General features: G+C 39.5%; 1 protein-coding gene across 1 annotated transcript; it reads right to left on the bottom strand.

The window, feature by feature from the left end:
• Nucleotides 1-217: 217 nt before the first annotated feature.
• On the bottom strand, nucleotides 218-87,037 carry AIG1 (androgen induced 1). Its single transcript, XM_027633906.1, has 6 exons — nucleotides 87,014-87,037; nucleotides 86,587-86,742; nucleotides 78,710-78,811; nucleotides 13,546-13,661; nucleotides 3,898-4,061; nucleotides 218-853 (listed from the first exon to the last, which is right to left on the bottom strand). Exons 1-6 carry the CDS (start codon nucleotides 87,020-87,022, stop codon nucleotides 816-818), a joined length of 585 nt encoding a protein of 194 aa, XP_027489707.1. The 5' UTR covers nucleotides 87,023-87,037; the 3' UTR covers nucleotides 218-815.
• Nucleotides 87,038-121,896: the final 34,859 nt, after the last annotated feature.

Here is a 121,896-nt window from a genome sequence, read left to right as displayed (position 1 = left end):
TTAAATGTTCTCTCTGGTACAACACTAGCAGCTCAGCCCATCTATTGAGAACTTAACAACTTGAAAATGCAGAATCACGTGCTGTACTATGATAATAAGAAAAATCCTTATGTAGAATTGATATAATCTACAGCTGACACTGGAAAACCTGAAAATATATCATTCAAATGTCATCAATCCATCTAGAATTTCAAGAATCAGCATGAAGAAACAGAAATGCAAGGATAATTTGTTCTTTATTTAGGCCTATTTAAGAAGATATTCTAACACCGCAAATAAGATTTTACTAGACTGATAAAATTATTAACATCACAAATTTAAGGCAGCTGTTACATTGATATTTCAGTCAAACCGAACTGTTCTTTAGATACATTCATGCAATTAACTTGTATGCTGTACTTTGAAATATGTAGAATTGTTTTGTTTCCCTGCATTATACCTATCTGGTTAAGCTTTTCTCAAACAATACAGAGAATGGACTCGTTCTTCTTGGCAGAAGTGATCTAATGATTTAATGATTTAATGACTTATTTGATTCAAGAAATGCACATTGAGAATGCCATGGAGATAAATATACATCTTATATGTGTATGTCACAGGCAAGCATGGAGAAATAGGAATGAAGGTTGAAACGATATTATTATTTTTAGCTAAAATCATTTTCCCTCCATATAAAATCCAAAAATATCCTTGCACTGAGCAGAAGGCCCATTAAACTTCCTCCTTTCCAAAGATTCCTCTCCATGGTGACCTCTGTTGGGGATGAGAAATCTTCCATGGAGCCATAAACAATCCTCTGTGTTGCCTCTTGTTGTTCACTCCAATTTTGGCTTTTCTTTTCCTTCTTCGATACCTGAAAACATAGGGAGAACAGCTTTTAAAAATCTCTCAATGAATGAAGGGTTTACTTTGAGAGGTTCTTTTAATGCATTAGTCTTTCTTTTCCCTTTCTTGACATTGATTCTCCTGTACTTGCTCATGCGCTCTTGCATGTGTTACTTCACCTGCTGTGAACAAAAAGAGCATCTGCACACCTGATGGCAGTGGTTGTCCAGTAATAAACTGCACAGTCCTCCCTCCCTTCCTCCCTCCCTGCCTCCCATTCTCAAATCAATCCACCTAACCCCCTGCTGCAGGCTCAGCTTTTGACGGCTGCAGGGGTCTGGGAACAGTTAGTTCCCTCACCTCCACTGCTTACCTACAAGCAAATTAAAGTAGATGCTACTATAGCTGAAGCTAAGCAGCAAACTTAGTTTGAAGAAAAGTTTTAATAGCTGTGTTTCAGAATTCAGTAATTTTAAGCCCCCCTCCATTTCAACATTGTTTTTTTAAATATTTGCAAGTTTATCTCCTTTTTTTGAGAGTTCAAGAGAACAATTACTGCTGAGAGGGTGCCTCTCTCTTCTCGTAATGGCCGTGACTTTCAGTAATATCAGGAGAGCTGAGCTGAGTCTAGGGCTTCTTAAAGAACTTAGCCTAGCTGCAGGACTTGTCTCTTTGCTATGCTGAGCAAAGTCCGGGCTGGGCAGAAGATTGTGTTTTTTCTGGCAATGAAAGCATTCAGCTATTTCATATGCCTGTTCCTGGACAATGAATTACTATTGGTATCTGACAAAAGTATTGTTCTTCTGACTAAGCCCTCTCTGCCAGACATCTCAAATACAAATATTTCTTTTGGAGGTTTTCGGGCCTGCTGCATGCTGGAAAAGAAAGAATTCTAAGGACTGAAAGCAAAAGAGAAGCAACATTTGAGAATGCTGAGAGGAAAATCCAGTCACAAGTAAGATCACCTGCTAGTGCAAAATACACACAGGTGGTAAGTACAAAAAAAAAATCACTTTAAAAACATAGATAATTAACTCCAATACAGGAAACAATAAGACCCATCTGCAGTTAGAAAGCACAACAGCAGAGCTGCCTTGTTGAAAGAAATAGCACGGAAACAAATGGGTCTGCATGTTTCCAGCAGCCCAAATATAATGGCCCTCGGTGTTGCTGGCAAACTAATGTAATGGGAGAGCCACAGTTGAAGGTTTAACAACCAAAACAAGAGGCAGGGCCAAAAGATTACAGTGGCTTTACAAGGCTGCTCCAGAGCCAATCTTGAGTCTTCTGCTTTCTGCTGGAAGGAACTTTCCCAACAGTTTTAAAAGCTGTTTTATTTGCTTTTTTGAAAACGCCTCTTTCCTTTCTTCTGAAGCACTCTACTGCAGATGCATCAAATACTTTGGCAAGAATGCAGATACCCTCAAAACTGCGGACAGACACTGGCTTGTACAAAGGGCAAATTTTTCCTTCCCTACCATGTTTGTGGTTTAACTTGGAAAAACTAACTGCAAATCATTTTGTCAGTAGTGAGGTTTTATTTAATGCATCTCCAGAGGAAAATAAAAAAAAACTCCAAACCCAAACCAACCCCTTCTCACCCCAGAAATTTTCTCATAGCAGACTGTTTTGATTTGCAGGCTTACTGCTCAAAAGCCTCTTTTAAATGTACAGTTTTCAAATAATATTTTCCCAAGTGTCACACAGTGACAGACTGGCATCATTTTACATCTGCTGTTAGTGGTGTGCCTGCCACACACTTCAGGTTAGGTTCGTGCAAAGTGTTTCAAGCACAGCAAAACAGCAGGTGACTCATGACATTTTCCATTTTGCAAGTGTTTGAGCCTCAAAGGACTCTGGATCAATATTCTTTATCCCAAGGAAGGAATGAGGGAGAGGACAATAAGGCCATGGTGAACCTTGAAAGAGGTTGGAGGAACAATCCAATTGATGTTAGCTCCTCTAGGGTGGTGGGCCACAAGAACGAGGGATTTTGCATAGTTTGGAATAGCACAGGAGATTTTCCAACATCTGCTTATTCATGGACTTGCTAAAAACATGTGATTCTTTACCACATTATTATCCTTCATACAGGACTTAGGTCAATAATTCCTCGCAGCTGCCTTTTTTAGAAATACCTTTCCCAAATTAACTCATAGAAGTTAGATAAATGTGAATGTGACATCAAACTGTGGACTGAATACCAGTCTTGAAGACTGTAACCATTAGGATAGCTGGTTCTAGAGCAAATAGAAAAAGACGCTTTACACCTGGGTGCTAATACAAACAAATGGCAAGTAAAACTGCTTTGAGCTTCTGCCATTAGATTCTACCTCATACTGAAGGAGTTGCTAAACAAGATTTGTATGTGCAATCAACTCTCATGTGCATTTATTTCACTCTAGTTGTGATTTGTCAGAGCAGTGATTATGAATGCTATTTGCTTATTTCAGGCAATTTGATAAATGAGAAACATCTTTCCTAGATTAAAGGAACCTACTTTTAATCTTGTGTTTGTCTTATTTTCCCTTTTCCTTTCCTCTGCAATGGGTGGCCTAGGCAGGATGATGGAGAGTCTGCACAGTTAAGTTTACCCTGTACTAAGGTGATCTTTCATTCCTATTATTTTACTGACAAGAACATGTTCATTTTCCCTGAGTAAATTTATAAGCAGAAAACACCTTCTACCTGAAAATACCAAAAAAGTATATTTTTATTTCTAAGTCTAAGCTTGCCATTAACAACATTCACACAGAATGATACTTTATTCTAGTTGCATTTAATGGGTTCATCAGCGAGTAAGTGGGTTGTAAACCTCCCAGGTAATTGCCAAGAGCTCTTAAATTAGTTTTAAGTTATAAAAAAGAATACATATTCAGAGCTCACCAGGCTTTTCAGCAGCCATTCTCTTAATCCGCCTGCTTTTAAGGGCAAGCCAACTAAGATGTTTCAGTGGAACTTCTGTCATTCTCCTTTGTTTTAGCCAGCTTAAAACCTTCTAGATTTTCAGAGAAGCATCCTCAAGTCCTGACCATGTACTTCATGAGATAATATTCCTAAAACAATACTCACATTTTTGTGTATCCCAGATGTAGCTGTTCAGGACCTCTCCCACCAAGTAGAATATATTAATAATTATGGTTACAGCTGCAAAAAAGATTATTTTGACACCTGGGCTGAGGTGCTCAAGAAGCGGGTACACCCACACTCCTGTAACATGGTGAATCCAGCACACCCTGAAACAAAACAAAAATAACAAGCACAGACTCTTACAGCCTTGTTTTTCAAAAGTACCTTGCCCTATAGGCTTAGCTACTCTAACGCAAATAGCAATTATTTGAAAGGCCTGCAAGTTCCAACTGAACTGGAGCATCTGGATGACATCTACCCAGAACAGACATCACAGATGATGAAACTATGACTGATTTCCCACATCCTTACTGCTTTGCTTTAAATTTATTATGAGCAGTTGGCCAGTTTTTATTTCTGATGTAGGCAGGTATTTCCTTCCTGCATTTATATTTGCGAGGAAACCCCTGTTTTGAGCCAAAGCCGGAAACTGCAGCAGCCTCTGTTCCAGGTAGGTTCTTTATCCTAAGAACATTCAGGGTTCTTCAAGCTCTCCTACACAGATCAACACTCCCTACTTTCGGCAGCAGCCTATTTTCATTTCACAAACATTTATATGTTTCTGATGCTTCTCCTCACTACACATGGCAAACGCATCAGTTTTGGGGTTTGCAAGAAATATGTGGTGCAGCTTCTCTTTGAGAGAATAATTTCTTTAGCAAATGTCTTTTAGATTGCTCCTCTTTCAGTTACCTGGTACCATTTGGAATCTAATAATTTTTCTCTAGGTAGGATAAACATTTTTTTAAAAAACCAAACCAAAACCCACCTCAAAAGTAGTGCCCAGCTCCAGAATCAATTATTCCACAGTAAAGAAAAAGTATTGATGGGAGTTTGCCGGTGACACAGATTTTTAGCATTCAGCTACAGAGAAGATTGTTGGTACACTAATCCAATAGACACTGTCAGCTTTACTGCAGTGCAGCCTGAAGCAGCACTTCAGGTATGTGGTTTTGCTGTGACTGTAGTGAACACCTGTACCCTCTGATGTAGTAGCTTTTGTGTTGAGATCTGACATGGTGAGTGATGAAGTCAGAGGGAGCAGAGTGAGTCCATATGTTTCAGTAGGTGGAAGTTAAGAAAAGTAAACACTGGCAAACAACTGAGCAAACATCACAGAAGCTAGCTGGGTAAAGTGCTCAGTGGAGACAGGCTGGGGCTCTGCTGGGCTCTCTTCAAGAATGCAAATCTCTTCCTTTCTGACCTGGAAATTTGAGAGAGAAGCTCGCAGTGAAGCACAGCTGGAGCAGCTGCAATCCCCATTATAGAAGGGGATTTCCATGTCCCTATGATTTGCTTCACTTGCTGGTATTTCTATTTGTTTAAGAAAAATTTTTGATCACTAGATCAGCAGTCGTAGGCTCCTAAAGGGCAGAGATACAGAGGTCCACTCAAAACTGAAATAAAATTCTGTCACATAGAGAGTACAGAATTCCTGTAAAAGGATTCTCCATCACCCTTGAAATGTACATGCTTGTCATAGCTTCCCTCCTCTTTGAAAAAGCTTTTATTACAGCCAAATCCTTAACAGCTAGACACTTCACATAGGAAATTACGTGTCAGTAAATTAATCTGCACGATCTAAATGCAAATTAAACCCCCTTTCTCCAAATCAGTTCACATATGGAAAATTATCTCTGTACTTTACAGTTATTTTCCCCAATATTCTTCTGTGACAGAATTAACCCAACAAGATTAAGGTTATCTACGAAAAAATAAAGTGTAACAGGGGACACCATGTTCCATGATCAAAGAAAAAGATGAGACAGTTGGGTAGAGGGCAATGAGCTGTCCCCTACTACGAGGCTGGCTTAGCGGGGAAATGTCTATTATCACCTAACAGTTTCCAGTTTCATTTGCTTTTGTTTTATGATCATTCTGTGAAAAACAAGCTCCAAAGACAAAGACTGAAAAAGAGCTGGTCTTGTTTTTCACTTATTTTCTCTGGTGTGATGAAACTGCCCAGTGCTATTAAGCACCTTTACAGAGAGACTTTTCAAAGGACCTTCTAAATTGCAGGTATATAGCCAACTTCACAAAACAAGTAGAAGTGGCATTTACTAGAACGCATTTATGCTCGAAAGAGGAAATCTTTTCTAAATCCAACCAATGAGTCACTGATGAGCTCCTGAATGTCAGCAATCTTTGGTTAGTTCAGAGCTTTTAAGTACAGCTCATGCACTCTGCTCCCTGCTGCTCAGCACAGGAGCCCCTTTCCTGCGTGGTGACAATGCTCCTGAGTACAGTGTTGCTATTGTATGCCTGTCCCTGGTGCAGTCACACTGTAGGAACTCCTGCTTTGAGTACAGGAGGTACCAAGCATCACTTTGGAGACAATAGTCACAAAACCACCTGATCAGCCACCTGATCTTTCCTAAAATGAACTGCAACATGCCGCTCCCTACATTGGGATGGAGTAATATTATCTTCTCTCCACTGAGCAGTGACACACTGACTACTCCTGCATTGTCTATACTACAAATGAGAGCAGTAAAGGGAGGACTGCTGCCATGGAAACCTCACCTGATGGCCTTTCTTAGTTCCTGCTAGAATACAAGCCATCTCAAGGCTGCACAATAAAGGGCTGATCAACCATTTGCCTAAAGCTTCCACACAAGATTGCTGATTACTAATGTTAATGAATGCCTTCAATGTTGCAATTCTAGTAGTCATTATTCCTGTCCACCCTCATTAGTTAAACACAGGGAAGCATGCATTAAGATTTACTTAGGAGTGCAAATCTAGATCCACTTGAAGACCTTGTTATCGAACACATATAAAAAATGGACCGTTTAGGTAAAAATAGAGTGAGGAGCAAAAGTTTAAGCAAAAACTGGACTAGCTACTTTTGAGAAGATAAAATTAACTTGAACCTCCCTCTGATTTGCTACTGTAGCAGCCCATGTAGACATAACCGTGTGTTTCCAAAGATGAACATGTTACAGGTCATCGAGCTCATTCAGAGATTTGGTAGAAACAGTAAAAGGAGAAGGAATGGAAATATTCACACATTGTATTCAAATTAAAATGCCTGTTAAAAAAAGTGGTAGTTTTCAGAAATTTCCAACCAGTTGGTGTAGAAATCAGAAAAAGCTATTTGAAAATGCACAATATTGCTTCTTTTTAACAAATCTGTCAAAAAATCTGACTTTGTAGCTGGTTTTCACTTACTATACAGTAAGATGTTGTATATCTCTCCTATCAAAGCAATCAGGAGAAAATTAAAACTATGCAGAGAAGATACATATACATTTCTTCTCTGGCTATAGCTCTTTTGTTAATGAAGAAAACTACTCTACCTGTCACTTTAAGTAATGCAGCTGTTACAACAGCATGTGTAAAACCTTAGTCCTGGTAGAATGAAGTTCACCATGTGGATATAAAGGCAGATAATCATGACACCCCATAGATTTTGCAATAGGACACATGTTGCAGAAAATGGTTGCCCCTTCATGATGGTTGCTCTCAGGCATCGCAGCTTGTCAGCATTTTGTTGTCTGGACTATAAGAGAGTGTCCAACCATTTCCTGCCCAATTTGAGTCCTTCATCATAATCTGCAGCCACCAACAATCAGTACTATGTGTTCTGGAAACAAGGACTATCAGATAAGGAGCTGTGTAACTTTTCAAGAGCAATTGATGAGAGGACACAGAATAATAATGCATGACATAAAATGTCTGAAGAGCTGCCAATTCTCTTCCTCGTAACAGAAGAATCCTCTCAACAGAACTCAGAGACAAGAAATTCAAATATGATAATGGAAATATCTCTCTGAATGATACCTGGAATGCTCTGGAATAATACCTCTGGAATGCTCTAACCTGTCTTTCAGAGAGACATCACTGAAATAAAGACATTCAAAATAGTTTTGAGGTATACAAGTCTGGAATTCTACTTAGTCCACTTCTTTGCTCTAGGCCACATCATGCAACTCTAGCAAGTGTCAGAAGTCTGGAAACTGTACAAGCAATAAGAACATGTACAGTTATGCCTAGAGTTCAAAGCCTATGAAGTATATAAACCACCAAGACTAAAGGATCCAAGCATCTACTTTTTGACATAAGTTTTGGAAGAAAACTTCCCTTGCAGGCTGGTTGTTTCATAATGGCCTGCTAAAATCTCCTGAAGCATCTGACATTAGCTATAGCTGGAGCCTGGATACATGACTACTGTGATTTACTATGGCAGTTCCTTTCTGGTTACTTCTTGCAGCAGCAAATCCTTTTCCAGATTTTCAGTGCTCTTCATATTTCCAGCGACTGGCACAAAGGAAGGCTGAATCTTTGGACCCAGTTCTCATTGTGGCTACTCTTTAGCAAACAACAGAATATGGGCATTTTATACACCTTTATTCCATGATCTTTTCTAGCATAATTCTTTTCCTTCTCCACAAAAAGTGAGAACTTTACCGGGAGCTATTAAACTGTGGAATGCCTTCCAAAGGAGTTGATGGGCTTACAGCAGCTGAGTCACTCAAAACTTGAACAAACAAATCATTTGTGGTTACACAGTAGGACCAATCCTGCGCTTTCAAGGACTGGAGCACAATGACCCACACCAAATTTGTTCTGTTTTTGGTTTCTAATACTGATTGATGTGAGGCACATTTTCATAAACCCCCACAAAAACACAGGGTAGCTTGTTCTGCATCTAATCAGAATTCTTAAGATCTCAGCCACATTAAGATTCTGGGCTTCTTGTAACAATGGCCAGCCAGGCCTAAATCACCTACACCAGGAATTTACATAGCTTAGAAATTTTAAAGACTAAAAAATAAGTTCAATATACAGTCATCACATAGGAAATAACAACAATCATCCCCTCTTCTTCCATTTTCTTAACGCCGAATCCTTCACCATTGATCTGAGTGGTGCTGAACAATACATGGTCATACAACTGTGCTACTACTTTGGAGTGGCTTATGCAGTCAGAAGAAGACAAGCCCTGGAAAACTGCAGTTAAAATAATGTCACGTGAGAAACATACTTGGCATGACATGGTGCTGGCATCCTCTGGGAAGAAAAAAGCTTAGCAGAAATTTGTGTTTATGTACAGGTAGCTAGAATGACAGAAACTTAGCAGATTCACTGCAAAGCGTTGTCATCTCTGGAAGTCATCTATTTTGATAAATAATTTTTCATTTTAAATATAGTAATGGTTGCTATGCCTTCTTGAGGTATATTTTAAGGAGCTGCACAACTGAGAACATATTACCCATGCATGTCATCTGTGATTGTACTGTTGCTTTGACTGAAACATTTGAGGATGTGGAGGTGAAGCGGAGCCAGAAAGTAACAGTCCATAACGGCTATATCAGACCTAACAGGTCCATACAGCCTTTTCTCACGGAAGAAATCATTTCTGTACTCCCACCCTCCTTCTGGGTCAGCTACAGAGGACACTTATCTTTTCCTGGCCTATTTCTGTTGCTTCTGTTTCTTCCTACTCTTTCCTGTTCTGGGCAGCTCTGGCTCCAACTCTTTTCTCCTCCTCTGCATTGTCTCATCTATCACCCACCTCTACATCAGCCTTCCACTTTGATTTCAAAGTCTGTCCCTCTCTCCCTCTCTCAGCATTTCCCACTTACTTGCATGATCTCAACTTTGAAGTCGCTGACCTGTGAGCTGCACATTCCTTACTCATTTCTTGTTTAACCCATAATTCTAGTTCATCGCTTTTACTTGGCCCCAGGACTTTTTATTGTTTTTTTCTCTAATCATTGATTCTCTAATCTCTATTGAACTTCTGTTCTCAGTGCTCACTTCCAAAAGCATGCATGACCCTCTCCCTACATGCAGACCTTAGCAAAGCCATGTTATGTCTCTCCTGCACCATCAGCACCAGCAACCTCAAAAATCCTCTGGTTTCTCAATCATGCTCTTCTTTTATCAATATGACTGTCAATTCTCACCAGCTTCACTCTCTAACTTTCCGTCCCTCTCTTCTGAATGTCAAGGTTTGTCCTAGCAATCTGCGCCAACAGCTGCTCTTTCTGATCTTCCTCTCCCTTCTATGGAGAATTGCTAGTGGAAATCCTACAGCAAGGCTAGCAGAATCAATCTCAAATTCACTCCAAATCCTCAGCATATATTCCTTTCTTAAATTTGTTCAAAAAGAACTCAGCAAATTACCTCATCTAAATCTTCTCCCTCAGCAAATCTAGAAAACTCTCTTGAAGTCGCTTCAAGAGAAACTTTATATTCAGATGAAAGTTTAAAATATCTTTAAATAGATTTATCAAAGAATGAAAGAATTAATCAAGTCCAAGCTTGGCACATGTGCAGGCATATCCTAGTGGATTTGAGTTAGCAACAAGAGAGCAGAACAAGTCTTTTGCTCCCAAACATATAGCTCAGCACAACTAGAGTGGCGGAGTCAGGATCTTAGGGTCTGTTCTTTTGACATCCTAAAGTGTTCAAAAGCAGAGGGAAAAACATCTTAAATAAACGTATTTGTCTCAGTTTATTTTAGGGACATATTAGGCTCTGATATTAGTTACCATGAGGTCATTCTTGTTACAAGGAGCAATACATTTCTGGCTCTTTTCTGTTCCTTGACAACCACTCCATACATCCACTGGCAGTATTTTCTGGTAGTATTGGCAAGCGCTTCGGTTTTCTTAGCACTGTCTAGATTTAACAATTCAATACAAGCTGTGACTTTTTCAAGCCATGCTAAATAAAGCCAATAGGCCTTTCCTATCTTGTCCCATGGCCTTAATCCTGAAAGTCCATGTATGGTCTGCAACAGGCAATGCATGTCTGTGAATGCATGGCCTGAGCACAGCTCCTTAAGAGCATGGGAGAGCTCCCCCTCACAGAGAGTGCATGAGCTAAGTGCGCTCAAATACTCTCTGACTGCAAAAAATTAGAAAGAAAAACAGGAAAAGGTTTTACTGTTCAAGAAAGGATGTTTCTCAGATAACAAGTCTCTGAATCATGCTCAGGAGATGCTAAGTTATTTAGCTATGTTCTTCCAGTTTCAGTGTTTCTATTCAGAATTGTTTGCCTGTTTTCTTGTTTACCAAATATATATAAAAAAGCTTGCTATTCCACCGCCTTTTTCATACGAGAAAGATTCAGTCACATATGAAATAACAAGCTCTGCTCTACTTGGAGTTGAAAAAAATGCATTCACAGAATCAATCCAAAACAATATCCTGCTGTATGTTCCTTTACAGTACAAAATGCAACACGATACATAAAACGTAGCATGGTAAGAAGGTTTCAGCTGAGGTGGGAAGAGAGTTCAAAACTCAAGAGCAAAACATAGAGGATATCTGATTAGCAATAGTCTTTTGCTGAGAGTTGCAGTGAAAACACTTCTGCTGAGGGAAAAAATGACACAGGGAAAAAGACAAATTCTCAAGTGGCAGATCCCTAACTTCTAGTTAAAACAACATAAACCGAGAATTAAGCCCCAGCAGAGGACCCCTGGACAACCATAGGTACAAAGGAAGGAAGTTCTACCAGGCTGTACATAACTATGTCATTTGCAGGTGTAGTCTCATTTTAATACCCTTGAGCTAACCTTGAGGGTTCTGCCAACAAGGGAAGCAAATCTGAATTAAGCAATTCCAAGCCCTCTTAGTGATTAAGGTCTCTACTTCAATCTGGTCACTTGGCAGCAGAAAGACAGTGAACTACAGCTGTGAAAGGTAGGCACACCCTGAGTGAGAGGGATAAAAACTCCCTTACTCTTCATACTTTCTGGTAGATTTTTCCGACCTGTGAATGTGATATAACATATTCATATAATCAAGCGAAGGTTTGGTTTGCAGATAGAAGATAGAGTCTTCTGCACCTGCAGGCTGAATTCACACAGAACTTGCAAATGATGGCACAGTGTAGCTTGTGTCTGCCTTCGCTCTCCCCCAAATACCTCCTTTCTTAACAGTCGAAGGAGAAATGGGTTGTAAGTGAAGAATTTAGCAGGATAACCTTTAGGCTGAATAAGCAATTGCCTCAGAGACACACAACTTAGAGAAATCACAAAAAGATGAATTACTTGAAAGTAGCCCTATCTATTTTGAAAATAGTACTTGTGTAAGCAAAACCAATAAACAGCAAAAGCAAAGGATCATAGGCTGTGATTGGGTATCTGCGTAGTAGTTTATTTCTGAATGCAGAATCATCTTCTCCTGCTTTACTAGTCCTACAATTTCCTTTTACCTTGTAGCTGCAGGATGCAGATACACTGTAGTAGGCAGGATCAAGCTACATGAGCACCACACTGATACTGTAACAGATTCTTAAAATATTTTAAGACACCTCTGGTTTTATTTCACTTGTAGAACTGGATTGTTTCAATTTTATATTCTTATTAAATACTATTTCATGTGTCTATTTAGATGATTTTGAGAAATCATCTAAAAGGAGTTGCCATAGGAGATCAGATCACAGGTACAGTAACTCTGCCAACCTGTCTCCAGGCACCATCAGAGGAAGGTCGAGAAATATCACAGCTAAACATTACTACATATGGGTTAAAAACGTAATAACTTTTTCCTGCAGGAATAATAATGTGCCTTTTTGCATGAGGCTGCCCTTATCTTCCAATTACAAATATTATTCTTTTTTAAGAAGGGTATGTAAGTTTGTAAAAGCAAATGGCAGAATGTGACTGTTGTCCTGAGACACGACATCCCACTTCAGCTGGATTACTAGCATTTTATGATCACTCGGTGTGCATGGATGTCTATGAATAATGATCTCTCTCTCTCTGGACTGAAGGGACAAAGTGCATAGTTGAAGCAATATGATAGTACTGCCTTGAGCCCATGTTCCTCTCACTCTAGTTTTATCTCACTTGATTGGTGGAAATTTTGGAAAATATCTTCTTAGCTGAGAGGGCTGTTATGAGGTGAGAAGAAAGAACATGAGAAGTAAAGGGGGGTCATGAATATTTGCAGAAAGGATAAAGGATGGATCACATCAAAGGAGCAATGTAAATAAAACAAAGGTTTAGTGAAAAATAAAATGCTAGGATCACCAAAGTATATTAACTCTGTCATGCAAGACAGATGCTTGATTAGAAAGTGCCAAAAGACTTAATTTAATGTTGTATAAGAAAGATAATTTCTGTTTTAGTTTAATTTTTCACAAATATTTTCTTTTCTTAAAACAAATTTTAGAGTGTTTGGATTACTGACTTATTCTGTAATCAATTTTACAGAAAGAATTTATGAACTAGTAAAGAAAAAAGAGTGTTCTATCTTTTCTGTTGATGCTTAAATACTGATGCAGGAAATCATTTGCCTATTCTCAATTTTATGTGATAGAACAAAAACCCTAAGCAATAAAACTAAGGTCCAAGAAAAACATTTAGCCTGAAAAAAGGTTGAAAAATGTACCCTTGGAAAGACCACTGCTTACATGGGATTGTTCAACAAATTCCTGTTGTGTGAGGTTTGGCATATACTTTCTAAAAATATAAGCATCTGGGGAAACCAGACAAAGCCCAGGTCTTGGACCAAACGAGGCATGCAGCGTGAATCTGTTAGTGATTATATCCATAATGAAATATGTGCCCAAATTTAGCAGTACAAAACCCCCAATACAATGTGAAAACACAGCATGTACAGCCCTTACCATAAAATATAGCCAACAGCGAAGGTGCACACTGCAGCCAGTCCACAGCTCCTGCTGGGATACTGATGATGTGTTGTTCTCATCTCGATTAATACAAAGGGCAAAACTGTTGTGTGCTGGAAAAAAACCAAAACATTGGGGGAAAACAGGTGATACAAATGGTTCTCACTGCATTTCCATTTCAATTCTATAATAAGAAACTTAATCACAGAAGTCTGAAGACAATTCTTTATGGTTAGAAGGACAAGGTAAAATGACTCTATAAAGCTGATCAATAACCCAAACGATATCATCTCTAAAATGTCCAATTGTTCGAGAGGGCAGAGGAAAACTGAGTAAGCAGAATGTGCTTTTCCTTTTGTCCGGGAATCCAAGACAGATAGTGAGTGAAAAAGGGATGCGGCACAAGGGGACATGGGTCCCAATCCCACTCTGGCCTTACAGTTATCTGTGATCTTTGCCATGTCACTTCAGTTATTTTGACCCCTGAAGTTAGGAGACAATGCATCTGATTTCCAGATACTAAATACAAACAATGTCAAATGAATGAATATAAATGGAGGCGTTTAATGCTTCTGAGAATTAGGTTTAAGTGCATCTCAATCTGGGGACTTGAAAGCAGGTGATGTATTTTCAAGTGATAGCCTCAGTACCTCTGTTCCTCCATCTGCAAGACAGGACCAATTATCTTCAGAAAGGTGTTGTGAATTTTAATTTGGTACTTGTTGTGCAAAATAATTTAGATTCCCAAATGAAACATATGAAAGCCAAAACCATAAAAACCATTTTCAGCCGCTTGTCTTTATTTAGCTGTGAAACTCCTTATTTTGTCATTTTCCCATACACATTTCCTACACTGCCCCTTCTGAGAAGGCCTGTTCATCCAATTAATGTCAGCAGCATGAAAAACTGCATCCAGCCTGCCCCCAACACTCCATGTCTACATTTCAGAGTGCTGGTAGGCATGAATATATACTTAAGTGAAGAACAAATGTGCCAAGAAATAAGCCCCATCATTCCTGAATATACAGCTCATGTAGGACCAGCATTGTTGGTGATTCCAGAAACACAGCCTGCCTTGCCACCATGGGGCCAAGTTATTGCTGATGTCTTAAGGGAATTACTTCTGTTGAGAGCTTGGCTCTGGGGCTTGGTATGACTGTGACTGTGAACTGTCCTGCTCAGACCACAGAAAGGTCTGCAGGTATAAGGATTGCAAGGGCAGACTAGGTCCTAAACCAGGTTCCCTCAGTACTTGATCACCAACTGAAAAAGAAAGTTATGGCATAAACTGGCCACATTCTGCCATCAGATGCACACATGTAGTTCTGTGGGAAGCTGGAGGGGCAGACTGGTAAGTCTGTAATAATTACAATGTAAACCCACACTAACTTTCCCCAGTATGAAGACAGGACAGGCATGGAGTAGAAATACCCTTGCATGGATAACAGGTTCAAATGAGAGGAAACAGAATGGAGTCTGAGCCTTTGACAACTGCAGAGAACAATTGTTTGAATGGGAAATGATAAGATAATGGAAATGCTCTCGCTGAGAGATACAAAATAATTTGAATTGGATTACTGCTCTGATTTTTGAGGCATTAGTAATTAATGAGTAGCATTTGGAGAATGCCAGGTGGATAATATAGCAGTTAGGGGAGCTTTCAATTTCATCTTTATCAACTTGTTCCACCCCCATCCCTATAAACAGCATAAATCAGCATCAAGGGAACGTAAAGATGTTTTATATGTGGTCTGCTATAAAGGTGGCCACTATTAGATGAGAGGTCTATAAACTGAGGAGGACCTTCAGAGTCCGTTAACAGGGATTGACAGCAAAGCAAGCTCTGGAGAGCCCCAAAGCAGGGCAGATGGAGGCTGTGCAGATGCCTCCTGCCCTGCCTCCAGAACGTCTTCAAGGAAAAAGCCAAAGGACAAAAAGACTATTAGCTCCAAACCTCACCCTTGATAATCCTTGTGTGATCCAGTCACTTAGTTTTAATTCTTCACTATATGGATGATGGTTACAGACTTCGTGAACTCCATTTCTCAACAGAAATGTTTACCACTTTAGATACTGCTTGCTGATGAGTTCTTCATTGATGATAACATCTCAACAGCTTGCCAATTAAAAAGTAGTTAAAATAATTTTAGCAATCAACCCTCAATCTAGAATAGTCTTCTCCTTTCCCTCTTCCCAGTTTCTGTGGTTGTATAATAAAATAGGTTATTATTTTCCTAAATTCTGACTTCTGTTCTTTTCTAGAGGTAAGGGATGGAGGAAAAGAGGATACTGAACTGTATCAGTAGAGAATTTGTACACAAAATCCTGTTAAAAATACAGTGCAATTAAAAGAGTAAGGAGGAAATCACAGATGTGTCTTTAATCTCACTTTGTTAGAGCGAATGTCGGTGCTATGTGCAAACACTGCAGTTTTACAAATACAGAGTATGAACCTTGGTTTAAAATGTTCTAAGGAAAGTGTCACTCTAAAAAGCAGTTTCAGATCCTTTACCAAATTACAAACAAGATAAATTCTCCCTTTTCTAACCTCTGAAAACCCTGATTTAAAAACCATGAAAATTTGTAGGCGGGGATATCTTCTGTCTAACAGTGCCAATTAAAACTCTAGACTGATGCACGGTGAAGAGGACCAGGGGTGAAATGTGCTTGCAGTGGAATCCATCAGAGGTGGGAAAGCTGCAGGAGGCCTAAAATTTCAAATCCTCTAATACTAATAGCATTACTAATCAATGCTCTATTGATAAGACACTTTTATTATGGGCTAAGTATTTACAAGCAAAGTTGCATTTTTACCTGGATATCTTACTCTGCTCCCACTGAGATCAGCTGCTCCCATGAGACACTTCTGCCTGTATGACTGTGCTGACACTAACTCAGTTGGCTACAGCCTGGTGCTAATAACACTGAGGTTGTGGGCTTGACCTCTGTATGGTCCATTCATTTAAGAGCTCGACTTGATGATCCTTGTGGGTCCCTTCCAACTCAACAGTATTCTGTGAAATCTGCATGCTGAGCAATGCTGTGGCCACATCAGGGAGCACCATCTCCACTCCTGGCAAGGCAACACTTGCTGCACATGTTCCCTGTGGTGACCACAGGCTCGGGATAGGTCCCAGCCCTGCCCAGGCAGCAGCAAAATGAGCTAATGAACCGTGTGGCTGGCTACCTGCCAATGTGCCCTCCCAGCCACAAATCCTTTTTTTCCTCTGGAGTGCCAAGACAGTGATCCTCAGACCCGTTTTTAACCCCTCTGTGAAGGATCCATCTGCCAAAACCACCTTGTGAGTTGAAGTGTGGCCATAATGTGACCCATTACATGACCACAGCATTGCTCTGCTCAGACCCTGTCACTGCCTACCCCTGTTGACAGAAAGGTAGCTTCGACAGATCGTTTTTCTAGGAAGTGCTGGTTGTGGCAGAACAGAAAGCTGCAATTTCCTCTCCATTCTGTGACCACCATATAGCACTGCTTCCCAAGGATCCATCACCTACAAATGGTGAAGAAATCCATTCTTGCCAAATCTTCAACTGCTGGTAACAATGCATGAAAACAGAGAGAAACCAGTACAATGCACAGAGCCTGGGTGAAACGTGCAGGAAGGGTACTGTATGGAGAATCTGACCCACAAGACACTCCGGAGACTGACTCCAAAGAAGCAACCTCTGAGTGAAGCTGAATTACCACACACTGTAAAAAAAACCCCCACCACCCTGAGATCTGCAGGTGAATTAATTCCTAGAGCCGTTGTCACTGCTTCCTGAGAGAAACTCTGCTCCTTAATAACTCTTTCAAAGATATTACTAAAATATGTTCCATCTTCTACATGGTATATATGTGTCTAATGACATTTGAGACCAGAAAATCACATTATAAATAATGCAAGACATCTGTAGTGGTGGCTTGGTAAGTTGAGCTTTGATGGAGGACTGTGCTTTCCCATTTTAGGTGTGTTCTGCAACAGTTAGTTGGAAAAAAAGATTTTATGCAGATTAGGTACATTAACAATGAGTTCTATAATAGTCTTAAGGCAATTAAGTGCTCATTCTTGAAAGCCTGATTATATATTTTATCTTCCAAACAGCAAGTGCTGCTTTTTTTAACACTGGTTTCAACAGTACCTTGCTTGGCCTTTTCTCCCTCTCTTAACTGTGTTTTAAATGGAAAGTTAAAGCTTTTCAAAATGTGCTAAACTGACAGCTTTATGTATTGGCATCAGTTCTGTCCTTAGCACAAACAGGTAGTGCTGTCTTCCCAAGTCACCCTCCTGATCTGCAATGACTGTCCAGAACTACACTTAAGACAAGCAGTTCAGTCTATAAAGGCATCTTAGATGCCCAGTCATGCAGTAGTTCTGCAGGGATGGTTAAACTGTTCGGGGATCACATAACTTGTGATTATAATTTATTTCAACCAACAGCAGACTGTGACTCATTACTCAATTTGATCAGGTTAAAAAACTACAGGGTATAGGATATTTTAGTTCAATGGAAATACTGCAGACCTCTGAGGCCTTCAGCATGACATTCAGTCCATGTTCTTAAGAGCCAGTGAAAGCCTAGTGACAAGAAAGGAGGCCTTGCAGTTTTGATGTCCACCAACATTTTAACTGACACACTGAGAGCCTCCTGGGAGAGCTGGTGCACCCTGCAACAATGAGATTGCAGATTGGTCTTCATCCACAGAACTTGTGCAACCCAGGACCTGAAGGGCTACATCTGCCACCCAACACTGCATCCACGTCAAAGCCTCTCCCCTGGCAAGGGTAGCTGCTTCAACATCTGCTGGGGAAATTCCCCTGCAGCACACAGCCACTGTGCCTGAGACACTGGTACGAATTTGGTAGAGGCCTCATTCTTTGCACTCTGCTGTGCAAACCGCTATGTCTGCTGGCTACATCTGCTTTCTGCCTTTTTAAATTCCTCTATAAAACTGAGTTTTCATCAGTAGGATGTTACCCTTACCTTTTTCTTCTGAACTCATAACAAGATTATGTCTTGTTAAACAGCTGCTCCATGCCAGAATGAATGAAAGTGCCTGCACCTCCTTTTTCCCTCTTAGGCGTTTAGGCTGCACCTTGAGTTTAAAGCTGTTACAGAAACGACCAGCAAACTGACCTACGCCCATTCCCCTAATTTTAAAACCATTACTGGTGTGTTCACCTCAGAAACCAATACTAATAGGCCTAAAAGTCCCTGCTGTTGTAGTCAGTGCCTTTTGTAGAGTAATAGCATTAATAAAGCTCCATTTTCCGTGTGCTCCCAGCAGAGTAACGTGGAGAACCTGATCAGAAACTAGTAAAACAGAGGTACAATTATGATCTACTCCTTGAGAAACTTCTGAAAAATGAACAGCTGGCAAGAAAGTATTTATGTGTCATCTGAAGGATGATACCTTCTACCAAGGCAGCCTAATACACAAAGAGAGCAGGAGGATATCAGAGCTGGGTGCATAATAAATCGGAATCCTTGAGTGAGTCTGAGCCCTTGTGAGACTGAAAGCGTTGGTAGCACTTTTCCTCTTCCAAATGAGAAATTATGACTATTAAATGAGACACGCTGATGCACAGGATGTACTCCAAGGCAGCCACAGGCAGCTCACTAATTGTTATGGTAGGCTGGAGGGAGGAAGAAGTATTGTATGATATAAACAAAGACCAATACCCTGTAATGCCACAAAACACAATCAGACAAAGATAACCATTTTCAATCGATATAAGAGCATAGAGTTCTTTGAAAAGAAAATTAACATTTCCTCCTTAATGTTACCCCATCTTTTCCTCTTTTCTGCAGATAAACACAGTAGATATGGCATTCCTGACTTCAGAGGATGTGTATGACTTTATCCATGCATATCTGAGGTTGACAGCTTTGTTCTCGTTTTTTTCTGACACATGCAGTATGTACTATATATTGAAATAGCAGTGACAGTCTGATCTCACCCTTGTGTCTGTATTAGTGTCAGGAGGTTATATATAGGTGTTTATCTACAGAATTTCCACAGTGCCAATCGCTAAAGCACTTCAGCACCTCCAAAGTGTTACTAAACATACCCTCACAGCAGCCCTGATCTGTAGGAACAGGATATCCTATCCTCACTCAAGGTCACATAGGGTAGCTATGGAGGAATGGAGAACCACATCATATTCCTCAGTTCCATTCCTGGGTGTCAGCCTAAGATGAGCAAGCATATATAGAGAAATAACAGAAACTTGGTATGAAAGCCAATCTACGCCTTCAAGTTTTTAGCTCTGAGACATCTTGGACCTTTCAGCATCTATCAGTTGCTACCTTGATTGACTCTCTGTCCTGGTTCCCCTCTGTTTTTGGAGGCTTCTTCAATTGCCTCCTTCTGAGCTCTCTTATCTCTCATCTCAGCTCCTGCTGCTCCAAGCTGCTTCACTGCAGTTCCTATCCTTAATACCTTAACCTGACATACAAAATCTTGGCCACTCGGACTTGAAACAAGGTGATCGTAGGGACCGGACACAGAGCATACAGTATAGCAAAACTGTGCAAAACCAGTGCCATGTTGCCAAATGGAATGGCATTGCTACATGATTATTTTCTTTAATTCAATGTAACTACTTTTAGTGCTTGTCATGTATGCAGATATCATTAAACACATGTCAAGTGCAGTATCACATGCGTCACCTCTCTCCTTTTGCTGGGATCCCTTAGCTAGGCTTTCTATCTGTTCTGTGCTGTGCCCAAACTCCTCAAGTCAGCTCCTGCCACTGCTTGACCCTTTGGAGACTTTCAAAATACCAGACAATCATCAAAGCCCAGGTTCTGTGCACTCAGCCAGAGCTGAGAAAACCCTGCAAACCCTAATTTACTTTCAACCTCAAGTCTATTTTTGCCATGGAATCCTGAGAAAAAACATGCTACTAACAGTGTGGAAATGCACACACATAAATCCTGTGCAAGGCGCACTCAATAATCACAGCATTATGCAAAGTAACCCTAATTCCCAAATCTTCGTTCACGAAGCTGAGCCATGAATGCAAACTAATTTTTATACATATTTTGTTCATCTTATTTGCCAGTTAAACCACCTGCCCTAGGATTTCTCAAAGTACTATCTGCAAAAAGGTTTATCTAGGCAAAGAAATATATTCTTGTGTCTTAAAATTATTCTTAAAATCAATGTTTATACACACACATACACACACACACACACTTTTACAAGTATTACAAAGATTTAATTTGCATGAATGAATGTTTGTCTGTTTATACAGGTCATGCTGAAAAAGTGCTTGTAAAGTCATTGAGCCTCATGTATTCCTATCATAAAAATCCCTAAAGAGAGCTTGAAGATGTATTTTAGCAATGGTTTAAAACAAGATTACTCATATGGAAAACAGTATTCCTCTCCTTGAAAAGCCAAAGGCAACTCCTTCCACACCATCAGTCTAAGGTCTCAAAAGGAGAAAATAATTTGTATCAATACATTTCCTAAATCTCTTTAACTGACTCGAAAAGTTTATCTGTACATCAATTAAATTGTATTAAATTCTAATATCTGGAAATCTCCCAGGACTAAGGCTTTCACAGAAGGACATTTTTGGCTTCATGATAGCCAAAGTATGCTCTTTCTAACCTGAAAACATTGGACTCTGAATCTGTCCCTGGTCCAGGACTAAATATTGCTTGTCCTGGGCTTTGGGCCAGTATAATTTGGGGAAAAAAATTCCACATTTGGGAAAATAAAGAAACCATTATTTGGCATTTTCTTTTTCAAGTGGTGGCTCTCTGATGCTATTCGGAAATTCAAAATCTTGGAAGTGGTTACTGAGGAGCTGGATTTATTGGGTGTTGTGCAGGTGAGGTAGCCAAAGGTCAAACTTTGGTCTATCACGTGGCGACTGCAACTATCTGCAACGTGGTTCAAACAATTTATCACACAGGCATTGTCATTATCTTTTTTATTTCTTTACACTGTACATGCAAACTCCTTTAACAAACAACTCTAGAGGACATAACCTCCTAAGCTTTTTTGTTCTTTTATTACAGAAAGCAGTAACAGACTAACATCAGCATAGTCTCACTACTGCACCTGCTAACTCTCTGTCTGTCCAGTTTTGCTGGACATGCATTGCCCTGAGTTTGTGCAGGAAGGCAGAGGAAGACAGATATGTAGCCCTCCTTGTGGGTCTCCTAGAGTTTCTTCTCCTCTGTAAAGAAGGCACGTAAGCAAGCAAGCCTGGGGAACATCCTGAATGAAGGTCTTCTGTCATGAAAACACACTGACATTCCCTACTTCTTTTACCCACTGTATGACATACTTTATTTTGGAGCATTATTTTGCTTCAAATGCAATTAGTTCTAAATGCTATTGTTCATCTTAAAACAATTGTAATTTTGATTGATAGTAAAAGTCTACACACCACAGTGAAAGATAGCAATGTCAGACACAGAGACATTACAAAATCTATAACCTGACCCTTTAAAACACAACTTGAACCATCAGATTTGACTTATGAGACCAGTAACAATAGTGCTTCATGCAAAAAGCATTAGGTTAATGCTGGATCAGGCAAAGTTGTCAAACACACCCTGGCATAATTAATCAAGAATATTTCAAAAACAGATCGCCTGCAAGAGGTTATTGATTTCCTGTCATGACACGTTTTCCTCATGAGGTGCTACAATGCTATGTATCTGAGATGTGCTGGCATGTATTTTTCAGTGACTAAGCCTTGATCTATCTTCCTGGATTCCTGCCACTGGTGCACTGACATCTGCAACTACTCATGTTTGACAGTCTCATGCATGAGCTATGTGGCTTCCAACTTGGATGGGATTAGTATAGGAGACTTTCTGAATACTTTAAATGTAATTGAAAGCAGATAAATACAAGGGTCTCAAGAGAGTGGCATGCTTTTTACAAATGGACATTAAATCACGTGTATACGTGCTTGGACTAAGAAAGATCTCAGTATAGTTAACCAGGATAGTATGCAAGAAAGTGTTTGTCCTTGTTCTTAAATATATATGAATTCTGATAACGTCACTTCTTTATAAAATGCAAATACACTGCATGGCTAAAGTGGTTTAGACAAGCATGAAAAGATACACATTTGAAGAGAAGGCAGGGGGAAGAGGAACAGAACGTATTCAGAGACTGACAGGTATTCTGCCTTTCACCCATGCCTGAACTAAGGCATTCATGTCTTCTGTGAACCATCCCTGCCAAGCGATGAGAGCTGAAGACAATATACATCATGTAACTAAAGGTTATACTGTTACTGTGTCAAATATCAGTAAGTGAGAAGTGATGTTTTCTTTTAGAGCAAAATTCAACTACGTTCCTTACACAGAGCACATTTCTATTTATCTGGGTTTTTTTGGAAAATGTGGACAATGATATAACACTCTGCAAAGGTATTTCTGTACGTATTTACTGAATACTGTAAAAAAGAAGATGCAAATAAAACTGACATTAACACTGCTGTAAAGAGTTTATCTTTCACATTTCGTTACTTTTTAGACTCTGAACTCTGCAAACATAAATAATCTTGCTTTAACACAGATAATGCAGAGCTTGATTAAAAAAAAAGCCAAAAAACTTTCAGTGGGAAATAGCCTATTCTCTCTTGCTGTTGGAGGATTACAGTGATGGGCAGTAAACAAGCATCATAAGAGAACAGTGATACTGAACATACGTAATATCAAAGGGCTCCAAGACGATCAGGTTGCAGTGGAGCTGTGACACCCATAGTATTAAAGCTATGGCTTCTCTGGGTTGTCTTGTAGACTCTGGTCTGATTTTTTCTGTTCAGTTTAATGTTGATATGTCTGTCTCTGCTTCCCTCACTAACAGCTCTGTCCCCAGCCAGGCTGATCTTACTGAGCTGTCAGTGACCTGCATGGCTTTTCTATTTCAAGTGTGAGAAAGGAAGGAGAACCAGAGACGAGATGTGATTCTTCCTACCACATGGTAGCATTTTTCCTAGCAAGCAGAGGAGCAGAACAACAGCTGTTACCATGTGTAAGGTCAGTTGTTCCTGGGACAGCAGTACGTGCGTGGCAGGGTTGCAATGGGATGAGTGGTCTCATCTCTCATACTCTGGAGAACCCTGGAGAAAGCAGGGCTTCCTACTCTGCCTGGTATCACAGCTCCTATCATGGAATAAAGTCCTCAAGGACTTCTGCTCCAGCCTTCCAGATGAGGTCTAAAGAAGTTCAAGCAAAGTATCCCTTCGTTTCCTTCACAAGACCTTGTTAAATGTGGTCTGAGTAATTCATTACTTTGGTGATAATTATAGTACCATAATGCATTTTTTTTGCAGTACTAGAAATTTTATCTATATTCCCCTATTGCCACAGGGATTACAGACAGAACTTCCTTTGCAGCACGTGTTCATAAAGCTGTACAATCCGTCATCTGTAAACTTTTGCCATGTATTCTTCAGCTGATCTGAGCTCTTCTGTGCTGTGGGATTGATGCCAGTATAGGGACTGAGGTCACCCACACATGCAAGTAGTTCATGACACTTTTTCTTTAAATGTAAGAAACACCTTTTTTTAACTGTAAAGGTGATTAAACACTGAAAGTGGTTGCTCAGAGAGGTTGTGGAGTCTCCATGCTTGGTGGTATTAAAAAACTGACAGGACACTATCCTAGGCCACTGGCTACAGCTGACTCTGCTTGAGGGGGATGCTGGACAAGACAATCTCCATAGGTGCCTTCTCACCCCATCAACCCTGTGATTCTATGGCCCTGTGTCCCTAATTGCCTGGCTGTTATGGTCACTGCCTTTATATCCACTCTTGTCAGTCCTCAGTATCTCTTGTCCCTCTCCACTCCCTGGCCAATGCTGGGTCTGTAAAAAGTTGCTGCATTTGGTACATGGTCTTTGATACCACTCCCTTGGTTCTCTCGGGTAAGAGCAGAAAAGGAAAGCTGAACCAACCTGATCTGCAGTATTTCTACACTGTGCTCTTCTGAAGTGTCTCTTATTCACACTCTCAGAGTATTTTCTGAATAGACCCATAAGTCACCAGTTTTTAATTGAGGAACAGAGAGATGACAGAAAAGACCCAGTTCTACATGTCTGTCTCCTTGTTAATGGTCAAATTGTGTGTGAATGTGTGTTTAAAGCAGAAGATTATGGAAATGCCTTTGAGGTGGGAATGGACAGGCCAGTCACTAGATGTATTTCGTAATGTTACCTATAACATTGTTCTGTTGCAACTAAAATAGTGAGAGTGACTACAAGTGCAAGAATTGCAGAGTAAACCTTTACAAACAAGGAAGACCACTACAAATGTGTCACTGAAGAGAGATATGAGTGATTCCAAGCTGCCTGAGACTATCTGATTGACTTTATACTGGAGAATGGCTTCTGTTGGGAATGGGAAAATGCACATTTAATTAAGAGCACTCAAACTCCATAGTAGTGGTATTTTCCACTGGGATAAAGGACAAAGGATAACCCTGTTTTTAAGAGAAAGACCAAAGAACCACCTCAAATACATTGGGCTGCAGTGCAGATGTGGGAGCCAGCATGGTGCGCTACGTTGGCACAGCAAGTTGAGTGAGAGATGTCTTCAAAAGAGCAGATTAGCTGAGAAAGGCTGGTTAGGGCCTGTCTCCACAACTGGAGCTGCAGACACCTCAGCTGTGCTTGCTGAAAGACTCATTGGCTCAGATTTGGGTCTGCACCAAGCTAAGACAACACGGTATGAGGAGTCCATAGTGGAGACCACAAGGATGGCAGCTACTCTCCCAGGATTGAGAAGGAGGACTGACTTAAGAGCATTGCAAAGGTATGCCAAAAGGAATAGAGACTTACCTAACACTGTTGATTTATTCATTATGGGCTTCCTCACAGAATTTTCCCCCCACAGCAATAAGGCTGTATTTGCTTGAATGCCTTCGAGCCACTGCTAGCAAGCAGATAAGCACTGTTGCTCAGGGGCACCCACGTGTGTAATTCACTTCTGTAAGTTTCTAGGGAGAGTCTTCTGCCAGTTTTATTTTCAGCAAGAATACCTAAGCAATTGAAGCTGGCCTGTTTGTCTGGCAGCAGCGCTGGGTAGAGAGGGTACATAATGCACACCCACGTCAGATCACACTCAGCATTTGTTTCTGCTTTCCTGCTGCTGTAGTGCATTCTTAGTAGGCTACTAAACTTTGTATTGGCACTTCTGCAGAAAGTACCTGGCAGTAGAACAGTATTAGTATTTTGATTACTTGACCTAGTGGCCTACCTTGTTGATCAGGCTTCTTTAGCCCTATAACCAACTTCTTAATGCTCTTTACTATTGAACAAAACTAAAACATTGGAAAAAGCTTGCTGCTCTGATGAAATGTCCACAAGCACAGGAACTACTATAAAAAGACAATATTATCTTGTGGTCCTTAGATAAATCCTAAACTTTAATCAGCTATCTCCAATACATTCTCCAGTGCATGACACTGCTTTCTCATCTCAGCACTACCAATTATCATTTTACTGCAAAACAAAGGAGAAAAAGAACCCCAAAACCCCAGACTTCTTAGCCAACTGTGACAAGAAGTGCAATAAGAGACCCTTGATAATCCAGAGTCACTACGGGATCAGCTGAGATTACCATAGTATAATTCTTTGTGATGGTGGTATATTATTAGTCTTATTAATAATTAAATAACTTCTGACTGTCAGTATGATTTATAAAAATTCCAATTAACCTTTATAAAATTTCTTTGAGATAGTGGGGAAGAAAAATAAAAGCACTTTATCAGTGAAGAAATGCACACAAAGAAAGAAAAAGCATCTTGTCTAAACCAAGGTAAAAGGCAAACAGTGATGGATTTTATACTGGAATGTAGCTTGGTGATGCCTTCGACTGGGCTCGGCCCACTTCAACACCCCCTTGTCAGGAGGTCAAAGTTAGAACAATACTGGTGGCAAGTCCACAGCTACTTAAGGGCTTCAGTGTACTAACTTCTAACATTCATGGTACCAGGAGAAGAAAATCATGTGGATAAAATCCAATAGTTTAGGCACCCAATCAGAGCAGGTTATTTCAAAACTCTTTATTATATGCCTCTCTAAATGTCAATGTAAACATGCTAGAGGGAACACAAAAAGGCCAGAGGAAGACCTGGGCTATTGTCTGTGAAATTTATTCTTGTTCTTACTCCCTTCTTCTGCTGAAAGCAGAGAGCAACTGGAGGCTTAATACCAGTTGACTTCAGCTTCAGGACAACTTTAGACAGGTTCCATGAATTTGAGCCCAGGCTTAGCAACATGCATGCAAGTGACTAAATGGTCAAGATTCAAGGATTCATGGCATGCCTTCAGTTAGGCACATCGTGGGAAGCAGGAAGGATGCAGCAGTAGATTAGGAATCCAGGAACATCACAATAATATTTGTGAAGGAGTTTCTGTAATGTTTCCAATCTCCCCTTCCCAGGAAAAGTCAGCAACACCTCAGGAATAACCAGAAGTCTAAAGAAGCTAATAGAAACTGTACCTTGGTATCCTCCTCCAGTCTGTCTTCAGATGGGATCAAGGGGCTGAAATGACTCTACCAGCATTAGTGGATGAGCTCATGGTGGCTATGGACATAATACAAACCTCTGTGCCACAACCACTGCCTAAACAAATATTCCCTCTGTCTCCCATACAACCGCTGGGAACTTGGCAAACTCCAACTAGCTTCTAGAAGTCCTGTAAAGCAGGAAAGCACTGTGTGTGTTTTAAGAAGAGAACCAAGTTACGAACACTATAAACTATTGACATACAGTATGTAAGTGGCAGCATTAAGACCTGCTCCTTGATCCTTCAGGAAACCTTCTCTACTGATCCTTCTCCCCTACTGGTAACTGAGACACAAGCTCCTTCCCCAGGCAGAAGGTTCTCCCTCTGTGATGGGCAGCATCAGCTGGTGGTGTGGCATGAGGGCTCTCAGCTGAGCCCTGCTGCCCACCCAGGTACTGGTGACCAGAGAGCATATCACTGCTTCCTTCACCCAAGCAGGACTGAAGGAGATCTCTACTGTACCTCCCCCAGGGTACTTGACAGATGACGATTTTGGCCAAAAAGTGGAAAGGCCTTCTCACTCTGCATCTGAGAGAGGTCAACAGCCTTTCTAGCCAGTAAATATTTTTCTGAGAGTTGAGAATTGCAGATATGGTATTATATCAACTGTTTTCAGCTGCTTTTGTGGTGGGAGAGTTAATAAAAAATAATTTATTTTTGAGAAATGAAAGCAATGCAGATTTAGCCTTTTCCCTTTTTTATCTTTAAAGAAAAAAATTACTCCAGTTTTTCCCCTTAAAAATAAAGTATTGAAGCATTTATGTGAGTCAATCAGAAATGCCATTTTTCATTAAAAAGTACAGAATCCTGAGGTGGAAGTGACACACAAGGATCACTGAAGTCTAACTCCTGTCCCTTCACAGGACAACGTCAGGAATCACACCATATGCCTGAGAGCATGAACTCTGTCAGGCTTGGTGCTGGCGACCACTTCCCTTGGAAGCTTGTTCCTAGTAACTAAACTAAACCTCCCCTGACACAACTTCAGGCCATTCCCTCAGGTTCAATCACTGGTCACCAGAGAGAAGAGATCAGTGCCTGCCCCTCCTCTTCCCCTCATGAGGAAGTTTTAACTGCAATGAGGTCTCCCCTTGGTCTCCTCCTCTCCAGGCTGAACAGACTGAGTGACCTCAGCTATTCTTCATATGGCTTTCCCATCCCATCACCATGGGGTTCCAGATTAGAAAGGTGGGAAGGCAGCAATGTTGGTGCCCTGCCATGATCCCTTTGGCATGACTTTACCAGTCCCGGTGTCCCCTGAGCTGTACAGGGTCTCTGAACTCTAACCATAATCCTAACAATAATGGTACCTTGTTGCTAAGGCTGCCACTGCGTGGCCCAGACTAGAAAGCTTTGAAGACAGCAACATTGGTGCTCTGCAGCCATCCCCTTGGCATGACTTTTGCAGTTCCTGTGTCCCTGGAGCTGTAGGCTTTCTGACTCTCTGAGCCCTAACACTAATGGTAATGGAATCTTGGTGCTGCTGCTGAGGTCCCCAACACAAGGCTCTCTTAGAAAAGTAGGGAGGCAGCAATGTTGGTGCCCTGCTGTGATCCCCTTGGCACGACTTTTCCAGCCCCAGTGTCCATGAAGCAATAGGCTTTCTGTCTCTGTGAACCATATCTTTATATGTGACCAGCGCTGGTGGTAAAGTAATTGACCAGCGATGTTGAAAAAATGTCCCGATACCTACTAGAATTCCTTTGAGAAGAATAAATGCATCTAGCGGGACTGAAATACAGTTGAAATTGGAGAAAATATCTGAAAGATCTTGCTAAAAGTCATTTTTCATCAAGGCCATTAGCACTCTATTTGTCAAAGCATTCAGAAAGCTCCTTAATTTTGTTGGACTCATCGCTTATGCTGCTGCTTATGTTGGGACAGTAATAATCTCCCAATAAACAGGAAGCCACATTCTTTCATTTTGGGTGAGGATTTGTAAATGGCAGTCTATTCATCCATTTATCAGTTCCAGATGTATTTAATAGTCCTTCAAACTGAAAGTGGGAAAACAAAAATTAGATTAATTGTAATATGGCAACAGTCTTCAGTATATGATACCATGCTTTCTGCCCTCTAAGGACTCCTAAATCACTTCAACAATCATTTTCTTGCCTTGGTTATATTGAGAGCAAGGAAACCTCCAGCTCTGACTTCATTTGGGATGAGCCACCACCAGCTGAAGTGTTCTTTCTCCTCCTACCTTTACCTCCTTTCTCTATAAAATCCATTTTTTTCCCTTTCTGCTTCAAACCTCACGTTGCCTGGATGTTGCTCTGCTCCTCCATTCTCTCTCCACTTGTGTCGAGTGTTAACAAGGTTTTCATCAGCGAAAGATCTGTCTGACTTTTGTTAGGGAAGAAATTCCCTGTCCTATCTTTCTTATTTATGGCCTATTCCAGTATTACACACAAGACAAGCTACTGCTTCATTCATAGCCAGAGCAACAGGAAGACATTCTAGAGACACAGTGCAGCTATGAAGTCCTCCAGGGAGAATTGCTCATGGAGGTTGGAGAAAAAGCTTTCTAGTTTAAGGATGTTGTAGTTTAAAATGTGCAGTGGGAGAAACGGAATGAACCACATCATTGATATTTTTTAATACTGTGAAAGGCAATATTTCACCAGTTTTGTAAGGACAGGAAAAAAGAAAAGCAAGCAGTGGCAAAAACCAAACCAACCAAGCATCCAGAGCTCAGGGAACATAAGGAGGAAAGGCAAAGTGCAGAAGTCACTAGAGACAATGCACTGCATCTCACGAGTGCAAATTCTTGCTATTAATATGGCATAAACTATTTATGCTCTCTGCTTACTCCTCTGTAAGAGATGGGCAACTTACCTTGCATCTTGAGCAGGCGCGTGCGAGGCAAAAGCATACAGATAGACATAACAGAGCAGATGGAGAACATATGAGTCAAAGCCTACTCTGTAAACAGATATTATAGAAGTAGATAGGTGGAAGAAGGCTTCTTTATTAAGCGCTCTAAGCACTTCCCTAGGAATCTATTCCTTTAGCATAAGGAAATAGTCCTTCTCTCTTGTAAGGAACTGAAAAATATTTGCTTTACTGATTGCTTTGGTACAGATCTAAGTTTTGGGAATCTGACCTATAAGGTGGAAGCTCAGCATTGCTAATGATTTTTGTGTAGGATGTATCCATCTTAGCTGGCACAGGCTAAATATGTAACATACAAGGTCTATATTTCAAAGAGAAGATATGCAGCTTTCCAGCATTTTCTAATTTCAGCTCTTCATTCTTTCTTAAACTCTTTTTACAGAATTGCAGGATCATTTCGGTTGGAAAAACCTTCTGATGTCATGGAGTCCAACCTTTGACTGAGCACCACGTCAACTAGGCCATGGCACTAAGTGCCACATCCAGTTGTTTCTTGAACACTTCCAGGGACAGTAACTCCAATACCTCCCTGGGCAATCCATTCTAATGTTTAACGACCCTTTCTGTGAAGAAATTCCTCCTATGTCCAGCCTGAACTTTCCCTGACACAACTTGAGGCTATGCTCTCTTGTACGCTCACTTTTTGCCTGTGAGAAAAGACTGACCCCCAAAGATGAGGAAAGTCTCTGGATATCACTTTTTTTTTTTTTTGGTCAACTGCTGACATAAAAAAGGGAAAATCGTGGGGAGGAGGATAAAATGGGAGAAGAAAACTCATAATGGTAAAATTTTAAACTACTGAAGTTTAAGTTTCGATGAAAAAACCAGATTTAAACAACAATTATGAAAAAGAAGGTTCTAGCTAAAGACAAGTATTTATTTTTTGCTGGAAATAGCCTCTGATTATTCTATTCAGCTTTTGTTACATTCCAGCTATGAAGTGCTAATCAGTACAAAATTTAAAAATTCATTACAAGTTAAATAATGCACTTTAATTATGTACCTTATTAATGTACTTTAATAACATCCATACACAGACACATAGTATGTCTTATATATACAAAATTCCTACCATTTTCACCCTAAGATACCAGCAATTTTAAAGTGTCATGCACTTGCAAAATAACATACATTGTTGTATTCACCATAAGCATGTATGTATGAGAGCCCTACATAGATCTCCTTCAGATTCTGATGAAGGCACACCAACCTCTTTGTAATATTTTCAGAAATAAATCTATTGTGAATTTTTCCTAACGCCTACATGCAACCACCCAGTATATAAAAGTATATATGTCTCCTTGCAGGTCAATTATTCTCAAGGTTTCCACTCAGAGATGAAGTTCTCTAAGATTCACTCTCCTTTCCCTCCTCTCTCTTCACCATGTTTGAATTCTGACATTTGCTTGCTGAAAGGATGAGTTAACTCAGAGGCAATGCTGCTATATTTTACCTGATTAAAGAACGGCCAGCAAGGAGGGCTTGTTTATTTCCCTCAAAGCCACACTGCCATAATATCATATTGCATTTGCCCAAGTCAGATAACTCTTACAGCCCACATACAAATGGAAATTATTTTGCCACTTTTGTGTCTCAAATAATCTTTTTCACAATTACTGGATTACCTCAAACCACTTAGATAACACTAGTGCAGTTTAGATATACAAGAGAATATACCAGTGGTTTTTTGCCAAATGTTATTTTTTAACACTTCCTCCCTATGAATCCTAAACAACTTTTTGTTATTCATCTCACTAACCATTCATGGACGAATGGCAATTGCTGAATGTCTTAGAAACAACACCTTGAAAATGTCATTCAAATAAATTTTTCAACAGCATGAGAGGCTAGGAGGTAATTCACACTTCTTTTATAATAATATTCTACAAGAGGTACTGTAGTCATCTGCCTTCCTGCCACCTCCTACAAAAGTAAAGGATTATAAATTCACTTTGATTTAGTGCAGCCAAATGTACCAGGCAGAGAAAAACACTGCAGATAGAATATGCTATTAAGACTGGGACACTATGAGAAAAGCTATCTCCATTATAGCCCCAAAACTAACCTGTTCCTCCCAATTCAGCGAAAGCATGGGAGAATTCTGCAAGGCAGAGCTGGAATACGTCTTTCCTTCTGTAAAGAGCATTCATGCACAGGAATGCCAGAAGCATCCAAGTCTGGTATCTTGAACACTGCCTTTTCTAACGAGAGAAGCTCAGAACCCCACTTTCCCCCCCTAAATATCAGCTACTTATTAAAACCCATAGATTCCCTCTTCCTGAAGTTGTGTACACACCTTAGAGGTTCACTGAACCCTGATCCTCAAGTGTCAAGACAGCATTATGCCAGCATTTGCTCATATCCAACTCTGCCATGACTCTAAAACCAGCAGCAACTCAAGACCCAAAGTTGGGATAAAGGAACTAGACACCCTGTGGCTAAAAGAGGGTTTCATTCTCTTTCAAGGGGCATTGAGGAATGAGGAGATAGCAGCTAAGAAATTCATGTCACAAGATCCATCATGCATCTGATACTTCAGATCATTTTCTGCTGTTGTCACCATGTCCCCCGACCCCCAAAACCAAAGGAACAGCAGATTTGAACCGTGGCTGAGGGATGTATGAAGCAATCAAACCCAAACCATCTATTGTCAAAGTCTGTCTGTGTTACTGAATGTAGATGTAAAAAAACCCCACCGTTGCTACTGCTAAATTAATTTCCACAGTATATTCTGTGTACATAAAGATTAAGCCAAAGGAATTAAAAAAGAGAGGGAAAAATTGCCTATTTCCTCTAATCAGATATGCAGACCAAGCATCTTCCTGTAAGTCAGTTCCTTTCAGACAAAAACTCTGATAAATCTTACAGTTAAGAGTGAACCCACTTTTAAGGATAACATTTGAACCTAAGCTCATTCTTCTGATGACTTCACATGAAGGATGCTGGCACCGCACAGTCAAGGACACTGTAGTTCCAATCTCTCTCAAGGTAGATGCTGCATAATCTCTTTCTCATTTGATATACAGAATGGCATGTATTTGCCCTGAACTTTGGCCTTACAGGGCTGCTGGAAAGGCTGCAAATATTCTGCTGTATTTAGGGCTTTCTCCAGTTCTCCTAGTCAGAACAGTTTAACACTCTGTCAGTCTGACCAGTGGCTCATGTAGGGAGAGATTTCTCTTCCCTTCCATCACACCTGAAAGCAACAAAGCTGACTTGCAGGACAAAAAAAAGCAGCCAATTGGTTTCAATCCTTCTGTTTTTCAGCATGTTCCAGGACAATTTCCACAGTCTCTACCATGGGGCTAAGGAGTTCATCACAGGCTTACCTGATGTAATACCCTCTTCCCTAGAGCTCATCTGCCATCACTGCGGAGCATGAGCACCGCTCTGTGTGGCACCTCCCATTTGGTGGAAGACATACCCTGAGACAGAAGGGGAACTTCTATGGTGCCTAGTTTCTGGTCCGGTGAAGGGCCAAACAGGTCCCTCGGGTAGATCAAGAGAGCTTCAGAGACTGCCTAGCCTGAGAATAAAGCTATGATGTCTCAGAATAATTTTTAAAATTAATTCCTCATGCTGTTTACAGGATTGGACCTTCCCATTATCAAAGCAGCTGAAGATTTAACCTCCCTGCGCTGCTCCCAGCAGCACTGCAGCTATTGAGCTGCTTGCACATTGTCTGTCTGTCCCATCGGAGAACATTTCCTGTAAAATGAATTTTTGGCATGGCTGCTTCATTCCGAGCCAAGAGCAGAAAGTTGATGCACAGATTAGCGATCGATTTTCTAAGAAGTATCCCACAAATCAGGTCTCTCCTCTCTGTTTGCCTTCAAATTTCTGACGGAGACTCTATAATTAATTTAAACAGATACAAGCACTTCTCCTCCTCTCTTTTTTGATGCGAGCTGTTTCAACAGACTGTGCAGCGAAGCTGCAGCAATTTCAAAGGCTTCCGCTCCCTGCACAGAAGGGAGCAGCTGCAGGAATAGCTCTTTGAAGAGGAAATGGCACCCAATGGGACTGGCAGGCAGCTCCGAGCTGAGCTCAAACAGCCCCCAAAGTCCTTGGGAGCATCTGAGGACATCAAAAGAGGAAAGACTGAGGCTGGGAGAAGCCTGAAGAATGACATTCCCCCATCCCTGGAGCTTTCTTCTTTGCAAGCAGCAGGGTCTGAGAAGAAGAGTCTTCCTTATACTTGGCTCAGATAATCCTACTAATATTGAAAGACTGGATATAAGGGTTGAACGCAGAAGGTGGTTTCAGTCCTGGATTATTTATTAAACTGTAAATGTATAAATATATATACAGACCAAACATATGTATACAAATTTTGGATTCCTGTATATTATTAAAAATCCTACTCTATTCTGATTAATACAAATAAGTATACAACCATATTTCAAAATGACTATAAAGCACTCGTGGGCTTCATGCATGTTTAACTGGTTAACTGATGAACTCACTGATGTGATTTATCTCAATGAAATGGTACTTTATTTTGATGATTGCAAATATACCCTTCTGTTATTTACAGCACAGGACACACTTTCCTACTATCCTATTTAAGTGATTTATAGCAAATTCAAAAGACAAAATAAAGAAATCTTTATTTCAGATATACGAATTTGTGCACAGGTACCCTCTCTGTCCTCAAAGTGGGTAGCATCACTGACTTACTGCTGAACTTCATAACTGCTGGAATTTTCTAATGCTGATTTAATGGGCTTCACACATAATCGGATTGTATCCATTGAAGCCCTATGGCCTATGCTACTCTTGTAGGACTACCCCAGCAGAGGGGTAGTTCAAACAGCAGTCAATTTTTAGTGGCAGGCCCACAACAAATGCATGTTCTTTTATGAAAGCTGCATGCTTCCCCAATTACTTATGTGTAAAAAATTGCCATTTTACTACACTCTGCTACTGTGCATAACCAACATGTTGTCCAGAAAAAGAACTGACATAACATATCCTGCAAGTGCCTCTTTTTTGTCAGATGGTACTAATTATACACCCACTGCATCAAACTTCTCCATCCTTGTCCTCCTAACTGGCAAATTCTGACTTTTCCCATTGATTTCACACCACTCTTCTTTCGTCACTTTTCAATTCTACTTTTGGAACAATTTAAGCACGTGAACATACAAACCTGAGGTAAGCGGTGCACAGACCTACTGCGTGTGCCTATTTATGCCCATACTTCTGCACATCCACTGGTAGAGATGTGGACAGTCTTTTTTGTGAGATTATGCTGAGTTTGAAAGGACAATATTGCATCCTGGCAGGAACGGCCCTCAAACAATTTTGCTCTATAAAGTTTTGCTTTGCTATTAACATGACACCCTGGTGTTCTGATACCGCCCTACAAATTATGATAAAGAATGATATTCTATTTTATTACACATTGCAATGAACTGGCTAATGAACTTCATTAAAAACACTTCACTTTTCCTAAGTGTATAGGCTATTTAACTGAGTTATTAGATGATGTGGAAAAATATAAGGAACTAAGTTCAGATCAGTGGAATAATTATAATTTCCACTTCTCTCTGAAGTGCAAGGTTTGCTGATATGCCTTGACACCTCATATCTTAGTTGTATTTTCAACGTCTGGCAGGGTCAGTTGGTCAGAGACAAAAACTCCACGGCCAGTTGCTTATACTTCCGACAGCAAAATTAGAATGCAGAGCAGGAAATAAACTGAAATGGTCTCATACTTGAATGGAATATCAACATTCTGCTTAATTAGGTCACTAAGCATATGTTTGTTTACTTGGATATCTTCTCTCTGGCAGTTCATCTTTGGGTAACACAACTATCTCACTGGAGAGAGTGGAACTCCCATGGCGGATAACATGAGGTCGGTAATTTGGGGGCCAGAAAAGTATGTTTATCAACACTATTTGAAATACCTCATAATGTAGAGAGTTAGAATGTGAGAGCAATACATGCCTCACTGGCTTCTGTGAGGCATGTATTGGTGTTGAGGTTGGTGTCCACACAAAGGGCAGCACAGCCATTAGGGAGCTGGTTACAGCTCTCTGAATTTCTGCCTGTCCCTGATTAGCTGATTGTAATGCAGAGAAGGGTGCAGAAGCTAGCAATGCCTATTCCATACATATGGAAAATTTTCCCATGTTGCAAACCAAGAGGCACAGGCAATATTGCCGCCTATATTCATCCCAATCACTGTGTAATTTTTTTTATATGTTATATTTTATTTTTATAATTCTCTTCTACATCCATCTATGCATTAATTTTCTTCTTTGTTTTAAGAGCACTGGATGCTTAGAATGTGTATCCAGCCTTCTTGTCTTCAGAGGTCCAAGCACACTTCTGTTGGTGCAGATAAAGCCCGATAATTTCCATTTCTGTTTGCATTACAGGTCCAAGCCTCAGCTGAGAGAGACTAAAGGAAATCCTTCAGAGATGGTCACAGTACAGATAGGTCCACATGGGCACTATGGAAAGAGCAGACTGCTGACTCCTCCTTTTATGGGCCTGTGTTGAAAGAAGTACAGGGCTTACAGAAAACTGTGTGTGCTGTTCCCTCCAGATCCCAGTTCCAGGACATGGAGCTTTAGGACAGGCGTGTTTTTCACAGAGACAGTCTTTTCTGCATGGAGTATCTCAGCAGTTGTTCCTCTGCTATCAGTCTCACGTCAGTTCCTGGGATGAGTTTTTCTGATTTCTCGATAGAGATTACTTGCACCTGGATGGGAATGATAGGGTGTTGGCAGAGACACTGAGCAGACGAGAGGGGAGGGGAGAAACCTTGCCAACCTTTGTGTGTGCAACTGCTGAGTCAGTTCAACAGCCCCAGAAATCCCCACCCCCACAAACACAGGTGCAGACGGCCATGTAAAAGTAATCTAAATTTGGCTGCTGCCCAAATTCCACATTCCTCTTGGCTCCACTGGAGCCTTTTTCCCACATGACCTCATCTCCCATACCCGTGAGGGAGACTGCCAGCCAGGCAACGCACAGTTTTGCTCAAAACATCCAGGAGTTGTTGCGGAAGTGGGAAGGACATGGGAGCCTGATACAGGTGAGAGGAAGAGTACATAGGAATGCCTGGGTCTGGGCCTTTGACCCCCAGACTTCCCCCACAGCCACTGAAGTCTGGAATCCAGATCCTTGGAGCTACCAAGGCTGCTTTTGTGTCCTTCCACTCCAGCAATAATGCCCAGGGTCCAGGAGATCCCTTCATGTGAAGGACTCTGCCAGTGTAAAGCTGCTCTGCAAAGAGCTGGTAGTTTCCATTTCGTTCCCCTCTAGAAAAGGATTAGAACATATCAGGATGATCTTGTGGGAGATTCAAGATGCCACAAGCCAGCCTCAGCTGCTGATGGAAACAGTCAGGCCCTGCCCCTCTCCATACACAGCTCCAAGTAGCTGAGGACTGACATGATGTGAACAGCAACTTCAGTTCCAGCTTGAGGACTGAGGGCTAATTCCAACACCCATCTCAACACATGAATTAATACTGAGTACAGATACAGCATATGGAGCTCACAGACATATCAAAACACAACCACTGAAGATTAAGATTTAACCTACACAAGCCCTAATGATGCTCTTGACTACTGGGGCCAATTTTTCTTACATGTGATGGCATCCACCTGTCTAACAAAAGAAGAGTAAACTCCTTTATTTTAACTTCGGTTAAACAACCAGCAAGTCCACACATTCATCATTTGCCAGGAGACTAATGAAGCCAAAGCCAGTGGCAATCAAACACATGACATCTAACCAAAGGCTGCTTCCATGCTGTGTTTCAGTTTCCAAAATGAAGCCACTTCATGTGGCTTTGTACAACAAGCTTTGTAACTTGCCTGATTTGATTTTGAGGAAGTCTTCAATTATTTTTCAAAGAAGAGTGAAAAAAAAAATTGGTTGATTTTGATTACAGTAAAACAGACACAAAGCCTGGAGTACTTCAGATAGCAAAAGTTTCAGGATTCACAAGCAGTTTGAAAAAGGAAAGTGGACTAGAAATCATGATACAACTTCACTGTAGAGACCACTGCTTCAGCTGTTCTGATTGGTAAAGGAAAATCAAAATCTGTAGCACTCAGATATGTATCATATTTTATGATGCATATCTATGAACCACCCATTCCCTCATCTCATGTTTAGCATATCCCATGTGTTAAGGCAAAAAATAAAAACTTGAGCAGTAGGCATGAGAACGACAACACCATCAGGAGCCTCCTGCTGTTGGAGGCTTTATCGAGGAGAACTTTGACTGTCAGCTTGGCTGAGCTTCAAATTTGCCCTAAATATGGTGCAACTGGCTAAGAAGAGCTGGGACGACAGGGTGAGAAAGCTTGCCACCAGAGAACTAGCAACATAAGAGGGTGGCTACCTTCCTCTTTGCTGGGCTCTTATACAGACTGATCAAAAAGGCAACACTAATACAAACTACTAGTAAGTGTTAGGTACTGTGTATGCCAAGCTCAAGAAAGGCTGCTCATGCAAAGCAGGGGCTGGGGCCTTGCAGATGAGGCACAGAGCAGCACAGAGGTATTTGTACAGGCACAGTGCAGCTCATGGTGGGAAGGAAAAAATGAACTGCAAGAGGAATTCCGCTTTTAAGAAGCTGTTAAGAGGCACTACGTGCCTATTTAAGTCTTAATTGTGTAAGAAGTGGAAACAGAAAGGGAATGGTGGGCAAGGTTAGGACTGCCCATTGAATTTCCTGGATTGTCTAGGAAAAAATCCTATCTGCCATCTGAGTGGAGCACTCTTGATGTTGTGTCTACATCTTTAGCCTCCTTTAGGGCTATTATCATATGTCACAGACCTCCTTCCTACAGCAGCCATGAAGCTGCTTCACAATTTTTGCTGGCTCCTAGGGAGAAGTACTGAGTGGGAAGTTTTATTTTTTCTGTCAGTCTCAGTCATGGTCACTGCAACCTCCCATGGTTGTGAACGGCATCCAAAGATCTTACGGATGCCCTTTTGCACTCGAGCTCTGGGTTAGGCTTTAGGCTGAAATTATGTTGTGAACTTCGGAGAAGGGAGGTGTGTGGGAAGGAAGAAATGAGAACAGAAGGAAAGGACACTGCAAGAGCCAACACCGGGATGGAAAAATGAAGATTTACAGGAAACTTGTCCTTACAAGAAATGCAAAACAGAAAATTGTTGACATGACATCCTACATGAAACACAGATACGCACAACACTATCAGCAGCTTTGGAGGTGTGCATGATCAGAGTAGTAAGGAAGAAGAAACATCCTGAATCTGAATCACTATCTGTCCCGAAACAGATTTAATTCATTTCTGGTTTTAAAAGTTGGAAGAGATCACTTATAATTTGAGTATTTTTCAGAATAATTGGAAAAAAATAAGGAAAAAACTAGCTTACAAGTACCAGAAAGCCATGTTTGGGATGCTTTGTTTTTATTAGAATTTTTTTTAGACAGAGTATTTATAAAATCCAAATACAGATTTGTGGCTCCATATGTACGGTAAGTAGAACATTTGGTTGCACTGTGGTCATCTCAGTGGTATTAACCTGCAGCCTCATCATTTATTATTTGTAACATCACTGTCTTTGTGAAGTACCAGGTCACAATTATCATAAATCCCACATATTTCACTTCAGTACGAAAATTTTGATCAGTCTTAAGAGTGAAAAAGGAGGAGAAATTAAGTCACCCAAACAGGCAGAACAATCAGATTCTGTGGGAACATACAACAGGACAAGCAAATCATGCCAAAAAGAATTTTGGCTCTAATATGTTGAAGTGCGAATAAAAGCTCTTGTGCCTTGCTTGTCAAAAGACCACATGCAACAGCTTGGCTATGTAGGCAACTACCATAATCTTCTGTGGACCTGCAAAGTATTCCAGAAGTGAACACGCACTACTGAAATCAGCTGGTAAAATTCAGCCCTGCTCCCACTTCTGAAGTTGTAGCAGTCCATGCTCTCATTCGACAGCAAGAATTCGGGGCAAGGATCATCCTCTAGTATGTACTTTGTACAGAGCCAAGACAAAGGGTGGAGAACTCTAGCAGCCACACAACATAAATAATAGTGATTAATCTTCCTAATGACTCTCTATTAGCTTGATTACCTGCCTTGATTCACGTGAGGTCTGTAACAGCTTCTGTGGGCTGTCAGAAACCTTATTTCCTCGAGCTGTTTATATTGGTGAAAAAGACACCAACACACCTGCCTCCTGAGAGGATGTGTTTGAGGCAGAACACAACACAGTGTCTCCTCTTCATGCCTGAATGCAAGTTTGCTTGAGCTGCTCTTGAAGTGATGAGGAAAAATGGGAATTCAGCCTCTGTATCTGCAGCCAAGAGCAGCTTATTTCTAGCTCAGGTGAGACTTATATTTTGGGGGAAACATACGCCCCAAATTGTGTTATTCCCTCTCACCCCTGCAAGCGACTGCAGGTTCCTTTTGCTCCCTGAACACACAGGAGCACATGAAAAAAGTAGGTCCAGTTGCCCTTACTCAGCATTAAACCATGTCCTTGGCTCACTTGTTGCTGCAGCAATTCTAGGGAAGCAGATATTTGTTCATTTTAATAAAGGCTTCTCTATATTAATCGATCCTGTCCACATTGTCATCAAGATCCAGACTCTCGCTCTGTCTGGGACTCCAAATGTCCCAGACATTTGGAACAAAAAGTAATGCTTTTTTTGCTCCAGTCATACTCATCTATCATGTGTTGTCACAAAGACACATGCCACCTCTCTGGTTTCTTTATAAGCCCCTGCCACAGCTTTATCAACCCTCTATCTACTTCTACCTGTCCTCTTTTTATTTGGATTTACGTATTGTACTTTTACCTATCCTGGACTAGAATTCAGCATTTTTTTGCTTGCTCAGGGCCATGGTCTTTTCAGGTTTTATTTTTTTAGGTTAGTTTAGCCATGTGGTTATTTAGCATTTCCCCCTGCAGCTCTTACTCCCAAGACTTGATGACTGCCCTGATAGCAGCATCCTTAATCTAAGAATACAGTTCTTTTCAGTGGAAAGAACAGGTTGGTGAGAAAAAAAGTAAAAATACCAAAAGAATTAGATTTTTAATACAGTCTTCATGTCTGCGTCTTCTACCAAAATGCTAACAAAGTCTATCTACCTCTACAGGTTTAAGTTTTGAAATTGGTGGGTTTTTTTAATAACCAGTCTGATTTCACTGAATAACTCCTTCACACCCAAACAAGATTCCCTTCTTATTCCTGTATACCTTCAGTGCATGCTTTTCCCTTCATCCCTTCCTGGCACTGTCCTTTAAACATCCTTATGAAAAAATATTTGTGGAAAAATCACACTTGTCCTTGGCCTCTGCTATTTTCCTTCTCTTCCATCCAAGACCCATAACCAAACTCCTAATCACTGAGAGGACTTCTAAACTATACAAATAAACAGAGAAAGTCAGACACCTTTTCAAGTACATCACAAAATTAAACTATAAACTACAGCAATTACATGCACAGTATCAACCTCAGCTAATTAAATAGTTACATGCTGCTTCAAATGCCTTCTTCTCACCCCCCACCTAAATCAGGTGAAAGCCTATCAAACTAAATTCTTGTGACTTCTAAAAGCAATGTCACATCTCCTCCTGATGAAGTTTGGGCACAGCTCGAACTGCACCTCCAAACACCTACTAAACATTCACAACGTGGGAGTAGACATGTTGCATTGGACACTCCTGAAGAGTAAAGACCATGTGCAGCCAGTGAGAAGCAATTCCCTGTCAGCAGACACAAAAGAGGAGATATGAAGATAATATTTCCCCATCCATGTTGCCAAGCCTCTGAAGGCTGTAAATCTCTCCAGAGCAATCATTGCAATGATGGTTCTGCATGTTGTGCTTGAAGAATAGTGACATTTCATCAGCTACCTATAGGAGATGCAGAATCAATGGAGAAGTATTTTACAGTTTTCCAAGAGCACATGGGGCAAGCAACACATGCTGCTACTGCATCTGCTAAAGCTTTCGCAATGTCCACTCACACATTCTTAGTAGTTTTCCCTTCCCATGTGCTTATAATGGACTTATCCTGACACCTCTGGCAGATGTACCGCTGCAACCTACCTCACTATGCTGCAGAACCTCTGCTCAAATAAACTTAGGTCGGCAAACACACATTTTGACTTCTTGCTTTCCTGTGCTTGCAATGATGGCTGATACTCTGAATTTTAATCCCTCTCCTGTTGGAAAACAGCAAAGAGCCAAATGACAGCATTTTAGGTCATACGCAGTCAAGCAAAGGCTACATTAATCAGGACTGCTCTTAGCTGCTGCTTTGTTCTTTGGTCTCCTGAAAGATCCATTTCCTAAGTTGCTAAGCACAGGCTTTTCCAAAGCTGTCTCTGCATCCAGAGCCCACATTCCACTTCTGTGTGAGAGAGGAACTTACAAGCCTAAGACACACTCATGTTTGAAGAGGTCAATTTGAAATCAAATAATCAGAGGATCACTGAGGTGGGAAGGGACCTCTGGAGAACACTTAGTCCAAACTTGCTGTTCAGACAAGGTTTAACTAGAGCAAATTGCACAAGGCAGTGTCTAATTGAATTCTGATTACCAGTAAGGACAGAGATTCCACAGCCTCTCCAGGCAACCTGATGTAGTGTTCAGTCACCTTTACTAAGACCTTAAATCATCTTGTCCGGGAGCTGCTCTACGCTGACGCCGTCACCCTCATTGCCCACAGTGAAGTAGCTCTGCAGCATTTAAGATCCTGCTTTGCAGACGCTGCTGAGCTTTTTGGGCTGGAAGTCACCTTAAAGAAGACAGAAGTTCTCTATCAACCTGCACCTCAGGAAGTCTTCCATCAGTCCCATATCACCATTGGCGAATCAGAGCTCAAATCTGTCCAGCACTTTAACTACCTAGGTAGTCTCATCTCCTCAGATGGTAAGACTGATGGAGAGATAGACAACAGGTTAGCAAAGGCATATAGTGCTTTCAGAAAACTCCATAAAAGAATCTGGCGAAATAAACACCTGACAAAAAGCACAAAGATCAGTGTTTACAGAGCCATTGTGCTGTCTACTCTTTTATATGGGTCCGAATCATGGGTCATCTACCACCACCACCTGTGACTCCTAGAATGCTTCCATCAACGCTGTCTCCGTACAATACTAAACATCCACTGGTCAGATTATGTGACCAATACATCTGTTCTAGAACAAGCAGCAGTTACAAGTATTGAGGTCATGTTGCTGAGAACACAGCTGTGCTGGGCAGGGCACGTCTCAAGGATGAAGGATCACTGCCTCCCTAAGATCTTGCTCTATGGTGAACTTGCCACTGGCTGCCGCAAGAGAGGAGCCCCGAAGAGGAGACACAAGGACTCCCTGAAACAACATCTCAGCCTTGGCCATATTGATCTACATAACTGGTTTGGAGGGCCTGGAGACACCCTATCTATAATGCTGCTGCTTCTTTTGAGAACACATGCAGGATCACTCTTGAGAAGAAAAGACAACGCAGAAAGAATCGTGTCTTGCAGAATACACCACCTAAGGAGTCTTTCTGCTGTGGCTTTTGCAACTGGATTTGTCTATCTCACATTGGCTTCTTTAGCCACCAGCGTGCTTGTAGCAAATGTGGGTAGAGTCCTTTCCAAATCTTTGTTCCCAAAGCCTAGCCATGATGATGATGATGATGACAGTAAAAAAGGCTTTTCTTATGTCACCTTAGCTTATTATACCATCCGAATATTTTTTCCTCTACTCTCCAAGGAACTGCGAACTGGTCTACACTTTTGGGGAAACTTCCTGTAAGTGAAGTATGAGCAGGAAGGGTGGGTTCCCTGCCATCCATACTCCATTCTGAAGTTTTTAAGGTAAGAATTCACACCACAGACTGCTAACACCGAAAAGGGATGTTTACTATTGTACCTATATTCTAGCTCACAGACTGAAGAAATAACACAAACATCACAGAGTCAATCTATTTAGAAAGCCTAATCATAGCTGTCACCATTTTCTCCCTCTTTGCCACTTTCCTATTACTGGTGCTGATGAGGTTTAAGAGCAGAAGAAGATTTATGTATGATACCGATGATGCCACCTGTCTCTGAGGTTCATGAGCAGGATGAAAACAGTACTTTTACTTTACTCATTCCTTAGTACCTTAGTTCAGTACCTCAGTTCAAAACATCATTCAGCATCAATGTTCTACACATCTCAAGTGGAAACAGGGCCTTCAAATTGGAATTAACCACTAGAAGTAGCCTTGCAGCCAGCCACCAAGGTCCCTGAGATCTTTTACCAGCTTGTCCATCACATTTCCATACTTATTTTTGCAGCATGCTTACTACTGTCAGGATTGGATGAGTAATCTTCCACACCTTATCTTCTGTTTTCTTTACTAACAGCGTTAACTGCAGGAGCTTGTTGCTCCTTTTTGCGATACAACTGGTCTCAGTTATGATTCAACTTCAAATGAAATCAAACCAAACAAAAAAGGTGGGAAAGAAATCCTCTGAAGTCTGGAAGCAAAACTCCCAGGCATGTACAGGATTATTGCCAAAGATCTGTACACAGGTAGGGTTGTTTGGTTCAAGTTGTAATACCTGTGCAAACTGTAGTCTCTAAGAAACACCTAATATGAAAAAAGTTTAGGGAATGATGGGCTGACATGAACATTACCAACTTCCAAGCAGAAATTAAGGTATTGCTGCAGAATAAGTCATGGCCAGGGTGGGAATTATGGGGCTTTTTTATGGCAAAACTGAGAAGGGGATGTGTCAGATCAGCCATATAACACAGCAAAAATAAGACAGCTTCCAAAGTAAGTACCAAGTATAATGCTGTTCACAAAGGCTAAAAGCATCTGGGCCAAGACAGGATTCTTTCCCCTGAAATTTTATATGGAAATAAAAAAAAAAGTCAGCTGAAGACAGCCTTGTCTGTACCACAAAATTATTGTCTATTAATATGTATAAGATAACTCAATGTGAAAAGATTAGGGCAGACAAAGACTACTGCATTTAAAGGAGCTTCATGCTAACTGGAACAACAGATGATGATACAAAGTTAAGGATGACAGTGCTACATGCCATGTCAAATTTAGTTCATGTAAACTAACATGATAATTAAAGGATGTTTGCGTAGAGTTTCCAGATGGAAGAGGGAAAGAAAGTCAGAAAAGATGTTGCTTAAAATGATTTCTGATGACTTTTTTACGGGAAGGAAAGAATCAGACAGTTAAGACCATGGTAAAAAAAGAATACAGTGTCTTGCAGGAGTGTTATCCCACCAAACAAAGCAATCTATCTCTACATATATGCACAGAGCTGATGACAGATATGGTGACAGAATAAACACAAATAGAGAAAGTTGCCCCACATTTCTACCACTTTTAAAAATTCTGAAAAATGCAGCTGAGGGACGGACATAATTGAAATAAAGCACAACGTGCCTGTTTCTCAGTCCAAAGAGTAGTAATTTCTGACTTCATGTACCTTTTTCACTGTTCACTGTTCATTTTTGGATAAGATTATGTTCCATACTGGTTTTCAAGTAAAGATTCCAAAAATTTCTAATTGCAATAGATACATTTATAGTGTGTCTCAGTAAAATCAAAATGAAAAAATACGAAAACATCTAGCAGTAAGCTATTAATATCTGAGGTACAAACCATCTGAATTAAAGAGCTATACTTGTTAATCAAAAGATACATGGTTTCATTACTGACAATTATATTTATGTCTGAATTTTTAAGTGGAATTTATTAGATTGCTGCAATTGACATACAATAATATGACTGTCAAATACATTGTCAATTAAAATACATATACCAGAAACAGTCTGACTTCCACAATACAAAGTACAGTATTCATTCCATAATCAGGACAAAGTGGTCTTTAAGCACTTCAAGCATTAGAAATGGCCATTAGGTAATAATTTCTGTCTTGGAGTATGGGTATTAGTTTATTTCAGATAACAGATTTTCACTGATAAATGCAACTACCGTACCACCACCCTCATTACTAAGTAGGGAATGTAAGAGGAGGGAAAGACCTATGCAGGAGCAGAAAACAAAAATACTGGATTGAAACATTGGGATGCCCACCGTTCTCTCAGTAGGTTGAGAGGCGTGTTTCAAGGCTGTCAATATCATGGCCAAGAAGCTATACTGAAGGTGAAAGCAAGCTGCTGTACTGAATTTAAAGGTGACAGTTAAGGGCTCAGTTCTTCATCATGCCCATGCTCCAGTCAGCATAAATGCAGAGCAAGCACTAGCCTGCAAACATACAAACCTCTCAGCTTTTGCACTAACTGGTCCTCACCAGAGCCACTGGTGTCAGCCTCCTAAAACGTAATGTGGACTAAGAGATGTATCTACACAGATACTCCACAAAACCCTAACTCTGCACCAGTGGTTTATGCTGGCAGAAAGTTCCTTGACCAAAATAGGCTACAATGACAAAAATACTTTTACAAGTATAACCACATCCACTTTGGTATAGAAAGGAAGCAACATTGGGCAACCTAAACCAACACTGCCACAGCACCAAGAATTTCAAAGAGAGCCAGCTTTCACGTATGTTAGCTACCACATTTCTTCTAAATCAGTCTCAGACATCAATGGATGCAAGGGGCTAGCAAGTGGTGGCTGTAGAGGGAGAAAAGGTCTTTGTTACACTCTGCCATGAGTTATTTCCTTGCTGCAGGAAAAATGTTCCAGTAGCCTTGTCCACGTTCAGCTTCTCCCATTATTTGGCCACTACAGCTGAAAATGTGAGATCAAACCAGAGAATGCAACTTACACTCTTATTTCTCAACAAGCATTAGCTTGGGGAAGCAGGGAAAGAACAAATGAAATACAGAAGCTATAAAATGCACAATACTAGCAGTAGCATTTTCTTAAAACTCTTCAAGAGAAAAGGAAAAGAAGAGCACTGATTTTACACTCTTCTTCACATTCCTTTTCCACACATCCATCTTCAAATACAAGACATAGCACAACAATGGTATCAGTGAGCCACAGTTCCCTTCTCACTGCCACATGGCCCTATACTGACTCACCTGGAAGTCCTGCAGCTTGTTGAGCTGTTCTGGGCCTGGGAAGGCAATGTAAAGTCCTTAACAAGCTCTACTGGTACAGGACATTATAAAGGCAATTGCTTAAAAGCACTGTGTAGGGATGTTAAGTCCTTTTTTTTCCCCAGATGATACAGAACTGGAGGCGGGGCATGGCCCGGCCTCAGCCCTGGCAGCGTGTGCGCAGCCCGGACCCGGGCGCCCAGGGCCAGGAAAGGAGAGAGGGAGCTTCACTGGTGTGGACTGTGCCCCCATGGGAGATGAGAGGAGGAGCCTCGGAGCACACAGAGGAGAAGAACAACTCTAAACCAGGGCAGATGGAGCTCGCATAGCCCAGTAAGGCCATCCATCTCAGAGAAGGTCACTCTAATTAAACCTACGTCCTGAGGACCTCACTGCCACTGTCCAAGTTTGCTCGGCCCTGGCAGACGAACCTTAGGATTAAAGGGTGGGTTCAGTTCTGCGCATACTGTGTCTCACCTAAAAAATCCTTTGCACAGGCTTGAAGGCCTTACCCACATTTGCAAAGCAATGACCATCTCACTCCATGAGGATCAACACTGCCAAGTCAGATATGGCAATGCACTTTCTGAGCCCTTTCTAATAACTAGTGGTGTGAAACAAGGCTGCATTCTCGCTCCAACCCTATTCACAGTCTTTTTCACCATGATGCTCCAAAGGGCCACGGCAGACTTTGATGATCAGGATGGTATCTACATTCGATACCATACTGATGGAAGCCTTTTCAACCTAAGGCAACTGAAGGCCCACACTAAGACCTTAAACCATCTTGTCCGGGAGCTGCTTTATGCTTATGACGCCGCCCTTGTTGCCCACACAGAAGCAGCTCTGCAGCGTTTAACATCCTGCTTTGCAGACCCTGCTGAGCTTTTTGGGCTGGAAGTCAGCTTAAAGAAGACAGAAGTTCTCTATCAACCTGCACCTCAGGAAGTCTTCCATCAGTCCCATATCACCATTGGCCAATCAGAGCTCAAATCAGTCCAGCAGTTTAATTACCTTGGTAGCCTCACCTCCTCGGATGGTAAGATTGATGGAGAGATAGACAACAGGCATGTAGTGCCTTCAGAAAGCTTCATAAAAGAGTTTGGCGAAATAAACACCTGAAGAAAAGTACAAAGGTCAGTGTTTACAGAGTCATAGTGCAATCCTAAACATCCACTGGTCAGATTATGTGACCAATACATCTGTTCTAGAACAAGCAGCAATCACAAATATTGAGGCCATGTTACTGAGAACACAGCTGCGCTGGGCAGGGCACGTCTCAAGGATGAAGGACCACTGCCTCCCTAAGATCTTGCTTTATGGTGAACTTGCCACCGGCTGTCATAAGACAGAAGCCCCAAAGAGAAGATATAAGGACTCCCTGAAACAACATCTCAGCCTTGGCCATATTGATCTACATAACTGGTCTACTTTGGCCTCCAATCGGGAGGCCTGGAGACACACTATCTGTAATGCTGCTGATGCCTTTGAGAAAGCACGCAGGATCACTCTCGAGGAGAAAAGACAACGCAGAAAGAATCGTGTCTTGCAGAATACACCACCTAAGGAGTCTTTCTGCTGTGCCTTTTGCAGCCAGACATGTCTATCTCGTATTGGCCTTTTTAGCCACCAACGCGCTTGTAACAAATGTGGGTTGAGCCCTCCCCAAATCTTTGTTTGCGACGCCTAGCCATGACAATACGGAACTGGTATATTATGATCTTTCCTTATAGAGCACTATATACTGACTTAGTTCTCTTTTTCAGATTCTTACACATTTTCAAAATCCTGTAATGCAGTTAGTTTGAGGAAGAATTTGAAATATGGCCATCAAATATCAGAATAAACTGAGAGTAACACCAGCGGTTTTGTTCTCGTTGTGTTTTGATTGTTTTGTTTTCACAAACGATGGTAAGGAAATAATGGGTTTCTATAACTGGCCAGCATTTCTCATTTTTGAAGCCTGGACAAAAAGTGAGGGAGCAAATGGTTAAATGCAATCTCTCTCCATCAAAATCCCCTGTGCTTTTCTTAAAAAAACTGTATTTGTTGTTACTTTTACAGAGCTGGTAGAGGCTCGACCACACTTCTTCCATTAACATTAAGAAAAAATATGTGGGCAAACCATTTTATGCAGTTTTCTGAAAATCTCAACCTTTCATAAAACAGAATACCAAAACAAAAGTAGTAATAATGTGGCTGATGTAACTTGAATGGTTCAGTTGTTTAAGCTTTATCTGGTTCCATGCTTCCTGAATATGGATAGCTTGGTTTCTGGGATAATAGCAATTTGGATAGTTATTTCATTATTTCATCTCAACTGGGTTTTTGAGGAAATGTTGGTTGATTTGTGGGTATGTTGTTCTTATTTACCAATGAAATATTATATTCAAATACAGTACAGAATTTTTCCCATTTGTTTTACATAAAAATAATAATAATTCAGCTGTATCCCTGGAAGATCAATTGACAAACTCCTTCTAAGGGTTACTTTATCTTCCCTTTTTGTTCATGCTTCCAGTTTGTCAGCAACTGAATCACTAATTAACTTGGACTGTCATGTTTTCTGTACCATAAATAGAACATTTAAACAACCCTGAAAAGCTCTGTTTTCTTGAGGCAAGAGGCTGAAAATCACTACACAGCGGATTTTAATGTTTTGAGTTCTGAAAGAAAGTGAGTTGCAGGACATCCATATCTGTCTTTCAGAGGCTGAAAAGTCAGCACTCTTCACAAGTTTTCTAAACAAGTGTATGACAGTCTCTTTGCTTTTTCACACTGCCTATGGAAGTGGTGGGTTATTTCTAGTCTTACAAATACCTTCGATCTGGATTGGTGAGGACCCATCAAAGAATCTGCTCAAAAAAGATGACAACAGACAAGTATGCATATAAGTCATCCAAAATGCAAATTCACGTGACTGCTATTACTAAAGACAAATGGATCATCCATTAAGTCAAAAAAAAAAAAAAAAAGTCCTCACTCTTATCCCCTCCCTTCAAATCTCTGTAGCTATAGCAGCTGTGCCATGCTCTTTCTTAGAGAGTTGGGACAGTATATTTCTTGCTATTTTAATGAGATGGGCAAAACAGTAACATGACATCAATGGATATAAATGCGGTTGCAACTAAGATTGTCAAAAATCTCTTGATTTATGAAAACATTTCTCCTTAGTTTCAGAAGAGTTGAATTATTATGCCTCATCATGTCTGATGTATTTTGGTGGTGGGGAAATAAACTGAAAATAAGGAGTCTGCCAGAAATATTGACCATAGTGTACTGCAACTAATTGTAAGGTGAGGTGTGATCTTATTTCTGGAGATATGCTGTACTATTTGGTCTAAAATCAACATCTGTCAAAAAGACAATGGAATATAATTACTGAGGAGGCTCTTTTGCAAAGGATCACATGAAGACAACATAAAAGCAGAAACCCCCCTATTATTAGGCTTACAGTTTTGTCACTATGGGCTTTTCTGTGCTGAAGATAATTTCCTGCAATTTTCCTCCCTCTACGAGTTCTCAAAAAAAGTGGGGTGAAACCCACAAAACAAACTCCACATCTTCTAGATTAAGAGATGAACAGCACACCATGCTTCACAAACTCCAATCTGGTTCTAATGGTTTAATAATCCTTTCCCCAGGAGGAGACTAATGCTGAAAAAGTACCAAAACAGAAACAGCACTCTGATCCAGCTTGGGTTAAAGATTTTGCTGTTCATTTTGAACACAGAAGATGAGTTTAGGGAAACCACTTCTTTATGAAGTAGATTTTTAATAAACAATAAAGCACGTTCTCTGCTGGAACTGCCTGTGCAAATATACACTAAAGACTTTAGTATCTGTAATATGCTGTCCTCACTACTGGGGATCTGGCTGCCTTCTGCACTCCCATATCACAAGAAATAGCTATGTAGCACAGCGATTTGATGAAGCTCTTTCTCATGACACTCTGGAAAATGATTCAACTAATGGCTTGGTGGGCAGGTCCAATTTTTTGCCTCATTGTCTCTGTTCCGCTTCCAACTCTGTATAATATTTTGGAGAAAGTTAACCTTCTTTGCACTGTGCCGAGTAAATATTTTGTCAGTTGTTAAGGATGAGCTACAGAGTAAGACCCAGTAATGTACCCAAATTCAGCAGCAAGACTTGGAACCATATTAGAACTTTTTCCAGATTGTGATTTGTAATGTATTTCAGAAGCCAGAAGAAAACCAGCCACTTGAACTATTACGGAAAGGCTGAATGAACCCTTTTCAGAGCTGTGAAAATGTTTTTCCCCACAGCTGAGAAAAAAAATTAAAAAATCATTAATGCCAGCAGAAAGGGCTGGGTGATGAAGGTGGAAGTTTACTTTCTGAATGCTCCACAGTGCAGCATGTTCCTCAAGGAAGGAATCTGTATCTGGAAGGAAGGTATCTGTGCTGCACCAGAGAGGAAAAACCTCACTAGGATGAGGCAAAAGGGCCAGTGCTAATGCAAGGCTGTGACACCAAACTGTCCATGTCAGAGACACATCAACACGACCTGCTGGTGAGGAGTGAGCAAGGAAAACACTAATAGAGGCTACCCTCCATCCCATCTCCACAGTGGAGCTACAGAGAAAGAGGAACAAATGAAGACCAAAAAAAGACTTGTTTCAGGAACATAATTATTTGATCTCTGCTGCAGCCAGACAATTACTAGCAGTGATGATCATCAAAACCGAATTTCACTACTTAAGCAAGAAAAACATTCAGCTTGTAAATTACTAAATAAAGAGAAGGACAAGTGAACATAACTGTGTGGCTCAGCATACATCTGTAACAGTGCCATGGTAACCATTTGTTTGTACTTCTTATGTTATGTCTAACATAACATATCTACAGTATTAATCTGTCGGAAAAAGAAAATCAGACCTATACAGAAGTCCTTTGTTTGGACCAGTGAAGAAATAAAATAAAAAAGCACCTTCCTCTCCAACAGAACAGTCCTTCTTTATATACTTTCCCTAGAAGTTGCGTTAAAATAATCTATATCTTGATGTTAGTACGCCAGAGATTCTGTCTTCCTTTTACTATTATGATTGGGGGCAGAAAAATGCTTTTTTCTGCCTGCATGGCAAGCTACAAATCCCCTAAGTTGCTGAAAAGAGTGAAAAATATGAACAGGGTCTCAAAGAATGCAGAGACAGTGTGAGAAGACAGAAACCGAAAAAATTACGTTGGTATTCCTATCACTACCCCAGCTATGTAACACTAATAAAATGGCAAGTAGTTTCATTTTCTTCCTTCCATACATCCATTCTTCCTTTCTTCCCTCCATCCCCCTGTCACAAACTGAAACAGTTAATGATTTACACATTCTAAGATCACCAAAAGACTTTCTCGCAAACAAAGAAGCAGCTGCTTACCCAGCAAAGCTCCCTCCCCCTGCCCCCAATACTGCTAAAGGATCAGATAAGTGAGTACCATTGTCCAGCTATCCTGGGTGCAAATGTCTGCCTGAGGAAGGGAAGAGGCTAAGAAGAGGCAAGTCCTGCAAGGCGGGGAAAATCCCTTTTATCATGCCAACGTCCTCCCTTTACGTGAACTCTGCGCATATAGCCTGGGCTATACATCTCAAATGTTGGACCATGATGGATCATGATTGATGCTGGCACAATAGGCAGCTGCAGCTGTATTCGGAGATGTTGGAGGCTCCTGGCACGGCCAGTGACACTATCCATTGTAAAACTCCCCACTCTACCTGTTTACCTTTGAAACAAAATGGTCCTAAAATAAACCCTACATATATATGTTTACAAACACTGATTACTTAGTGTTGTTTCACTCTAATCCACCCCAAGGGATTTATTAACAAGAACCTGGGTTACCCACTCCCTTCTGGGGCAGGTTGCAACATCCTCCCACCCTTTTCTCTTTCCTTCCCCTCCTACCTCTACTTTTCCATTTTTGAAGCTTTTTCTGATGTACAGATTCTATACGGGAGATATTAATAGGCTTTTTCTAGAGGAAAGAGTACCACTAACTGAAGCAGGAAATTTTTTTGGACAGTATTTAAAATCAAGCCTGGCTAATGGTTCCAGTCCCTGACTGACCTCTGCTACTTCTGGCATGCTCAAAGCAAAGAACACCAGTCCTTCAGGGAAAGGCATACCAAAAAGCTAGTAGAAGGCCAGAAGGATTTAATATTTATTTCAACTGTAGTTTACTATTGACAGTAGCATCCAAAATGTCTCACTGAATCATGAGGCAATAAATTGAGGCATAAATTGATAAAGTCTACAAAGTTCAATTTCTAAGAAGAGTAATTCCTGACAAAATTTATAATCTGAACTGAGAAAAACTTTCCAGTTTTGTTTCTTTAACACATTCATAACTACCCTTCAGCTTCAGGGATATCATGTCAGACAAACATAAATGCTGGCTTGCTCTTTTCCAGACCAACTGTTGTATATATTGGTTTAGGTCAGAAATTCTTTATGTGCTATCCTCCTATCTGATTTCAGGATCTTCCTGCCACACTCTTAGGCCAATGGTTTCTCCATATCACCACTGTACTCCTCCCCACATGCTGGGTTGGGTTAGGCTTAGCACTGGAAAGAGTCTGGTCCCATTTTCTTGACATGTGCCTTTAAGATATTTGTGTGCATTGATAAGATCCCCTCTCAGTTGTCTCTTCTCCAAGCTGAACAGGCCCAGCTCCCTCAGCCCCTCTCATAAGACAGATGCTTCAGACTCCTAATTTTTGTGGCCCTTTGCTGGACCCAATCCAGGAGCTTTCTTGTAGTGAGGAGCCCAGAACCGGACACAGCACTCCAGATGCAGCCTCACCAGGGCAGAGTAGAGTGTCAGGATCACTTTCCTCAACCTCCTGGCTATGTTCTTCCTAATGTGCCCATGGATATCGTTTGCCTTCTTGGCCACGAGGTCACACTGCTGGCTCATGGACAGCTTGTTGTCCATCAGGACCCCCAAGTCCTTCTCCACAGAGCAGGTATGCTTCCTTAGCCTACTTGAATCCTTAGCATAAGGAACACAAGTTTTTTCTGTCACAGCTCATCTTTTAATCTTTCTGATGGATCAGGGAATAAAGTTGTAAGAATGTACCCTAAAGATTATAGCCCATTGATATGTATTTATTTTCAGATAAGGCCAGCAATTATACTTAAAAACCAAGTACAATCCAAATAAAAGTCATTGTTTCAACAGCAACAAGAAAAGGTATGGCTTTCTTCAGTAGTTCTTTTCCATAATGTTTCATGTGTTTACCAACTGTAAAACTTCACTGAGATTAAGTGAATGAAGGGATACAGTCAGTGACCAACAAGGAGACAGCAGGTAACAGAATCAGGAAATAAGGTATGCACCAGCACACGATTAACTACACAGACCCAGTTCTCTGATCGACTCAGTTCGGCACCTGACCTAGAGGAATGCACAATGCATGTATGTTCACTACCTATGTCCAGTTTCAGCTCTGTACATGCACTGCCTATCCCTTCAGTTCTGCCACATTTCTGAAAACATGTATTTTTTTTGGCACATGCCTTGTTCAAGACACTTGCTTAGAAGAAATGCACAACTTTTGGGGTATCTGGCAATTCAGATTGCAGCACTTACTTTTTTAAGCCCAGTGACTGAAACCAAGTTTCTGCAATTTTGTTTACTGCTGTGAAGAAATTCACACTGCATCCTGACAGTAAATAAGAGGACATATGATGATGAAAGAGCTTAATAAAGCAGGTAAATATCAAATGGCAATTCAATTCAATTTGAGAAAAACATTTTAAAATTCTGCTTGAAAAAGTTTAATGATATTTATTTTTAAGTCTGTGAAAGCATTTCTTAAAAAGCAAACCACTGAATTACTCCTTAGTGCATTGAAAGGAATGGCCTAACTTGTTGTGATGTCAAAGGGGTAAGATTTCATTGCATATATCAAAAAAAGAAGCTACATCAAATAATAAAATTATATAGTAATATATTTTGCAGGTTTGGCAGAGTATGTTCACAGCATGGGAATCCTAAAGATATATTGATTAAATTTGTTTCAGAGACAAGAACCAAATTTGTGCACATTTGTAAGTGTTTCCTTGTTATGTCCATTATCTAGCATTTTGAATGACATATATTTGGCCCTTTGGAAGAAAAGAACTAACTTGAACTTTATTTCAAGAACAGTCCAAGAGAAATAGTGAAGCTTTCTTAACTTCAACCACTTTCTTAACACCAAAAGAAAGACAACATAATTTCTTCTATTTTTGTGCTCTTACACTATGTGAAAAGAAATTAAAAAGGGGTGCTAGAAGCAACTGGTGAAAAGATCCCTCTAGCACAAGCTCCATGAGGACAGCTTTATGGCTATCCTTAAGTATTGTATACCAAACCAGAGGTATTCCTCACAGCAGACTGGAACTTCACACCACACTCAGTACAGTATGCAGCCTGTGTAAATCACTAATTTAGGGAACATAAATGACTGTATAAGTCTCAGCATATAGCACAGAAAAGATGCAGGAGGGTCTTAAGAGAGCCTAACACCTCCACTGCTTCCCTGTTCCCTGGGACAAGCTGAACCTTTCAGAAGCTCAACGTAGAGAAACTTGCCCAGAGATCCAACACCTGTGAACTGTGTATTTCCTAATTCTTAATTTATAGTTATCCTTTTCATACTACCACCTCCCACCCAAAGACCCAGTCAAGTCTACTTCTCTCAGTAATCTGGAAGGACTGAAGCATTGTGATTCAAGCTTTGGCTACATCTTTCACTTTCATCTAGATATGCTCTTGATTTTGCTAGAAGATTGCATTTGAGAGGGATGAGAAACCAAAATTAGGTTAATAGTGGCGTGCACTTTTTAAAAATGTCCTTAATCTTAAGAATTATACTGAACTACAAATCCATGGAGGCAAAACTGACAAATTTTTAATCAATTTATTCCTTTCAAAATATCATTTATTATTGTTTCCGAAATTATCTTTCACAGACTACTACTACAACAACAAATACAAGTTCATGCTGATCAAAATATCACCTCACTGGCTGATCTGATCTCACTGAGAGAAAGAGAGGCTTATAAAAAATGTTTAAAGACTAAACAGTACAACCAGCGCAAAGTTTCACTTGACTCACATTGTATGGAAGCTGAGGCCCTAACAGCCCGTGTTCTTGTCTGCCAGAGGCCCATGTTCTCAGGTTTAAACAGATTTTATATTTGCCAGTAATACTTACAGTAATCACCAAGTTCTACTAAAAAAGACATTAAATAATCCCTATGACATCACATATTATATTTAATTTTCTATTTAAAATGCATTAAGAAACATTTTGGAAAAAACTTAATTCTTTATAAACAGAACATAATCAGTATGGGTGTGTGTACCCAGATGTCTATGTGTGAGAGAGATTTGGAAACTAAAGGCTCAAAGTTCTCTTTTCTGAAAGACCCTAGATTTTATAAGGTCAGAACTGGAACTTTCAAATAAAGAAGGAAAACATGAACGCACAGAAGGAACATACATCTGTTACGCTGTAGTTCATACTGCAATCCAAAAACAACACAAGGAAAGGCATGCAAACAACATAACAATTTTGGTGTTCTGGTGTGATTTTAGATAATCAGGAAATTTTTGGTTAAGAGAAAACTGAAAAAAAAAGGAGCTATGAAAACTCAACATATTCCAGCTCTAGCCCCTATGGCTACATTGCTCTGAGAAGGCTGCTGAAAAAAAACCAGAAATATCTGACATTTCTGATTCCCCTTCAAACGGGAAGTAGAGTGTGTCTGAGTCTTCCTTGTTAAGAGTACAAGTGTACAATGGTGTTTTAAGACAGAACAGGGACATATCAGTGGCCAGAAAACTCCTTTTCACAGATTGTCTTAAACAAAGCAGAGTTGTGGGACAACAGTGAGAGGAAATGGTTTCAGGTGGCAGCCCACAGTTTGGAAAGGAGTCCAAGTTGCTGATTGCTGGCAGTGCCCCAGAGCAAGGACCATGACATCCACAAGGTACATCTTCAATCGATCTCATCTAAAAGGAATCCTGGATAATGCAATCCCAGTATCTGCTGGGATTTGCAGACCTCGATAGAAAGGTATATTTGGAAGGAGTTCAAGACAGATGCATCCTCCTTTCTAGTAACTTATGAAAGTCTGAAAGAAACCAGAGATGATGTTCATCTCCCCTCTAAGCAGGGAAAAAACCTTCTTGTTTGACTTTCAGTGTCAAAGCTGAGGAGGCAGAGTGATTTAACCACAGCAACACCTGGTATTGTTTTAAACTCTGTGAGCAGGCCTTTTTTTTGTTTGTTTTTAAAGTTACTAAAAGTGTTTATAGTTGGTTGTTTGTTTAGACTTTGCCACTAGAACTCTGGGGAGAAATCTCTCTTCAGAGAGAAGCTGTTTGTTTGTAAAATAACTTGACAGGCAAAGCCTGCGGGGAAAATTGGCCTGTAACATGTAGGAAAAGCAAACAAGAGTGATAATGGATTCAAAGGTTAGTGTAGAGACAATGAAGAAATTAATCAGGTTAATGAATGCAGTCAGCTACCCACCCTCCCCTTCATCAAACTACGGCATAGCTGCACCCCAGCTCTGGGTACATCCTCAAGATGGATGAGGATCAGATACTGCAAACAGGGTGAGATGCAACACATGGGAACATATGCAAGCTCTGAGTATGTCACCTAGGACAGGTATGCACATTCACCTGCTTGGTTGCAACACTAATACCTTGCAGACCGACTTGACTTCAGGCTGGAAGACAATTGCTGTTTTACCTCCTGCTGTGTGCAGACCACAAAACTTTACTCTGCAATTGAAGGAAAACATTATTTTTAAATGTGTATGCATCAATGTGGCATGCCCGAACTACAGATCATCATGCAGGTGGAAGACTTACCCATTTCCCAACTCATCTTTATAGCTGGATCTTCTCATGCTAGCTCCTGAAAAGCTTAAAAGCAGCTAACTTAACTTCCCAGTGCAGCTTAAATTCAGTCAATATTTAGATTCCGTCATTTCTGAAGTGACTTCTGAAGCTTCTTTTCTCCAGTTTGGGATTTAACAAACTCCACGCAAAATTCCACATCACATCAGGTAAGCAATTTATTGTGACTGGCTTATTTAACATTATTGCTTCTGTACTTCCCCGTTACCTTCATGAACTACCTTTAAGCTATAAAAAGCTGTTTACATAAATTAAAACAGCAATAAAATTCTGCCAATAAATTCTACAGTATGATACCAAAATCAAATCTCAAGGTATTTCACACAATACCAAAGCTGAGGCTTAAAAAGCATCATAGTTAAAATAGTCACAAAATTGCATGTTGGGGTTAGAAAATGTCTTTCAAAATAAATTTTTGATGCGAAACATTGTTTGGGCATAACTGAAATTCTGTCATTTTTTTATTTGACAAAATCTTTCCATGGTTGTAAACAACTTAAAAGATCCACCAGACTACTTCACCACAGCTGCATTGGGGGCATTCTGCCTTCTCCCAGCAGCTCTCCAAAACAAGGTAGCCTTGGGAGAATTTAGTTTTCAAGCACCTGACGCACCAGTTCTGGGCTGTGGACGTAGCTTCTGGCTAAGACCACACCTTTCTTAACACAGACTTTCCTCATCTCAGACCAACCAGTTTGGAGAAACACAAGTGCAACCGTGAAGTGCACCTAGGAAGATGCAGTTCAGGTTTGCACTAACTCAGAATAAATTATTTTGTGACTTACAGATTTAAAATGTACAAAATAATGGAGAAAAACCCACCCTACAACAACAAAAAACCCCAGAATGAAACATTACAATTTTTTGCCTCCATTGATGACATAAAGAGTAAATACAATCTATGGATGTATGAAAAACTGGAGAATAATGGCTATGCAGACTGCTGCATGTCTATAGCAGTGGTGTGTTCAGCTTTGTCAGATATAAGACCTTAGTAAGCCTTACCTACGCGGCATTTATGAGTAAATACAATGTATTTTTTGTATGCTCTATCACTGTATCCAAGTAAGAGAGAAACAAAGACTGGCTTATTTGAGGCTGCACAAGAAAAAAACAGGAACAATTAATGCAAACTTACAGTCAGGTAAACTGCTGCAGAATTTGCTGCCCTTCATGGGCGAGACTTTTATTGAATACAACAAGAATAATGGACTGGGACAGCTTTAAAATGAGTTCATGGCCAAGGAACTGCACACAGACATAAAGTGGCATTAACAAGTGCCAAGCTCACTTCTGTCTATAATAGAACCAGAAGCAATCGAAGAATTACAGAGGTAGCCAGGTCAACGACGTGTAAATAGTTCATCATGTTTTTTCTGTGAGGCATGACTCCTAAAATAAACAACACTGTGCTCCATGAAAGGTAAGTGGTGACCATCTCACCTTGTGTGTGTACTGATTTGCTAGGGATGATCAAAATGTCCCCTGTCAAAAGGGTACACCAGACCCATGGATTCATGTGGATCACATGTTGACAGCTCCAGTGCCCCCTCATTAAAAGGAGGTATAGGAACAGGGGTAATACCATGATACAAAACAAGGAATAAAAGGTTCTTCAATGTAGCAGTGGAAAGCATAACAAGCTGAAGTTAGACAAGTTAGAAATTTGGAAAAGAATTAGCAGTGACAGTGAATAATGACAGGAGCAAGCTGCTAAACAAAATAGAAGATTGTTATCTTTTCAGATCATGACCAAATGCCTTTCTGGAAGACAAACTTCAGCAAAACAAAAATTACTGGGCTCACTACAGGTGCAAGCGAAATATTATGGCTTGTGTTAAACAGGAGGTCAGACAAAACGATCCAATATTCTTTTCAGACCTTAAATACTATGGATGTCTGGGTTTGTCTGCGTGATATTCTGTCAGTAGGAGAGGAATCACTCTCTGGGTCTGGATGAATCCTTGCCAGCAATAGACCAGGAGTTGTGTAGCTGTGATTAGCACAGTGCACAACCAACCTAACAACTTGCTCCTGACTGGGCATCAGCCAGCTCGCAATACAGAATCAAGTTGTATCTGTCTGCAAAATACCATACAGACATACCTACCCCTACCCAGCAAGCCAGCCAACGTAGTGCATTGTTGGAAATAAGGAAACAAGAGGCATGTCTGTGTCATGTCCTGGAACACAGTGCAGGGATTTCCAAGATAGCACCCTTGTGTTCACACTGGAGCAAGTGGCAGTACAGCCATCTTGGCCTATCAAAAAAGCCTGGCCAAGGGGCAAGGCTAACCTGGCTGCAGTGCCTTCAAGACCAAGAGCTGTACCACACAGGAAGAGGCCAGGCCACCTCTGGACAGCTGGCCCTCAACATTGACTACCCCGCTGTAGGGGAGGTGGGCATTACATCCTCTTGTGGTATGTGGTACTCCAAGGCAAATTGTGTCATGGATTCTCTTCTTCTGGACCAAAAATGAGAGCTCAAGATGTGCTCCCTGGTCATGGCTGGAGGTTAAATACTCTGAAAGGATAACCTGCATTCCTTTCCATCAAACTCTCAGCACCTGCCTCTTTCTCAGCATGAACCGAACCAAAGCAATTCCAACTGCAAAGGGAGTGATGTAGTCACATCGTTTTCTGTGCTCAGCATTTAAAGAGTAGAATAATGAACAAAGTGCTAAGAACATGCATTGGACACGCAAAGATGGGTAAATAAAGTGCATGGTGCTAATATCATTGCCACCACACAGTCTGTCTTTACAGAAAGTAGAGTGAGCAACACACTGAAAATCCTTAGTTTCTCAGCACAGAGCTCTACACCAACAAGAAAAATGCAGCTTGAGCAAAGAAGACAGAATGTGGTCCTGAGGGAAAAATGTCTTCCAAAAGGGCTTATGCCATAGGACTGCATTAATGCTGTGAAGAAGTACTGAAGTAAAAGTGCAAAACAAAAGCGAAATTGAGATGTTTATTTGACTTGGGACAATCTGAGTTAAAATGCTAGGTGCTGGGAAGGAATTAATAAGGCAAAGGTAAAAACAATAAATATAAGCTAATCTTCCAAGCAGAAACTCCTTTGTTGGAGGATGTACTTACTGAGATACAGTCTCCTCTAGGAATGGGTGGCACTGCACCCCCTCTACCCCCTACTCAATTTACATGATTAGTTGATAATCTCAGTTTTTATTCATTAAAAAAGGCTTTCCAGTCTTTCCTGATGTGAAGAAGAACTTAAAACTGAGAGCCTAAAGATTAACCTATCACGGCAAAATTCTCAAACTTGCATATATCTGGGCCTCTGCTCTTTTTAGTCCTGACCATTCATATCTTACCCCTCTGGACCACTGACACCCGGTGAAGAGCCCAACAATAATGGCACCACTGTAGGATGCACAGGGTTTATCTATATAGTTCATGGAGATTATGTAAAGAAGTACTCAATAAGAAGGACTGGTGCGTGAGCAGTACTAGCACATATGATAATTCCACAGGATAGCTCTTGAAAGTATCCTAAGTCACTAATTTTGTGGGTGGATAGTTCCTTGACAGAATAATGTCCAGCTGAAGGGGCAGAGTAATTGGAAAGAGGCACTGGGGGTGGGATTTAAATAGTACTGCAGCTACTGGATATGAACTATAAAACATGGTAAACATTTCAAAAAGACTTATTAATTGCAAAACAGAAAACTTTAGAATTATAACGATGACCTTAAAGTTAAGTTTTTCTGTAATCAAAGAACCTTGAAAGTTGAAAACTCTCCTTCTTCTCTCTCTCTATTGTGCACCAGTATGATTCTAACAAACACATCACTTCAGCTGCTGTACTAGGAACAAAAACAGGATGGATATTAGACATTGGAAACACTCCATTTGCCTTTACCGCAAGGGTATTTTTTCCCATGGATCATAAGAAGGGCAGACGGGCATTCCCTTGAGGCAAACAGAGATGTTTTCAGAACATCGTGCAACAAGAATACTCCCTGACAACATGTCTAGAATAATATGTTCTAAGTACAACTTTCTGTACTGCACCTTAGGCTATTTGGTGGTGGACATATTTTTATACCCATTCATTTTCCCTGAACTTGTGTAGGGACCAGCTTAACTAAACATCAGCCTTTTAAAAGCAAGACATCTCATTTAGCCACCCAGATGTTCCTTACAAGTCAACAGGTCCATCAAATTTTCTGAAAAACTATCTGTTTATCATCATTACTCAGTTTCTCAATCAGCAAGGTGGAAAAGGTTATGATGAAAGAAATGCACTTAGTCATTGAGTATCTTGTGAGCAGACATATTCCAACTCACTCCTTGTCCCAGCATCCAGTTTCTTTACACAGCCTCTATGTGGCCAGACATTGATAAAGATGTGAAAAGTGAGACAGTGCCAAGTGCTACCCAAGGCTTCCCTGTGGACAGACTTGCAAAAGAAAGTAGACTCTGAGTTTGTTTCAGTCCCATGTGATTTGACTAAACACAGAGCTCATCTAAATGCCACCCCAGGTGGCATTTCCCCAAGCAGTAACAACAAAACATCGATCCCTGACTAGAAGTGTGTGCCAGACAGCTCAGCTTGGTTCTCCCTGGGTAGCTCACCAGCTCCTTCTTTGCACCTCTATTAGCACAGCAGGTTTGGTAAATGCCCTGCCATGAACATAGCAAGTGGAAGAAGACTGTTGACTCTCTCATGCTGTCAGAACAGCTACCTTCCCTTTGCATCTCTGTGAATTTCAGCTGCAGTAGCCCTCCTTGCTGAGAAAAACAGGTTTTCTGTGCTGCTGCTGGTCCTTTATGTTTCACATCTGGATATTGTTAACTGCATCCCATGTGGTCTGAGTTTTAGCAGCAAAACCACTCCAACAAATTCTAGTAAAACTGATTTATTTATATTAACTGGAGACTGGATACCCAGATAATACTATGTGGAATCACAGAACCATAGCATATTCTGAGCTGGAAGGGACCCACAGGGAACTATATTTCCCTTCCTCTTCACATTTACATTTCACCTTGACCTGTCCTTTGAAATAAATACTAGGGAAACCTCATGTTTTAGTGGTTGGAAGTTTAGGACTGAAAAGGTCAGAAGCTGAAAATAATTTAAGCATGACATGTCCTCTGTTTAGGAGAGCTTAAGTACATAGGAGTGGCGGAAGTCACGGCTAAAATTCAAACTTAATGCTGTGACACTTGCCTTTCCCTCGAATACCAACAGCTTACAGCAACCTCTATTTTTGCAAAGTCATAATCTGCTGCCATGGAAAGAATTATATTAGCAGAAATTGAATGCGTTGCTGCAAATCTTTGAGGGACAAAGCACTGCAGGAGGGAAAAAGAGACATATATGTGTATGTATTTTTTGCAGCTGCATAAAACAAGAGATAAATAAAGCAGGGGAGTGCTGAATAGAGCTGTGAAAATGGTTTTAAGTTGCTAACATGAAGGAAAAATTACCCAAGTCTTGGACAGTAAAATTTCCTACCTTTCCAGTAGGTGGACAGTTATGAATTTATCAAATACTTACTTGGTGCAAAAGCACTTCTGCAGAAATATCTTTTGTTCAAGCTACTCCAGGTGAAAGCAAGAAGGGTAAGGTCTTCGAAAATCAACTACCACAAGTAACTAAAGGAACCAAGATATTATCTTTTTTAAAAACATCACCACTAACAGGGAAAAGAACCACTTTAATAGTTGCAGAATGCTTTCCACTCTATTCAAGCAGGAAAAACCCTCTCACATCACATCATCAATGTGCCTAAGTCATGTGGCAGAGAAATAATCTTTAGAATGAGAATGTGAGAATGAAGGAGACGATGGTTTACATCAGTCAAATACTTGTTCAGTTTGACTTAGTTTTGAGCCCATCCCTGCAAATTTACCAGCTCTCAGAGCTTTTTGCTGTCCTCAGTGCTATATCATTGTGTTGCATGAGGTGGCAGAAAACATAATAAACTCCAAGACTGCCGCCTGAGGCTTGCTGCTGCTGCATGCTCTCACTCAGACTCTGCCAGGGAGTATGTATCCTTTTGGGATTTATGTCATGGATAAAGGTGGTGAGCAAAGGATGCAGAAAGGCTGTGCTTGGCTGGCTTGTATCTAATTTATGGATGGGTGTATGTAGGCATGAAGTGTTAAGAATGCTGCAGACCACACCTGGCTGCAGCCATGCTGTGGCACAGCAAACTTAAACAATGCCTCTGCTCCTAGCAAGGACTGACTGGCTCTTGGGGAAAGCATTTATTGCCAGCATTCATCATCAGGAAAATGAAAGAGAACAGGTTTTATTTGTGCTATAAATCATCCACAGCACCCAAACACTCAGTTGCAGTCAGAAGAAAACCAAATTTCGGTGTGATCCCTCACAAACACGCACCTCTTTTTTTTTTTTTTTTTTTTTAAATTGAGACAAGTTGTATCTTTGAGATAGTGGAACCAAATACCATTTTTGAAGAGTCTTGTGCATGATTCTCACTTAAGGAGGAAAAGACATTGAAATCATAAGACGATGGAGAGGGCCCAGTACTGTAACAAACTAGTTTTGAAGAACTTGAAAGCACCACAACTGAGCCTTCCAGTTGCAGGCCAATGCAGGAAAGCTGATGCAAGAGCTCTGGCAGGAATCAACTGCCTGCCAAATTCCTATTAATTAATAATAAGGATAGCTGAAGAAACTGGCCTCTGACAGGAAAAATAAAGCTTGAAATCTCAGACCAACTTCTTCAGGAGCAGAACTACTGTGGAAGAGAGTAGTAGATCCATGTGTGTGGACAGATATAGGCTAATGCCTATAAATAGCTGCAAGCTGGCAGCGCTACAGCAGTAACAGAAGCCAGACTGTGGTAACAGCCGGCTGCGCTATAGAAATATTCATCCTAATGCCATCTTCCTTCTTGCTGTGGGAGACGCATTAAAAAAAAAAGTCTGGATAGTATATTAAAACTCTATCAGGCTTTCAACAAGGTCTCATAAGGTTACACGAACAAATTTAAAATTTCCTTTTAGAAATTCAGTTCAATCGCCAAGGTTTCATGGTTTCCATGAAAATGCCAAGGAAAATGACCCTTAAATACAATTTTGACATTTAGTCCCCTAAGTTTTCTCTACAACAGTAGCAACAGTGGTAAGGAACCTTATACTTGAAAGAGTTTAGATAAATTCGCCAGATTAAAGAAGCAAATATTTTTTACTCCTTTTGCTGCTGTTGTTAATTTAAACCAACAGGCAATTTTAATCCTCCAGAATTAATGTCATACCTCTCAATTAGAAAAATAACATATAAGCCTAAGTAAACTGTCTTTAATACTCTTGTAAAGTTTAATTCATTTGTTTGCAAAGTGATCTGAGATATCTGGAAGATTAAGTACTATTTTCTTTTCTTAGCAAAGGTTAGAATACGGTTGGGAATTCTGCTGCAGTAATGCAAATGAGACTGGTTTCCACAAACGTAATAAAAATACTAGATTCTCAAATACATTGCATCTACACTGAATGCACTGACAAAAATAAGAGAGAGAAGAGAAAAATCATAGCACTTTTCTACCCTTCTGACAGTGTGGGGTTCCTGGGGCTCACACTTCTTGCAAGAGTACACAAGGATAATCTGCTATTCTAACAGGTACTGACAAGAATTACCTGGTCTGTGTCACCTGTGAGGGGACCAAGCAGGAGCTAGTTCTTTTTACATGTTGTGCAGTTAAAATGTTGTCAGAGACTTTTTAATGCCAAGGAGTTTTACATATTCCTATTTATATTTTGAAACTGCAGTCACAGTGTGTTCAGACTCGCCCTCCGCTGCCTAGCAATGTATAGGAGGGATCTTCTATGTACAAGCCAACTTGATAAAATATGCTTTCGGGTTCACCACAAAATGTTCTTCCTGACACTGTAAAACTTACCAAGAGGCTGTACAGTGTTGTATTACATGGTAATGGTATTTCCAGAAAAAAAAAAAAAAAAGAATTACACATGAATAAAGCAACAAAAGTATGCAGGTAACCATGGCTACTGTTGTGAACTAAATAACATTTTTTATACAGCTGTGAATATTTGTATTATTGCCAGCTAAGCTGAGAGTTCAGATTTGAGACAGGACTGGTAAACACTGAGTTCTTGCCTGAAGAAAGGTACTTCCCAAAGTGAATCCAGGCCTCTACATTGTGCCACTGCTCATTCTGGCATAACTTTGTCTAGTAAAAATACATCTTATTACCTCCGCCAAAATAATCAAAATACAACTCTTCGTGGCCACTACTTATACTTTACTGTCAGTGACACACTTTTGCACAAGCTATTTTCGTTCTTAAGAGTATTTTTATTTCCTCTTGCCATATACCCACAATCATAGCTTTTGACTCCATAAAAGAGACTTTTGAAAGATCTTTAAAAAATTTGCAATCTCTCAGTTTTTCTTGATTTTCACTAGTAGGAACACCCTCACCCCTCTTTGGTCCAACAGCATTCCTGGACAACAAAAGAAACAACAGTTTCAAAATGACAAGGCAAATGAGAGGGACCTTTTCTCCTTGACATCTTTTCAATTTCCAAGTCTGTCCTTCTTAAATCATCCTTCTGTTTATATGTCAGAGACTCTCTTCTCAAATCAACTGTCATCTGAGAAGGAATGGAAACCTAAGGGATTTTGCTCCTTACAGAGAAAAGGTACGCCCAAAATCAAATGATTTGGAATAAGTTGACAGCAGTTGCTACACTAAAAGAAAACATAAACACAAAAGCAGTTGGTGAGATGAACCTGTACTTCCAGTGATACAAACAAAACAAAAATATAGTTACAAACGTCTATTGTAACTAAGTGAAGTAGGACTTAGAGCAACATCTCTCTATTCAAAACTTGAGTCACTTCCTCCTTCCAATAGTGCACGAGTCTGAAACCCAAGTGAGTGATCATTCATTCACTATGTATTTGTCTTCTTTGCCTGGTTTGGACAGAGAAGATTGTTTCTTAATAAAAGAATTGACTAATGAAGGAAACACAGATTCACTTTACAGGTCAATCTAATAGACTGCCTGTAGCCTCAGGTAAATCACAAATTCCATGTTTTAGTTCCTCCTCTGTAACACGGGGAAAATACAAACTCTTTTTTTGCCAGTCTTTACCTGTCCTATTTATTTAGGGTGAAAGAAATTTAAGGACTAAACATTTCCTATCTGTATCAATGGAGCTTAGCTTAGATAAAATTATAGATGTTCTTTATAATGGTACTAGGTACTATTTTAAAGTAATATATATTTTATATGATGTATTTCTCTCTATGCACAGTGTATATATATACAAACACTATATATACCTATATACACACTATATATATATATATTACTATAGATTTGCTATAATACAGTAATCCTACCAAGCTGATATAATGGAGAATATAACTATAGGAGGCTCAGTAGCACAGTGCAAACAACTGTGAGATCTAAAGACCCACAGACTCTGGGGATATTGAGGCAGCATGTGTACAGAGGGCACTCTTCTGATTTCTGCCTTCACAAAAATGGTGGAAAAAGAAAATTCCTGTGTAAAACCAGTGGTCACAAGAAAACAAATGAAGCCAAAGTTCTGCATGTTGGCCTAAAATAAACGGTGACATTTTCAGTATAAACTGGGTACTTCTAACTTCTCTCTCAAGCTTTTTCTCAGTCAAGTACAGTACACACAATTATCACCTCCATGTTCTATGGCTCTCTCCAGCTGACTACTATTAGCACCTCTTTATTTCAGCATTTGGTTTCCTCTACTGTCTTCTCTTCCTTAACAACCTCTAAGGTTATCACTTTTTCTCTTAGCTTCTGACACATGCATTTCTTTCTCCTTCCAATTCCCTCTCTTTTCCATTCTTTCATTCCTCTGCTTCAGGAGCAAAGACCAAAATTCTATCCACCTTAGTCTCTATGAAATTCACCTTCTAAATGATTTGCAGCTGTATGAATTTTTAAATAACTTGCAATTGACACAATTTTGTTTGTTAATGGAAACATCAGTAAATCTGTGTGTTACTAAAAAGACACTTTTAATGGATATTTCCTTTACAGAAAATTATATAATTTCCCATATCTTCATTTTTAGAAGTGCCTTAAAATATGAAGTTCAGTAGACTATATTTCCCCTATATAGTTCATAAAAAAATTCTATGTTATATACTGGATTTGCAAAAGAAGCCACAAAAATGTGCATTGCAGTGACTCAGCAAGTTGGAACTCTGCATAGTGGGTTTATACAAAGCTGGTAAAGCTCAAAGTAACAGAATAAAAAGCTAAATGCCCTAGGAAGCAAATAAAATTGCTTCTCGTTGGAAATAAATTTAAGGATGTGATTTGACTATTACACTGACTTATATAAAGAAGAATTTCTTTTCTAGGTATATTTGAACTTTCTGCAGCATGCATCATAGCCTAGAATATCTCATGAGATATCAGGAGCACTAAATTTGTATACAACAGGAAGTAATGGAACTATTTGAAGCAGAGGCCACTCCTGTTCTGCAGCAGAATGGACAATATCAACTTTAACTTAGTTGTATTTGCATCTATGAACTTCAAAGTAATTTGCAGCAGGCAATTCACCTCTTCATTGCAACTGAATGAATGGGATTCTGAGGCACGTGAATGGGAAATATCTTGGAGGAACCAGGAAGCCCCCAGCACAGTGAAGACCAGAGTGCAGGTGCACACAGTCTGGTCTGGCACAGGAGCTGCCCTGCCTGGGACACTTCATAACCAGAAGCAGAGGCACAGCGCTATAAAATCCTGCAAGAGACAGCGCTGTTTTTCTAACTATCATTAAAAAGCACCACAAAACGCAGGCATCAGCTAATAAAGACTTATAAGAAATGCTTCTGATTAAACACTAAATAATTTCTCTCAGATTATTGGGTAAAACAGTGTCAGAACTAGGAATAAAATGGAAATTTAAAAACAGGATTTAAGCAGCACTTCAAATATGCAGCGTTACTTGTTTTGAAGAGAAAGCAAGCTGTGAAGAGTTGAAGCATATCAGTTAATATTGCAATGGAGATGTAAGAGCAAATCATATATTGGCTACTGGTCTACCTTTTGCCATTTTGAGACACTCCACGCCCCATGCTATTTCTCCATAGTCAGAGCTTTTTCTTGCTCAGACAACTCTGCTGTCAGAGGGAGGGAAAGAGTCACCTTAGTCAGACTCATGGTCTCTGACAGAAACAGACACCTCCGAAAGATTATGGTTTTTCCTGAGTAGGGCACTGGACTGGAACTTGGGTGCTTTTAAATATCCAGAGGTAAAAGGGACAATTGTAGAACTGAATGATTAATGGCAATGGCTTATACATCTGTCCAAAATACCCTTCATGCTACATCCTGAACTTGAGCCTGTTGCATTTGAGGAGTTACTAAAAATGTACATTGATTTTACTTATTTGTATCTATGTGGGAAATTAAAAAATATGGGGATTGAACTGAACAGCAGTGCAGATGTCAGGTTATGTCAAAGCTTACAGCCCACCATGAGCAAAAGTAGGTCCCAAGGTTCTCCCCAAATCCTTGATTTCTGCCTATCAGCACGTATAAAACATTACTGCTGTGGCATTACTTCAACATATTAATCATCTGAATATGAAATGACTTCTGTAGAAATGATGTCTATTTCCAAATACAAAGACACATAAAAGACAGCAATTAACAAAGAAAAAGGTTAGTTCTAAAAAGTAGTAATTTTTACACAAACAATGTCAAAATATTTCCTTGTATTAGTTCTCCTGAAGCAGTAATGATCTCAGGATACAGGCAAAAGCAGTAATTTTTATTTCACCAACTTCAAGGGCTGGAAAAAGCATATAAGCTTTTGGGCTCAGACTCCCTTCACCACGTCTGCTGATTCTTCCGGTATTGGGTCCATGTGAAATAACCCACTTTCCAACAATGATAAATAGGTAAAAATCTGGTCACTGAGTTAGTACATATGCCTTCAATTGAAGGAAAAGCTGTCTGCCAAGCTTCAACCAAGTAGATCATAGGTCTGTGAAAAAAAGAATCTAAAAGGACCGAATCCAGTTGCTATAGCGGCACATTAAACAAATAAATGAGATACCATGGAATGCTGCAAAATATTTGTGGTCTGATTAAGTCATATTTGCCACGTGTGAACACTAACAGTACAGTTTAGTAAAGTGGGTACAATATAGTACAGTCCCACTTCTATTGTATGTAAAGTCAAATTTTTATCTGAGTATTAATAGTAACCAGTGTGTCCAAGGATACATAACACGGCATTTTACTGTAATCATAAAGCAAAGCAAAGTTCTTTAAATACATAAAATTAGACAATAAATACTTATTAAACTACTATACCTTCAAAGAGATATTTGCATTGTACCCTGTGTTTGCATGAACTGCTAAAGGGACAAAGCTCTCTGTGGTGATCACCTCCAGGATGACTTGCATATGGAGCGTTTAGAGTACGCAACTTGTAGCTGGCAGCTGACTTATTAAACTTTCTTCAGCATAAGCAACCCTCCTCCAATACATATTTTTTTCCAGTGAAATGTTCTGTTTTCTTTATAAAAGACACTGCTTGAATATACTCATTATTAATCATAATAATAAATCCTTTAAAGCTAGACTCTACTATCTGCCCATGTTCTCTGGAAAAAAAACTCAGAGAAGAAAACAGAAATTTACTATGTCAAGACAAAACAAGTGTCTGATTTTAACTGAGAGAGAAGAGCACAGATTTTTATCAAAAATGCATACCACTTATGAATATATTTTGGACTTATTTAAAAGTTGAACATTTATTTACATTTATAACCTGTAAACCATATATCTGATAAATCCAGCAGTTGCACCAGAGAAATGCTTACAGCTTAAGCATTACAAAACAGTTGTGCACAGCTCCAGCAGTGATTATGGCAAGCAATATAAGCTGCACAAATTTTAAAACAAAACCGGCATTCCTAATATTGTCAAAATTACAGAACAAAACAAATGCATTTCCATCCAAAACCACTGCTGGTTTAACAAACAAACCTAGCAGTCCATGGCCAAACTCTGCTTCTAGGAAACATGCTCAGTATGTACTCCACACCCAGAGTAAGGCAGAAAATCTAAGTAACCCTTCATGTGTTCTTTCAGAGCTTTTCTTTGGTTATTTGCTTTGTGCCCATAATAATCACCTTAACAAAGAGTTGTATGAGTGACTTCAGCTGAAAATCTGGCTTTAAGCTTTTATTACCAGTATTATTACTATCGGCATAATTATGACTTCCAGGGTTACACTTAGTTTTGGCTGTTTAAGTGGGGCAGTTTGAAACACAGACAGTACATCTCCTTACCTCTGGTGCTTCCTGCACACCTGCAACCCTTAGCAAACCACATCTGTTTTAATATGCAATGCAAGTCACACTTCACAGCTGATATGAAAAAATGTGGGCTTTTATCAACAGCAGGACTGAAGCTGTGAGAGTCAAACAGATGGTCAAGATAACGTACAGCATTGTCAGACAAAAGTATAGACAGCAATGCAAAGACATCAACATCATTTTACTAGTATCACACAGATATGTTTTATATGAACGCAGGCCTCATACTACTGCATGGTTGCAGGTGGTTTTCATCCTAAACTTTTTCCAAGGTTTTGAAGCTCCTGGAATGTCACTGTGCAAATACTACTTCATCTGACCCATAAACTACATCCAACAGCAACAGAAGCAATTCTCCTCCTCTCATAGAGCATCCATAAGCCATCTCCTTGCTCTCAATTCCTCTAACTAATACATCCGAGGGAAGTCTTCCCAGTGAAACAATGGAAGAAAACACATTCTTCATTTCATCTTTCTTACTGTTTATTTCCTTGCTACTCCTTTCCTCCTCCTCCCTCAGGTCCTCTTTAGCATTTTGAGTGTCTTCCAGCTTGTCTACATTACTCTGTGGCTCTTTTTTTTATTCACTTGCCTCATCTGTTTTGTTTTTCTTTTTTCTTTTTTTTTTCTTTTTTTTTTTTTTAGGTAGGAGTTGGAATAGCATCAGCTGATTTTTTGATTCATCTCTTTCCTCCCGCCTGTCTTTTCTTCTCATTCAACTATCTTTCCCTAACCTCCCTTTTTATGCTCTCTCACTGATTCTCTCCCCTACTCTTCTCCTTTGGTAGTAACTCCCACAACTTGATGTTGACACTAGATGGTCTCATCCTCTGTGCTTACAGACATAGTTATGTGATATTGTCAACAGAAGGTGGCTAAACTTCTGAAAGAGATCTCATCTGGGGATTTCAGCTCTCAGGCTTTTCATTTGCAATGCTCACACCTAGAATAGGGCTCACATGTTTAGCTGTTACTAAATATTCAAAAAAGTTTTAGAAAAGCTTCCTCATTACTAAGGGTTGGGGTCACTTACACGAGGAGGAGCCTCTATGTGTGTTTTCTCCAGATGACTGGAAAAAGCAAGTAATCAAAAACATTCAGCATCTGTGTTCAGTTATAAAGCTGTCTTCACCTTACCTTGATGAGTGTCCTCTGGCAGATATGCAACATGGTTAAGGCCAGCCTCCTACTTCAGAAAAACTACTGTGCTGTTATTGTGTTACGTAAAGGGGTTTTCCTAACGCTCCTAGAGGATGCCACTCAGATAATTTGGACTTCTTCACCCTAGCAGCCTCTCTCAATTTTCAGGTGCTACGCTATCACAGGTTTTGACACACCACTAATTTCCAAGCCCTTCACATAAGTAACAGAGGATCAAAAAAATCTTTTAAGCTGCTGCTGTTTTTCTCCCCAGAGCAGGGAGATAATTGATACCACTGTATTTACGCTCCAGTGGTGGAACTGGTAGATAATGAGGAAAGATAGCAGATGGAGCCATGTAACTTCAGCATGAACATGCAAGAAGTGTACAAATCCAACAACATTATTTTCACGGGTTTTGCAAATATTCTGAGTCCCCAGGCAACCAGCTTCAATTGCTACTCTTTCCATCAGATAGATGTTTAAATAATAGCCATCTAGGAGTGGGTATTCTGTTGGATATTAAATTAAAAATTTTTCCTGATTTTTATCAGAAAACTTTGCAAGTTATGCAACAAGCAGAAACTCCTTTCTGGAGCACTGAAAACTTTATTCACACCTAACATATGAAAATATTGTAGGTAAATTAAGAAGAGCAGTTGACTTGGAATATCCCTGAAAGCCTTAAATTGGATTTAGAAACAAATCTCAGAAAAATGTAAGTATCTTCTAGTCACAAGCATAAGGTATTACGAAGGCATAAAGAGAGCGCATACATGGGATGTTGCTATGTTAGGAAGCATCCCCAAGAAGTATAATGCACCGTTTCAAATTAGTCATTTCTGAAAAGGATTATTAGGTTAACATGCTAGATGGAAACACTGATGAAAGAAAGGACATCTCCTTGTTTATATATCAGAGCAAGCACTGTGCAGCAGCTGACCTGCGAATGATGAAGAGACGGGTTTGTCAAAAAACTCACCAGTTTTAGACCTTTCAATCTCTGTATGTCAGGTTACTATTAGTTTTGATTTTTGCACGACTTTTCTATTTTTCTACTTGTCGAATCATCAAGGAAAAAAGATTTACACTAGAAAAAAAGCTTTCATAAAATCACAGAATGATTTGGTTTGGAAGGGACTTAAAGATCATCTAGTTCCAACCACCCTGCCGTGGGCAGGAACACCTTCCACTAGACCAGATTTCTCAGAGCCCCATCCAACCTGGCCTTAAATGCTTCAAGGGATGAGGCATCCACAGCTGCTCTGGGAAACCTGTTCCAGTGCCTTACCACCCTCACAGGACAGAATTTCTTCCTAATATCTAATCTAAACCTACTCTCTCTCAGTTTGAAGCCATTCCCCCTTGTCCTATCACTACATCTCCTTGTAAAAAGTATCTCTCCATCTGTCTTGGGGGACCTCTTTAAGTACTGAAAGGTTGCAATAAAGTCACCCTGGAGCCTTCACTTCTCCAGGTTGAACAATGCCAATTTTCTCATCCTTCCTTCATAGGAGAGGTGTTCCATCCCTCCAGTCATCTTCATGGTTCTACTCTGGATTCACTCCAACAGGGTTATGTCCTTGCCACCAGTAAAACAAAGAGACACACACAAGCCAAGGCCATCAGACTGAAGATAAGGCTGCTAGGAAAAACAGCTGGAGAGGTGGTCAGTGGGACTCCGTACCACCCTCTGGTGCGCTCAACTTTTCAGCAATAAGAAAAGAGAGATAACTTGTGAAATAAGTAGAGATATATCACTTGGACAGGCTCCTTCCTCTCCATAACTTGTATTTTTCTGCTATTTGTCACAGCTTTTGTGCATTCTCCTGAATACAAGGACAGAGGGTAAGTCTTTTTAAAAATGTCTTTGTTTCCCATGTCCCAAAAGCAGCATTAAAAAATAACAAGAGGACAAAACTGGAAGAGCTCATATAGACTGCAGTGGCACAGAAGTAATGAAATAATCATTTCTCCAGCTCCACAGATGCAGAGCATATTCTTCTTCCCCTCTTCCTGACCTCTCCTCTAGAGTTCTCATATGAAGACAATACTTTGTTTGTGACCTCCAGAGCCACTTAAACTCCTCAGTAAGTAGTTTCTATCTCTGCATTTTGCTTTCTTCACCATAAACAAAAGATGATTCACATTTTTAAAACAAATTTGAGATAGCGTCTGCGAAAAACAAAGAAGGACTCTTGCTGAAATGGTATGCTAACTTGCATAGATACCTCGGGGAGTCCTGCCATGTAACCTGGCTCAAAATCAGCAATGCTCAAGCTTAAATTAATTCAGACTACATATCTGTTTATGTGTGCATTGGTTAGAATAGGGGCAACCTCTAGTTATGTAGCCTGTGCTAATACTGAAGGGAATATAACTTACGGAAACAAATGTTATCCATGCATCAACCTGTCCAGTACCAACACAAAAAGGTGCAAGGAAGGAGCTGATAAAAAGCCTATTACTATGACACATTAGTTTTAAACACTAAAGGTTAGCCTTTAATTAAAAATTCCTAATACTGAGAAAGATCAGATAGACAGCCATCAGAAAATGGGAAAGACTATTTCCCATGGAAAATGCACCTGTTGAATTATGAGCTGATATGGATCCAAACTGCAGGACAGTCTCAAGAACACAAATGACATATTTGATGAAAGAGTTCAGTAATTTGGCAACTAAAATTGTAGCCCGCAAAGATGAATTCATCTGCATAACTAATAAATCTAGGAAGTGCATCTGACAGTTCAGAAACAGATCACGGCTGAGACACAGCCCTATTCTCCAACAACTCTCTTTAGACAGGTAGTTATTTTGTCCAATAGAAGCTTAACCTCAGCGACTCAGATGTGCTCCTTCACATAGTAAACAGAGATGAAATCCTTTCTTCATTGAAGAAATCAACAGCAATCCTGCCACTGATTTCTCTGGTCATTTCTCAAGTCATAGTGATACCACTGGTTATGGATGAAGCAACTGACTGAGATGACGAAAATATCAGTTTTATGGTACAGTACAACTCTGTTAGTGATATTTTTCACAGGTGTATGAATCTACATATCTGAAGAACTGTTTGGTACCGCAAGGCACCACTTACTGTACAAATTTTCCCATACACAGGAATTATACTGGTAACTATTACAGTGTTTATATATAGATAGATATATAAAACGGAAACAGAGTTCTGGACACCATACGCAATTTTATGTTTGTGGCTTTTTATTTCGTGCACAATTATTAGCCTCTCTTCTGTTTCTATGAAATTTTATAAAAAATATTAAGATTAAATTGGCAACAGGACCACATAGTTCCAAGGCTCATTTCATTTGTGTTTTCCATCCCTAGAGGGGATTTTTTTCTATAATTAGGATTTATTTTTTTTTATGTTGAAAAAGTATTGTTATGAAGGAGTGATATCTCTGAGTATTAACAAGACAGACTAAGTATTCAAGAAAACAGAATTTTAAGTACAGATGGTGTTGTAACTGTAGAGAAGGGATGGGAAAGGAGGAGAAGAAAAAGGACGATGAGAACTAATTATTATAACCTAAAAAGCAGCAGACACTGCTGCCCAAACCACTTCTGCCTGGGCTAATGCAGCCTTTCAAACAGTTTCTGCATACAGCCTACTTTATAGCCACCTTAAAATGCTTCTGAAGTATGAATACTCTCAAATATTCTAAAGTATGAACACTCTCAAATATTCTAATGCTAATGGAAATATCATTGCTTTATTACAGTCAGATTTCATGACTTTTCACTCCTTTTCTATGTATGGATTTTGAAGGCTGATGTTGACAGTTGAGCAAGTTGTTACAGCTGGTCATAATACCTTTGCCAGAAACTTTCAAAAATATGACTTTTCAAGTAAACTAGGAATCTTTTTACTGCGAAAAATGTATAGTTTTACATTTTCCACTTTTCATGGCTTTTTTTTTGTGCTAAATGCACTTTTTGGGGAAACTGTTGTGAAAAAACCTGGAAAGAGTATTCACAGGTTAAGTAACATTTGCGGTCAGATTCCTAAGAGCTGCACCAGGTACTGCAGGGGAAGCTCACACAAAAGTGGGATGTATTAGCAGTGCTACAGAGGCAAAACAACCCACCTCTCACTGACAGGTTTCACTCTGCCAAGGCTAATGAGTCTCTTGTGTGAATTTTGTTGTACAAGGTTGGGTTCCAGCACGGCCACCCTTGCATTCAGAAAAATTATCATTGAATGTGCACAGCTGATGTCAAAATGTGAAGAAATACATGAGGATAAATGTTTACTTCAGTATAAAAAACCAGCCAGGGATCCTGACTTTTCTAAACTGTATTCCCAGAGGTCCTACCCATTTCCCACGGGTGAAAATTTTATTCTCTAAAATTTGCCAATGTCAAAATTGTAACTACTAGTAAGTGAAGTGCTGGCATTCTCAAGGTAGTTTAATAACCTTTCATATTATTATGGGCAATGCATCAGAATTAATTAGTATGAAAGCTGATGAGGATAAAATGATAAGTAAAATATCAGAAAGAATGTGACTAAAATGTGGTGAAAAGCCCACAGCCATAAGCTTCCCCTGTGACTGAGCTAAAGGAACACTTGGATAAATGGAGATTGATGCAGAAAACAATTCCATTACAAAAGTCTTTCAAAAATGCTTTCTACAATATTTCAAGTCGAAAAAAAGTCTAAGATGCTTGCATACAATACATTTCAGCAAACTCTACGATGTCCAAAAATCACAAATAAAAAAACCTTCTTCATATATTCCAGCAAGTAGACATTTCTACAAAGCAACGTGAGCTTGAGTCGCCTCTCAGTTGTGGCTGAGAGAGAAGACTTCCTGAATATATACAGCTGTTTGTTGCCAACTGCTTCACACTATACAACAACATAAAACTGCTTCACAATTCATGAAAAATGTTACAGGTTAGGTACTTCCAGTATGTGGAATGTCACCTGGAAGAAATGTCATCAGACCTGCCACTGATCTGTTGTTGGGAAAAAAATCAAGGTATGCATGGTTTGGCAGTGTTTGCAAGTGTTCAGATTGCAACCTCAAAACTCGAGGGAGGACAGCCTGAACAAACACAGCGGGAGTCATCAGACTCTTTTCTCTGCTCTACACACACATAATATCATGCTGTTCCTTTTAAAGCATCATAAAACAGTACAATATCTAGTAAAAGCTGATCCTCCTCTTGTCAGCAGCAACGCTTGTACTGCGTTTTTTACAAAAAATTAGGGAACAGCAGTGCCATCTGCCCCACTCTGCAAAGGACCAATTTATCATGCCCAGTAGTAGTGGACAAATCTTGATCTGCTGTGGTGATACAAGACTCACACCCTTAAGGATGAGCTCTGCTGTCATCTACTAATGAACAGCAGTGCCAAATGGTTTGCCGTGCCTTGATATGGAGAACAAAGTAACAATGAAACATTCTGCACAGATGCAACTAGAGAAGGAAACACAACACTGCATAATGCTGCAAAAACAGCAGAAAGTACCTGATGGCAAAGTGTGGCCTTATCTTTCCCTTAGCATTTAAACATATAGTTGAGAGAAAGAATGTCTGACTTGACATACCAGAGAGGGATTAAAAGGTCAGATTTCTTGTGAAGAAACTATCTTTATGATTACCAATGCAGCAATTTTGAAACTCTGCACTGTTTCAATCTGCACAATTTCACATTATTAAAAATATTCAGATACAGGTTCTGCTACATAAGTTTGGTGTGCTTGAGAAATCAGTAATTATTTCAATTTTTTTTCTAAAAACATACAAGTCCAAAAGCAGATTTTTTTGAACAAACATTTTAATAAAAACATTTCCATCATAAATTATATTTTGGTAGAATGCCAAAAAAATCTTTCAATTAAGTGTTTCTGTCATTTTAGAGCAAGATTTGTCTAAGTCAGAACTTCTGTTTTGTGGAAGTCTCTTTTGATTAAATTTCCTCATGACCAGGGTGGTATTTCTCTGAGAAAACTACCTTATCACAGAAAACAGCTGACCCCCACAACTAGCCTGGGATGTAGGACACGTAAGTTCAAATCTCCACCGTTCCAAGCTAATAAAGATTCAAATATGACTCAAGGAGTCAAGGAAGGAAAGATGTTACTCTTGCTTGCAAACCACGTTCTTTAATCATTTCTGAGGGCATCAGCTCTAAGTGTATGCAGAGTCATGCACGGGGAAATCAGAGTCTTGACTTTTCTTTACGCAAGAAAGTGTTTGCATAACTTTTACTCACCATTCCATGATTTAGCCATGCTGGTATAAAATTATCAAGTAGCTTTGGGTAAACCAGTTCCCTGTCATAGATATAGATGCTCCAAAACATCGTCACGACAAACTAAGAAGAAAAAAAAGACGACATTTTTAAATATATGCTTCTGAACAATTAGCCATACATTTATAGGTAGCAAAATGGGGCATTCAGCAAATGATTATGGATAGACATGGACATCATTGTTCTTTGACCAAATACTGCTCTAATAAACAGTGTGAATCTGTTTTACTCTTTGAATTCACAGAGGTTTTAACTTTTTTTCTTTTTTTTTTCCTCCCCTTGACTTTCAGCCTGGAAAAAAAATCTCATGTTTTCACTTACATGCCTACGGCCAAATTACAACTGAATACTACAGTTTAGTAGCAGATGTGGCACATAAATAATATTTCACCGGTAACAGGATCGAAAACAAATGGAAAATCAGGTAAAATATCACTTGGAATTCATAGAACATATAAATATGAAACATTCACCCCTCAACAGAACCATACAAATTCATATTTGCACTTATTTGTGCTAGCCATCGAAACAGCATTAAAAAAAAAATAACCCTTTGACTACTCTCCACACAATTCATGGACTGGGATCCACAGAAAATAGTTCTAATATCCTGCTCATTTGTCAGTATGAAATGTGGCTTGGTTCTTGTCAGAGACTATTTACCAGGATCCCAGAGAAAAACCATTATGTCCTCTAGACTGAGGACAGGACAGATGTCTCAGGTAAAGTTTGCACTAGGCTAAATTTTCTCCCAAGTGTGCACAAATTCTTTAAACATATCCTATGTCTGAAAGTCAAAGACAACATAAACCCACAAAAATTTACAGAAATAATGGTTTTAGCTTACCTTACCTGGGACAGGTAAGTAATTTTCTAATTAAAACACCATTGCTTTCTTACCTTGAATTTGAGCCATAGTTTTCTAGTAATAAAAAAGACATCGTTTATAGCAGTAAAACCCAATAACTGGACAAACAGCTTCTCAATGGCCGTGTACAGGGGATCTCTACACAGTAATGATAAATTCAAGTTTAAAGTTTGAGAGTCAACAGATAAGACTTTCATTGAGATCAGAAGGGAATTATTCAGTTACATCCAAACTGATATTGCTCATGACCTTACAGCTAATTTAGGGGCTCAGTAAAAGAAAGTGAAAGAAACATGGGGTGAGCACAGCAAGGTCAGCGAATTACTAGTGTGTGCAACAGTGCAGGCATAAGTTGTTTCCTATGCTTCTGACTTAGGAAAGTTAAAACTGAGGTTTGCAGTTAATCAATGGCATCTTGTTCTAACCACAGACATGCAGACTTCAGCCAGTCAGTTATGTGAATGACCTGAACCAGTACACTGGTTCAGTGTACACTCAGTGTGTATACAGTACATAGTTTCTTGGTTTCCAACACAGTTGTCCATCTGTTATGATAGCTATTGGTGCCTGCTCAGAATAAACTTAGGCTATTTGACTAGTGCACAGAGGCCAGAAAAAAAAAAAGGTTATGATGGACAGCCTGAAAAATATTGCAAGTGTAAAGTACCCCACAAGAAATCTCTCTTCTGGGCCAGTCTTGGCACTGGCAGAGCCTAGTTCTTTACGCACCTGCTGACACATAAGTGCCAAGATATGAATAGCTGAACAGCAGGAAAAATGGAAGCAAAGTATCCTCTTCTCTATAGGCTTCCTAGAAGTCATGCATTATCACAGTGGGTCTCTGAGAACCTGCTAAGACCAACTGGGACATAAAAAGATCTCAGGCATATGAAGACCAAGACTGATAATGTTTTCCAAAGAAGTCCTACAGGAAGAAAAATCACCCAGAATTAGGTTGAACTTTATTACACTGAATACGACAAAGCTGGCATGCTCTGACCTGTGATTTTTGTGTGGAGCAGAATAAAACAATAGAGGTAAACATAAGAAAAGAAGAAACATGCCATCTGTCCTTTAACCAAAGTCAGCCAATGGATGGAAAAGGATCAGCCTAGCTGGTTGCAACCATCTGGAACTACAGACGGCAAACGCTGCTTAGCAAAGCACTATCACAGGGCAGACATAAGGTAAAGGAAGTGCGCAAAACCCAATGTGTTACAGAACTAACCCGTCCCAGAGGATGACCCGACATGAGACCAATGCAACACCCTGGGGAAGATTCCTTGCAGTGTTTAAATGGTTCACCTTACCTTTCCTTACAATTAGTTCATCTGGATAAAATGAACTATAAAAATGAACTTTTTGGATTAAAAAAAAGTATAATGAGGACTTGCTACATAGTTACTTTGGCTGCTTCTGAATTTGTTTACTTCGATTAATGAGCAACTGTTGGTCTGGTACTATTAAATAACCTATACCATGCTTACATTTTGCTACTGGCAGACTTTCATTTGGGCTGGGCTTCGCTAAGATCACACGCGATCATGCAGTGCCAGACTGTGATTCAAGTGAGCTGCTTTTTTACACCATCTATGCAAGGCTCAAACTGCACCTCTTACACTCATGCTGCCTTCCTTGTGGCACAATTCATCACTCTTGTGGAGACAGCCACAGTACTACCCTCACATGCCAGGCTGAACAGGCTGCTCACATGCAGACAAATTTCAGGGAGCCAAACATTTTATTTTCTTTTGTTCCCATGGCAAAATGGCACAAATGTCAGCCTTCCACTTCCCCTTCAGACAAACTCAAGGCATGGAATTCAAGGAAGAGAACAGGCACTAGCAATTGCTTTTACACTTCTTTGCACAGGAGCCTCCTACGATTGCCAGCTTTCCAAAGCCAGCAATTACTTTGTTAAACATAAGGTTAAGCAACATGTAAGTCCTTCATTGGCTGCTTAACCTATCTAGGGTCTGTAATGATTCTATTTGTTTCTAATGATTACCTATCTTGGGTCCTGGTCATTACAGACCAAACCAAACCTCAACTTTGCAAGTAGACTTTGGAAACCGAAACTGTGGAATAGCTCGCTTATTACAGGCATCTGAAAGACTGCTAAACAAATACATAGCAGCAGAAAAAAAAATAAGGCTGAAAACAAAACACTGTCCTCCCACTTAAGGGAAGACAGTGTCTGTCCTCTGTCTCTGAAGCTTCAGAGGACATGAGAAGAGCATGTGGCCCTGACAAGGGAAAAACTTTAAAGGACAAGTCAGGAAACGGATGGTGATTCAAAAGAGAAATCATGTGGCTTGGCAAAACACTACAAATGGAAGCAAAGAGAAAGTAAGAAAGTAAAGCCAATGAAAAGAATTGTATAATTAGCACTTTTACGTGAGTCCAATCAAGAAATGTTATGCAAACGAAGAGTGAACCCAGTGGAACTTTATTTTCCTACACTTTGTGTTTTTCTTTTTGGTTGGGTTGCACTGTTCAGTTCAGTCATTTCCTGGATGGCCTCATGGCAAAGATAAAAACCCCTTATGACCTTGACACAATTTGTTCTAAATACACTTAAAGGTAAGCTTTCTGGCTATCCCTCAACACACTCGTGGTTAACAGTGAGAATAAATATATTGTTGGTGAGCTTTTTTGAGGGTTAAAGGCATCACATCTAGAAGAAAAGTGTTGGTGAAGGCAGAAACCACAGTAAGCACAAACTGGCAAGGTACTGGCTTTAGGCGGGATCTAGTGCTAGTACAGCAATATGCCAAATGGATTTGAAAGGAGTCAATGAAGGAAATCACAAGGAGTGAGAAATGAAAATATGGGAAGACCCCTCTCGCAGAATAGACTTCAGGAGACAATTGCACCGCCACTCACTGATGTTACCATCACAGGTCACCTTGTCACAACAGATAAGGGTAAAATCCAGAACAGAGAGATTTTGGCATGGTTGAGTCAGTTCTGGAAACAAAAGTATGCTGTAGTCTAGTCAATTAATGGTGTAACTAGGAAACTGCAGCAAATGCCTAGACATCTTTTCTTGGCATAAGATCACAAATTAGCATTATTGATGATCTACAGAAGGGTGATCAGCTTTCCTTTTACCTGTACCAGTACAGAGAAACAGAAAATAAGAAAGTATGCCTGGTTTTCTCTCCTTTGTATCACAGGTTTATAAAAACATAAAAGTATAACATAAAAATTGAGGTAATTCTAGCCAGTAACTCAGACCAAACAAAGCTATTAATGCTATACGATATAAAATGTCTGTGGTAGAGTTTGCAATTTTCTAGGCAGCAATCTCTCTTTTAATGTGCAATAATTTCAATTTTTGTTCTTCCACCTATTTCTATTAAACAGTCTTTAAAAACTAGAAATGCCTGTTTTATCTCTTCTTCCTCTTGTTTTATACAAATTACAAGAAACATATTGATAAAACCATATACAGTTTACACAAAATAGTAATTAACCACAGAAAGTTGGTAACCTAGTGATCTATGTCAAACAAACAGAAAAAAGGAAGGATAGTCTAAACCACTGGTGTAGTCTCTGACTTTTAAGCATGTCTCCCATTTCTCTAGCAGTGTAAATTACTCCCAACATATATCTCCTTTACACAGATAAAGGGATGGCAAGTGTAAGTAATTATAGATGAGAACTGGCGAGGAACTTCTAAAATGCCTACGCAAGCAATTTTCTTTTGTGGATGATTCCCAATCTCTGAGGCATTTGAATAGTATCATAGGCTTATAATGAACTAAAAAAATGCTAGGAAGTGTTGCCCACAGACTTTTCATGGTACAAGGCTTTGATTTCTGATTTCATTCTCTTAAGAGTCCTATTAAAAAGAGCAACAATAAGTAAACAGTAATCATTATGTCCTTAAAAGAGGTTCATGTTTATTTCTTAATGCTTCTGATCAAAATAGTAGGTTGGCAATTCAGTTTTATCTGAGCCCCTGAAGATATACAATGCATATCACAACACTGGAGAGATGTGATTTGCTGCACAGATTTTGCAAGATTTGTTTGCAAGACTTTATTTGTTGCAAAGCCACCCAAAGAGATTATTTACCCTTGGGCTGGTTCTTTTCCCTCCTCTGGAAGGTGGGAGGAGGTTGGTGGTCGGACTTCCCAGATGGTTTATATGTAATACTTTTTTAGGAAGTACTAAGAATGAAAAACTTTACTTTGTTACATTTATTTTCACACTCCATTGTTTGACTTGGGAGTGGAATCCCTTTTCTCATCTGTTTTTCAGAACAAGTCATCTCAAGGGCTTCAGTAAGCAGAAAATACAAGAAAAAATGTGGTGAATTGCTCTTGAAAAACTACAGTTAGTAGGCTTTAAAATATTCCTCAGTATTTGCACTATTCCCTAAACATGCCCCTTGTAAAACACTAAGCAATAAAAATAATTTAGATGTTAAGGTAACTGACAAGTACTTAAGCATGACCACTGCTGTTACATTAGAACCCAACAAAGATTTTATTCACATCTGTCCAATTTTTATGTCTGAAGGTTCCCTTGTGTCACTACTGGGAACCACTGAGAAGCTCCATGTAGGTGAATGAGTCTCAAGGAAAGGAGGTCTGCACTTCCTTCTAACAAGAATCTCCATCATAGCAAAATTTCACTGGGTTTTTTCTTATACATAAACAGATCTTCAGACAACAAAGTCAGTGTTAGATATTTGCTACTTTAAGGCCTTGAACTCTTCCTACCCCTAATCCCACCAAAGCAAAGCCTCCAGTGACCAGCAGTGCCTCAGGCAGTGGGCAGGCTTTGGCAAGTGTGCAGTGAGATCTCCTCTGCTGCTGGAGAGGATCAGGTTTCAGGAAGGAGCTGAGACTAGTCTTAAGTTATGAAGTTCTGCTGTGAGAAAACACATAGGATCACTCTTCAGGATCACTCTTGAGGAGAAAAGACAACGCAGAAAGAATTGTGTCTTGCAGAATACACCACCTAAGGAGTCTTTCTGCTGTGCCTTTTGCAACCGGACTTGTCCAACTCGTATTGGCCTTTTTAGCCACCAGTGCACTTGTAACAAATGTGGGTAGAGCCCTTCCCAAATCTTCATTTGTGAAGCCTAGCCATGACTGCCGTTTGTCTCCCAGTAGTCAGGAGTAGAAATAACAACGAAAACAACCTTTTTAGGCTTGCTTTGTAAGAAGTGAAATAATATGTGGTAATTAATTGCTCCCCTTCACCACAGAAAGGTCACATTTGGAAACGGAGAGCATCTGTCCAATGAGCATGGCCATACTATCTTCTGCATTTGTACGTTCGTTTGTTTAAGCTGTTCTTGTACGAAGCCCTTGGGAAAATAGCTAGCTCCAGGTATGCAACACATCTCTTGGGAACTGCTAACTTCTAAATGTTGCAATGGCAACTGTAGTGCAGGCAATGGCTAGCTGGGATTCCTCGCTTACGGGTGGCAAGAGAAACAGAGCCTGAAAGAAATGTGCAGAATTGCTAAGACAAAGTGAAGCTAAAATTCTCCAACATCTTGAAAAGTTTCAAGGTCAGGAGCACTGCAGGAGTGGAGGAACACAGTACAGAGCTATAAGAATGGCAGGAAAGAAACCATGAATCCTGAGGGGCGTGATTTATATTAACATATAAATCTCTGCACCCATTAAATATATATTTGCAATCTTGTTTATGCATGGATCTTCTAATAACTATATTAGTTGATCCAGTTTCTTCTACCGTGGCTGGAAAACTGCAGTCTGCTATCCCAACATGAATTGTGGTAGCTCCTAAAAGGTAGGCCAGCAAGTACAATAAGGGAAGGCTACCAGCTGTGTTTTTATGAAAGAAGTACCTGCAGTGTTTCATATATGCTTTGCCTTTTGAAACTTTGCAAAAGTATTCTGTATTTCTTCACTTATTGTGAAATTTCACGTAAACAGTGAAATCAAATTTTAATGAAGCATCTCTGAATATATGAAATTACGAATGACAGATTGATATGTTAACTGCTGTTAACTGACAGTGAATGATCAGTTTTTGTGAGACAGTACAACTTTAAAGACCTCGTACAGCTTTCTATGAGTTCTACCATGAAAAAAATTGCTTCTAGTGAATTTATTTTGAACTATTGTACACTGAAATTAAAAAAAAATAATTAAAGACTAATCTGGAATTACAACAAAAACAATACTTTTAACGAAATGTTCACACATTTTTGTAATGTAACCTAATGTAACTTAGAACTAGACTGACACATATTACACTTCTATGTAAAAACTCATGAAATTCTGGATTTTCAGTTGCTTTCAGTGTGTGATAAGAGACATGTAAAGACACTGAGCACCTCTTGCCAGTGAAAGTGACGTGCAATGCCCCAGTGGAGCAGGACCTGATACAAAGAATCATTTTCTTTTGAAAAACACATGTAAAAATCACATTTTTACATACCTTCTGTATGGTTTTTTACATTACTGACAGAACCCTTTTTTCCTACACCAATTCTGTCAGTTCTAAATCCCCCATGGGTTTAACAGGGAGCAACCTGGACTTTTGCTTCCCTTCTTGCCCATGTCAAAATGGCTTACAGCCCAAACTCCCATCAGGTCATTATAGTGTAAAACATGCCACAGTCAGCACTTTCACTACTCCTGATGATGACATGTGGTGCAGAAAAAGTCTAAATTGAGTCTCAGGATGCTGCTGGGACTATACACATTTGAAATTACTTGTACAATCAAGTTCTTATTATAATATAAATTTTTTTAATGACCCAAAGATTATTCCAGCAACACACTGTGTTGCTTCCTCACACTTGTGCTTCCTCACACTTGTGAAAAACAAGACAGTAGTAAAATCAACTCTACCACTTTTCCCTTTCTGCATAGTCTTTTGCATAGAGGTGGGAAAGCCGTTCAGGCAGAAAACAATCAAAAGTAACATCGTTCACCAGTTTGCAAAGACATGCCTGGACTAACACTGTACTTACCACTCCAACTGGGAAAGCTAGAACAGCCATCATCCAGTCACGGAGGGAAATGAGTTTTTTCAGCTGCCTCTCTTGTTCTTGACTGTCATTTCCTCTAGTGAGAAGACTGGACAAGTCGGTCAAGACACAAATCCCAAAGAAGACAGCCTGGATAACCTGCATGGAAGGGAAACACACTCTTGAACACAGAGAATATCAGATCTTTGGCAGAGAGCAGGTTGGGCACAGGCACGTATGAGGAATATTGCCACGGAATTGACATGGGGAGCGGGAATACATCAGTTCCTTAAATACAGGTAGAGTTAATTCACATAAAAGCCACGTGTGCTTCTAGACTCAAAGTCCTGCATGCATCTTGCTCCTCATCTGTGGGGGTAATCAATGTGAGTGGAAGGACCATTCCAGAGGTGGGACTTCCCATCCTCACCTCAGACATGTGCCACCTGCCGGGGACTAAACTGCAGCCACCCCTTCCTGTGTCACTCCATACAACTCATCCCCACAGTCATTGCATTTGCCTCTGAGGTGGAAAAAGTGAGGAATGCTCCCTGTAAAAAGAAAGGAAAGAAAAGAGATGAGCATTTCTTTCCCTTGTGAAAGGAGGTCTCACTTGGAGATTCTGCCTGCCTCAGACACTCCACTCAGAGGTGAAGGAGGTGCCTGAGACTTCCCAAGAGACATAGCACATGGCCTGGGCTTCAGCAAATCTATCTCTAGTTCCTCTCAGGTAGTGAATGACAGAATGAGAAAGCTTCAGGAGTTATTCACTTTCCTGATGGCAAACTGTTATTTTATCTGCCTTTTCCTTTTTTGCATTTACGTATTTGTGTGCAATATCATAAGATTATATGTGATATTAAATTGTTAGTTTAATCACCTGAACCCACTGATTTAGTTCAAACTTGACTCAATCTTAGTTTGATCACTGCATTTTTCTTCCTTAATTAGCTTAGCTTAGTAAAATTTTAATAAGTTAGCTCAGGAATGCTCTTGCCTGAGGACCCATATATCCTTTCTAGTACAGTTCAGAGGAAGTGCACACAGCTTGTTTACTCCCCAGGCTGGAAGCCTGGGTCACAAACCACACACATCAGGTAATCTCAGGTAAAAAATTTAACAAAACATGGGTTTGGTTCCCAAATTACACAGTGATTAATCAAAAAACATAAACATATGCTTAAAATACATACTGCATGTTTTTCAAAGCAAGTATGGAGTACTAGTTTAGAAGTTTTATTTATAAATCTAAGTGTTCCCTGACTAGGAGAATCTGACCAAGTAGCAGACCATCCTTAAGAAATAAGAATAGTACATTCCCAGATTCTGCAAAATAGAATTTATTATATGCATATATCTTTGTAGAATTTACACTATAATAAGGCAAGCAGGAGGACAGAAGAAAGAAATACCAAACAGATGTTGGCTACTAGAAAGAAATACAGAGATGTGTAATGATTGGATGGATTAAAGTACATTTCCTTCCTCAGCAGTCCTTATATGACCTTATAAATACTTGTAAATTCTGGCTGTAAAGCCACGAACGACAGACATTCAAGTGGCTCCTGGATCTTCTTGCTATTCTGCTACCATTGCTCTCCTCTCTCCACGCTGTAGCTACATATAATTTGCTTGATAAATAGATGAACCAACATTACTAAACATTCCCTGAAGCCATGAAACGTGACAGACTACTAGCGCTAGAGCTGTATATTGTGCTAGAAAAAGGTATCACTATTTCAAATAACTTCCTGGAAAAGTTACCATCTTCTACATAATTTCTGAAAAGCCTTTTAAATATAAGTTGGGACTTCTTGGAGCTATGTAAGAACTCCTAATGCACTTTTTCATATTATTTGTTTGAAAAAAGCACTTAGAAGAAAAAAATCTTCCCATACTCGGCCTGTCTTCCACCAAACAGATGGCCTATTTGGAGAGCAGAAATAGAAGAATTAATTATGCATTTGCTTGACTTATGAGGAGATATGATACAATCTACTATTCACTCAAGAGTGTGAACGTCAAAGACGACAGAACTGGGAAAAAGAGTATACCTAACAGTAATGAGATCACTTTGAGTGTTAAAAAGTTTAGGCTGAGTACCAGGAAATATTTCCTAACAGTGAGGTCTGTCAGACCATGAAATGGTTTCTCAGAGGAAGTGGTGGAAGCCTCATGGCTTGAGTCACTCAAACCAATATTGGACAAAACACTCAATAATGTACTACAGAGAACAGTATTATGCTGGCAGGGCTGGATGAGTGACTAATGGATTGTTTGCAGCTCTAACTGCAATTCCCTGAAATGGTCCCTCTCGAAAGAAGCACAGACTCAAACAATCACACACCCACTTTCCAAGGGAATTGAGATTGTACATCCACTAATCAATCACAAACTGAACAGCTTCTCTCCCCAGTATCCTGTTATGAACACAGAGCTTCAAGGGAAAATATAATGATATCATGGGGAATAACTGAAAACTCCTAAAGGGAAAGAAAGTATCCGAAGACTTCAGAGAGTAGATATGAAGTAAAGTATTCTACAAAAAAATTAATAAATGAAAATCCATATAGGAGAAAACTGCATCTTTATTGAGAACATTTAGAGACAATGACAAAATTGTACAGTGTTCAGGGAGGAACAGTTCCAGCTTCTTCATACAAATAATGTACATACATTCACTCTAGTACTTCCTTTCCTTTCTAGAATGTGCAAGAAAACTCTTCTGACTCCTTCCAAACATCTAGGATTAAAATGGGGACCTCCAGAACTACATGAGTCTCAGCAGCATTAACTAAAAAGTCAGAGTCTGTAACAATTTACATCCTTTGTAGGTCTGGCACAGGAAAAGTATAGCTTGCAGCTACTGGTGGTTTATGGTATGAAATTAATTTTTAAAGTCCATGCTCCTTGGTGTGAATGCTGCCCAACAGATGTGAAAAGTTCATAGCAAGGGAGTGAAAACTACCTCTAAACAATGTTCTCCAAGGTGCTCTGGTGTTACCTCAGATTTAGGATCACATTTTCAAAACAGGGGCCTTATTTTGAAAATCTGCAGGTGATGAACCTATCTATACATGAAACATCCTCAAGTTGTTAAACAGCTGACTTGCTTTTCCCCTTGGAAGTGTAAGCAAGAACAGCATTTCAGAGGAAATACCTTTCAATTTTTCCTCTAACTACAGCCTGAAGGAAAACTGTGATTTAGAAAATGACAAATTTGACAGAAAACAGACACAACTTACTTATACCATGTAACAGTGATAGAAGCAGAAACTTGTAAGCAGAGTATGCAAACCCAAGAAAATAACCGAATAGGTATAAAATACTAACTTACTGTTGACCCCATTTTCTCCACCGAACCCTACAGGGGCCACTGCTACTATAGTTGATACTACAGTCCCTTTAAACTGATAATGTAATGTGACAATGTAGTGACAATGGCCACTTAAAGATATGCTAGTAAAAACTCAGAGCAGAGAAAACACTTGTTAAGTTGCTGCAGGAGAAAAAAAGTTACGAACAGAAGATGAAACCAAGCAGCCCAGAAACCTTCTCAAACAGTGAGATCTATTCAGACTATAAATCAGAAAAGATAGTTCCCTACAAACGATCAGAATAAATTAATTTTACATGTCTGTTTACTAAAAGAAAATAAAGACTTGCTTCAGCAGGGCAGTTTTTTCACAAGGTGTTCACTGCAGGACTTCAGCTAATGACCTCCTCATACTCCCCCTAATTTGACTTTAGTCCAAGTCCAACAGAAAACCTATTTCCTCATAAACTTTTTTTCAGGGCATGGAGATTCCCTTCTTCCCCATGTCACGGGGCTCCATGGTGCAGACAAAATCTCTGCAAACTGAGGTCACACAAATTCTGTTACTACTCTTTACCAAGACAGAAAACTCCTCATTAAATTCACTGAATCTAGGATTTCAGTGTCGATGGACTCATCCTCTTCCAAGTTCACTCATATAATCAGAAGGACTCCTTAAAGCTCAGGGTAGAAGAACTGGAAAAGTCTCTGCAAGCACTACTACTTTTATGGGTAATTTTTCCTCTACCTACCTGTGAAAGTGAAAAATTCATTCTCCTCAAGTTGTCATTTTCGAGATTAACAGCACTTACTTCATGTACCCCTCTATGAAATAAGACATCAGTGTAGGCTGGCAAACAGATAGCGCTGACAGAATAAAACATGGGAGTGACGCTCATGAAATCCGCAAGAAATAACAAAAAAGCACTAAGTAATTTTATATACTCCAAAATGCACATGAAGTGCATGCATGTGTGTGTGTGTGCATGTGTGTGTGTGTCCTCACGCACCTGTATAAGATACCTGTAACAAGATCCCTGTACCTCACTTACCAGGTAAGCTTCCACTGCTAAATGTAAGATTGCATTTAAAAAAGGGACTTAGGAGTATGAAAACATAACCCATATTATAAGACGACCAATTCACAGAAGGGTGTCAGGGAAGCCTGACTGATCCTTGAGAGACGAGAGTGGCAGGGGGCAGTCAGGGCCCATCCCGCCCCCAGCCAGAGCAGGGCAGCCAGTGGCTGCCCCAGCCCTGGGGCATCAGGCATCTCCCTGGGGACAGGCCACCAGCTCACAGGTGGGGGGTAGACATAACCTGAACCATCAAAACAACATTCAGGCTTAAGACAACATGTGGCTTTCCACAAGATGATGAAAGTTTAGCTTTACCGGCATGTAAAATCAAATTGCAGAAAGTTGTCATTTCTTACATATTTCAGATTTTACAATCTGCATATACAGAACATGGACTGATTTTCCTCTTCAAACAGTGGAAAATTATTTACAACCTCAAAGTATTTATTACTGTTCACTGTCACTTGTGTTACTTTAGCTTTCATTTCTCCAGCCTCTAGATATCGTTATTTGACGTACAAATGAACTGTGTTTCAGAAATTAAGATAACTGTATTTTAAGAGACTCTGAAGTAACTTAAGTCAGATTTTTTGCGCGACTGGACTGTCTTTCGGGACTACGCTTGGTTTGGGTTGTTGCGTATTGGGCTGTACACAGGTGCGTGTGGAAACCCTGCACTCTGTCATAACAGCTCATTTACCTGTAGTTGCAATTTACAGAGCAAGTACAGGTTAGGGAGAGAATAGTAAGGTATTTTTGACAGAAAAGGCACTGTGCTTACAGATCAAAGCCATGGGTTGTAGCTGCTTAGTAAATATGTTACTGTTCTTGACTGTACAGAGCTACCGATTCTTCTTGTCCATCACCATTCCATCATTACTCACACTGTGTTTATTTTTGTCACTTCTCCTCACCTTGTTGCATCTTTTTTAGTTATAATAGCAAGCAGAAGCTGGACAATACGTAATCAAGTGCTAAACCTTTGTATCAGAGAAGCTACAGACTTCAGATAAGAAAAAGACAAATCTTTGTGTCTACAGACAAATGAAAGAGAGGCATAAAGAAATAAACGCAAGAAGCAACAACCCTTTAAGTACTAAAATACAAGCTAGTGTAATACCAACCAATAAACCTACAATTAACCGAAGTTGAAGTGCAAACACCATGAAAAAGTACTGTGTGCTACTCCGAATCATTATTTCGGTGTATGGAATAGGGAAGAAGACTCATATTTCAAAGTCCACAGGTAAAAGAGCAGCATCAGCCTGGAAGATTCACTGATGTTGAGGCACGCAGTCAGACCTCATATCACATCTTCTTCCACACCAGCTGCAGTGCCATGGCCATTTTAGATTGCTTAGTTTGCTGAAGTAGGTTTCATCAACATCCCAGGCCACTTCAACACAGAAAAGGAACACAGCCCTGCCCCATCAAAAGCCAGTAGCCTGAGAAAACAAATACATGACACAGAGGAGAAAAGTAAGGGACAAGGGAATGAAAACAGAATAAGCCAAAGGAATAGTTAATATAAACACCATCTATTTTATTTTGTGTTGTTTACTGGTTAGGAATCTTGAAAAAAATATTTCTCCTATTCCTCCTTTCTCTTACAATAATTAGAACTTAAACTACACAAGAAAAACATGACACTTATTTCTATCAGAAGAGTCATTAGAATCGCAGCAACTGGATAAAGGGACCACCTTATAAATATCTAGCACTACCCTCATCCAAAACAATGACTCATGTCTCCCTTTACAGCCTTCAGTGGGGGGATGGCTCCTCTAACCAGGATGTTGCACATTAAGACTAGTCCTTAGTACGAGATTTAATTTCATTTTCATGGTTTAGTCATATGATATGAATCAGCTTATAAAACATGCCTAATGCTTTACCATATGATGTAAATTCAGGGACTCCTTTAAATATAATCCTTTACTTTGTACATAACCTCCTGCAGTCTTTTTCTTTGAAGCCCACCAGTGTTGTCCAAATGTAACCAAGGATGGGGTTTTAAACCAATGAGACTTTATAGATACACAAAAGAATAAAATCTACTATGAAATTATTATGCATGAAAGAGAAAACTGTTTGAATCTTGGCTCTAGCTTTTAAAGGTACTACGTTGTTTAGTTCCCACTACTTAAGCATTTACTATGAAGTTGTGGAACGGGGACCAAGCTGTGTAAGATAATAAGATCTTGTGTTTCCATGAAGAGAGATGCCTTTTAAAATTCTGCCTGTTGGAAAACAAAATGTGTTTTAATCTGGACAGACAGAAAAGCAACTTGATAGGCTCTTCTTTCTCTCTCCGTCGTCCCTCCACTTAACCCAGGAAAATCCCTTATTAAGTTACACTTAAGGGAGAGGGTAAGTCTCAGATCGTTCTGTCTTAGCATGATTCTTGACTGTCTCTTAATGGTTTCCAAAAATATGCAGCACAGTTCTCGGACAGGTAATGTGGTTGTGCTAACATAGTTTTAAAAGCAGTTTTTCTTAATATTTTTAGTACTTCTGTAAGGACAAATACTCCTTACTGCAGCAAACTAAGCTGAAATTTAGTACACTGTCAAAAATATTTGGAAATGCTTTAATTTTTGATGGCAACAAAAGCATCTTTATTCTTTCTACATAGATAAAATACCCGCAACAAAAAAAAATTCCATAGTGGACAACTGAGAAATTAATTTTAAAGTGCTACTATATCTCAGCTGAGTTGCATAGATGACATTTCCAACATGATCTCAGCATGACAGAGTGTATGCCATCTGGCTCAGTGGTGCTAACAGCCTGGAATCCACCACCACGTATCGAATGAAGAGATGTAATGGACAAATACACAATATACTAAAGAAATATGAACAAAAATTTGACCAGATGCTGAGAAAGTGCCACATTTTCTCAAATCTTTTGCAATTATTTCAGCGGTGTCATTCCTTTCTAATGCCATGTCAATCTTCCTCTCAGATGTCTGTATCTTTAATCTTGGCTAAAACACTCAAAGAAGCACAAAGATCATGTTGCAGTATTTAAGAAATTACTATTGTATCTTTATCTTTATCTTGTTAATTGTTTGGACTAAACTCATTTTCTAATAATCCCCATCTTCTTCCTTACTTTCTTACATTGTGTATAGAAAAGCTGCCATTATACTACTTATTGTATCCTGCTTATAAGACAGTGTAATTTCATTAAATTTATATAATCCATTCAGCGAACATGTATAATACAGTTTATTCAGAACAGATTACAATTTTATTAGGTTATATATTAGGTTATATATTTTATGTTTTTCTTTGGTAAAGCTTAATCTTATTAGGATTATACACTGCACAGAAGGTTATGTCATTATTTTGGTTTAAATGGTAATTTTACACATTTCAGCATGATTGGTATAGTCTCTGCAGCAGTGCCCTTGCAGTCAAGGCAGGAATGGCAGCACTCTAGACAATGTTTCGGATAGCGACCTAAGAAGCTAAGACTTGTTCTGCAGCTGTCTGTGCTAAAATGAGCTTTAGGATAGGGTTTCTCATGGCCAGAAAGTCCTAGCACTTCATAAGTTAATTACCCCAAAAAGGAAATTACATTTTATTAAGTACAAAACTCTATCAAAGAAGTGGTTTTCTTAAAACCTCAGAAACTTCTGTATTGCACCAACTTTTCCATGTTTAGAAACACAGTTTGAAAACCACTACAGGAAAGCAATTTTGACACAAATTTGAAAACTGAAGTTTTTCAAAGTTAAAGTGACTGGTTTTGCTTTTCATTTCTTCCCTTTTTGATGAATAAGGTAATAGCTGCCTTCTAAAACTGCTGAATTTAGAAAAGGCCATTACTAATGTATCTCAGCAACTTGGTGATAGAGCTGGAAACACAAATGAGAAAGGCACTACAGTCCTCTGAGACACAGCAGCCTCAGTGCTACCCTACTATGGCTGTGGGAAATAAAAGGTTTCAAAGGTCTGTTTCCTGAGCAATGTGAAAGCAGTAAGGAATGACTCCTCACACCAGTTCAGCAAGGCAGGCTATTAAGTGATATCATCACAGTTGGGCAATTCTCCTTCTCTCCAGGGAGGGTAAGAGAAGGAAACATTGAGAGCTTTATCCACTTCTTCATTCATCCAGCCTACCAACAACACACAAACCAAGTCAGTTGCAAACTCTCATTGTGAAAAACAGCTGAAGTCTCCGATCTTCAGCTTCTGCTTAAACTTTCTTCCTTGGTTCACTGCTACAGCAGCTGAATATAATGTATGATGGGCAGGTAAAGTATATTCATAAATAAGGTTATTACTAAGATAAGGATGTTCTGTAATTAGGATGCTGCTATTCAAGCTCCACTTGAAAAAAAGAGTGGACATAATTTTGTACACCTTAATTATACAGCACGTGGTTGAATGAAAGGTGATCTAACGTGTTATATTGTCTTCATAAACATGACTATTCTTTACACAACACTTCAAGCAAGACACTCTTATAAAGAGTTGCATTTTGGGAGACACCCCCCCCCCATTATCTTACATCTCTAAAAAAACCACGGGAAAACCTCCATTTAAATTAAAAACTGCATTTAAATTAAATAATACAAGTGGGGGTTAAGAGTTCACTAGGTGTGTGGCATTTCAACCACAGATGATAACACTTCCCTGCTCTCATTGTCTTTCTCATGAATCAATCTCAAAGGAAATTAAGGATTTGTTTCCTGATTTTGCTAGTGAAAGCAAGGCAGAGAGAAATGAGCTGGCCAAGGCAGGAGGGGACTTATGGGATGAACGCAGGTGCCCTGATCCCTAGGCAGTTCTCTAGGCATCAGATCAAGGGTGCTTCTCAAGCATCTACACTCATTCTTATAGCAATAGCCATTTACACCGCTTACCAGGAAAACACAGCACAAACCTTTTCATTCCCTCCAAATGCAGCCACACCACTGTTAGAATAAATCCAAATACTTCTCCTCTTACGCAGCTTACAGTGATCATAGTTTTCAAAGACCCTGTTTGGTTTACTGTGTCTATCAAAGTTTTCTAATAGTTAGATACTGTAATTCTGACCAGAGCTGATCTGTTTGTGCCAACTAACTAGAATAACCAAGGTCTTTATTACCTTTGGAGATCTAGTCCATTATATCATTCCTACCTTCCCTGTTCTTACATCATAGTTCATACAGTGAATATTGATTTTGAACAATGCTACTACTGAAAACATATTTTTAATTTTTCCACTTGTTTTGCTCTATATAAGTTCAATAAGTCGCAATTTTAGCGTGGTGTACACTTGCTTCTCAGCATCCCTGTAGGACAGGGCACCAAGTGGAAGAAGCACAACCATCCCATCTGCTACTTGGACACTGTCTTTGGAGAGAGTGGCCAAAAAAGAAAAGGGCTGAAGCCCTATCTTGCCTCACACGCTCATGAATGCTGACACGGCTCAAATCTCTCTCACTCTTTCTTACTCTAATCACCTTTAACCATTCCTTGAATTTCCAGACTGATCTTTCAGACATTGCTGTTACTGTACTTCTGGTTTGCTTACCACTTTTCATTTTATTTGCAAAGAAGAAGGATATTAACAATAAGAAAGTTTAAATGTACATCCCCTTACATACTATGGAAGCCACTTTATGACCACTACCTGACATTACACCGGGTTCCAAACCCATCTGATTTAGATGCTCTCCATCAGGCTATTGCACGCTGACTGACAAACAATAAATGTCTTTTTTTTTTAATCAGTAAACACCACAAATTCAATCTTAGGCTGTCCTTTCTTCTCAAGAGACAGGAGGTTCAAACATCATCTGTTGTAGCAGGCAAGAAAGTAGCAAATAACTCCAGTCAAGAGACCTTTGCTGAAGTGTGGTACTGGTGACAGTGAGCATGCTATTTTGAATTCTCCATGGCAGGAAAAGCACTTTGCAGTGGCTTGTAGATGTGACAGCCCAGCATGAAAAAAACCCCATCTGTGGCTATCAGGGAACACAGCCTACTGGTCAGCCAGGCACGGCACATCAGGCAATCCCAAAGTATCAACCAGCTTCTTCGAAACCTCTTCGTATTCCCAACACTAATGCCTCCATGTACCAGACGGGTGCGTGCACGCACGCTCCAAAGGAAAACAGTAGCTGTAATTGTAATGCAGCTGGGGACAAGGGCTGTGCCCCTGCACATGCTGGGCGTGCTGAGTCACCCATAGGAACTCCCTGGGCAGTCCCGGGAACTCCCCATCTAGTTTCTGTTCAGATGAGATAACTGACTGATAGCTATAGAACCCGCCCCGGGCAGTCCCAGCTCTACCAGAGGTCTCAGTGATCTACAGAAGAACTCCCAGGCAGTCCCAGTCCACGTTAACAAGATAATCAACTGCCTGTCAGGGACTGTGGAGGCAGGGAGTTCCCAGCAGTCCTGGGAACAACCCAGGCAGGTCCTCCTTTGCACACACAAAGTAAATGGTGAACTAATAGGCACCATTTATCTATTTAGATAACTGAACAGGGCAATTTTTTGCACATAGGTGAGATGATTTTAATTAGAAACCATGCAGGACAGCTGGAGAGTAAAGAATTCACCAAACCACAGTTTGAGGGGGTCTCATCCAAACCAGCTGAAAATGCTGTTACAAGGATACTTTCAATGGAGACTCCTATCACCACCTGGTCAGAAACTGGCCTTACTGTCAAAACAGCAACAACAGTAACACAAGAGTGTTAGTTAACACTTGAACCAATGTGTGTGTAACATGAATCAGAAGGGTCTCTTAAGAAAATGAGAGCCTACCACTGCATAACCTGTCCACAATGAAATTCCAAGCAGATTTAAAACATTACTCGAGAGTATAAGGACATCGCTCCAAGTAAATGTATCTGACACTACTGTCTGATTTTATGTAATTCTGACCTTCAGGACACATACTCGTTTCCCAAAACACTTAGTAAATAAATGCATTCTAGTATTCTGCCCTATTCCTCACAATACAAAAAACCCAGTTACATAAATAACGTTCACGAACGGTGGTAGTTTCTGGGCCAATCCCATTTATTTCTGATTTGGCAGTAGCCCACTGCAGCACGAGGCACAGACACCGCTGCAACAGAAAAAGGATGTCTCCAGCCCAAACCATCTGTAACTATGCAAAATGAAACTTCTCAGGGGAGTCCCAGAGCAAAGCTGCTGACCAGCCCTATCAGCATGCCTGTCTTGAGACATTCAGTTCTGACTAACAGTGAGATCAGGTCACGTTCAACCTCTAGCTTTGCATCAGACAAGAATCCTGGCTCAGAGACGCGCTACAAATTTTACACGACATAGCCTGAGCGGGGCACTGGACCCCTCCACCCCTCTATTGTGAAAGCAAGGCCAACTACTCAATGCAGAGCTGAAATGAGTTCAACCTGGACTCAGACTGAGCTCCACCATAGGAGGCTGTTTCTGTTTACATTCAGGAAAGCTCAGTTTGAATTATACCTATATCCACCAGCAGGTTCAGGCACAACATTGCACAGGATTTTAAGACATCTGGTTCCTAAACTGGAAATCACAGCTCTCATAAAACACTAATTTCCAAGGAGCAGCCTCTCCTGCAAGGCACATACATGCAGAACTTCAGTTACTTCAGTTAATTTCTTATGTGAGATGAGCGCTCACAGCTTGAAGCCCTGAGAGGGGCTTTAAGGAGTCCAGCATTTACCTTTTGGGACTGCTTACTCAACACACAGTGGAAGGAGAAGATAAATTCTTGGTATCAACTTCTATGCAATATCAAAGTATATAACTTGCTGAGGGATGCATCTTCTACACCCATTTCAACCCAAAATGAGCTTCAAGAACAATTCATGTCTTCAAGAAGACATACATTAGTGACAATGTCAAAGGGTACAATGCCCACCCTTCCTGTTAAGTTGTGCTAGTGTAGCAGAGAGCCCACAGATGTTTTTGGAGACTTATAATGAGGTTCCAGCCTTCTGCCTATATTTCACCAGGAAATCTATTTGCTAAAATACTTTATCTGGAGCAAGAAATAGGAATGAGAAACCAGGACTACTTCCTTCTGTCTCATCCTTCTACACACAACACACAAACTGGGGAGCCACTTTTCTAAGTACAGATCTTTGTGAATGCTCAGTCTACTATTTTGCTGTTAAAATAATTGTTTTTCTTGGTCAGAAAACCAATATATTTTACAAGTCTCACTGCAGAGCTCATATGTATCACATTTCTTCATGCATTACTGAAACGTCAAGGAAAACACATGCCAGACATGTTTTTCAAGTTCCACCTGACTTCAGTTTACCTTGTTCTTCCCACTCCACTGAAGAGAAGAAGCACACGTGAACTCCGGGCATATCCAAAGCTTTGTATTATTCTGCTGTCAAGACCAGACCATTTGACTTTCTCATTCCTATTTATAAACACAGTTAGATATTACATTTAGCCATGAAGACTGTCAAAACAGATAATGTATTATGTCTCACTGAATTACAAACTGGCTGAGTGCCTAGCCTTTTGACTGCGAAGGTTCACTTCATTACAGCTTCAGCAATGTCTTCTATCCACTTCAAAAAAGTTTTGAAAAGCAGACAACTGTGAAATTACTTTATGGGTCATATAAATTGTACTTGTTAATTCTTTTATTGGTTACCTGCAATTATTGTTTACTAGTTCTGATGCCAACTTAGGAAGAATAATACTTCACTGGAAAACCTAACTGATGACCTTCAGTCTATTGAGATACCGCTCAGCAGTAATCTCTCACGGTATCCACACAGATGTGGATTCACTTATTTTGCTGGAACTTGTTCTCTGATAAATTGTTTTTGTTACGTATCTAGGGAGTGCATGTGCATCCACAGTACGATCAAAATTAATATTACATTTCAAAGAACTGAGTCCTTAGTGTAGTAGCAGTTACAACACAGTGATTGTTTTTATGAGGAACACGAAATTTTATTTGACTCAGTGAAAGCATTGCTTGTATCTGCTTCCAAAATATCCAACACAGAAAGCAAAAAACGAAGTAATAGAACCTACAACAAGTATGGCAAATGGAATACAGGTAGGAGAACATCTTCTTTTGAGAGGAAAACACTGAAACAAAACAATAACCCAGAAAATGCACACTGATTCCAAATTAAAATGCCACAGCTTGTCTTTATATGAAATTGTATTTGCTAATCTTTTGGAGGAAAATAAAAATTAAATACTGCTTTGGTTTAGAAAAAGCTTGACCTCCAGTCATCAACTTGCATACATGCAGTAACTAAAGTAAAAGCACACTGCTTCCCTAGGAGGGGATTTCTTTTAAACAGGCAGGGGTTTTCCAGCCATGAATGTAGTCAAAAATTGTATTTCATTTAAAAGCAAAATATGACATAGTATTGCAATACAGTAGTATTATAATTAATATAAAACTACAACTTCCAGAATTTCATGTCTATATTTGAAACATCGGTATCAATGCTAAGGTCAGCACATCAATACAGAGTCAATTTGAAAAGCAAGCACAAAAAATCTACAGCAGAAATGGTCATACTTTAACCAACGTTTATCGACCTTGTATGGTAAACCGTTAACTGTCATCTCATGACATCTGTATTGTGTCTTTAGCTTAGAAAAATTAATCATTTTGCATATCACAGTATTACAACAGCATTATAATTGCCTCTCTACAAACATTTTCATACTCTTAATTTGTTTTTTGCCATTACTACTTCCCAGGTTTTCAGACTGAAGATGGAGAGAATATTAGAGGTACTCTTGCCTCTCTAAACAACTACTCAAGAAATCAGAGAAGGAATGTGAAAGGATCTCACATATTTCAGTCTAGGTTTGCTTTCCCTTAACAGCACTTGATCAAATAAATGCAAAATAAATTTGCATTTATTTTGCTGCTAGATGCAAAGACAACCAGCTTCAGATGGGACTTATTCTTTGGTATTATCAGACCTTTATGATCTTTACAGAAACTTGAAACAGATCAAAGACATGATCTGTTTATTTCTTATCCATCTCTTATTTAAATGATTCTAAATGTCATACAGAGAGGGTGTTTTGTGAGGAACTGTCATAAACCAGACTAAATGGTATCACTGCACATTACTTGGCAGTATAAACTGATTGTATATTGTAATATTTCCATCAAGCTATAAATTTTTTTAAAACCAACAGAAAATCATGAAGCATATATCAATAAATTGCTGACTGTATTTAATAAAATCTGTCTCAGTCCTCAAAAACAGTACAGTCTCCTTCCCTCTTTTACTTTCTTTACTCTTGTTAACGGTAATCTTTCTTAAAGAACTAATAAAGAGATTTTTCATATAGGTCAACACATTTATTTAGATCAAAGAGAGGAGTAAGATTCACAACAGAGATGTTACCTATCAGTGGCCGTTTCATAAGAAGGCAAAATAGTGCATCTGTTAACTTCACTGTTGCATAATAGCACAGGAGGAGAAACCAAGAGCAAAGCAGGCAAATCCACAGCAATTTACTGCTTTGTAATCCAAACCAGCACTTTAAATTCAGCTTAAAAAAAATATAGGAAACACTACTGTAGCTGGACAAAACAAAAACAAAAGTAATTTCTTTGTGGCAAGATGTACTTAGTAAGCAGACTGCTACGTTCTGCACGACTTGCCATTTTTGGATGAAGCCTCTAGTGAAGAAAACTGCAGAGAAATAAGGCCTAAGGCATTGTTACCACTTGAGTACTGCAAAAACGTCACACTGAACGCAACTGCCTAGTCAACCACAGGCAGGAGAAAGGATTCTGGTATTCTGGAATGTAACCAGACTTGTAACAAAAACCAAGTAACAAAATGGCAAACACTTCCCCTAAAGAAATAAAAGCACATTTTTTGCTACAGTCCTTATTTTTTATTATACTAGAAAATAGTGAATATGATGGTGCATTTATTTTAGTTCTGCTAGATAATTATCATGACTGGTCAGGCTGGAATATGCTAAAATATCTCCAAGCAGAATTCTGGAGTTTTAACTATATAAAGGATCTTACTTTAAATGTGTTACGTATGTAAAGACAAGTTTAAACCAACACATTATGTATTTAAATAACATTCTGCACAAATGAAACGTTTTTTGTAGTAAGTAAAACCAGATTTAGTGTTTCTTTTCACCATGCTCTACAAGATTTTAGAGGTCGTAGATATTATCCTCCCACACCTCATTGTTATTCGCAGGTGAGTAGGAGGAAAACCAGCCTTCCTACATTTTAACTCCCAGTTGGTTTGTCACTGAATTGACTTCTCTTCATTCTGTGTGAATGAAATAGTTATTGAACTAACCTAATGAATAACAGGAAGAAATGCTTTCTCTGCATCTGCAGAGAAGAGCAGCATTATCAAAAAAAGTTAATACTGAAGCAAACTCTTAATTCTGGTGCTTAACCATTATCTTTAGTAGCTCCGTGGTGTGGCTCCTCTTAAAACTTCAACAGCACATCCTTCATCTAGATTTAGTAACAAGAACTACTGAAAAATCTGGATGTGCAGTACACGCCGATAAAGCATCTGAAAATATGCTGTATTAGGATACATGATAGATTATGAATGTGTTACATTTTCACACATCCAGCAAACAAGATTATCACCAGTGAGATCCCTAGAAGACCATGTAATTGAGCAGTTCTGTACAACATGAGATGGATGCGTAACTGTAGAAGAGTAGAGGTTTCCAACTTAGTCAGGACAAAGTCCTAGGAAACCTGGGTCAGTGTTGAGCATGATCTCACCACGAGGTTGGACTACATGACCTCATGGCTTACCTTCTAACTTGAGCGATCCTATGATTACATCAAACCTGAGGTTTCATGTTCGGGAAAGTGCTTAATCTTGTCAAGGACTGTGAAATCTCTTCCTTGTTTGCAAAAGACTCATATCTTTTGAATGACTCCAGCTGATCACACAATTTTAGACACTTTTGAACTGTTTTCACAATTTACTAAAGAACTATTCCTGTGATCATTGAAGGTTTAATCTTCCCATGAGGAAAATGGTGAACAGAAGCTGTAGCAATAGTACTTGGTTTTGTACAAGTGTCTCCCTGCTGGTAAGACTTCAAATGTGTTACTCAACTTGGAGGGAAAAAAAAAGGAGTCAGGGGAAACAGACCAACTGGAATTTGAGCTTAAAATTGTATACTAGACTATCACTGACTAATAGGTACTCAGTAGCATCTAGCTGCTATTTTATATGCTTATATAGAAACAACAACAACAAAAAAATCAAACCCTATCCAAATTGTGTCACCCATGTATAAATCTGGAGATCATTCTGTGGTTGCAAGATCTGCAACCTGACAGGCTCAATTCATCCATTAGAAGAGAAGCTATTGTGCATGTTTAGGCATGCATCTGTTACTGACACTCAGAAAGAGCAAAGCCAAGTAGCTGGTTCTTTCATTGCCATTTTCTGTCTAAACAGGTCAGGAAGCTCTTACATAGACACTTGCATACCAATACTGCCCCTTAAACCTCTCTGATGACTGTTCAAAATCTGTTTCTATCTCCAAGAAACCAAAAGACATTGAAATCAATAGTTTTGTCTTTTACATGTAATTTTACAGCCCACTGTTTCCCAGTCATACTAAGAATTCTTACTCTCACCCTGTGTCCAACTTTTGGTCCACATTAAAGGGATGCTATCCATTCTTTGGTGAGGAACCTTTTTCCTGGATCCTTCTAAGTCTTAGTGTCAGCAGACTAACACCGATTTAGCTTTTAACCAAGATGCACAATATTGATAAAAAATTATCACTTCAGTATCAGCAAGGCAAGTTGCATGCGAAATGCAGCACTAATGTACTTTCTTGAAAAGACTTATTGAAGTTTTGCAGGTAGTCTTTCCAATGGCTAATGGTATATTATGAAAGGGCTTATCAACTGGGGGGAAGGAATATTTTAAGGACCTGCATTCCCACAGGTTGTTGTTCACATCTGTGTGCAATATAGACAAGACACTAACAAACTGGGATGAAATTTTCACTTTGTCAAGTCTCCTGTCAATTAAAATGGAGAAGGTAATCAAAGCTTCAGTTTGTCTTGGGATATTGGAGTCTTCCAGTTTAACACTTTAGACATGTACACTCCTCAAAAGGAGTCTACCATTTCTCACCGTTGCTCCTTAAAACTAGAGACAGAACTCTGAATCTTAATGCCCGTTTATGGCACCACAATTACATTTATTGTGGCCTGCAGAGATAAATTCAGATAGAAGAGAGAACAAGAACAAGGAGACTGTGGCAGGAGGACTGTTGCTACCCTTCCCTTGACAACAAATTCTCCTTTACATAGCCTACATATACTCCACAAACAAGATTCAGCCATTCTCATTATATGTGCTAATTTGGCTTTTTCTCTCCTTTACTTGGCCCCGTAGAAAATTCTGGATAGATCTCACAAATATGTTCTTTGAGCTTTCTACTTGTGCTGGTTTTGAGTGGGATGGAGTTAATCTCCTTCATAGTAGCTAGTATGGGACTATGCTTTGTATTTGTGCTGAAAAGTGTTGATAAGAGATGTTTTCATTATCACTGAGCAGTGCTTGCACCAAGTCTTTTTCTGCCGCTTACACCACCCCACCAGCAAGGAGGCTGGGGGCACACAAGAACTTCAGAGGGGACACAGTTGGAACAGCTGATCCCAACAGACCAAAGGGATATTCCACACCCTGTGGCATCGATTTCATCATATAAAGCTGAGGGAAGAGGGGTTTGTTCAGAGTGATGGCGTTTGTCTTCCCATGTAACTGTGACTCATGATGGAGTCCTGCTTTCCTGAAGACTGATGAACACCTGCCTGCCCAGGCACAGTGGTGAACAAATTTCTGTTTTGCTCTGCTTATGTGTGTGGCTTTTGCTTTTCTTATTGAACCGTCTTTATCTCAACCCACGAGTTTTCTCACTTTTACTCTCCTGATTCTCTCCCCCATCTCACCACAGGGGGAATGAGCGAGTGGCAGCATGGTGCTCTGTTGCTGGCCGGGGTTAAATCATGACAGTACTGCTGGTGGCTACCTTACTTTAACTGCAGCAAAGTTTCTGAAAAAAATCATTTTTCTAAGCATATGTGGCATGAAATGAATATGCAAAGTCTACGTGAAGGACTTTCAGGTAAGTTGCAGTGAAGGGCCATAACTAATTTCTGTATGTACTGTTAGGTAAAATACATTGCTGTTTTGTGGGGGGTTTTATTACGTTTTTACTTGATGTTCAGAACATCTAATAAAATATCCTACACATTAAGATAATAATTATTCTGTAGTGAAGTTAAATAATATTGTATTACTGGTTTATTTGAAAAAACAGAAGAAAAATTACAGCTAGTATTTCAGCAGTCTCTACAACCATTTAACATTTACAGCTCTGACTTTAAATGAAACTGAAAAGGAAACTTACTAGAACTCGAAGCACAAGGCACAAAGCAGTGGAAGATGGTATTTTATTTTATCTCATGATATCATCCAGTGAGGCAAGAATAGCTAAATTTTACTGCCACATTTTATAGATAAAGTGAAGCCCAGAAAATTTACTAACTCTCCTATGATGACATCTTAAAACTCAGGACATTCTGAAAGGAGAAGGCAGTCAAAACTCTTGACTGAACAAGACTCATTAAATAATCTTTTTGACTTTGATAGAAGACAGTTGGCAGAAATTCTTCAGGATTTGATTATCTCCCTCCTTTACAGACTTCTGTGAATGGTCATAGTTAAATATAGACCCACACATTTCCAACTAAACACCATTTACATCTTTCTCTTGCTGATAAAGCAATGCCCATATGAGAAGTCTATCATGGAAAAAAAATTCTTTTCAGTAACAGACCTTGGCAACAAGCAGAAAAATTTAAATGAGTGCTTCAGTTTGTCTGTTTACCAGACTAAACAGGTATTTCTAAATCGCATCTGCTTCATGGAAGAAAGCCTTCATCCAGCCTCGGTCTAATTTTGTATGCCTTGAACCTTCAATCTCATGTCTATGTCTATAAATACAAAGTGAAGACAAGATATGAGCGCTATCAAATGATAATGAGGTGCACTCATATTACTAAGATGCAAATGGCAACATGGTGCAAGATAGAGGCCTTAAAACTGGATGAAGAGTGCACAGAAATTCAAGCAGTAATAAAGTTACATCCTCATTTGGAAAAGAGTAGAACAATAAAACCAGCATAATTTCCAAAGTAAAATTGTCAGAAGCAAATCTGGACTATGATGAATCAAGAACATAAACACCTAAAATTCTTTCGCTGCCATGATTGTTTACTACTAATTAAGCAGATAATTTTTTCACACTCCATTTGCAGCAACATCTTCTGTTTGAAGTGTTGTAAAGATGATGTGTTTGTCCAACACAAACACTTGTAAATTTCACTTTTTGATGGTTACACTTTGATCAATTCAGTTCCTTTTATGACTTCAAGAAAACTGGCTTTTAGAGACTTATGTAATTTCCCAAGAACTGGCCATATTAAACACTTGATGACCACTAACTTTGTCTCTTTACATTGTTGTCCCATGACACAGTTGAGGCGAGATAAAAATAAAGCTGTGGAAAAGTCATATGAAGGATAAATACCAATATTACTTCCTTTTGTTGCTGTGGTTCTTTATAAAATACTTGGACATACTTGGTGAATGGAAAAGGTCTGAAGCACAGTTTGTTCACAAACCAACAAGAAAATGAAGAGGGAAGGAAGGACATTTATAAAGGAAGTAAGTCTGACAGCCACTAGCTTCAAGCTCAAATAAGATTAATCACTTGGGATGTAGATTTTCAAATGATAAAAAATTGGAAGCCGCTGTTACATGATTACAGATTAAAACGGCACCCACTCTCAAAATTCGGTGTATCTGGAAGCCATCTACTATGTTTAACTGGCATTCTGCAGAAGCAGATACACATTACCTGAGTGTAAAGAGTAAAGGTAGCCTTCCAGTGCCAGGGTCAGTATAGGATGAACCAAGTAGCAGCATGGAGTAAAAAGCTGACACCAAAACTAACTCTCTGATTCTATAAGTTATTAGAGTTTGTTCATGCTTTCTTAATATTTTTCTAACAGAAAACTTTACAGCTTTAGATTTTCTTTTCAGACTATTTGCTTCAATTAAGTCAAAGAGCTTTTTAGGCCACGTAGCTGAAGGAGATACTTGGGAATTATTCAGAAAATACTAATTTCAAGGTCTGGGATGGGAATGTGAAAAGTGCACACGTAATAAAACATGCTTGGAAAACATTTTTGTGAGAAAAAGAGTAAGCCATAAGCCCTTATTCTCCCCACAGAAAAGTGTTAATTAATGAGATGACTGAAAACCATAAACATATAAATATACATTAAAAAAAAAAACATAAACCACAAAGGAGATTGTGAATTGACTTGACACATTCCACTTCACTATACGAAAGCAATACTTTTTGTTGTGTATGCCACATCCTCCTTTCTTTTATAATCGTAAGTACATACACACATAGTCTCTCTTACATATCACTAAACCTTTTGGCCAGGATTGGCATTGCCTTTTGTCCTGAAAAAAGGTGGTGCTATGAAAGCTGAACCTCCTCATGGGCTGTCCCAGTTGGACACCAGGGGTTGCCTTTACAAGCAGGGAGAGGAAGGCATGCAATCCAACTGCTGCCATGAAGGTAGGTGCCCATGAACCAGGCAGCAGGCTGCCTGTAGACCGGGCTACAGGATCAGCAATCTGCCCCCGAGGGAGCTGCACGCCTCTGCCTTCAGGCCAAGTCTCACCTGCAGGCCACTTCTCCAGCATTGTGCCAACCAGCAACTACAGCAGCAACAAAAGCCAGTGGTACACAGGCTTAAGCATTTACATAACCACAGGCTACAAAATACACTAATAAATAAGGGCACACACAAAATTCAGGATCAGGAAGGTTGTCAGAACAATGCATTCCTCTCCAAAGCACACGCACAGCCACCTCAGCCCAGTTTTTGAGATGGATCCTTAAGGCAGAAGGGCCCAGATCAGGAAATCAGGGACTTGATCCATGAGGATCTGGGACTGTCAAAATACTGACACTTCTTTGCAATCTCCTTCGCTGCAACTCACTGATCCTTTATGAATTTTCAAATAAATAATGAATACTGGGAGAAAAAACTGTCCAGCACAGTGAACCAATAATCCACGGACATGAAACGCATTCTGTGTTTCTCTCCCCATTCAGCTCTGCAGCTACATGAAGACAGTAGCACAGTAAACAAGCCTCCTCCTCCTCAACACACTTCAACTCATTCTTCCCACACACAGCTGCCACTATCATGCATATTTCAAAGCCTCCATCTGGGCTTGACAACTGTACCTTCTTTTCTTCCAGCCAACAGAAATACACGTCCTACTCAAACAGCCATGGATGATATTGCACTGTTTTTTTCAGAAAAGAAGCTGTTCCACAAGTAGGTCATGTGGGTGGAAGCCTCCATGCTAACCTACATGCTTCACCGTGTAGGTTAGAGCTACCCTACATTCACTTTTCCCTCTTTCCAGCTAGAAACTATCTGCAGGCAGCATGTGAAGATCTGTGGTACTTGTCCAGGCTGCTGAATGCCTGGTTCTTCTGCATAAACACCTAATGCTTGCACAGGGATTGACTTCACAGTATACACTCAGCAGGTTCAACATTTCCCAGAGATTCTTCATTTATGCCACATATGTTACACAGTGCAGGTACACCTCCCTCTGTCCAGAAATATGTCCATAATTCCCACAGCTGTTGCAGGCTGAGGATGCCCTGAACTCAGCATGCGCAGGAACAGATCTCCAGTTTGAGGCCTCATCTTTTTCTCCTGAAGTCAACTCTCCCTGCTGGAGCTATGCCTGTTGATGTTCTGCTGCAGCAATCACCCACTCTGCACCTACAGCAGCAACCTACGTTCTACCATTTAAATAGCTCTGTCTCTTCCCTTCTCTCTCATCAGCAGCCTGGACTCAGCTCACCCTTCCTGTATCATCAAACGCTCCCTTCTACATCCCCCATGTAAACACACACTCTCCTGTTCTGCTGCAGCTGGGTAGGCATGGGTTGATGACAGCGCCTGTTGCAACACCAGTAAGGGCTGAAGCCAACCTAGGCTATGGTTCGTATCTTGGAGAGCAGAAGTTTGGGTCAAACCAGGAACCAAAGTGGAGTTGGGCTGCTCCTGCTCCAGCAAGGGGTAGAATCTGCCTTCATTCAAACCTCATGGCAATGTCCATAGTTTCCCATCTCTTTGTGCATAGCAGCAGCAGCAGCAAATGAATCACCAGGTGAGACAGGGCACACTAGAGGTAATAATCTGGGCAGAGCAGGTTGAATAGCCAGTCTAAACTCCAGCCCCACCCCATCCTGCAAAAAACCCCAAAGGCTGAATAGGAGTAATCTGTCCGCGGCCTTTGCCCCACGAATCACCTTCTGAACCACCCGAGATTAACAATGTTTTAACATACAGGTTACACAACTAAGGTAATTCCTTAAGGATTTTAATTACTATATGTTCAGCCAATTTTAGTGTCTTGTCTGCTGAGCCTGCATTTCGTATAAATCATACCTCTCCACAGACAGTGTGAAGCTTAGTTAGCTAATATTCCCTAAGTGCTTTGAGATCTTGTAATAAAAGATGCAATGGCTATACAAAGCAATTTTACTCCTAACAAGATACTATCTATCAAGATTTGTTGATTTCATCAGATCTCCATCTATATGAGTACTGCCTTTTTCTTGGCATAAGAAGGACAAAGGAGATGGTACAAAAATAAGTATCCATAAAGAGAACAAACAAGATTGATCATTGAAAATAGGCATTCTTCAGCTGCTTATACTATTAATCGATGCTTTTTTTTGGGAAGACCACCAACGAGAAAAACTGCAAGGCAAACTCCAGTGGAAAGATACTTTCTACCCAGAGTTCTCATCCATTTCAGGTCATATGAAAAAAGATGTGGCCTAGATCTTCTGCCACTCTGCAGGCACTACCTGTCTTCCTATTTAAACAGCATTTCCAACAAACTGAGATATGGCCTTAATGCTCCTTAAGCTGATCATACAGGTTTAAAATTTTTTCTTTGATATTTATCATAGTGCTTCAGAGGTCACCCAGGCATTTTATGCAGACTGTTGGTACACTTAATCATTTCAGTGTCTTCCTGCAGTAAATCAGAAGACATTATATTAATAAAAGATGGGTCTGTTCCAGGTCTGATTCTGAATGCTGAATCCCCATCTATGTGGCTTAAAAGGAGTCCTTTAAAAAGGTCAGTTTACTCTACGGAATTCTGAATATCAAGGATATGTCTTCTCCCACAGAAGATATATGCACTTGAGACAAGTACGAAGACGCTGGAGTTACTCAGAATGAGAGCTCGAGGCTGTCTGCACTACGACCTAGCCAAAGAGACCTTGTCTGAAAACACACCACTGAGATACAGGCACACCATGCAAATAAGTACCTTGTAAAACATGTTTACCTCCATCACTACACTTCTTTGCCTGGCAAACACTGTTTAGTCACATTCACTGAGCAAAAGGACCCAAGATAGGCAAAATACAAGGTCTAAAAGGGGAAAAAAACTGGTCAGAAGAGCACTTTGCTTGTACCATGTTATTATGATTTGGTTACTTCTTCAAAATATTTATTAATCTCTGTAATCAGGTTGTACCTAATTAAAAAAAAAAAAGGGGGAGAAAAAAGATTAAACAGTTGTTCAGTTGTTTTCTGGACTTGCTTTATCACATCCTTTTCTGACTCTCAATTTTATATTTCAAATTCAAGTTTGCATTCACTATCTCACACACCGCATGTACAATTCCTACAAAATAAGGACAACCTTTACGAGTAAGTTACAACTTCCAGTGTTATGTTGCTTTTGTGACATTGGTCTGGACCTTGCTAAAGGAAAATTAAACAAGTTTTCAATTAATACAGCTGAGAAAGTATTTCTGAATAACAATTTCTCACTGCAGTGGCTGATTCCTTTGCAATAGAACTTTGTCTGAGTATCTTAATGAAGACAATCAAATGTCTTGTTTTCACTAGATCAGTCCAACTGCAATGAAACCATGAATTTGAAATACTTTTTAAAAATTTTTCTTTTTCCTCACAAGAAATTGCAAGATTGACTTTTTCTTCCCATCTGGAACAAATTTGTAATTTCTAAATTTACAATCACACCAGAAGAGACATTAAAAAAAATCCACAAAAAACTCCCTTCAGTATTTTATGTCTTATCTTGCAACATGCTGAAAACTCACATATTTCTAACTTGCATGCATGATATGGATGCTGAGTATCACCCAGAACTGGAAGTCTGACCTCAACTCCTGTGCAGAAAACATGTGGATAATACAGAGAGAATACTTACCACTGGTTGTCAAAAGTAATGTCAAAATATCTCTGTAGATCAAGAACTTCGCAAGATCCACAGACCTTTTGTGACATTTTATCACGAGGCAGTTGTGAGCATTGATTCCAACAATGTGCCACACACTGCAGTAGGGCCGGACACCCTGCAAGAAGTGGCCTCAAGACCAAAGTGCTCCCATCATAACACCGCACTCTGACTGCTGCCCAGCCCTGTGCTGGGCACATGAAAGCTAACCAGGCAGGATACAGACTCTAGATGGGTCATATGTTGAGTATCCCTTGTTCCAGACATCACTTGACTATTTGGCTGACATATCTTAAAAGATATTCTTGACTCTAAACCACCTAGACCAGTCAGAATTTTATTTGCATTTTAGCAACCAGATTTTACACCTCTGGCTTCGTATGTGTTCACTGGAAATGTGTTCAGTCGTGCTACTGGTTGGATGTCGGGGTATGGAGCCATGGCAGACTCCTCTATACCTGGTAACCCCTAATAAAAAGGAATATGATTCCATATAGGTTGAGGAGAAAGTTACCACTGTGAAATGCATATTTCTCTCTTTCCTTACTCCTAAATTCCACCAGGTGTGTTTACATGCAGTCCACCCACACAACCAAGGTATAGTACTTATATATGTTCAAATGAAAAAAAGAAAGAAGCTTCTTCTATTAATCCCAGCAACAGCTGAAAAGCTAAGCAATGTTCAAAAATATTTTTGTTTATCTCACTGAATGTAGTAGATTTCAAACTCTTGACTACTGTTATGAAACAGGTTTTCTTATTAGCAAATATAAAATACAATTCAAAACATTTCAGCATCTCATTTAAAATAAGTACATTGCAAAAAAAGAAAAAGATAGAAAATGTCTGAATAAATACTGATTGCTGATTCTGTACATAATTTTGATGCCTCAAGTTAAACATCAGTTTTTATCAAGGACCTGCTTCTGAATCGGAAATTCTATCATAAAAAAATTGAATGGCAGGCTACCAAAAAATGACAATATTTTAACACCATAATAAACATTAGGATCATGATCCATTATGCTTAACACTTACGGGTTTTTTTTCCCTGCAACCAGGATGCTTAAAAACTTGTTCAAAAACAGAAAGCAAAGCTAAGAGTCTTATGTAACAGCATCATTTCAAAACTGGTTTATTTCAGGCCACACCACACTAAGATTAAGTTTTTCTGATGGAAGATGGATTATTCTTTATTGGTTTGGGTCTACACAAGGTGCTTCAAAAACACAAGAGAACTGAGTAGAACACTGAGTAGGTCTGGTATTTGGGAAGGTCAGGATGAGGATGCAGAAGAACATATGAGAAGTGAATGCAATGGGAGAAAAGACAGTATGTGTGAATGGTGGGGAAAGAGTGTAAGGAGTACGTGGGATAAGAAATGCATCACTTGACAGGAAAACACAGGCTTCTGGAAGAGGACTGGGTGTGCAGTTGGAAGTGGGATGTAGAGCTGAAAGATCTAGGAGACTGTGCTGGATAATATTAGAAAAAACGCGGAAAGAGATATTGCACAGGTGGATTCCTATAAGGAAAAAAGGGTAGAAAATATACATATAACTGACAGCAACCCTCAACTGAAGAGCCTGACAGAGTGATGAGGGGCACGAATGGATCAGGGCAAAGTGGCAGCACTTTCATTCACAAAGTCAGCAGTGGATGAACAGAATCATCCCTTACACACCCTTAAAGACATTCATATTTTGCTTGTATGCTGTAGGTTGAATTTTAAAATCAAGAAGTTCAGATCCCACTGGCCCAAATACCCAAAGTAACAAGAGGTCCCTCCGCCCTTTCCCAAAATACATCCTCATAAAATAAATTTCATCAACTCAGCCTTGTAATTAGTGGGGACCAAAACAGCTTTGAATTATTTTGACAACATCATTTTAGTAGCTTCTGCCCCAAACCATGAGAAAAAGAAAATAAACCTTACCCTGAAATGACATATGACTTAATAGCATAGAATATAATCTCTGGAAAAACAGAGCTATTTAGCTTCTGAAATTATACTGGCATTGACTCAAGGCGATTTGAATACTAATCTTCTATAACAATATGTTAGAATTAGAGACATCGTTAGCTTTCTAATAAATGCAGGAATATCCCACTCTAGCCATGGTAGGTTATGAGACAGCTGACCCAAAAGCTTTCTACTCTCTCTGGTTCTCTACAGTTCTTTGACACCAAAAAACTTAAAGAGCATCTAGTATCTCAAACCACTGTAATCTTCTATCTATGATTTATTAACTGGTCACCAAAACTGACTTAAGTAGTAGCAGGCCAATTTACTCTTAGATGTGCACAGTATATGGAGAGGCTATGGAACAGAGTAGCTCTTATGAATGTTTTGGTATTTTCAAATTATGTGCAGAATAAGTAAATACCTGTTATTTCAAACATGTACACAAAGATGCGTATACACCTCCAAACACCCCAAATTGCTTTCAGCCTCCTGAATGCCCACTTTAAAACTAAGTAATGTGCAACATTTCCACACAGCACAGGTTCCCTTCATGACTCATTGTGGTGGGGGGGAAACAGTTTTCCCCCTGAACTCCTGGATTCTGGAGTTCTCAAACCATGACACTCATGCATTCTTGGGACTCACTTCCTGGGACCTACAGGAATGCAGACAACTGTGTAATGCACACGTAAATTTGCAGTCCTTGGAATACAGTTATAACAAGTAAACTCACATCAAGAAAGTTTTCACTGCATGGAGTTTCAATTTGGTTGTAAGCTTAAGTGAACAGCAAATGGAGACCTCTGCATCTGTCAGTGCATATAACTTCTAACTAGGGACAAAGCTTTGTAAGCACCCTCTGCTGAGTCGAAGTGTGTTAAGCCAAACATGTATGTGCAGAGAAGTGATGCCATGACACCAGTGTGGGGGGGTGTGTGGGGAGACTGTGTGGATGCCTGGGAGGAAGAAATGAGAGAGGACAAGGAAGGAGAGGAAGTCTAGGGGACTTCCATATGCTGGTTTAGTTGAGAAACACCAGTCACCTTGTATCTCCACCTGTTGCTTTCCCTCAGTTTGTCCTCACACCTGGCAGTCAAATACCTAAATACCAGCTTGTCACAACACAAGACTGGCATGGTGCACTCTCTCACCTACATACCCCAGGCACAAATTCCTGTCATATACAGGATCTTCTTTTTCTCTCTCACTTCCCTACTTGCTTTCTTTACACAGCTGAGCCTGCTCAAGCACTGGCCATAAATAACTCGCATCTCCTCTAGGGTCAAGGCCCTATTGCAATGCCTCAGGATCACACAGACCCTAGCCTCAACATTAGCTGTATGAAATGCTTCCACCACTTCAGGCACATGCTTTTAAAGCATCTCACACGGAAAACATCCCTTTTGTATTCTTGCATTTTATCAACTCATATAGCAGCATTTAAAGTAAGCAGTTTCTTTTTCTTCCTTTTGTATCTGATCAAGTACACTTAGAAACATATGCCACCTGTGGTCTGCATGTGTAACTCCCACTCCTGCTGACTTCTAATATTAGCAATAATAATAAATAACAAATTGTTGTTACTTATGTGCTGCCTAGACCAGAAGGCTTCAAGACACCTGATAAAATATATGCAAATACAGGGGGGAAAAAAGTAAATTTACCCTCAGGTACACAAAGCACTAGGCTTAAAAAAATATACAAATACAGACAAGCACTACCTGAAACCAAAAATGAGCCAATCAACCCCTAACAGATTAAACTTTAAACTCTCAGCTAAGTCCCTCCCTGCACAACCTGCTCAAACAGTCTGAAGAGCCTAGTAGTATTTGTAGAGGTAAGATGAAACCTCATAAATTGTTTCACTCAAACTAATTAATTGCAAAAACTCACACGCCTTGTGCCTTGATTTACAAGGAAGGAAGGAAGGAACGAAGGATTTTATATTCTGTTCTCCTACACATTCTACTCTAGTTTATCAGGACACCTAATATTCAGCTAGGAAAAATGCAGCAGTACTGGTTTTGTTTTAAGCTACACTGCAGAGTCCTCAAGCACTTTGAAACAACTAACCTGACAGACAACTGCGGCAAAAATACCTGAATCGTGTCAGCTGCACACAGATCTAAGTGAAAATTATTATATAATTGCACCTTCTGGCATATCTGTTTGGAAAACCTACTGTAAGTTGGATGTTTGCAAGGGCAGTGGCAAGAAAAGATGTTCAGGCAATGAAACTAGAGGCATTCGAATGTTGCATTCAAACTCTCAAGGGAAAATTGCATGGACTTACCAAAGTTGCCAGAAGGAGCCTTCATACAAATGAAAATCAGGTTCTGATTTTCCTCTAGCATCATATGAGCTTAACCTGTTTCTGACCAAAATCTCTAAAATTTGTAGTATACTGAACAAAAACACCACCACCACAACACCACAACCACCACCAACCCCCCCCAAAAAAAAAAAAAAATAAAAGGCTTATAAATTTTAACTTGCTTTAGTTTCCTCCTATCTGAAAAGTCTAGAAGTTTTACTTTAGCTTCCAACTGATTTTGTTTTTTCTTCAGACTTCAGTTAACTTTTCCATCCACTAAACACAGCTTTTTCAGTGGCAGCATATTTAACTATGCCGAGTTGAAAAAATCTTGCATCATACATAGTAAGAGCAATGGAACAAAGCCTGTAAGGCTTTGAAGACCAATAACATATTCATAGCTTTGGAAAATATGGTACGGGGAGAATGTAATTATTCAAATAAATGCAGGCAAATAAGGCAAAATTTGAAAAAGCTTTCATTGGAAGGAAGAAAGCTTTTTATATTCACTGTTTCAAAGAGTTGGTCTACAAATAAGTCAACTGCCGATTTTGTTTCTACCTCATATGCCAGATATATACCTGCACATGCAAGGTGAGAAGACCAGGCCTCAGATTCGGACACTTTCCAAAAAGACCTCTACATTGAGAGGAATTTCATGTTTTTCATGTATGTATTGAAAACAATAACATCACTTTTGTTTCAAATATAGAAATATTCAATGTGAACTTCTTACCAATATTTGTTTCACTCTTGAATTCTGCAGAAATCATACAAACCTGTCACTGGTGGTCATCTTTTTCACATTTATTGACTGGAATTGTATTAGCAATTAGGACTCCAAAGACAAGGAATTTTCCACCCAGGTCAAGCTCTGTCCAATATCAGTCTATATTAAAGTAGCACAGTTAAAACGTTTTCTAAATATTGCATTAGGATAGGCAGGCACTCACAACTCAAATTATCAGGTATGAAAAGCTGCAGCACAGAAAATACTTATGTAATAGAAGGAATCTGAGATATTTTTTCTTACATGGTTTTGTTGGGGTAAATACACACTTGGCATAATGTCTCGCAATGAATCTACATATATTAATACACTGCAGAATTGCCTATTGTTTCAACTTTATTACATTCTACTGTGGTTTTACTTTGTTCAAATCTGCAAACATTCCTGTGGAATGTCAGGGGTTTGTAACTTCATAAAGGCTTATTTTTCTGTTTATAGATCAAATTCAGTTTTGTTGCATGGTGGCATATTGGCACATTTGAGAGTTCCACCACATCCATAATAAAAGTGGTTTTTTCATGTGAAGGTTTCCCAGTTTTCAGATAGATTGATTTTCTTTTTTTTTTATTTTTGAGCATAAGGACAAAACAAGTAACTACCCACTGGAAAACTACCCTGCAAGTCTCTGTACATCCTGAGGTTGATGTAACTGCAAAGAACTTAAGTGGAATTTGATTTTTATTACAAATATATTTAATTTAAAACACCAAGTTTGCAATTTTCAATGCTAGTTAAGAATATTATTTTATAGGTTATATAGATCTTTACTACAACTTAAGAAGGTCAATCTTCCAGAATTTATTTCTCGTACAAACTCACACGTCTACATTAACATAACACAAACATAAGGTCAAAAAGACATTGATTAAATAATTTTTATATACATATATTCACAACAAATGAGGACAGCTCAGAATCCCGACTTTGACTTCAGCAAAGAAGACTAATGCAGAACACTAGAGATGTTGTCCTTGTTTAAACTAATTGTTTAAAATATTTACCAATTTTGCCGTATGGAGGTATGTAAGACTATCCGAGTTATCCTTTCCACTACAATAAAAGTGTAAAGAAAATAACATATATAAATGGTATTTTTTTCAAAGGGCAATGGAAGACTACTAAACCAGCTTCTTGAAGTTCTCATCATTTGAAACTATTCTGACAAAACTCTACAGACTTTACACTAGTTTAAAACACAGCACAGTTATCCACCACTTATATACTCCAAGTTATAAAATAGTATTACTGACATTAGTTAAATCTATCATCAGAGAAAGTGATCCCAATTTTTCCTCTCTTCCACCGTTCTCCTTTACCCTGCCCACTCTATTGCCAACACAAATATTTCAAGACAGCCATAACTTTCCTGAGAATTCCCAAATGAAATGTACAACATATTTAAGTACAATTGTAAAATAAAGGCATGCTAATGCAATGTGAAAACGGAACTCTTCAATGTAGTGCTCAAATTCCACTCAATTTGTAATAGCGCTACCAACAGCAAATGGAAAACACAGGTCTATGAATAGGAAATGGTGACACTGTTACATCTTTATTACTGCATCAACAGCACTATGTATTTCTGCTCCTCTGACATGTTTACAGCCTGAGAGAGAAAAAGAAAGCTCTAAAACACACACATAAAAGGCTCCCCTATGTATATTGTTGCCTGTTCTCTCAAATACATTAAGCATCATTAAGAAACCTCACCTTGTTATTCCTGAAAAAGCAATCCCTTTCTTTCTCTGTAAACTGTAAACACTCCATTGGCTGTATTCTCTGTTATAGTAAGACCACAGAGACGTTTAGATATGGTGATGAATTACCTCTGGGAATAATACATAATAATATTTCACATTCTGAAATTTTTTCACCCCAAAGCCATAAAACACTTGCGTATCAAGGTAACTTTACAGTTGATGAAAAAGGAAAGCAGAAGGTGAAATTTACTGTTCTAAAGGAAATCCTATAAAAGAGTCATAGTTATAGTCCATGGAGTATGGAGTGTGCTTTTATCTTTGTTCTCTGTTTGTGGTAAGTTCGACCCAGTTAGCAATTAAACTTGCTCAATTACAGGATACTGCACCAATGGCACAGTTCATTATTCCTTAATTATGAATCTCTTGGCCTGTTATATTTTCTGGTAATTTTATTTCCTATGAGCTTGACTAAATCCAAATTAGGCACAAATCACAAAAAACTTTAGCCCTGCTTTTTTAAGCTGCTATCTTGGTTTGTTGTATAGTAACTGTATCTCACAAAATTTAATAACTAATACTATACTAATTTATACTATACTGATACTAATACTAATTTATTTAATAATTAAATAAATAAATAAATTATAGACCTACCAACTCTAGTTTCTAGTCCTATTGATAACATGCCCCTATGAAATTTGTCAAAGACAAGGAACCGACTAAGTTATGATGACTTATTTGAAGTTAATTAAACTAAATCTAAAGACATTTTCTGCAAAACAAATACAACATGTACTGGCAAAAAAAATGCGCTGGGAACAGGACACATACCCATTTTTTGTAGAAGTCAATCTGCCAGACAACGTATAATAGTTCATACACACACATCCTGCCATTTCTTTCAAGAGAATAATAACAGTATAAGGTCAGGCAGATTTATATATGAGCAAAATCAATTCCTCTATAGCTTTGGCTGCCCTGAATCAAGTCATAGGAATATGATTTGATTAACATTCTGATATTCAAAATAGGACCATTAATCATAATCATTAAACATAACACTTGAGACTGCTTCCAAAAATCTGGCCTTGCTTTTTGCCTCTGTAACTACCCTGTTCAGCTGATCAGAGAGACCTTAAGATTATAAAAAAACAAAAACAAAACACCAGAAATTCGTTCATGCATGCTTATGTATGTGCACTACTATCTTGGTAGTCACATCCTTATTCTTTAAGGAATAAGGTTTCCAGAGAAACTGTGCTATTTAGCCTAGCACTCCCCTTACTAAGGATGTACCTACTTATTTCAACTCTAAGCTGCTTTTTTGCTATTTATCACACACGCACACATGCAAACTGTAGAACTGGTCTTCTTATGGCACCCACAAGCTCCACTTTATTCCAGAACCTAAATTCTGTTTATTTTTGCCTCCTCTCACAGCAACAGTAAGAGATCCAAGAGAAACTGAAGAACAAAATGCAATAGCAAGGATCTTGGCCTTTTAGACAAGGTGGTGCAATGGATTCCTCAAAAAATGTGTCTGTATGAAGACAGGTGTGTGACTGCAGTGTATGCAGGGTGACCTAGATATCTTGAATTCAAGATACCTTTAATTCAGCTACTTCAAGTACCTACAGAATTGAGTAGGGAAAAACATGGAGGTACCTGACAAACTTGTTGCAAAGAATCATATTGTAGTGGCATAATTTTCAGCCTAACTTAATTTTCAGCTAAGAGGCTCAACAATGAATTTATGGGTTGTGGCACAGGACAGTGAAGTCCTGCAGCATTCCACTACTAAAGCATAAAATGGTGAATCTGAGGTTAACAAAGGCAGCTATTTAAGAAATACATTATCTCTTGAAATATTCCATCTGAATCCAGTTCTTTGCTGGAACTAATCAGGAACTAATTTCGGGGCTTGGTTTGAGTTGTGAGGTTAAATGAAAGCAACGTACTGTAGTTTTGAAGTAGCCTAAATGTTCAATTCAATAATTTCATCTGCTGGGCCCACCAAGTGATTTTGGCAGCAACTCTTTCTCTCTTCATACCTTAGTTTTCCACTCCATACAAGACAAAAAAAAATACTGCTCTCTTTTCTGAAGTGTTTTGGTACTAGGCAGATATTTTTACCATCATTTGAATAAGCAGGATAAGAACCCAGCACCTCTACATATCGAGGAGAAAGTCTGAAGTAGAGATATTACTATTAGTAGCAACAGTGAGGAGCATTCTCAGTGTACTGTCAAAACATACTGCCTGTACATTGCTTCATAAACCAGAAAAATACTTCATTGACACCGGTGTTTTAGGTAATGTTGCCACCACACTGGAAACTGCAAAAAGTTGAGTCAGTCACCAGAATGACAGAAGTCAAAAGAAGTCAAGAGTTGCACTTGTTTTCTTTCCTCCTTCAGGGACAGGAGAAATTAAGCATTAACACTGGCATCCAAGAAAACACTACTTAGGTATAAACATCCAAAATACTTTGGATAGACAAGGACCTTACAGTCTTTAACTCCATATGAAACAGCTTCCTTACAATGCTCAACTTCTGTGAACTGTGTGAGGGCTCCAAGTCTTCTGTTCAGATCAATGCATACACTTAGAATGATTTACTGTCTTGTGTTTTAGAGTCCAAACTACTAATTTTTCATAATTTGATTCAAAAGTATATTACCTGCAGATAACTGTAAATCATTTCACACAGCACCTCTGCAAAGTCAGCTACGTAAAACTCCAAGAGATTTATGGATACTGAGACTGGAAAAGAATGTCCCTTTAAAAATAGACAAATGGGAAAAAAATCCAAATTACTTTTCAGATTCAAGTCATAAACTGACATTTCTCAAAAACTGGTAGCAGTTTTCGGAAGCAGAAAAAACTTTTACGTACTTCTGTGATGTCAAAGATGAAATCTCTGTTTGTGGAGGTACAATCTGTAGCAAGAACACACGTCTGCCAAGACTCTGGCATTGATGATATTTTGTCTAGACAGCCTTTGAATGTGACTGACACTGGAACACTGCACATGGTTGAGGAAACTGAAACTTATGGAAGAGCTTTTTAAGACCTAATCAACATAAAGTATTTGGAAATGTGCCTAACATCGTCCAACCATGCCTCCTGGTATCCTCCTCAGGAATGTAACAGTTTCTGTTTCTTGAAGTTTCCCAGTTGTCCCAGAGGACAGGAAGATAGATTTGCTTACATAAGATGCTACAGGGCCATTTGGACAGAAGGAAATACTGTCAGCAAGTGGAGAGGTCTATGTGCTGGTTAGTCACTGAGAAAGGCATCCAAGCCATTGAATTCTGTGTTATTTTGAAGAAGACTGTAAGAAATTGCTAACCTTTTTTCAACTACTGACTATGAGAAACACATGACGACAATTAGCTAAAGAACAGAAAGTACTAGCTGCAGCTGGTAACTCTTCTAGGTATTTTAGAAAGCACTACAAATTTACCTTGACCTTTTGGGCCATGAAAGAAGTAGCCTGAACCATGTACATGCTTTGATGGGTAAGTCTGCATGAACTCGCCTCAGACAGCAGGGTGTAATTTTTGGGAAATGATGACTATCATTTACTGTAAAATTTTCACTGTATGACAACCTTGGTTCACTTAAGCCTCAAGCAACTAGGCTAGGCTAGGAGAAAAGAGAAAAAGGTGAAAGAGACTCAAAGAGAAGATTATCAGCTTTTAATTTTTGCTGTTTCACTTCCAATTCAACTGTCACTAAAGTCGACAGCTC

Source organism: Corapipo altera, unplaced genomic scaffold (genome assembly GCF_003945725.1).
Source record: "Corapipo altera isolate COAL_440 unplaced genomic scaffold, ASM394572v1 2b, whole genome shotgun sequence".
In the NCBI taxonomy this organism is placed as follows: domain Eukaryota; kingdom Metazoa; phylum Chordata; class Aves; order Passeriformes; family Pipridae; genus Corapipo; species Corapipo altera.
This window is presented reverse-complemented; position numbering and strand designations above follow the sequence as displayed.

Coding starts and splice junctions, on each gene's coding strand:
- AIG1 (XM_027633906.1), bottom strand. Junction 13,662..78,709: donor CATGGCTAAATCATGGAATG/GTGAGTAAAAGT, acceptor GTTTTTTTCCAG/CACACAACAGTTTTGCCCTT. Junction 854..3,897: donor CATCTGGGATACACAAAAAT/GTGAGTATTGTT, acceptor CTATGTTTTCAG/GTATCGAAGAAGGAAAAGAA.